This window comes from Parasteatoda tepidariorum, chromosome 5 (assembly GCF_043381705.1).
Source record: "Parasteatoda tepidariorum isolate YZ-2023 chromosome 5, CAS_Ptep_4.0, whole genome shotgun sequence".
Taxonomy (NCBI): Eukaryota; Metazoa; Arthropoda; class Arachnida; order Araneae; family Theridiidae; genus Parasteatoda; species Parasteatoda tepidariorum.
Window position 1 is genome coordinate 29,550,229 of NC_092208.1, and position 144,179 is coordinate 29,694,407.

Consider the following 144,179-nt stretch of genomic DNA (forward strand, 5'->3'; position numbering starts at 1 on the left):
AGCAAAAAATTTAAGGTTTAGGTCGAAAACCATGGCATTAAAGCAAAATATAGCCCTATCAATGCAGTATAAAACTTACTAACTTACCATTTACATTAGTTGATCTATAAAGTAGATGTTTCACATAAAATATAAAAAAAAGAGTTTAAGTTAATTAATTTAAACGATTTAATATAGTTTGTATAGTAAAGCACTTTTTTTTGAAAAAAAGAAAGCAGTAATTGTAATTTGAAAATTAATATTATTTATTAAAATTTGTTTTTTTTTTTTAATTATTTAATAACTTCCGCTTTAGTAACTAATTCTGCAATATTTTTTTTAAGAAATAATCTTTGTCTTAACTAGTAAAGTTAAGACATGTCCTGGAAATATCTATTTTTTTTTTATTTGCTTATTTATTTGATGTTGTATATTGAGCTTCAGCTTTAGTAACTTATTCTGCAATATTTCTTTTTAAAGAATAATTGTTGTCTTAACTAGTAAAGTTAAAACATGTCCTGGAAATATCCGCATTTTTTTTATTTGCTTATTTATTTGATGTTGTATGTTGAACATCAGCTTTAGTAACTTATTCCGCAATATATTCTTTTTAAAAATAATCTTTGTCTTAACTAGTAAAGTTGAAACATGTCCTGGAAATATCTACATTTTTTTTATTTATTTGATGTTGTATGTTGAGCTCAATGGAGCGATAGAAGCTTAACTAGTCGGCATGGAGTTTGAGAAATTGAAACCCATCCTTATTTATACCTAAATAGGAGTCAAGATACAGCCGGATTTCAACCGGAAAAGTCAAAGCGAAACCTAGAATTATCTTTATCATTTTTCTGTTGAATGTAGAGAGTACTAAAATTTTAAATTACAATTGATACATGTATTCAGTTCATGTTAAAAAAATGAAAAAAAGTCAAATCAATTTGTCTTGCAGGAATTATGGCGTAAGTTTACTAATGTTGACTCTATGTAAAATTTTAAAAAAATATAGACAATGGAGAAAAAAAAATTAGAGAAACTGGTTAACTCTGCGGATATTGTTTGAATTGAGAAAATCGATCGTAAATCGTAAACTAATCATGTGTCCCAAACAGGGCAATTGATTTCAGAACGCTTTTAATAAATCACTTTTGTAACATTTGAACTGCACCAGAACGTTTCGAAAATTTCGATTCGTCTATTTTTATAACATAACAAACATAGAACATAACAAATCCCATTTTTCTGCATATGTTTTGCTAATGAAAGGTTTTGAAAATTAGCATTGCAAAAATATTTCAAATTCATGTTCAAAGAAGTTGAACATAAACATATTCATTCCCTTTTATCCATTATATATCTTAAATAAATGCCATAGTATCAATTGAATGATCTGCAATCAATGATTCCCTTGAAGCCTAAAGATACAACCCTGAAAATGCCAATGTTTACACAATGGAACACTTGGTTGTAAACTAACATTTGGACTATAAAATTTTAAAATAAAATTTTGATTTGATCGACGCCTAACAGAGGATTATATTATTTAAAAAAATAGATTTTTGGAAAATTATATTACTACTAGGATAAAAATTTACCAATTTTAAATGTCTAAAAATTTAAAATAAAGAAAATGGAAACGGAACCAAACTAAACGTAAAGTAATATTTAATAGTGTAAATTTTAAATTTAAGAAAAATAATATTATTCAGACTTTAATTGCTCGCTAAATTTGAACTCATTGTTCATGTTTCCTTTTTCTGTCATGTTACCTATCATGTAAATGGTTTATGAAACATGTTATTCTGATACTGTATAAGAAATTTTAGATTACGAAAATAAATGAAAAGCATTAGCGTGTGTAACTGTTAACGATTTACTTACTTTTTTTAAAATTTAAAATAAAGGATACGTTATAAAATAAACGATTACGTCTTGTTTGCAGTTATACATGTTTCCAAATATATTAACTTGTAGTAAATGCACTTTTAAGTAAATAAATTATTTTTACGTTGGACAAATTTTAAATTAAGAAATAATTTGGAATTACAAAATAAAATAAAAAATAGTAGTTGGTAGATTGTTATTGATTTATTTGTTATTGATTTATTTACATTTAATTGATTTTCATTAATTTAAACACTTTTCCTTTTTTTCTAATGCGTACTGTAAAATAAACTGTAAATCGCATTTAAATTTACTCATGATACTTTCCGAAACAATTACTTAAAGTAACTAAATTTATGAAAAAAAAATATTATTCCGATTTTTTGAAGCAAATTTCAAAAAACTAAAAGGAAAAATAATAAAATATCACGCAACTTGTCACATAATGTTCCTTTCTTTTAATAGACTGATTTAAGGTTTGTTCGAAGTAAATTTAGAAAGATAGAAAAAAAAATCCAATATCAATTTAATGGTCGAATAACTTTTGTTTCAAAAAGAATGTAACAGATGGCAGCAGTAAAAACTTCATATTAAAAACTCGTATATATTCCTTTTTACTGTGCTGGGAAAATATGGGCCTTTGATGAGGAAAAGTTGAGGAGAAAATCGTGTTTTCATTCCTCTGTTCAAATGGAAAGTTTCGTTTCTTTTCATCAATCGAGATACGGATAGCGATTTGATAGAGACTAAAAAAAGTTTTTTTCGGACCATTTGATTCAAAGGAATTTAATTCTTTCTTTGCTTTTATTCCTTGGCTTTTTTTTCACGAAAAAATGCTTTTTTTATTCATCGTTTGAAAATGTTTTATTTACGGTGAATTCTTTAAATATTTATTATTTAAATTGTTCCATCATAAAACTGTTTTCTTTGAGTCATTCTTCTTGACTAAATTGTTTTTCACGATAATCGACAACGGAAAAAAGAGAATTTTATAAACGGAAAACATAAAAAATATTAAAATTATGAAGTGTATCAAAAGAAATGTAGCGTTTTTCTGAGTTTAAATGACAAAGTTGTAATTTAATTTCATTCATCATTACATATATGTGTTAAACTTTTTCCAATCAGGGGAAATAGTTTTTTTTCTCTTAACTAATTGGAACGAATCATACACAAGGCTATTGAGGTAACGTAAACTGTGATGCTAAATGTTTTAAAATTTTTGTAAAAATACAGAGTTAATTCTACTGATTTTGTAATTGCTGGTTTTAAAAATAGAGATTACATAAAGCTAAAAGCAATGATATTATTGTTTTAAGTATTAGAAGAGATTTAAAAATGAATCACAAAAGTTAACTTACATAGTAAGAAAAGTTATATTGGGAAACGAATTTTTTGTTGCATTTATACAAATACTTGATCTTGTCTAATTCAGGTGTGGGGATTTCAAATCTAAAATTTGTTTTACTCTGAAGGTGACAGCCTTTTTTTAAATGACTTTTTTAGTTACTTTAGAACAAATTCATTTTTCAAAAAACGTCATTTTTTATTACAAAAAAAGTCATTTTAAAACATTTTTGCTCAAGTTTATAAAGGTTAAATATAACAAGGGTCACATAAATGTTGCACAAACTTCTAAGTGAATTAAGGCATATCATCTGGTTTAATATTGTGAGTATATCAGGTTTAAAGTCATCGTACGTGGTAAAGGGTGCTTCCCTATTATAATCTGTTCAAAAGCACACGAAGAAGTCGTTTATTAAAAGGAAGTGTCTATTACTGCGTATACCACCATTTCGAGGGATGGGTTCCTATGCTATTTTATTCCTGATGATGCGCCCTAACTGTTCTAGAAGTCTTTCGCAAAATTTACTGATACCATGAAAGTATATATAACAATTTTAAAATTAAACATTTCACAAAAAATTCACTAAAAATGAAATTTAAAAAATTTTGTTGCTTTGCGAGAGAAACCAGTTGCAGATAGGAAATCAGCTGTATCAAAAATACGTTCAAAAAATCACATGCAACAGGAAAAAAAGTGTTTCCCGGTGTTATTATAATTAAAAATAAATAAATAATATTTCAAAAATTTATTTAGAACTATGATAGTATCAGTTACTGCTATTTACTGTTCTGAACTATACATATACGTTTCTCATTCACTCTTTTATCATTCATTTACCTTTAACGCTAAATTATACGTTAATATTAAAAATGTACATAAATATTTGTTTCAAACCAAAATGGTATATGTTTAAGTAAAAATAAGAGTAAATATTAGCACCAACCAATGGAGAAATTCTGCTCTCAGTGTACATAGTTGACATCCGTATTGACAAGTAGTATCTGGTTAGTGCTAAGTATTTTCTTTTCTTTTTAATTTCATTGTATCTGAGAAATGTTTCCCTTAATTTGATTGGAAATGAAAATCTAATAGTCCTTATTTTTGAAAATAGAATAAGGTAGATGATTCCATTCTCCAAACGATAAAGTCCCTTGTCTTTAACCCCTTCCTTCTCGCTCCCGTGAAAATAACGGGGTTGAGGCTTCGCCCTGTATTTCTCGTTCCCATGATATTGACGGGCTGGAGTGTTCAGTAGTAACGCGCCAATGAGAATAAGACTAATTAATTTCTTTTGCCCGGAAAACATTTTATTTCTCATTTTACACACCAGATGGCAGTACCAGGATATTTTTAAGGTAATTGTAAATAGCTAGTTTATTTTAAACTAGTTGCCAGCACTAATCAAATACGTAATATAAATACAAAAGCCGAAAAAATTGGCACTTTTATGACAATTTCCTTGAAAATTAACCGATCATTAAGGGGTTAAGAAAAAATAATATTTTTAGGCCTATGAAAGCAAATAAAGTTTATGCCTGTGGTACTTTTCATCAGTATTAGCATTGTAATTTGAACCGATCCAAATTATGTGCAATGAGGGCCTAAGAACGTCTATTATTTCCTTAAGAAGTTGCTGAATACAATATGTAAAAATTACTATGTTCATGCACTAAAAAATGAAAGTACGGTTTTAACTACCGAAATATGGTACTGGAAACTGGAAATATTTTTTACCTTAGTAGGATCCTGAATTTTTTACATTGTAAAAGACTAGCTCTCAAAAAAAAAATTTGACTGTTATAAAAGGTGTAATATTTAGTGGTCTAAGAGAGCAATATGATAGTCGAAGTTATCGAATCATTCAATTTCTTTCTATTCATATTCATTCATTCAATTTTCAGCAATAACTAATTTTTAGTAAGAAGAATTAGATGATGCTGGTGATGATGAAATTCGACAAAATATGCATCCAAACCTATTAAAGAAAAGAGGAAGAATGCTTGGATACATATGTGATTTATATATTGATTGAAGTTCATTTCATATTATTAATCGTTTTTATTTCATGATCATGTGCCGCCATTTGCATATTTGAATAATACATTTTATTTTTATTTAACGAAAACAAATATTTTTTAATCATCACTTTTAAAAGTAATTATTAATTTTACGCATGCAAATTTATGTTTTCTACCCTCACAACAAATAAGATCTACTTGTATACTAAGTATACTTATTGTATACTTATATACTACTTGTATATAAGATCTACTAAGTATACATCTGACAGAAAGAAAAAAAAACTTATTTTTCCAAACATAAAAACTTTCCAATGGTCGTTGCTACTAAGAAGGGGGGATATATTTTCTAATTAGAGAATCTTATTTATTACTTAATTAAAAATATTCAAAGGTTAACATTTTTAATCTAATTATTCGCATTATATACAATTTTTAAAATATATGAATATCAAAATTAATCAAATATATATCGTATACAGTGTAATATCAATAGAAAATAGTTGAAGAGACGAACTACTTTTTAACTAGCTAATAAATTCATTTTATTAAAAATTGAGAATAATATAAAACTAAAACACAACAAAAGCTATGAATGTTATAGTTAAAAAAAACTTATTTAATTTTTTTTTTTACTTTTGCTGCAATTCTGATTCATTAAAAGACCGCAGGAAAATAACGGTTTTTGTCCATAAAAGTCAATTTTGGTAGTGGTAACAAAGGTTTTTCTACAGTTCGGGTCGTTTTCACTGAGTAATGACTCTCGGAGAGAGGCAATTTTTCATGCTATTCATCTTTCAAAATTTAGCAATCCTCAAAATGCAACATATTGGAATCCAATCACTATTTTTGTATAAAAAGGGACATAAACCATTCTTCCAAGTTGGACTTCATCCGTCTGAAATATATTATTTTCATTACAAAACTAGTTGAATTCACGAATTTTAAAAAATCAGGAGTATAATTGAATAGTTGAAGTACAATCAGGAGTTTCTTTCATATATTTCATATAGATTTATTTTAAATTCTCTTTATCAAAAGAAAATCATAATTGGATCACTTTGACTTAAATGATATACTCATATTAGAATGTCAATAAAATGTCCGTATTTTAACCAATTTGTTAACCAATTGGTGTTATCTTTTGGTCAATACTTCAATTGGCATGCCATTTCTAAAGTAATATATTTTGTTAACATTTTTTTTTCGATAACATTGACAGTTACTAATAATAGTTGCGACACAGAGACCTTCATTAACCGTCAAACGCAAAACTGATGCTCAATTAAGGTATCCATCATAATTAATTTTGTTATTGACATTTTTAGGCACGAGATTTATTCATTAAATATATTTATTGGAATCTGGTGAAAAGATTAGTTAAAGACATTAAAAGCTTTAGATTTCATCAAATAGAATCATTTACTTATATTTATAATGATCCCAGAAAATGAATTATGAATTAATTACAAAGTAATAAATTTGGTAATGCATTTTATTCTATAAATGATAATAATTTGTCCAAAAAAATCAAGGTTTGAAAGTATTCACGTCAGTTCTTCGGGAATTTATGAAAGTTGATTTGGAATTAATAGAAAGAGGAGAATTCCAAAGTGGTATTTATTTATATACTTATTTATTATTTATTTAACTATTTATTATTTTACATTTTATGCATAAAGCATTTAAATTTGAATAAAGTTATTTCTATGATTTTTCAAACACAATTTTTCGAGATTTTTTTCTATGTATACTCTAGCTGAGATTAAATACTTCAAAGATAAATATACAACGTGTTATATTTTCATTTTTAACATATAACGCAAAATGCAGAATGCAACATAAATCATAAATATGTAGAAAACAGCATAATAACATGATATAAAATTAACGTTTTAACTACTAATGTAGTTTTAAAATAAATTACAAACCTAAGTGAATTGTTTTGAACAAAACTGTTTTTAAAAAATATACAAATTTATTATCATAAAACTATTAATTTATTACCATCAAATATATATTTATTATCATTATTAGTAGAGAATATATTCGTCATCAATTTTTATATATTTAAAAATATCTTTTAGTATATTGGTATATTGTCAAGTAGATTGAATCCAATGCAACTCAGAAAGTTAAAAAGATTTATTAGGAATCTTCAAGCGTACAGGGAGTACCAGCCTTTCGACTTGAAACTGATCTCTTATTTAGCTAAATGACGGAACAGAAAATGAAGAATTAGAACATTCTAGAAACTTCTAGAAGATACAGAAATAATAAATAAAAGTTTATATCCCATTTACATTTTCGGCAAGCTTTGAGGATCGAACTCGGTATCTCTTTCTCGCCAGGGAAATGAGTTTAACCATTCGGTTTCCCAGACGCACGTCAATGTACGTATATGAATGTTAAATATTTAGGTTTCATTCCTTCAAGAAGTACAAAGGGGAAAATGGTTTATGTCAATGAAAACTGATTATGAGAAACATAAATTTCAAGTTGTGAAAATTTTCAGGAGCAAGCATATGATTGAAAACGCAAATATAAAAATATATGACTGTCACAAACATTTATTTACGCCACCTTAAAAACAAAATTTAAAATTTTTAATGCCGATAAAATATAAAATTTTGACATAGGGTCAGGACCATTTTTTCTTCAAAATTTCAATCCAATCAATACTTTCTGACTAGTCTTCCAAACGTGTCCTTCATTCGTCTACGCTTGGGGTGGAGTCGTTTTTCTCCAACACGGCTCATCTTCACTGCGCAATTACTCGCCGGAAAAAATTATTTTCCATATTACTGATTTAAGAAAACGTATTAATCCTTAACGTGTACAAGATGGCGATCCAATCATCAACAGGAATTCCTCGACCACATTACTATCCTTCTCTGGCCTGCTCAATCCCTAGATCTGTCACCGAACGAGCATATCTGTAACAACTTGGAACCGCAAGTCAAACAGAATCCGAGTTCAGTTGATTTAGTCGACTGTTACAGCAACTGTGGAACGAGATGCTGTAGCACAGCATAAGGGACTTTCTGTTTCACATCCTGCATTCGCGCTGAAGCGGTCCAAGAAGATACTGAAACCTCCATTCATTTGGGTTTTTTCCTGTAATAAATGAACATTTTGCTTTAATGTTTTAATAACTTACTTACGTTAATTTTTTATAACGTTCTTACGTTCATAAAATTTCGTTTCATTCTGACAACTCTTTCCAAGTGTGCTAGTTTTCATGACATTGAGTGCATTTTATAATCGAAACATTGTACGAGTATACTGATCTGATATTCACATACAAAAATTAATTTTTGCAAGTATTTCTGATAAGAAAACCTAAGTTAGATGGCTTCGTTAGAACAATTTAAAAGCTTTATAATTATTTAATAACTTTCCAATAATTATTTAATAGCAGTTTAATAATTTTGAATTAAGTGTTTTTTAGCTCATTCATTTTTGTTTTAGACATAACATTAACGATTGAGTTTTTAAAATGGTTATTAATAATAAAACCTATTTTTGTACTTATTTTATATTAATTGTCTTATCCACTATTCGGAAATATAAGCACTATTTGTACGAAAAAGAATCCCATTAAAAACCCTTAAAAACAATTTTTTCTTTATGTTTTTGTAGTTTTATAGTATGTTTTTATGGATAGTAGCATGCATATAGTTTTTTTTCTTCTGAGACACGATTCACACAAGTTTGTCTACCCCTGCTTCAAATCATTCATTTGAAACATTTTTTTAACCGTAAACATTTTTTTTAATGATATTTAATCTACATTACAAAACTTGTCAATCAGTTATAATATGCATTAAAGCTACATATTATTATGCTTCATTTTAAATACCTACCGGCAGATACTGCGATTTAATGGCATATGTGACGCGTATCATATTTAACGGTAATTCAAAACGTTACTCTTTCTGAGATATGGTGCGGGCAGTTGCCTATGGTAAACACCCGCATTTATTTTGATTGGCGTGTTTTACCACAAGGTTATTTAAGAAACTTACTACCATTTTTCTTTTGATAATGAAGACAAAGAACTCTACAAAATGAATTTATATTTATTCCCATTTAAAAAGAGTGTTTTTTTGTTTTGACTTGTTTTAGCTTGAATACAGACCAGCATCCTATCTAGTAATCATTGGTAACCCCAGTAATCATTTAACAAACACTGTGATTATAACTGGCAAATAGTTTACTTGTCTATCTGATTATTACCATATATTTCTAAAAAAGATGATTCACTTATCTAATTGTAAAGTAACGGCAACATTGCTCATGACAAAACTGTTATTCTTTCACAAAAAAAAGAAAAATGTATAAAATTAAAATTTTGAGTATACGTGACTCAAAAATATTAAGAGGAATCAAAAAAAAAATATTGTTAAATTTTTAGAAAAATTAAACTCCGAACTGTAATACTTTTAGTTGCATATTGCAAATTTAAAAATCGGTTTAAAATGTTATTTTATTTTAATGTGTTTTCCTGTAAACTGATTGAACAGCATTTATTGAAGTGTTTCGCATCCAACGCAATTATAGTAGAATTTTCTTGTGTGCTTTTTTGCCCTTTCATTAAACATATATTTAGTAATACTATCTGATAAGGTGAAAATTTAGCAGTTTTTTCATCTCTGTTTTTCTTCCCCCAACCACACTATAATTATCTTAAATTTGATAACTGTTCTTCCTAAATAAGTTGAAATTTAACGTAATTTCTTTTCTTTCAAATTTCATAGCACCCAATTATTACAAAATTATTTTAAAGACGATAAGATTACTACCACGAAAAAATTTAACGTAGTTTTTTTTTCTTGTACACAGTTATTATACAACTGTCTCAAAAAATTACAATAGTTTTTCCGAAATGCATGAAAATTTGGTAAAGTTTTTTTTCTCATTTTCTTGCACCTAATTTAAGAGTAGCGCAACAATTTTGTAGCAGTAATAAACTTATTTCCATAGTATCTAAAATAAAAAGGCACATTTTTGGTGCAGTTTTAATAAACACAAAATCTCCTCATAAAATATCTCGAACCTGCACAAATCACCATAATACTAGTACAGCATATTACCAAACATAATTAAGCGCTATTGGCGTCAATATTTGTAGAGCAGTTTTTTCGGAGGAGATTCTCTTAAATAAAATAGTACCATTTATCCTTCAATTTGCCTCTATCTGCTTCAATCCCGATATATATTTTCACTTTGAATTGAATGAGACCAGTTTCAAGATAGTTGGAAAATCGTTATAAAAGAGCTTATAATGAAAGTTATAAGGGTTTTATATACATGTAGCTTACTTTTTCTTCAATTATCGCCAAAAATATTTGAGCATCAATGCCATTTAAAATGGTATGAATTTTTAACTTGTCTTGTAAACGAATTAGTGCTATTACTCTATTAATTTGTCTTTTATTACTATAGTTTTTTTTCATACTAATTAGAACCTAATATAAAAACTGATTAAGGATCACTGGTGATTTTTTATGTTCTATTAAACGAATTAGTGCAATTTTTCAATTAATTTGTATTGCTTTTTTTAACTATAACTTATTCTTTAATTCATTTAATGATTATTAACAAAATTACTAAGCATCATTAAAAGCAAAAATGGCTTGGCGATATTTTACTTTTCTCTTAAATGAATTATTATTATTTCTCTATTAATTTCGCCCTATAGCAAAAAGCTTTTTTTTAACTTCAAGTGCTTCTTGTTACCAAATTAAAAAAACATTATCTGTTTCAATAATTATATGACGATTTTTACGGCTCTTTTAAATGAATTAGTACTATTTCGCCATTAATTTTGCCTTTCAGAGCATATTTTTCGTTTAAATTACTGTTAATTTTAAATTATTTGATTATATTAAAACACGATTTAAATGCATTTCTATAAACAAAATTAACACACGGATACTAATATGGAAACGTAGTTTGCCTATACTACCACGTTCATGTTTTTCATTGAGTTTATCTGACATAGTGAATGAAAAATAATTAAATGTCGAAGAACATGCACTAAACTCTTGTGACCCAAATTCTAACGAACAGCACTGATGCCAACTTAAAACAAAACAGAATCGCATGCTATTTCGCTTTTATCAATGGTGATTTCTAAGCCAATATATAGATTTCGTCTTTCCAAACATCTCTACTAAATAATCGCATTGAAATTTTTGAACTATTTTTAGGATGAGGGTCTAAAATAACCCATTTCCCTTACAGTTCAAATTTCAAGAAACTACTGTATAAATAGTTCTGGAGTTAAATCACACACGCGCGCAGACAAACTCCTAATTTTATAATTAAAGATAAAATGTGTGATTTTTGAAAGGCACCTACAAAGACACTTATAACTTTATTACTATTAATCCGCTCGACTCTATTTTTATACTTTAAAGATTAAATAAATTAAGTCTTTAAAATTAAAAAAAAATTAATTAAAAATGTAATCGTGAATTGTACTTCACATGTTTACATAGGCTCTAGACAGCAAAGTAAGAAGCGTAATATGTCATGCCAAAAATAATACTTTTTTTTCTTAAAAAATCATGCAACTTTTAAACTGTCATTCGATTCAACGCACAAAAGAAAATTGGAAACAATGTTTCACTCAATTGGAAACAATGTTTCACTTGTTCAAATAGAAATATCAGATGCGAAAACAGGAACAAGCGCAAATTTATACTTTTTGCATAAAAACCTCCTTTCAACTTCCAAACCATTCGTTTGATCGTCTTGGAATCGGTCTCATTCAATTCCCGGTGAAAAATTCGTTGGAAACAATGCTTCACTTTCCTGTGAGGACAAAAGTCTATTCTCCCCTCAAATCACCCCCATTTTCCTCAAAAAAAGGGGGAAGCGTACAGATGAGAGCAAGGAATCTTTTAGATGTTATTTATAATAACACAACAAAGCTTATCTAAACACAACAAAGTTCTTGTCAAAAGAAATATCGTAGGTATTCATTTTTTTGAAGAAACCCCATTTTATTTTCTATAATAGCTGGACTATTATATTTACTTTTAGAATAAAGCTTTTAAGTCAGTTTTAACAAATCTAGAAAATTTAGTTGTCATCAAACAACTCTATTTGTTATATTAATTCTCTTAAAAATAGCTTTTGGTGTTATTAATATTTTCTCCGATTTTTATCAACTTTCATATCTATCTATATTATATAAAACGGTAATACGTACGTATGTATGTATCAATAAAACCGATGATATTTCTTTTCTCGCGCTGGCAACAGTTTTCATTTTTAATTGATTGGATTCGGCGCGCAAGAGCACGTAGTGAGCAGCAACCAGATAACAATAACCAGAGTGAGCATTATCAGGTTGTTCAATTCAGATTCATGCACTAAAAACAAGACAATATTTAATTTAAACTCAATTAGGAATTAATTAATTAATTGAAGTGAGAATGCTTTAAAAGGCCGCTGTTGAATTGATATTTTTCTACTGGGAGCTACCTATACGTCTAAAAAACGTTTAAGTGTTTGTATTGAATGCATTGAATTTTTTTTATATTTCGCGTTTATTTACGCATTGAATTTTCACGCTTTAAAATGCAGAATATTAGTGAAGCAATATTTGATAATTTATTTTGCTAATATGTTTCTTATTTAGCTAATGTTTTGATTTTTTCACCATGTACAATCTAAATAGCTAATATACTTTTTTAAAAGCCAATAAGAACATTGGTAGAATTCTTCTACATAAGTACAATACTGTGTCTTTGATGATAAAATACTATGTCTTTGATGATAATATATTATGTCTTTGTGCTATAACATTGTGGTCATTGGCGAGCGAGCGCAGCCAGTCATGGTTCACGGCGTGAACCACATAGGATTGTGTAGCAATTCTCGGGGGTTGGCGAGCGTTAGCGAGCAGGGGGCGGAGCCTCCTAGTAATTTAAGAATTTTCAGTAAAAAAAAAATTAAAACTGTCTGTTATGAACGTGACACAACAAAAGCTACGCCTATAATATGCAGTTTTTAATTTTTAAAACAATTTACATTTCTAAAAATCAGCACAAATTGGCGTAAGTGCTAATAACATCAACGATTATTTAAAAGAAATCAGTCAACTAACTTGATTATTTTAAACTGATTTATTTGCTTTTAATCTCAATATTTCATAATATTCTATAATAATCTCAATGCTCTATAATTGCTCAATGAAAAAAAATGAATGATTCAAAATACTATCCCAACAAAATTTCGAACTAAATATGTGAAACCATCGCTGTTATTATATAATAAAACATTTTGTTACTTACATTCAAATATTTTTTTTTTTTTTGAGTTTGATATTGCAATCTTTTTGTCGTCATGGAAAAAAAAATATCACTTAGTTTACGCAATACATACAACAGTGCCAATACGTCAATATGGCTAACATTTCGTGCGAGTAAGCTATGGCGTCACAGTTTCTAATAATTACCCGTTTCCTCTTTAGGAGACACCGCTTGCATCATCACATCAATAATAAAAAAAATAAGTAAAATAAAGGTCAATAAAAATCCATGGAGACACTATGTTTTCTATACCCTGAAGGAAGGTTATAAAAAACCGCTATAACATCCAAGGGAATAATTAAAGAAACAAAAGCTTTCTTGTGATTTATCCATCAGATTCCATTAGGCCACCATCTGCCTTGGGTACAAGCCGGCAATTAGAAGTCAAGTTATAGTACCTAAGGTAAACATTAAATTCGGTGCCATACTTCGAGCATCATGCATAAATACATGATTAAAGGCATATTGAGTATGGATTACGATTTACCGAATGCATATGTATGGGGAGTGGATGTGTATGTTCGAAGAATGGGAGGACACTGTCGGCAATTTCTTTTTTGATCAAGATGGCAATAAGGTCTTGTCTTGCAAGTCTGTGGTGAGGCTATAAGGAAGGTGACAAGCCCTCGTTGTGCTTTTTTTATTATTATTATTCTTGACTTTGTCCTGCCAAAGTGGGGTGTGGTGGTATTACCGAACTGCGATGAGGCTTTTAGAAATGTTGATTTGGGACTTTATGACCGTTGGCTCATACTGTTGTTTTTCATTTTGCTGTTGCGACATATTGACCTTGAATGAATGTTTGTGAATCAATTCTTAAGTTTTGTTGACGGGAGTAATAGTTATGGGACGATCAGAGAGCTAAGTTCTAGATCGCATTCATTCTGGAGTATGACGTAGTTTTGATAATTATTGTGAATATCAGATGCCCGCACGCATAAATCAAGGTCTTTACTTGAATACGGTAGAAGGTGAATGTGATGAGGATTGATTGAGAAGTAAAGAATCATCTGCTCGCTAAATATATACTTGGATTTATTTATAAATGTATAAACATAAAAAAAACAGATAACTCATGTCATGTTTTGGTCAAATTTATTGATTAGATGAGAAATTTCGAGATTTTCTCTCACAAAATAACATTTTGATTTAAACTTATAATTAAGTATTACGAAATGTAGTGAAAGAGAAAATTGTTTTCATAACCGCATGTTTTAATAGAAAACAAAGAGATTCATAATAAAAAAAAGTAACTCATAGTAAAAAAAAAGGATTTTATAAAATATAAACTATACTTCAATTTTTAAAATGATCACTTGTCAAATTATTAATTTTACATATTTCGTTAAGTTTATGAAATTTCAAGTTATTTATAGTAAGTTATTTCAGTAAATAAGTTATTGAAGTGATTCAAGCTATTGATAAGTAAAGACTGAAAGTAAATATTGATGTTGTATTAATAAAGAATTTCTAATTTTTATTTTCTATATCGGTAAGTATAAATTAAACCTATAGTGTTTTTAACAGGAATCACGAAACGTTGTATAATCAAAGAATGTCTTAGCCTCAATACAATTTATGCTAATAAGCTTAAATGAATGATAATAAATAAACGGTTTATAACCATAGCTATATGTTTTAATATTTCTTCTCTAACTAGTTTTCGGCTATTATATCAATGAACATTTTTTAAATTGTTAAAGATAAACAAATTTTGCTTTAATCTTTAAAAAAAACATCATTAGTTTTTAGTATTTAAACACATCTATGTTGAACTCTGCATGAAAAATTTACTGAATAACTTTTAGTTACGTAAAAATAGATTATGGAAAAATATATTATTTTCCACAATTCATTTTTTTCTTAAGTCTATTTTTTCTTATATTTTTACTGGCTTTCAAATTCAAAATTTGGCAAAATTAATTCTAATGTTTAAAATTATCTTAGCATGAAACCTTCGATTTTATTGTTCAAATTCTAAAATACGTTTCAAAACACTTGAAAATAAATTATAAGCATATAAAATTAATAATATTTCCCCAACCTCAATGGTATAAATTGAAAATGAAATTAGCTAACTAGGTACCTAAAATAATTGCATTCATTGAATTAAATTTTAATTTAAATATATGTCTGAGCTATCTTTTTAAGATTTATTTATTGTTGACAGAAGCAAAAAAATCAAGGTTATAAAATTCATTATTTAAATTTTATAAAAAAAAACTTGCTAGAAAACCGCTGTTTCATGAACCAGTTTTCCTTTTCATTAACGATCTTATAATTCTAACAACTAGATATCTCTTTGATAATAAGATAATAAGGAAATATATAGTTTCGTTCTGATACACTGATAGAAATCTCTCAGAAAAAATGGTAAAATAACAATTTATTTCATTGTTATTTCACCGTATTCAAGCAAACAGTCAAATAACCATAAATAAGACCGTATTCAAACTGTTAACTGTGAGATAAAAAGGTAACTAACTGCTTTCATCTAATATGGTTAAACAATAATAGAGTCACCTAATAACTAAACCTACCTAATAAAGTCACTTAGTTACACGCAGATGGGTACACATTATAGCTATAACTGTAAGAACTGATCTGCTAATACCATAACCGAAAGAACGGGGTTTGAGTCCCAACGTTGACCCTGCAATATTTCTTCCATTCCCTTTCATGCACATGAGAAGTTTCCAGTGTCTTGCCCTCCCCAATTTGTGATCTTGGTCGGCTCAAATACGATACTCTCATTCACGCATAACTGACAGCACCAGAAAGCTGCTAAACTATCTCCAATGTTCAGTTAACTCTCTTTTTAATGGTTTTAAAACCATGCTGGTTGTAAATGGTAAAAAAAACCGTTACAGTTTTGCATTCATAATTTTATATTCGTAGTAGTTGTAAATGGTTTAAAAATCGTAAAAGTAAAAATGTTCTGTTAAAGGACAGATTGCTGCCAGTTATTTTGCTATAATTTTAGAGTTAAATTCTGGCAGTGCATGCCAGATAATAATAACATTTAATCAGTGTAATATCTTTCAAGTACTGCTTTCAAGAAAAGGATGTTGTCCGAAAACTTTATCCAAAATTTATCTTGTTCTTTATGATCTTATCTAATACATTGTGCCATAGTAGTTCAGTGGTCAGAGCAACGGATTTCAGTCCGTAAGGACTGAATTTCTATCCTTGAAGCCCTTAAAGCTCACCAAGCAAGTGCAATATATGTGCTCATAAAATCTGTGGAATCAAAGCTCCTGTGGTTGCTCAGCAGTACCATGAGTACAGGGTCTGGCGAAAATTTCCTTCCCCTTCTCATCTACTTCTAAATTGTATAAGTGGCCTCAGGGATGAGTAGAGCTGCCATCGATCTAAAGGATTTTGACTTTTTCCATTGCGGTATATTCTCTGGTCAAACAAAAGGCACTCATTCCTTACCTTAGGCGAGATTGGCTGGTCCAAGTGTCATTAGAAATAACAACTTCTACTTCAAATTTACGAGATTTCAGGGTTTAAGAAACGTGTACTCTCCTTATAGATAAGTCTCTCATCACTGGTAAAAAACTAGATTTACGAAAAAAGTGAAGTAAAACATAAAACATTATTAAAAAATCTATGCATAAAACGGAGGCAGAAGACAAATCATGGTTTAGATTTCCGGATAGTTGTTCATTTTATTCTTCAACTTTCCCCAAGCGGATTTTTTTTTCCTTATTGTATTCCTCGTGTAACTCAAAATATGAGCTGCTCTTTTTAAAAGATCTTCTTCAAAACTTAGTCTGCACCGATATTTTAAGTCAAGTTTAAACTGATTTTTGAAACACATTTCATTTTAAGCATTAAGAAGAAAAACTGCTTATAGTTTAAACGAAAGATTTTGAATTATTTTTAATATTTGAGTCTGTGTAATTTTCAAATTCTCTCAGCAGATAAATTTAAGAAAAAAATATAAGCCAACAGAGTCCTTTTTAATAACCTATGGCGTGTTGAACTTCATACGCTAATCTTCCTCAGAAGATAATGTCCTTCATCGATTTCAATCTAAACGTGCTTGTGTTTCTGCTTTAGGCAACGGAAGTTGCCAGGTTTGCAAAGCTTCTCTTTTCATTATTTTTGCCTAATCCAAACATGCAACCTTTCTTTACTCGTTGAAAAAGATCCATTCTTGATTTCACATTCGCCACCTCATGATCGAGTATTTCAGAACATCTGCCGGCATTATAAAAGAACCATTACTTATATTTTAAACCTCCCTGTCCACAATTTTATTTCTTTTAGTCTTTACATTGTGCAGGAATATGTTCTAAAGATATGCTTTTATAGCCCCGCTTGTTATTTTCATGGCAAAAGTCGATCCAATTATCCATAAAACAATGAGAGTCTATTTTTTAGAATATCAATGGAGTATTTAGTTCCCCCAGAGCCGTAAATATTGGATTAGATCATCAAATGCGGGATCCGGTATTAACTGACTGGCCTTGAAATTACTGCATGCAATTATTATTTTTTTTTTATGTTGATGAAAGGATTAAGAGTTTTGCTGCATTTATTTGTACCTTGCTTATAGTTTTATAAAGTATTTAGTAAAATAATTAAACAATTGCGTAGTAAAAACTAGCATATAAATTTTATTAGAAATGTTATGATCTATTTATGACCAATCAAACAAGCAATTATTAGGTACTGATAGATTATTAAAATACAATTAAGATCACTGTCTATAAATAGTTGCGAATAAAAAACTTAAATTAAAATGAAGAAAATAATTTCAAAAGTTTCAAAAAGAAATAACATCAATGCAATATATTTGGTAAAAAGTTCAGAATTATGGAATATCATTGTAGTATAGTTTTGCTCTGCGTCATCCTAAAAGTAAAATAAAGAAATAAATAAAATGTATACAAGTTTTTTTAATTTTCTGTTTTTTTTTACATATTTATATGCTGAACAAGGAATTCCGTCTTGAGCTAAAAAATGATTTAGTCTGAAACTTGACAATTTTAGAATAATAACTGAAAGAGACATTTTAAACATCATATATTTTATGAAAGATTTTATTTCTTTGTTGTCAATTAATTTTGAGGGCGATGGTTTAATTCCCTTAGGTTAGTCAATATTAGATAAGATAAAATTATCAAATGCCATCCCCCGTACAATTGTCTGTTTTTGAAACTACTGCGTTTCTTGACAAACAAGTGTTGTAGTAATCACTTTTAAGGATAAGTCACAATATGTAATAGAATTGTTATTATAACAAGTTTGTTGCCTTAAGAAAATGTTTATATTCAATGATAATTAAAATGTCTGAGTACCGCAGTGGACAGATCGTTAAGATGCCGTTCCCAGCAGATCACCGAAGTCAAGAATCACTGACTGCGGTCAATGTGCAGGTGGGTGACCACTTGGATTTGTCTGCGTAGAGACCGATGGTGTGCTGTTAAACTGTTCTACCGTTAAACTATTCCTCGTTAAACTGTTCTACCGTAAAGTGCTCGACTTCAAGTGCAGATCGCCGGGCTACCAAAGAGGGGGTGCCATCCGTTCTGCAGAGGATCAAAATTGTGATGGCGTCTCTTCGGATCATCCTCAGGGACGTTTCCCAGACCGTTGCCAATAGCCCATTCCCATTATATAGCTCTATTGCGATGTAAATGGACTACAACAAAAACAATAAAATGTCTTAAAGATAAAAAAAAACACTTATTTGCATTTTTATTTTTATTTTGAAGTGAAAAGACGAAGTTTCCATTAAATTAAATTAAATTATCAAATGCAAACTCAGGTTGAAACTTTCTGCATGTGAAATTACCGCTTTTCTTTACAAGCAAATGACGTAGAAATCTGTTCTAACGACAAATGACAATAGATGATTGAATTGTCCTTATACAAGTCTATTTCTATAAAAAAATCTTAAATTTAAAGATAAAATAACAATTAAAATATCTAAAAATGAAACAGTTGCACCCTTTCCCTTTATTTTGAGTGAATTGCATGATAGGCTCTTTCGCCAACGGATAAGATAAAGGCTTCTTCTATGCTTAAAATGATTAGCCAACAGTATGAGAGGCAGAAATTCTTTATCCTTAAGTTCTGGCTTAAATACATGGCTTTAATTTTGAGTATTGGGCAACTAATAAGAGTTTTTTAGCAAGATATTTTGGAACTAAGCAAAGATAGCTTTTTCCAATTCTTTCGCGTTTCCTTACATTTGTAAAAAGTATTTTCCTTTATTAAGGATGCCTCTTTGAATGTATCATCATATAAGCATCTTATATTCATTATTATATAAACAACGTTGGTTTATAAAATCCATATTTTTTCTATTATATACTTTTGGAAATATAATTCGAATTAAGTTTTTAAATACTTTTTAACTGCTAGAGCTTTCCATTTTATTTCCATTGTACTGTGTTCACCTCTATGCATTAGACGCAACAAGCATTAAAACTCTAACTACATAGTAGCAATAATTTGCTAAATCGAAGCAAATTTTAGTAAAAAGTAAGAAAGATATGAAATGAAGTGACCCATCGTATAGCAGCTTAACATGACGTACCCAGTTTTTTACATCAATGGTAACACTGATTGTTTTCTGTTTTTTTTTCCAATAGGTTACTTGAATTACAGACCAATTTTCAAGCAACCTATGTAAGTAACATCTCACAGTATCTTTAACCGGCTTAAATAACCTATGTTCCAAGTACCTTATGTGCGGCGACTGCGTACTCTTTTCATTAGTACACTGTCAACAAGAGTAGCATGGTAGAGATGTGGTTTAAAAAAAGGTAATTTCTATTAATATGTGCAACAGAATTCCGAAAAACATAATTTTTTCTGCGAAGAGGAACTAATTTTAAGCACTGGCAGCCCACACATGAATGCTTTCAAACATAAAATATGCAAGGAGGAAGTAAAATGATATAATGCTCGTTTTCCCGTTTCTGTATTAATGTCTGAAATAAATAGAAATGTCTTTCATTTTAATGAAAATGTCGCATAATATTGATAACTAAAACAAAAGAAAAACGTATTTCCCACAGAACAAATTTGTAGCAATAGTAACAAAAATAAAAAAAGGATAAGGGCTCTAAACTTACATATATGCTGCACATATTTTATAGAATATTCTTAATATTTATCTATTTATAGTAATTGAAACAAGTAATCATAAGGAATTAATAGATAATAGGAATAAAATTAAATTTATTATTTAATTAAACTCATACACATAAGAATATCTTTTACTATTATTTTTGAAAATTTTAAACTATTGAACATATTTAAATGCGTTTAAAGCAGAATCATATATAATTTAACAAGTAAAAATATATTTATTAACCTTTAAATTTTAACAGAAAATAACTTCAACACATAATTCCATTTCAATATTTAATAATGATATTTTGTTTTTATGTAGTTTAAGGTAGAATAAGTGTTATGTCTCAAATTTGAAGATGATTTTTGGAAACATGGTAGTTTTAAAATCATCGAAATATAAACTACTAGCCATTAAAACTGCTACACCAGGAAAGTTATACGGAACTTTTGGTAAAATTGCATGACATTTATTTGTAGACATATTGCATGTAGATGTTTGAAGGATATGCAAACGAATTTATTTTCTGCACGTTCATGCAAAGCAGGTGGTGATCAGAATAAAAACTGAGATTTGTAGAAATTTCATCATACTCAATTTAAATTTGAACGCTATTTTTCATTAAAAAAAGCTGCTGTAATGCCTCGTGATAGGAAGAGAATGGCCTTCAAGAATATGTCTGATATTTTCTGAGGATAGATTATAGCTTAGTGGGCGTGCACCTTATAGTACCTCAATATAACTGCTCAAGTCGATCGAGATCCCTTAACTGCCCTTAATGCCTCCAAAACATTGAATCTAAGAGTTCAAAAAGGACATATGGAACATCGTTTTAGATTTCATCGGTTACCCACTACCAACAGACAAGAATCAAACCTCTTATGCACATTGCCACAGGAGGTCACATATCGAACCATGAGTCGAGATATTGAGTCGTTTGCAAGAAAACATGTTTCTTTCCGAACAATTCTATGCCATTTGCAGCAATATGGACAACCAATGAAGCAATGACATCCTTTACACGTGACTCCACGTCACAGATATTAGTGCACTTTCAATGGTGTGGTTAACGAATAAACTGCACACACAACTGGCGGTAAATCATCTTTGCACATGAATACCGATTTTATATACAATATCATGTGGGCTACAAATGTGCTTGTGAGATATAGTAAAAAAAGTTCGTAATTAGCGTGAATTCGACATTATTGTACAGACACATCAGCTGCAATGATGGTGAATTGATAAATCGACCACCTCTTATTTCCATTCCTGGCACTTTGCAAACAAACCGTTACATTTTAAGCGTATTAAGGTCATTGCTCAGCCCTTTCTTCAACCCCCCCCCCTCTCTCTCTATTTTTTAGCAGGGAAATCCAGGACTGCATATTGAATGTATTTGTATCGTTTTGAAGAAATCTAACTCCAATTTTCGCCACCAGGAGGGGCTGTAGAGGTTTTCCTTGCGTAATTAACAACAATTTTACTAAATATAGACCCTACTTTTATGACTGCAGCTATTTGCCCTTCAGAAACTGTTGGAGTGACAATGAACTTTAATGACCACAGTGTATTTGTTTAACAAATTTTCTTATACAACTCCATTATACAACTTTTTTTAAAGCCTTTGAAAAGTACAGTAATATGATTCTTTCGTGTTAAATTTGTTACTTAAGATTGAAACCACTGTTTGTAAAGGTATATCATTCTACAAAATAATTTGAATTTCAAAAATAACTAACGTCAAGGTGTTAAATGTTTAATCAATACATATTTCTTCTATTTAAAGCTGAATAGCCTTAAGAAATCATGTTTTTGTTTATGCCTTATGTCGATAAATTGAAACTATGCGAAACAAAAGTTCTTATCAAAATAGGCAAAAAAAAAAGCATTACAATTTACAACATATTATCCCTTTTTATAACTTAAAATTTATAACATATAATTTATAACATATATATGCATAGTTGTTTACTGTTTAGGTTGAATATGATTAAACATTATTCCCAGACTTTTCTAGCAGTGTTTAAATTATGTTTACAATTTAGTATGAATCTCATTAATATAGATATGCGTAGAATTTTCTATGTTTAAATCGACGAGGAATGCTGAATATGCTACTATCATTTGGTCAATAATCCTCAATAGAGAAGACCTTCAAGTTAATCCTTATCTAAAGGACTTTTAAAGGAATAACTGCTTACCTCTAAGGACCGATATAATCATTTCCTTAATCACACATCTTTAAATCTCTTTAAATTCTCCATCCAGCTGAGTTCTAAATGTCACAAAGAAGATTTAAAATAAACTAGAAATTACCAGCACATTAAAGTGTGCAATATTACGAAAATAATTTCAAAAAATATTCAGACCAATGTTATGCTTGGGTGGTTATTTTGATTGTATATTTGTTAAATGCTTTTTTTTTAAAAAAAAGTTCATAAATAGGTGGAAATATATATTTATTCCCAAGGATAAATATTTTTGATAGCTTCATTTTATTCTCATTATAAAATACATAAAAAAGATCAGAGTATATGACGTAAAATGCATAAATTATCCACAAATGAGGACTATTTTTAATATTATAAATCATTAACAATATACAATAAATGATCACTGTTATAATATAATAACAAATGCATTTTACTACTAATAACATCAATGGGTAAGCAACTAATAATGGGTAGGTATTTTGATTGTATATTTGATAAATGTTTTTTTTCTTTTGAAAGAGTTCATAAATGGGTGAAAAAATATTTTTATTCTCATGAATATAAAATGTGGATAAGTTTCATTTTATTTTCATTATAAACTATATAAAATTTCAAATAGTCAGTTCAAAATTTTGGCTATCTCAAAAGCTCAAAGTATACGACAAAAATGCGTAAATTATCTAAATTTATGACTAATTTTAATATTATACATCATGAACAATATACAATAAATAATCTTTGCTATAATATATTAACCAAAATATTTTACTTCTAATTACATAGTAACCAATAATAATTAATTTCTTATAATAAAATTAACAAATTAATAATTACTAATAGAATGAAAATAATAAAAACTGTATTAAAAATAGTAAATTTTTGCTTTGCATTTCAGCAAATGAAATCTTCCGATGGAAGAAACTTTTGCAGACAATCTTAGCCTGCAACAGGCAGTGGAGCTACAGACAAAGAAGAACACCGTCCTAGTGCTAAAAAAAGATGCTTTTAAATTATTCTTGAAATAATAAATTGAAAATAATAATTGAAAATAATTATTTAAAAAGTAATTGATATTAATTATAACAAGCATTTTATATGAGGGAGTTTTTTTTTCCCTTGAAAAAAATAAATTTATTACATTTTTCGTTGTGCTGTGTTATATGAAAAGCATTAAAAAAATTTAAAATCTTCGAACTATTAATTTTATTTTACTTTGAGAATTGATTTTTTAATTTTTGATTTCGAGTTGAAAAATGTTTGCTTTAAAATATTTAAAATTACTTAAAATAAAATGATTAGTATATAAATTTGATTTAATGATTTAATATTGGATTTTAAAAGAACGAGAATTCAAATAGTGTATTTCCATATATTATTTAATATATATATATATATTTAAATTATTGTTGTATTATTTTATGTATATATTATATTAAAAAAATATTATGCAGTAAAAACAGAGAAAACATATAAAATAATATATGTAAAATATGCATAATGCGATCTTTATGTAATTAAAACAATATAAACAGTTTTTGAAATTTCTATATTGTTTTAAAGTTTGGAAAAGATTATGAAATATAATCATAAAGAAATAAAGCGTGCAAATTATTCTTTTCCCTAAAAGTTAAATGCAGGAGACAAAATGGTACAAAGTCATGAGCAGAACTGTAAAACGATCAGAAGAGCTGTTTTTCTCTTGCTCGAATTTCATTTCTAAATATTAAAAACTTTATGTATTTTTTTTTATCAATTTTTATATCATATTATTGGTTATTAATATATTCTATATGTTAAAATATATTATTAGTAGATTATAATATTTTGTATTATTGATTAAGTATATTTATAACTCGCCTTTGTGCCTCTATAACTCCATTTTGAGAAAATTAATCCAATTCATAAAACTATTTAAATGGTCATACTGACCTTTACACTGACTAAAACTGACCTTTTAAAAACTACTTATGATATCACTTTGAAATTTTTTGGATATTTGAGATTATATCAGTTGTATAATGTTTTAGCGTTAACAGAAATACTTTTTAGAGTTATGAAAACTTTTTGCTCAAAAATGATGAAACTTTTTAAAAAAAGTAAAAGTTCTCAGATCATAAAATTTAAAAAAAAACTTCTGCTAAAGTTATGTATTAACAGTTATCAGAGTGTAAATATGTATAGGTAAATATTTTGTGGAAAAAAAAACCGAAGCAATTATCTTGTTTTGATGCTGAGAAAAGGTAAATTGAAAAAAGGTCAGTTTTACCATTATTGGTATATGCCCTACCAAAAAAAAAAAAATTTAAAAAAAACAGTCTACAATTTTTTTTAATGGTCTGTTCCTACTTTATTATTAGAATAATAATAAAAAATTTATAATAATAATAAAAATAATAAATAATTATAAAAAATTAAAAAATCGTTCCGGACCCTCTTAATTTAATGAAATAATGGGTGAAAATATTTTATAAATGGGGATTGATTGAATGATTAATTTATTACCTATAGTAATTATTTAATTTGTTACTAACTATACTACTAGTAACTAACTAAGTAACTAACTATACTTATAATTACTACTAGTAATTATTTAATTTATTACCTATAAATTCATCAATTAAATATAGTATAACTTTGTTTTTATTTTTATTTAAAAAAAAATTTGAACTCAATATTCCGCATCCTCAGTTACTTTTCGTCTCACAATCGTTCAGATCAAATCTTTTCACTCAGCGGTCAGAGGTACGAACAGATGAAACAAAATATAAATTAAATAACCGCACGGAAAAAATAAGGGAAAAAAATGAAAATAAAAATAATAAATAAATAAATGACCGGCTACTGAGCAATCGATATGGGATAGACAAAGACAGACCAACGAGATCCACCCGTCCCGCCTCTTCGGTCAACTTCGCTTGATGTGCAGCGCCTCCTGGTGGACAGGAAAATGCCGGCACCTGTTGAGCAAGGTGTTGCTGAACGATAGACATAGAGTTTGAGAACAAGAAGGGAGGGGTGGAGGTAACTAAAAAAATAATAAATAAAAAATAGAATGAAGAGAAACAGTTTGGGATGTGCCCCTGAGAGTACTTCTCCTAGTCTTCAGATAGAACTTTAATGAAGGATTGAAGAACACGTGTTTTGTTCTTCTCTTGGTCGGTCTTATGTAACTAAATCGAATTTATCGAACACTATATGGTAATTTGATTTAATAAGTGTCGAATATTAAATAGTTATTAACTAATATATTATAAATATAATAAATCATTTATATTCCAGAAATATTTTTTGGAATAAAGTCAATTCCATTTGTGAATAGTTTTTGACTGTGGATTATTATTATCGTTTTACCATGAAATAATTTTTTTTATAACAGACACATATTTTTATAATACTGGGAACTGTAATAAGACATTATTTTTTCATATAAATAATCATTGATGATGTGATTTTTGAATGGACTTACTTCAATATGGTGCCTTATTAATCTCTATCAGTATATTTTCCATCAAAATGATATTTTTCTGAGGACTTCCATATACAATTAGTAAACTTATGTTTGGGAAGAAAAAACTCTTTTGAATAGAATCTAGTCTTACAATTGGTGACTAAGTCAAGGAAATAAAGGAGATAATCATGGAAACATGTGTTTTGATACCAACAGAACTGTCTCTGGTGCTAACTACTTCACCATCATCCAAAAAATCATATACTGGAGCATCTGTTTGGAGCAATCAGCGCATCCCAAGAGGCTCAAGATTTCTTCCTTTCCAGGGTACAGTTAGACTTGACAAGCTAGACATCTATTCAAACCTCGAAGATAATGACGTAAGTAATATTTATGCTTTTAATATCTTTAAAAATGGTGGGATTTTTTTTTTACATTATGTTTGTGTTTAATGCATCAGAATTTGTTTTTATTTTCGAAGTTTAATAAAAGCCTATTTAAATTGAATTTAAATATTATTTATGAAATAAAATTTTTTTAAATATATTTTAGGGTTTTGAAAAAAATTCATGCCATTTAAATTAATATTATTATGTCGTTGTAATTTACTTTGCGAAATTTCATTTTCACTACTGAAGCCATGAAACTGTTCGATTCATTAAATATATTACTTTTGAAAATTTACTTAAAATTATTGCAACCTGCGCAGAGGAATAGTGAGGGTATTTTAAAGAGATTTTTCCAGGGATTCTTTTTTATTTGAATGATTCCTTTTATTTAAATATTGTCGTGAATTTGCCAACTGAAATAGAGATATTGTCGCGAATTTTCAAACTGAGATGTTTGTTTTCAAACAAAAGTATTAATATAAGTTCCATATAATGGGAAAAAGTATCATTTATTAGATATATGAATTTTCCTTTTTGAATATTGTTTATTCAGAATAATACGATATTCTTTAATATGTGAAAATGAATGTTTTGGCATGCAAATAAACTATTTCAAAATAGTTCAAAGCAATTTACCGATTGTGATAAAAAAATAAAAATAACTTAAATAGAATTATGAAGAAAAAAAAAGAAAATTATAGTTGAGCTATTTCAAAGAAATCATTAAAAAAGAATAAATTGCTGTATTCCTGTTACTGCTGATAGACATAATTTTATTATTTGAGTATAAACTGACTCAAAAATTATTTGCATTTTTCTCTTTCAAACAAATTATAAAAGTAACTTATCCAATGATTTATAAGACAATAGTAAATTTAAAATTATGTCAGATTTCCTTATAATTCGCATCATTTTAAGTTTAAAAACTTATTTAATGATATAAAAGAAAATAAAAATATTGCTATTATTTATCTAAAAAAATTGTCGGTGAGTTTTGTTCATTTTGTTCAAAAAAATTTCTTTTCTTTAAATATTTTTCTTCAATCATTTTATTATACCACAAACTTTTAAACACAAAACTTTCGCCGGTTATTTTACGAAGAGTATTACAATATTTACAGACAAATCAAAAACTGTTTCACAAGTACGAAACTTTTAAGCACCCGATATAAGAAACACAATTAATCTATGAAAGTGTAATTTATAGGGAAATTATTAAGAAAAAATAATTGACTTTGCTTATTCTATCCTAATACTTTAATAAACTTTAATTGCTCACTACAAATCAATAAAACACTACAAATTTTTAAAAAAAACATAAAATTAAATAGAGTATAATTTTTATAGCAAAGAAAATGTTAATAGAATTTTCTTTCCATAAATGCGTATTTCGTACAAGATAAGTACAAACCTTATTTCATTGTTTCTAGAAATTTCTTCAAAAAATAATAATATAATTTTAACAATAAAAAAAGAATTTCAGCATGCCTTTCTATGCAGCTGATAATCTTTTATGAATAAAGTATGATACCATCATAGTACTTTTATTTATTTCCAAATGAAAACTATCTTAATTAATTTTAGTACTGTAAATTACAATGATATATAAGTATTCGAAGTATTAGTAGAGTATTTATGATATATAAATAGTGTAAAATGATAGTAAATAACAGTTATTAAAAAATTAATGTTAAATATAATTGGATAATATATTATAAATAATTATCTTTTTTAACGTCACGATAATCTTAGTTAAAAGTTTGTTCTTAAAATTTATCTTAAATAGCATATTTTTTATGAAGTACAACGATAGAGCAGAGATTATCAGTGTCAAAAGAGCTGTTGAATACGATAATATTGTGTACATTTTCGATGACTATAGAATAGTAAATACTACAGAGATCTATAAAGAAGAAATACGATTTTTCCCAATCATTATAGCAACAGTTATGGAATACAATGATTTCAAGAAAACTTTTAATAATGATATTATCGTATGCATGCTAGTTTTACTGAAAGTATTTTTCAATTATAACTAACTGTGTTACACAATATATAGACAATATACATATCATTACACAATATATAGGCAATATAGAATTTTAAGAAAATGCAAAAATATGACAGTATATAATAAAATATCAATATTTTACTACGCATCACCATTTTAAAATTATTAAATTGCATAACACTAGTTACAAGAATAATTAAAAACCCTGAGTTATTTTCTCTTCCTAAATTTTACTGCGTAGGTAATAAAAGACAAATTATTCAATAATAATAATGTATTCATGTGTCAACTAATTACTATTCTGTTTACTCAAGTCTTTTTGCTCATAATAAACAACGTTTTGATAGAATAAACGGATATCAAGCAGTTTTTCAAGCCCACTATCAGATAAGTTTATTATTATCAAGTGAAAATTTAAAAATTTTTATAGAAACAACTAACGCCACGCCTAAAATATTCCATGCTCGTGCCAGGAATAAAACCATAACGTTTAATCAGGAGAACCATTTCAATATTTCACAATTTATATTGACAGATTATATTATTTTGCTTCATTTTGACCTTACCTTTACAAGTGAAAACTATCTAACTTTTACCTATAACAAGATCATTTCACATTAAACTAGTTATAACTAGAACTCTTATTTAATTATCTAGCCTTGACAGTGCAGAATGGTATAAATAAAAACAATCAAAATCAGTATCTATGTTGATAACGCCTATTTATTAAAACAAACACTAGCTCTATTTGCCTAAAGTTATATAATCGTTTAATAGTTAAATAGATGTTGAGCCTGTGCTGATAGTTTTGTCATTATTTGAAGTGAATACATTTTTGTAATAAATAATTAATTTAAATGAAGAACTTGGAGTTTATTGATTGAGGATGTTAACGCTTTTGAAGAGTTTAAATTGTAAGAATTCAACTCAAAGAAAATATTTAAATTTATGTTTTTTTTTTTTCATTTACTGACGTTTTATTAGTCATTCTGGTGCGAAATATATAGCCGAACGGAATTACATTGTCGCAAGCAGATACTTGTGAAACCTGAACCAAATGATCGACAAAGATAACTAGAAATAAAAAATAAAATAACAGCAATAGATTTTGCTGATCTTGACCTAAAAGGCAACGTTGAATTTAATTTTAATAACAGAACTAAGCGTTAAATTTGTAATCTTGTTAATAACTGAAGCTGCTTAGAGTCGAAAAACAAATTTCAAATATGAAGCATTTAATTTTTCAATGTATTTTTACTAACTGTTAAGACATTCATGACTGTACTCCAGCTTTTTAAAGATTTATTTAAAATGAAATCTCTTGCATTTTCTAATTAGACTATAATTATGAATTTGTAATTAGCATCAGCTATATAAAATTATTTGCTTTTTTCTAATATGTAAGATATAATTCATGGTTTTATATCCAGGCATCAGCTTCCTAATCACACTAGTATTTAGTGTGATTAGGAAGTGCACAAACTAATATAATAACTAGTTCATATCAGACTAGTGATATATTTATATAAAACTAGTGTCGCGTTATTGAAGTTAGTTAATAAAATTAAAAATATTTAATAAAATTGTTATTTCAAAATGTTAAAAAAGTTACGAAAGTGTATTTCTATTTTCTTAAAAGTATGAAAAAATTATCTTTTTAATTTTCCGCAACTTTCGTTTACATTGTACTTCAATATTGCGAAGAACACTATTTAACGCAAACAATTTTATGAATATTTGTGGCAATCTCCTAATTTCTGTATATAAACTTTGGTCTTCAGAGTTGATGTTAGAATCTAACCTTGTTTTGATCTTAACAAGTTTTAGAAGCAGGCACCTTTTAAACTAGCATTTTAAACTCAGTACGTAGTTTGCGCAAAATTTGAAAAATACTTTTAATATAATTTTGTTAGAAAATATGGGTGCTGATTTTTATTTTGCGTATTAAGTAATAACAAATACCCTCATTTCTGCATTTCTTTTAAACAGAATGACTTTTTTTAAAAAAAAAAATATTAATTGGCTTTGTGTTTTAAGCTAAGATGCCACATTGGTTAAGGCTCCTAGTTGTCATTGTGTTAGATGACAGCTTAGTGCCTTAACCAACATGCCAACGCAGTTACAGCACTGTCTTAACAGTAGGCTTCAGATCGATGTATACCAGCTTATCTGGGGAATTAGGTTGGCTGGTGCGCAATGCTTATAATATTTCACTATCATGTCATTTATTTTAAATTAAGGAGTCTTAACCTCCAAATTTGCCTTTTTCTCATCTAGCGTACATTAAATATAGTTTGCAATTTTCTAATATTGCCCTCATTTAATATAATTTGCAGTTTTTAATATAGCGTAAATTTAATATAATTTGCATTTTTCTAATTTAGAGTACATTTAATATAGTTTTCATTTTTTAATTTTGGAAGATTTAATATTGTTTGCATTTTTCTAATCAGTCGTTCTTTTCAAATAGTTTTCATTTTTTAATCCAGCGTATATTTCGTATGGTTCGCATTTTTCTAATATAGCGTACATTTGCTATATAGTTTGCATTTTACTAATGCAGCTTACATTTAATATAGTTTACAGTGATTTTAGTAAAGTTTCCATCATAAAGGCTGATACATAGGTTCTGTTAGTTTTTCTTTACATGCAAATTTAATAATTGAAAGGCTCACTTTAACAAACTGCTTTATCCAAAATAAAAGCAGACTTATAGTTTCATTTTTTTTCCTTGTCATTCTTCCAAAACAAGTTTTCAACATTTTTGCGCTTTTCCAAATATATTATTACCATATACATAAAAATGTCATTTGATAACAAAATTTTTTAAGAAATTATTTAAACTATTATTCCTTTTGATGTTGCCGAGCTATAAAAATGAAATATTTTAAAATTCTTTTGAATTCCGAAAGGAAGAGTGACACGACCCCCTCAGATTTTTAACCCAGGTGGTCGTGATCTATGGTAAAAAAAAAAGTGAATTATGGATTTTTCTCCATTATTGATAATCTAAAGATGATATTCGTCATGCAAAGTCGGCATGGTGTCTCGCGTGAGCGCAATATATTTAAAAGGATGAAGTCTCAGACTTAAAATCTTGAAGAAAATATTCGAACATATTTTTCTTCTTTAAAATGTAATTTTGTTCTTTTTTTTAAATATTGCTAGACTTTTTCATTCTTGAGTCAAAACGAATAGTACATACACACAGAAATAAAATTCTGGTGAAATTACAATTCTGTATGGTAATGATATCTCTAATAAATAAAAATAGTAAAAAATAAATAAAAAATTAAAAAAAACATAATTTTGGTTAATAAAACCAGAATATATGGTGTTTAAACCATTTAATTGGTATATTTTCCGTTGCTGTGCTAAAGTTTTACCGGAAATTTTAGCTATCAAAATTTTATTTCTCATTCCAATTACAATTACACAAATTCAGTAAAAAATACCAAACTGACAACTATATTTAACGAAAAATTGGTTTTCGTGCCATGCTCTAAGGTATGGTGGTAAAACTACCAGAATTTAACACATTTACACACATCAGATTTTACCACTCATTAAAAAACCATATTTTATTGCTAATTTTATCAAACTCATTACCAAAGTGCCTCGGTAAAGTATACCGATTTTTTGACGTTCCCATAGAACCAGAAATACGGTAAATTTTACCTTATTCTAATAGTTTTGACTATATTTTTCCTCTCAGCATCAAAAGTACAGCATCAAAATATGTGCTATATTAATTATGCGCTACATTAAATAAAGAAACTTTATGCATAAAACAATATTTTATGCTTAAATAACTAATAATACTATTATATCATAAAGAGTTTAAAAACATTCGAACACTTTCTTACCTTTTATAATCTAACACTTCAATCTAAATCAAGCTTCAATCTAAAGTCATGAAGTACTTGCACTGTGCGCATTCTGTACTCAAAACAATTTTATTCAATTTTGTCACTTTTAGAGATAAACATAATTTAAATAATCAGTTTATAAATAATAGTATTTTTATTAATCTTGAAAAGAGGGATTATATTAGAAAAATATCCCTCGTAGTATTTAAAAAAAATCTAAGTACTAGGTGAAATAAAACGTTTCGAAATATAACATGAAAGTAAAAAGTATAAAGTAAGAATGAAAGATAATTTTTGAATTTTGTGTGATGTTGTTTCACGTTATTTTATAGAATCTATTTCTTTAGTTGATTTAAACTGAAATTCAAGAAAAGCAATATTTCTCAGTTTTACACCGAGCCAGAAACAATTGACTTATTACATTTCAACAAAGTTCCAATGCGTATATAGTTTTGAAAATTTTAAAAAAAAAGTACTAATAAAAGAAATTTCACCACTAATGCTTAGCTGTGCATTATTTCCTTCGATTTATGAATCCAAACTGAAAAATGCATGAATATATCTACATACATAAAATTCCTTCTCTTATAAAACAAGATAAAGCTGTTTTCTGTTTATTAAGTCTGAAATAAAATTGATACAGTTTGCACAAACAAAAAACTTTACATCACTTTATAAAAGCTAGAAATTAAATACTGACGCAAATTTTTCTTAAAAGTTTTCCTTAATTGTGGTTCTTGAACAAAGTAATCGTAATAACTATGCTATTATGACAGACAGAAAATAAGTAAATATATATTTTAAATACATTAAACAATCTACTTAGCTATCGTTTACACCTTTAATGATGACAATATTGTATAAAATCATAATTAAAGCTAATATTTGTCAATAATTAATACTATTTATTTGCTGATAAAATGTAATTAATGTGTTTAAACGGCTTTCTGTTTTACTGCTTAACCTTATTCCACATGAAAGTGGTTTGCCTTTCTGAGTCTGCTAGCTTTAGTGACGCCGACGAAGAATAACTGATAACTTAATAAGTGATAAAAAGGGAAAATATTATGTTTTTTATCTTTTTTTTCTGAAATATTTATTTTCTTTTCGAACACAAACTAATTAATCGTCTTTATTTTATTACAGAATGGAAGGGGTGGTATATATAAATAAAAATTAATAACAAAATACATTTTGGTTTCTAAATTTTGCCTTAAACATTTATATCACGTTCATTATCATCGTTAACATTATTCCACAGTTAGAAATTTCACAGTAAAAATATTAGGGGGACTGGAAAGTAATGTCGTTTCGGTGCAGTCTATATTTGTTATCAAGATTTTATTTTTAATCAACAAAGCATTCAACCTAGTTAGCAAAAGCCTTTCAATGCCAGATCGAAAATCAATCAAAATAGATCGAAAAAAATAAATTGTCATTTAAGACTAACGAATATTTATTGCACCGAAACGACATTACTTTTCGGTCCACTTAATAGTTAAATACCGATTTATTTAATTGTTATCTTTAAATATTAAACCAAAAGAGTCAATTTAACATAAGAAAGATGATGTTTAAACTGTTAAGTGTGGAAAAAAATTTGGATTGTTTTCTTACCTTATATGGATTAATAACCAGAATTCTATTCACGCCAACTAATAAAGCTATTTTCTTCCATGCGTTTGGGTACATACTGTCGCATAGAAGGTATTTGGTCCATCTCATAATCGATTGTACAGGGGTTCAAATCCCAGTGTGGATACATCAATATTTCTTCTATTCCATCAATACATAAAGAGTTTCCAGTAACGATTGGTGACCCTAGACTATTAGAATATGAAATTATTATTTACGCATAAATGCACAGCACACACAGAGCTCTAAAATCCATTTAAGTGTTATTTTTACGGTTTAGAAACTATGCCAGGTACAAAATGATTACAAAACTGTATAGTTTTGTATTCACGGTCTTATGACCTCACCATTTCTAAACGATTTCAAAACCATAAATTTAATTAAAGTTCCTAATCATGAAATTTTTGGCAAATCGGATGAGCGTATTGCTGCTGGTTACGTTACCGTAATTTCAGAAAGAAAATAATGACAGTGTGTTATTCCTTAACTTTTATTTGCTTTCCTATTAGAATTTTACTAAAAATATTATGATTCAATAGTAAGGGATTAAATTAAATATTAAAATATAATGCATTGAGATCGTTCCTAGTAATAATAACTTAAAATAAAACGGATACAAAAAAGGAGAGAATGACTCTTATTGAATATCACATTGATAGCGCAGGTCTTATTGCTTAGTTGAAATAACAAATAGTGCCCCGTTTCAAAAGTTTCATTTCAGAGAGAATTATTGCATACATATATTTTTGAGTTGTGGGAATACGTTTAGTTAGCTAAAAAGATTACTAGCATTTTATTTATCTTTATTAAAATTGAAAGTATTTTTTCCACCTTCATTATTGAATCTTCAGTTTAAATATAAATATTTTGGAATTAACCATTTGTTTTTTCAAATATTTGACACAATAAAAATAGCCTTAAACTAAGAATTTACAGCGGAATTAAACGAACTGTAAAGCAATCGTCTATATGTTAATTTAATCTGCAAAACTTTCAGGATGTTTTTTATACAATTATATTCTTACTTATAATTTATCAATCAACCTTATTATTAATTATTTGTAAAAAGAAGACTGATTAAGAGAACTATTACTTCTTTTTTATTTATTCTCTAAATTTTTATTTTTTTTTAGAAAAAGATTTTTTTAATAATAAAAGTTTCATTTTAAAAATATATACTAATTGAATATCTTTAATTATTCAATTATATCTAAAACGCATATGAAATAATTCGGATTAATTCAGATTAATTACTTGCTAAAATAAAAATATATTTTTAATAATCTATTATTTTTAAATTTAAATACCACTATCAATATTTTTTATCTTACTCATAAATAATGTGGTTTAACATTACAAAAAGGAGTGATTTATGACATCCTTTTATATTAGATGATAAGTTATACATTACCGTTGCATTTTAAAAGAGACAAAATTCAGGTCAATTCCACATTAAAATAAAATCATTATTCTAATAACTTTATTTTCAAAGATTAATTGAAATTGTATTGAATTAATTCGAGATAAAATTATTAATTAATTTATAATTGCAACGTTGATTTCATGAGTAATTACTTTAAGTACCAACATCAAATAAAAACACGCGTTGAAGTACCACTATAATGCCCTTCTTAATACTTAAACATTCAATAAACAAATATGTGGATAAATAAGTTTTGTAGGGAGCATTACCTGCGCTGAATTACAAATAAAATTTATTGCTAATAAATAACAATTATAATGGGTGTGACAAGTTTTCTATCAACGCAAGCATCACAACCCCATACTATATAACAACTTTTTAAAAACTTGCTAAATACCGTACTGACCTACCTCATGCCTTACGTTAGAATGGCTCCAGCTATTGTTATAACAAAGGACCTCATTTATCACGTCTATATTTTGAAGGTTATTAATTGGTTGTAAATATACACCTGGTATTTTAATCAAAATTAGGTATTATATTAAAAAACGTGCCTGTTATTGTTTTAGGCGTGTGATTTTGCTGATAAAATAGGCAAAATCATTGATGTGATTAAACAAAAATTAATAAAAAGTACATCAGGTAAGAATTTTGCAGAAAAGCAACCTTCGGTTTACAATGCAAGGTTTTTTATTTTAAATTAATCGATACATTGAACTTTAAGTAATTAATTTAGCTTTATAAATTCAATTATGATACACGTGTCAAAACTTCTTGTGATTGAAATAAAAAGCGAAGAGTATAAATATTCCAAATCAATAGATAATGAATTTAGAATCATATTTCTGAATTGTATTTATTGTGTAATTAAATTTTCTGACAAGATGAAGCATGTACAAATTCTCACCATGATGATAATAATATCTCTTTTAACTTATCTTAAATCATTAAATTAATTAATAAAATTAAACTATCTATCATAAAAAAATCTATAATTAATTTAACTGTAACAACATATATTTTATAAAAATTTATATAATGTATTTTGTAGCATTTGTGATATTAATTATTTAAAAAAAGTTTTGTGTATAATTTCAATTTCTCTACAGATGGTGAACTTTTTTACTTCTCTTCCTAAAGACAAAATGGTTTAGAAAAGCACCAAAAAAATTTAGATAAAATATACAGTGATATTAATAATTACAGAGATACGAGAATTCAATTGTATTTTTAACAAGTGTAAATACGTTTTTTGGTTTTTTTTAGAAGCAATTCGAAGAGGCATCAGTAAAACGTTTAGAACGGCAGTTTCACGTATCTGATTCATATATTTTTTACTTCATAGAATTGTTGTGAGAAATCAAGTCTCTTTATTATTTCCTACAGGAAAGAAAAAAGAATTTAAATTTTTTATACTTTATGAGCATAAAAAACATAATTCTGGGTAAGATAACCGATATATACGGTATTTAATTCCTTCATTAGGCAATTTTTCCGTTCATATCTTAACGATTTACCGAAGTTCTGGATATTAAAAATATAAATCTTATTACCAAACATTTAGTACAAAAATATAAAACTGAAAAATAAGTTTAATCGCATAAATAACCATTCTTTAAGAAATTTCTTGAAGCATTTAATTTACGCACTAATTTAAATTCACCAAATTTCATCACATATTATAAAACCATATGTTACTGTTAATTTTACCAAAATCATTACCGCAGCACTTTGGAAAAAAATTACCCTCCTTTTTTTTGTCGCCCGTGAGTCAGAAATACTGCAAATGTTACCATATTTTGGTTGTTTTTTACCATACTTTTTTTTCTCAGCGTAATTAGACAAATTATGAAAAACAAATTTATATAACTACCTTCTTGAGGGTAAAACAAAGCAGAAATTTGACGATAACTTCAGAAAGACATTTTTACTCTCAGAAATAAAGGTTAGCGATTGAACCAAATACCTTAATATTATAAAATATGTTTTCATGCAATTTTTTGCAAATTTAAAAACACGTTAAATTAAACTGTATTCCCGTTTGCGATAAACTAAAACATTATGAAAACAAGTTTAAGATGGATAAATTCGCACCATAATATGTTTCACTTTGACGTCATATTATGGCTGTAGCAAATTTAAATACTGTTTAAGTTCAACACGCACCTAAAATTCTAACAACGCACTTAGGGGCAACTGGGATCATGAATTGTACAGATTAGATAAGATTTAAAGCAATTTATACCAAAGCGCTTATTTTAAAATTGATCAGAGAATCTGCTTTTATAACTTTCTGTACTGTTAATATTTAATTCTTTGGTATTCGAAAAACGAAATATAAATAGAACAGAAACAAAGGAAATCGAAAGCTTACTTTTTGATTTTGAGAATTCATGCCTCTTTTCACAAAGATTTAGTTTCTAGAACGAAAATATAATTATATTGGCTGAATGTTCACAATTAGAATTCACGATTACCATTAAAAACAGGAAGCCAAGAAATAAATAGAAAAACATTTTCCTATGATTTATGAAAAGCAAAGTATTAGTACTGAAATAAATATGCAATACTCAAATATGCTTCTTTGTTATTAACTAATTTTATTCAACCAAGATATTATTACTTCATTTTATTATTAGTTTTGCATTATTTTATTATTATTTTAACTCACTGAAAGTTCAAAATTAGAAGAACGCACTATAAATATTTCCCTTTATTATTAGATTTGCATTATTTTATTATTATTTTAGTTCACTGCATCATCAAAATTAGAACAATAGTGTTTAAGACAAAACACGAAACAGATATCTTGCAGTTCATATAAGGCAAACTGTTAGTACTAAATTAAATATATAGGACTTAAATATGCTTGAGTTATTTTTATCTAATTTATACTACCAATATATTAAATATTTTATCCTATTAGTTTTCTATTATTTTTATTATTAGCTTAATTCACTGAAAGTTCAAAATTAGAAGAGCAAACCATTATCATTTGTGCCAAAGACAAAGCTGGAAAAAAATTATTTATGGCTTATAAAAGGCAAACTGTTAAAACTAAATTATGCATATAAGACTTAAATATGCTTCTGTGTTATCCTTATCTAATTTATATAACTAAGATATTAATATTTCATCCTATTATTGGTTTTACAAAACACCATCTGAATATATATCGTTATAAAGTCACGAAAAAACCATCTGCCACAAGTTGTTGAGCTCTATTTCACTAACCTTATGAACTCTAAAATACTTTAAAAGATCAGAAAATCCCAATTCATAACTCCAACCTGTAAATCTGAGAAATCATGTTCTTTAGAACAAAAGAAATCCAATTCTTACATCTGTCGCTAAATTATGAATTCTATTCACAATATAGTAAGCGTGTTACAGTGCCTGAAGGTTCACATAGATTCTGTCTACTTCATGTTCTGGATTCTGAAGCAGGTGTTGTATTATCTTTAGTTCCTACATCATAAAATATCAGAGGGGATTAAGGGACCTTCATACCTAAAGCATCACCTGTAGCAATCAGTTTTTTTTTTCACTGAAACCAAAAGCTGAATTTGATAACGTATTGTAAGACTGGATTAAAAAATTGCATTTTTATTTTTAAAACAAAAGCAATATGATTTTCGGAAAAACACGTATATTTTAGCACTATATAAATAAAATTTAAGAAAAAAGATACTTTTTATAATTAATTGATAATATAGACAGATGAATAATATTATATTTAGTTCATATATCATTAAATATCAGAGAGAATTAAGGGACCATCATACTTAAATTATCACCCATAGAAATTAGTTCTTTTCCACAAAAGCCGAATTCAATTTTATATGGTGAAAGTGGTTTTATAAAATTGAATTAAGATTTTGAAGTATAAACCAGTGATTAAGATGATAATTAATTTAATTCAATTTAATTAATTTTAGTACTATATAATTGCTATTGTGAAACTATTCTTTTAAATATTTTACGAATCTAAACGTACAACTAATTTGAGTAAAATATTTCATATATATCTATTTATATTTAAGAAGCAAAACTCAAGTTGAAAAAATAAAGAAAACTCATTGTTAATTTCTTGACCCGATTCTTCTGCGTATGATTAAGGTGACTGAATGGTAAAGAATAATTAATTTTAATTAATAGCTGCGTAGTTGATTTTTTTAAATATATTTTTACTTGTAATTTTAAAAAAGTCCTCAATGAATAATGAGCAAATTCACCTAAACTGATCGTTGGTTTACTATGTCCAAATTATTTGGATCAGCTAATAATTAAATTATTCAGAAAGAAAAGTTAGTAATGCAAAAACGATTACTATACATTTAAAACTGATACCTATTTTCTTATTGTTGTTGACATTTGATGTTATAAACGTTTTAAAAATACCACATGCATTTTTGTTTGAATTTGTAGCTATTGATGAAAATTAATCAGTTTTTCTTACCTAAGTTTAAAAAATAATTTTTATTTTCAGAACTGACAAATTCATATTTATTTAAACCAAATTTTACATCTTTATTGTGCATAAATAGCAAAAGTTCTTGTCAAAAATTTATCGTGATGGTACAGTTAAACTCGTTTATGTCTAGATACAAAAAAAAAAATCATGCATATGTGAATACACCTATGTGAAAGAGTGGTAGTACTTGCTTGTTTTTACCAAGTATATATTTCTTTCTGTTAGCTACCATTTTATCATTAAAAAATACTTTGCACTGATTTTAGATCCAAATGTATATATTTATAACATTCATATAATACTATCGAAATAGTGAGAAAAAAAGTATGATAGAAACTTCTATAATATGGTAAAATTTACAGTGTTTCTGACTCTATGGGAGAGACAAAAAATTCTGCAATCTTTACCGAAGTGCTTTGGTGATTTTTTTCCTTAATTAACAATAAAATATGGTTTTACAATTTGTAATAAATTTTGCTAAATATGGTAAAATTTGTTAAATTTATCATGTTAACTTAAAACATTATCATGTTAACATAAAAGTCATTTATTCGGTTAAATTCTTTATCAGTTTTGTAACTACTAAATTTGTGATAATAAGAGCTGTATTTTTGAAAACTTGAATTCCCAGTAAAACGTCGCCATATGAACGGAGAAACTACCAAATGTATGGTTTAAATACCGTGTATTTTGATTTATTAACGTAAATTATCTACCCATTTTTTTTTACCAAAAGTACAGCATGCTAATTTTTCCAGCATTTATTTTCTCTGTGCAGAACTACAATTAAATTTTGTTTCTGTGAAATTAATCCAAACAAGAAAACACTTGCGCTGTTTTTTTTTATTATTAAAAAAGAACAATTCTTTTAAAAGGACACTATCACAAATGGACAAATTTCTCTTTTTCTCTGCTCCCATTAATCAAATGACGCAATTTTACTACTATAATAATTTGAAATGAATTTATTCCTTCTGAATCCTATCCAGAATCTTCCATTCTTACAAATCTAAAATCAACAGACTTATCACGTCCTACAATGCAACTTTTAATGAATAGCCATTAAATCTAGCAATATCCTTTCACTTGAAACTTTACTTTTCGATCTGCATTGAATCGCTTGAGTTCACTCTTTAGGAGAGGGGGGAGGGCTTTCACTTCCGAAAGCAGTAACTTCCAGACCATTACTTAATTATTCCCAATCTCAATTCACGCTCTCATTGTATCACTTTGAATGAAATGGATGCACGTGCACCACCGCATCCACAGGGGTGAATTGCTCGCAATCATTGCCATCTATAGCATGTAATGGCCAAAGTAATGAAACCATTTAAGGATCACAAAAGAATGGTTAACAAAGGAATGCAACGCTCTGCCAACTATGAAATGGGAGGTGTTTTGTCCGCAAACCAACCATGTCCGCAACAATGGTCTGGAGCCACCTTCAAGACACGCGACCGGCTAAAGCCAAGTTGACCGATCGGACAACCTAGAACTCATTGGCTTAAGTAGCCGTGACAATCGTTTGATCTTGAAAACTGTTTGATCTGATATCTTTGACAAAAAGAGAAAAAAAACTTGTTTTAAGATGCGGTGAGATTCTTAAAATAAGTCTTACATCGCATCGGTATAATCTTAAGTTTATTTCAAACGGAAATGTCACTTATATTTGCTGATAAAATATTTATTACCTTCTGTAATAATCTAAGTTAAAAAATACATGAGCATTAAACAGAAACATGCATCAGAACAGCTGTAATTTTATTTTTGAAGTTCAGAAGTAAACGCCTGTTACAATAAAGTGCAACAAGAAATAAATTTGCTCTAACAAAAATAATTTGAAAGATAATCGCTATATTGTTATGAAATCCATCACATACATAATTAAATATGAAATCTCTTTACAATTATGCATATTAAAGTACTAAAAATAGTATTTAAAGTTACAAAAATATTAGCAATTGGAAAAACAAATGCAATATTAAAGTTCTAAGCAGAATATAGCTAAATTTGTAATTACCAAAGCAATTTCAGACGAAATTTTAATACTACTAAAGTTGTATCGCGAATATTGAAACACTAACAAATTCCTGATCAAATTACGGTATAAATTACCGGCACTTTGGGTGCCTTATGTAAAACCCATTTTTACCGTATAATACTATACAGTAGTTTTTAGAATAATATTTATTTAATTGGAGTGACTCAGTAATTTTAAGATAATTATTACTGTATAAAGTATAATACATGAAATTTTTTGTTCTGTAGCACGTTCCTTTAAAAATGGATTGTACGATAAACAGTACTGTTACTCTTAACCGTAATTTGATCCGGAATTTTTTACAATGAAGTTACGAAAATAAAATGTTAATTTGATTGGAAACTGAGAGATTACTTAAGTTCTGTAGAGAATATTTCTAGTTCCAATGACAAAAATGATCTGAAAGACAAATTTGATATTCCAAATGTCAAATTGAGGACATGAAATATTATAATAGTAAGAACAATTTGAAAGGAATTTAAAATATCAAAGTTGTATAGAGAAATTTGTTGATGTATGTAATATAAATTATTTTGGTGTCTGCCTTATGTGCTTGTAGAGTCTGTTGCCTTAATGAATTTTGACCATTAAAATGATTTCAAACAGCAAATCGAGAGAAAAAATCAATTTGCATATAATGAAATAACAATTTGAAAGACAATCGCTATATTAAAGTTATGTAACGAACCCTTGTAGGTAAAATAACGAAAAGAATTTACATTACTCTTACAATTCACATAGTCTTTCTATCGTATTCCTTATGTGACCGTAGCTGATGCTACTTCAACAAATTTCGATCATTAAAATAATTCCAAACAGCAAATAAAAAAATAAAAGCAAATAAAAAATAAAAAACAATTTACATATTATAAAATAACAATTTATTTTAAAGATAATCACTAAATGTAATTACGTGAAAGTAATTTAACAAGGTAACTCAACTGTGAAACACATGATCTACCCTTTCAACTAAATACACAAATTAACCGTTATATGGAATGCATTCTAACGGTATTCCAAATCCTTCATGAGAAAAACGGAAAATGTTGAAGACGTGTTGTGACATGAATCACCTTCGCATAGCTTTACGCATGGTTGCACCGTGTGAATCAAGCATCTTGTAAAAATATTGCATAATCAAGCGTGCATTTACATGGGAGAGTTATTTTAACCATAAAAACAAACTCCATTAACCGTTAGCTTGATTTGAACAGATTGTAATATTTTTTCCTTTTGTTTGACTCAAGCTAATTATCGATTAATAACGTGTCAAGTTTGTCGCAAACCGTTACAACCGTCTTTAATATTCGTTAGATTCCAAGGATGAGTATTATAAAATGATTATACATATTCCAAAACTGGTGATAAAAAATTTGTTTAGAGTCTATAAGAATATAATGCATAGTATATAAAATATATCTCATGCGAATAAAGTGCTTGACTAACTTGACGCAGTTTAGAAGTCTTTTTTTTTTTCTACTTTTTGATGCTCTGTGAATGTTTTCGGTTCTTGTACCGTACTTTTACTTTAATGGCTTATCTAGTAGAAAAACAAACATCATAATTATGCTAATAAAGCTAAAATATAGGATACTTAAACCATTCATTGGTTTTAAACATTCATTTAAACCAGCAACGGTTGTTCACTTAAACAAATACTGTTATTTTAAAATCATATTTCGTATCATCCAACCATCTAGTATAAAGGCAAAACTGAGAAGTAAATTTAATTAAATTAATAGTTTTTATACTATGCTCTGAAATATCAGGATAAAATTACGGAATTTTATCAAATTTATTACCAAACAGCATAGTAATGAAAACATATTTTATTGTCATTTTAGCAAAAGTCATTACCAAAGCATTTCGGTAAAAATTACAGTACTTTTGGGTGTTTCAATAGTGTCCAAAACAAAGTAAAATTTACCATATTCTGGTAGTTTTGACCTTACGTTTTTCCTCGATGTTACATTTTAAAGAATGCTTCAGTGTCTAGACTCCATTTTCAATATTATTTTCGAGCAATTTGCAGACTTTTCAAAATTTATAACAATTATTTCTGCTGTAATATGAAAGTTAGTCATGATTTGGGCAGTTAAAATAAATTTTAAGTTTCGATAGTAAATAAGTTTTACCGTATACATTTTTTTCATTTTTCGAACATGACAAGATTCAATAACCGATTCTTAATTTAATGATATTTAAATACCTGTCAGAACTTTAGTGATGCTATTTTGTTCTCATTTTGTTAATCTTCTCCAAAGTAATTAAAATTCTTTGTTAACCAAATATTTAAAAGGTTTTTTTTATTTATTTTCCTTTATTTCCCTTTATCTTCCTTTTCTTTTCTCAATTTCTATGATATGCTATCTTAATTCTGACTATAAATGAGCTACTTTTAAATAAATAAGTAGCATCATTGCTCATTATGGCAACAAAAATACAACTTTCGTTTTGTAAAAGAAATAAAAGCTTGGATTTTGTTATTACACACATCCCTTCATATATATTGTGTAGCGTAGTCTCGCCAGTTAGACCTCCACTTATTCTAAAAGGTAAAGTGATATTTTAACCGTGCCAGAAAAATAAACTAGTGCGAATGGAACCAAGATACTGACAAAGCAAATAAATTTGTGTCACTTAGATCTCCCTGCAAGAAATGCTGCTTATTTATTGATAAAAAAATTAGGTACTGCTTTCTATAAGTGTACATTAATAAAAGAAAGTAAGAAGTACTGCTATATATTGCAATAGTGCATGTGAGTTTTAAGATAAAATATTTTAATGCATATTTGAAAAAAAATCTTTCTTAAATGTTTACATTAAAATTAATTTCAAACTCTACTTTACAATATACTACTTAAAATTTTATTTCGATCGTATTTTTTAAAGAAAACAGTTTTAAAAATGATGTAACATCCATAATATCTAAACTTCGATTATCCGAAGTGGGTCCTGATTTACTCGGATAATCAAGTTTTTAGTTTAATTGAAAAGAAGTCCTTCAGAGTAGAATTCTGTATGACATCATCTGTTAACATAAAAACTGTTAATATAATAAGAAAAATAAAAATTAATTTTAATCAAACATTTGAACATGAAGGGTACGGAAATGCACTTTATTTTATGGTTGGCTGCCCTTTAAGAATAACATCGATTAATATTTCTTTTAATAATAGATTTTAATATACGCTTGTGCTCTGAGGGCTCTCGGTTAAAATTATCTAATTTTCCAAATATGTTCTACGGTTGAACAATTATGGAAGAAAATTTTAAAGCAAAACAATTCCTTCATAAAGAATAGAAGAAAACGTCACATTATCAACCGATAAGATCACATCTTAACAAATGTGACCTCGACCTATAACGGACCAAAAATTTCTCTTCCTAAGTCTCAGAGAGACATACCTTTCCGCCAGGTACCTTCAAACTAATTAAACTCACCCAAAATATGTCGAAGAATCTGTAAGAAGAGAGATAAGATTCTCGAATAAATAGTTCCAACACGAAAGCGACAACTCAACTCCACTCAGCACGTAATTGACGTCACGGAAAGCCGAGTAAAATGGCGATACAAAGATACAAAATCCTAATGCGATAATAGTTGTCGGACTCATCTTCAAGTCTGGTCAAAGACTGGAGTTACGGAAAAGGGTATTTTATTATTTTTAATGTTTGTGCAACGATGCGGTGAATAGAGGAAGAAAAGAATAAATAGTCGAACAAGAGAGGGGGTTCTAAAAAGGAAGTGGGGGTTGAGGCGTATATTGTCGTGTGCGTGTCGAACGTTCAATCTGTCATTGGGATTCTTCTCACTTTGGATATTATGGAATAATTTTTCCTCTTCTTTCTCATAAAATCCTTGCGGCTATGACTTTGACTGTTGTATTTATTAGGGAGTGGGTTTATAATGACCGGAATAGATGACTTATCCATTTCCCAGATCTTTATTTTTTTACAATATACATATTGCAAGCAAACTAACGAAAGAAGGACATTATATATATATATATATAATAAATACAAGAAAACACGAAGAAAGTTACGAAAAACAATAAGTTTCATTTATTGCGCTGCTGCAAGTAAACAGAACTCATTAGATAAGTTCAAAATGCAGAATAAAACAAAGAAAAATTATAGACATGTGAGAAGAAGAAAAAAAAGGGGGGGGGGAAATAATAAGTAAAAAAATAACAAACAACAGTTTAAAAAGAAAAAAAAAGGACGAAATTTTATTTAAAAAACCGGAAAAAAACCGGGAAAAAAAAGATATAATCTTTTCATCAGCCCACACGATTGTATCCGCAATCTTTCTGCGAAAACATTTTTAAATCATTCTTGCAAAATTCCCGTCCATGTAAGTTGATCTGATTTCGTTACTCGCTTTATAGTCCATTTTTATACAGTTTTTTCTTTTTCTTTTATTTTATTTTATTTTCTGTTTTTACGTGTTATTTTTACTTTTTGTGTTCTATTTTATTTGTTGTAATTTTCATAAAAAAAATTTTCGAGTGCTCCTCACACTTATGTATTAATATATTTTGCTTTGGCTTTATTGATACAATATCAGTAAGCACTCTGTTTCGCAGATATAATCGTGTGGGCTGATAAAAAAGATTATATCTTTTTTTCCCCCGGTTTTTTAAATAAAATTTCATCCTTTTTTTTTTTAAACTGTTGTTTGCTATTTTTTTACTTATTATCCCCCCCCCCTTTTTTTCATATGTCTATAATTTTTCTTTGTTTTATTCTTCATTTTGNATAGAATTTGGAATAAATATTTTCGGGTATTTTATGCAATAAATGCACATTATTATAATATAATAAAACTTTGATAATTTGTGGACTTTTCAGTTATTTATTTGAGAGGTTATAAATCTAAATATTATAAATAAAACTGTTTTTTGTTTCGTTTTAACGTTTTTCTAATAATGTTAACCATATTATTTGGAGTTAGACTAAAAAATACATTTGAAAAACAAAGGCTGAGCTTCAAAATCTTGCGTAAAAGAAAATTTAGGGATTTTAATTTCTGAAACGGATTTTGAAAGTTATGGTAATTATAATATTGTATTATGATATCTTATTTTCAAAATCAATCTCTCATTATAGCAACATTTTTATTGGTGTTGAATTCTATGGCAGCTTTAACTTCATATTGTTCTCTTTAAAAAAAATTGCATTGCTTTATAAAAACGAATAAAATGGCTATAACAAGGAAAAGCATTTTATAAAAAGATTAAATTTTGCACACACTATTATTTAATTTAGTTTAATCTAAATTTTTAATAATTATTATTAATCTAATCTAAATTATTAATTAAAATATAATTATTCTAAATTATTATTAATTTAACCTAAATTGTTATTTAAATTTAATCTAATTTAATTTAATCTAAATTTCTTGACATTTAAAATCTCCTGCGTGCATCGTAACTTTCAAATAATTAACTTAATGCTAATCAAATCAAAAAATATTTCTTTTTCTTTACTTCAATAAATTTCTTTAAGTTCGTAGCAAATTGTTCATTAAAATTAAGTTAACCGTGTTAAACCGTGAAATTCCCAAGTGAATATTCATAAAATATTTTTACATAAATTAATAAAAAATAACGAATGATCTAAACATTTCTAGAAGCGTAGAAACATGTTCAAAAATAAAAATTAATAACATATTTTTTTAAAAAAAGTTAAAATGATATTTATATAAAAGAAAATTAAAACCAATTTTCAACAACGCTGTAAGCAACTTAAATCCTGAACATAATATCTCCCTGGTGAACCGTAACTTCTAAGTAATTACTTTATCGCTAAACAGCACCGAAAAAACTAAAAAAAAACTAATCCACTTTTTCCCTTTCTTCATTAAACTTCTTCAGGTTCATTATCCAACATTGTTGCGACATTCAAGAAAGATAAACTCTACTGATATATAACCCCTTTCCATCATCTGTCTTGGTGACCATACACGCGACGGTCAGCAGCGTGGAACCATTTTTCCGGTTCAGATGACGCAATGGATCCCCCAGAGTCAACTTCTCCTAAAACCTTTATCTTTGCCACCTCACTAAAGCAAAGATAAGAATCGCGTTACTTAAATGAACGAACACTAAACAAAAGGTTGGTAATGACTAGCATTAAAAATGGTCATTTTCATTCTTTTCGTTTGTTCAGTTTTTTTTTTTACCTGAAATTGAGGATGAGCTTGTTTCCTTTGTCAAAATCCTGAGGAAGTTGTTCCGTTAAGAAAACGCGTTTCCTTTTATTCGGTTGAGAGGGTTTACGATATTTGTACAATTTTTCCATACCAGTGATTTTGTTATCGGCAGACGATCTAAAGCATATGTATTTATGAAACTTAGTTGAAGAATTTGTCGTTTGCATCTTGAATGGCTCAAATTGAAATGACAAAGGCAATTATTGTCAAATCAGAAAAGGAGAGATGGAAATGAATGTTGATGTGTCCATTAAAGTGAAAATTAATCTTTTAACCCTGAAGATTGAGGTGAATTGTTCTTAAATGTGAGTTTTATTTATAAAAATTATAGTTTTAATTTAAGAGCTAGGATTATTTTGAAAATACTTAAATCATTTTTTTTCAATGGTTGCTTGAAAAATATCACCCATTTCTTATTCTCTTATCTCTTATTATCTCTTATCATCTGAGGTTAATTGTTCTTAATGGTAGACGTTAACCATTATGTCTTGTTGCACAAAATGAGAACCCAAGCTTACTTTGTGGCTATGTAGATTAAAAATTTATTTTTATCTAAGTTATGAAGCTCTAGATAATACCGAAGATTTTGGCAATATTACTTTAATTTACGTAGCTTTGTCTTTTGAAATTAACCTAAAATCTAATAGAACTTACGAATTAGGTTTATTCACGTTGCACTTAATTCAAAAAGTAATGTAACATATCAATTGGGCATAATTACACTGTTCTATAAGTTTGAATCTAACTCTAAAAGCAATTGAACGTATGAATTAGATTTATTTACGTTGCTCTGAAATTTTGAATTCTAAATAGCAATAGAACAATTTTCAACAATAGAATTTATGACGTTATTCACGTTATTTATATTTTAAGTCGAATTCAAAATGCAATAAAATTTATAAATTAGAAATTGGATCTCAAAAAACAAATCTTATAACATTAACGAGTCAAATTCAAATCCAATTTTAGTAGTTAATTTTGTTTTCGGTTTCTATGTAACTACAAGATAGATACATATTGATGATGAATCATCCGGCATTCCACTGTTTTTTGGAGAAATCTGAGAGCGAAATGACGATATCGATAATGATTATTTCAATTATTGGTTCAATTCACTGATTAAAAATCTGAAAAAATAAATAAAGTGACTTAAATAAAATAAATTAAAAGACCAAGGATGATTTATTACAATAATACCAAATACCATCAGCAGTACAAAAAGGAGTTTATCTCTGATTCTGTTTACTGATTTGCACAGCAATTATTATGCTGTTTTCCTGTTACTGAAAACAATGTAGAGATTATTTCCTCACATCGAAATAGTACGTCATTCTAATCGCAAAAACAATTAAATTACACTTCAAAAAATATCTTATTATTCCCATGGGTAAGATTATTCAAAAACTCGAAAACTCTTGTTAAAAAACTAAGTGAAAAGTATTTATCCTGGTTTAAAACTCAAATTTGTGATACAAATTCACTATTCTCTCATATTAAGTTGCAAAATGTAAGGCAAGATCAATATAAATAATGAAACTTTTAATTGGAGACTGGAAGTTTAAAACTCAATAAACCAATGTAATTAATACTTTTATTTCATACATTGTTTAAAATTTTGCTTTAAATTACATATTATTTTTTTTCTCCTTACAAAACCTTTGAAGGTATCAGGTGATAGAACTAAAGCAATCTTAACAATATCATTGCCTCGAGCTTTTGTTTAAAACTAACTTTGTTAAAAGCAATTTAGTTCCTCAAATTCAAACGGTTCGTGCCTCGAGATAACAGCCGTTACCAGTTTCAAAACTTACGGAAAGCACAAATTGTGATTCTTAGTAAGCCGAAAAATCAAGTTCTTAAAAAAAGTCTCACGTTGACGCTGGAAAAAAAAATGAGGAAATAAATAAATACGAGAAAAGAGGGTGAAGGCTGATAAAATGTAAGAGACGGGAAAAGTTAGATTCGGCCATTGTCTAGGTCGTGCAGTCGTAAAACTCAGTAGGAAATAGCGCGGGTCGTACCCAAATACCTCTATTAGTTACGTCGCTTTCACTTGAAGAATAAAAACAATGCTTTCAATAGATTATGAAGCAATAAAAGCCTATAAGCAGTGTTAAGAACTGTTAACAACCACAAAAATATTCGCTTTTTTAAAAAAAGTCTTTTGATTTGAAAATATTTCAATTAAAGTTTGGCAGAAAAAATCCATTCTTTTCTTATAAGTTTTAATTTTCTATTCTAAGAAAAATTGAATAATGTGCAGCAATAGTATTAAAAAAAATTCAATGCGAGATTTAAAACAGCTTAAATTCAGCGTTTTTTCTCCCCATTTAAGTATTGCATTTATTGTCATTCTGGCAAATATTGGAGCAAATATTAGCAAACTTTTTGACGTTTTTCTCACCTTATTTTGACAGTGATTGGCAGTTAGAGTTGGTAACGCCTTTTAATTTGACATAGTTTTCTAATTATTTGATCCAACTTGCTACATTTGCTTAATTGTTTTTAATAATTTCAATTTTGCGCGTAATAGAGGCTCATTTAAAAGAAAAAATTCAGATTATACTTAATTTTTTTAATAAACAATATTAACATTTCACATTTTAAAGCACACTTAATTTTATAATTTTTAATCAGCTATTAATAAATAAATTTCTACTTAACTATTTGATTCAATAAAAAAATCTCGCCCGTTGAAAGGAATTCATAATTTTTTAACCGTCACTTTATGTAATGTTTCATAAACTAATACAAATTTTGACACAGTTAGAACTTAAATGTTTCAACATTTTAACAATCCTAGATAAGTATTCTCTCTAATGAATTGATGACACGCTAATATTTTTATTCTATAGCATTTGAAACAATCTAGAGCTTTTCTGAAATATTCAAAAGAGTGAATGTGATCAGAAAACTATTTCTTAAAAATACATAATCTTAAAGTAAAAGCGTTTGTGTAAAATTTTAACTTGCATTAAAAATAATGCAATTTCGTTTTGGCGTTCTTTTAAGTCAAGCAAGTGTATTTTTTTTTCGACGTTCTAAGTTGACATATCACTATGCCAACTTAATTTAAGTTGAAATATATAATTGGAGTATATAGTTGTTCCCAAACATCATATTAGAGCATTATTTATCGCATCATCAGTTTGATTTAAGAACTATTTCAACTTTTTATAAAATTCATTCATGTTGTAGAAATATGTAATTTTTTATCTATTAATATATTTACTAATTCTATTTGCCCATGTAAAATAGAACCTCACACATTTGTATTTCTTTTACAGGTTCGATACAGGTTTGGTTGCTACGATGAAGTACAAAAACTGGACTGCCGCAGAGTCCGGCATTGCAATTGGATTCGCTTCTTGCGTTGTTCACAAACTCTTAGCAATGACGTAAATCTTATAGGAACACTGGTAAAAGGTGAACCAGTATTTGAAACTGTAAGAACTGTACCGTCAAATACCGAGCTTATTGTGTACCTGGAGAGTGGCAGTGAAACAGACGATTCCTTACGATCTCAAATGTCTCTTATGGCTTGTCGCACTCTTACAGCTGCACATTACAGACACGCAATGGGTCTCATTCTTGAAGGTAAGTTGGTATAGTGAAAATTATTCTCTAATATTCAAGTACTTTTTATACTTAAAACTATTCTCCTTTTATTCTCGGTAAAGCATGCTCATGTACACTCATGTTTTGTTTATTTATACCGGATACGGCTATTAACGTCCAGGACTGATTTATTAACACTTGAAAATAAACAGGTGAATAATATACACATTACATTTGCTCCAAAGTAACCTCAACCTCACTTCTGTACTCAGCTGTAAGTTTCAGAAACAATTTTTGAAGCCCACTTACATGTTCTTCATCTCTGGCGTCAAAACTTCATTAAAATCTTCGGCGTACTTGAATTCCATTAAATTTTTTATACTACTGCAGAATAGTCGGTTTGGGGATTTAGCCTTTGCCTGCAACAATGGGTTTAGACGTGGTTCAACCGTTCTAACTGCTGTATATCAGATATCAGGGATTTTTTTTGTGTGTGTGTCTGGGTGGTTTGGAATGCAATCTAGTATAATGTTCCTAGTTTCAGAACTGGAGAAGACAACGCAAAGTTGGGTGGTTTCGATGCGTGGTGAGGAGATCGGGTGTTTATTACCGCCATCTGCCCTCCAATCTGAATTGTAGAAGCGCAGTGTACGCTTATGCTAATATTGTCGTTGGATTATCATGAAGGATAAATCCCTGCTCATTGCCTATAGCTGATTCCATTAATGTAGCTTTACTGAGAAGATTACAAAGAAAGCAATCACAGTTTTTCTTTCTTTCTTTGAACTTAAATCGACAATTCTTCTCTCTATTCGTTCGGTTGTTTTCTTTCTTACTATGAACTCACAGCAATAGCGCTTGAAAACATATTCCGTTTTACAATAGGTTCTAATTACAGTTACCTATTTTTTTTATAATTTCATATCAGTGGCAATTAACTTCAACTGAAAGGAAGATTTCCTTCAGGCCATCAAATTTAGAATCATTTAGGCATCAATTTAAGCTTAATTATCCTTACACCTCGATTCAATTTTATAAGCCATCAATTAAAGTTTTATTTACATAACCATAAATCGGAATGCAACAAGCAAAAAGGATACTCATAATCCATACAGACATCTCCAGGAAGTTCGACACCATTCTCTAACCATAGAACTATCTTCAAACTGGATCGAGTTCTGAAAAAAATGGCATAGTGGCGGTTACGGTACGCTGACGCCTTCAGTGGCAGACGTCAAAAATATCATTTAAAAGAGTTCCACAAATTGATGGGGATAAACTTGACGTGTCTCAATTTTCACATCAAGGGTCTAGGAAGCCTGTTATCGTTCTCTATGATTATTTCTTGGATGCTCTAGTTGGTGAATTGAAGTCTCCTTTTGAACGGAATGTTACACCCGTTTTGGAATACGGCAAAATTGTTTTTTCATTTTTTTATTTTGCCTTTTAATGAAGGATAGAAAAAGTAAAAAAAAGAGAAAAGAGAAGATTCTTGGTAATTCATTCAATACCTTCAGGTCGATCAACTGTTCGGGCCCACCTAACCCTGCGGGAAAGAAACCTTCAAATATGTTTTTTTTCCATATATATCCAACATCATATGTTTCTAAAATAAACAGTTTAGATTTACGAAGTGTGGCCTTCTTTTTCGAAAGGTTACTGATCGCCATGGATGAATTTGGCTTCCGAGGCAAACGTTTAAAATTTGTATGATGCTACTATACTAAAAAAAGTATAGTTGCTATTTTTCAATTCTATGCATTTTAAGTACATTTTGCTTATTACATTTACAGTGCATTTTAACTATTCATGTATTAAGTTCTAATAACGATCAGACTATTCTTTCCTAAAATTGTATTGTATTAATCGTTATATTCTGCGTTATTCCTAAATCTTTATCTACAGGGCAGAAAATGATATGCTCACCACCGCGCAATAACAGATTCTCTCCATAGCGTCCCTTCCCATATTCCACTTAAAGACAAATTTTTTTTGTTTAATTCTGATGTTTTGGGTTTGTTTCGCCAGAATGTTTTAAATTAGATTAGATGCTTTTACAGATATTCACTTTATGATGTCCTCAAATTATGAATCGAACTTTGCGATTCGCGATTGTAGTTCGTGAATATCATTAGTGTTGAAACGGTATCCAACTAGGTTTAATGTTAACTCGATATCCAAACTGTGCTTAGTGGTTTTCATGATTTACAAATCACAACTTCTATTCATTCAATTTTAAAATACAGCATTGCAATGTATTGTGACGTAGTCTATGAATCACGTGTCATAATCCTTCAAATCATAAATCTTTATTCATATTGTGATGAATTGCAAAATATATACCGAGCTTTGATATTACTGCATTACGATTTGAGCATCATATTTTGCGATTAGTGATATTCCAGTGAATTACAATTTGGAATTGCACTAGGATTCGCATTCGCGTTTGTTAAACGTTACTTTTCAAGATTTTTATTACTAAGATTCTTGCTCACAACAACGCTCAAAATGCAAAACACGCCTTTTTTTTCTTCTTTTTATTATTCTTTTTCTCACATCGCCATTTGTATTGCGTATGCTCATGAGTGCGAAACTTATTGATATCATTAAAATTTCACAAATGAACTTCAAATTCCGCAGTTATCTACAAAACATTTTTTTTTCGATTGCTAATGCCCGCTTTAGAACACTGCCAATTATTCTTTGAATAATAGTACGTGTAAAATTTAAGTACATCTTTAGATGTTGCAATTCAGCAACTCAGAATTATCAGCAGAAAAAAAAATACATCTTTATTCAATATTTTAATGCAGAACATATTTGTTAAGGATTCATCTAATTATCTGTTGACCAGCATGGGTTCTAAACGTCCTTAAGTGACGTTGAAGTCAGCACATCAAATTGCAGTAAATATTGTTCAATCATAAGTCTATATAGTAAAATAATCATGAGACAGATGCTTCAAAAAAAAATTTTCTCCTCTATTAGTACTGCATTTATTTATTTTTTTTTTTAACATTTCATTCATAAAAAGAGCTATGCGCAATACAGTTTTATTTCAGAAATTGAATGAGAATCGAGTGATTCTTCAACAAAGAATTGACCTCATGAGTACAATTTTTATTAAAAAAAACCGTTTGATAATTACATCAGCGTAAGCATTCAGAAATTTGCTGTCAAGAGGAATGCTCAACTGTCAATCGATAGTGAAAAGCAATCTTTAGTCTGGAGAAAGTCTGAAGACTAATTACGAAATCAGGGAGCAATAGAACATTTATTGGGAGAATTCTTTATGCTTTTATGAAGAATTTTCTTTTTTTTCCCTAATGTTTGAATAACTGAATACTATGTATGGCATTTAATAAAAAAAAACTCATTTGATTGGGAAAATCTTTATGCATTTTGGTTTTGGAGAACCATTTTTACATATGGGCGGTTTTGGCAACTATGGATCTTCTCCCTTTTGGTAGCAAAAAATAAACAACTCTTATCCTTATGCAAAATAATAGCAACTCCCACTATTTATTTATTTTTTAATTTTGAATTTTACTGTAGCAATATACATGGTGAAGATAAAGTTTTCCTTCTTTATTTTTTGATCTTGATGTTTGAATCGCTGAATACTATGAATAACTGAATACTTTGAATAACCGCATACTATATATGACATTCAATAAAAGCAACTCGATTGATTGTAAAATCTTCGTGCATTTTTTGGGAGCCATTCAAATTATTACGCATGCATGTTTTTGACAATTAAGGATCTCCTTCCCTGCTGGGTAACAGAAATAAGCAACTCTTATCCTTACATAAAAATGTAGCAATGCCAACCAGCCTTTTGCTTTCACTTTCAATTTTACTGTAGTAATCTAATTTAGTGATTAAATTACGATGAAAGATGTAACTTTTAAAAAACTTATGTTTTTATTTGTTTCATAAAATTTTGATTCGAATGCTCTACAGGAATCTTTCGTATATCCCTTCAGTAGTTATAACTCATTAAAGATTTCCTTTTTTCAATTTTCTAATTCTCGAATATTTACTTCAATTTTTGGCTTATACTTTTTCCCTATTTTCCAACTTTTTTGGCAATTAAATAAAAGGAAAATAAAAGATCTCAGTCTCATACGTAAGCACTGCTGACACCCTTCCACCCTTTTTGTTAGTCTAAGTAAGCAAATTCCAAAGTCTTTTTCTCCCTTTAGCATCTGCGTAATTTTGAATGACTGTCCAGAAATCAGCTTTGCGTTAGTTCATATTAAACAGTTGTACTTTTATCCAAGGCTTGAGAAAAGTTTCAAATTAAATTGAAATCGAGATCCCGAATGTGTGCAAAAGAAGTACCTTATTTCGCTTAAAAAAAGCGTTGTTCTGATTTCAATTTATTTATTTTTTTAGTTTATAATAATTTATTAACCACATAAGAAAAGTTCTGTTCTGAAAAAAAAATAGTTAGAAAAACTTTATGCGTTGCAAGCTAGAATAAGAAATGAGGTAGTGATTTCGGTTTTTCCTTTTGTTACTTCTTTATTTATTAAATATTTTTTTTGGTTAGACATTTTAAATAATTAGCTATGCAAAAATCTGAAAAGTTTATTAAAACATAAAAAACACGCTTTTTGTCTCAGAATCCTGAACATAAATCCAATCAGAATTCGTATAAGAATCCTGATCAGAATCCCAACCGAATTCATTTCAGAATCTTCTAAGAATCAAATGAATTGTTAGCCTGCATTGGCTACTTAATTATTATATTCGAACTTCGAATAAAATTTTTAACCTAAGTATTATTCGTATACCCTTATTGAAAAAACCCTTATTAACCCGTATAGAAAGTATGACATATTATTCGCCATTTAAAGTCAAATTCAAATTGTTTTAGAATGTTTTGAACATTATCTATTTAAATGTGAGATTTCTGAAAAAAAAATAGGCAATTTACACTTCCAAAAACTATTAAATTTAAACTTATATGAGATGTAAATTTTTTTTGGTAAAGAAAAACAATTCAAATGTTTTTTACGCATGCCAATATTTTAAATTATATTTTTATTCAAATTAAATCAAATTACTTTTAAAATGACCAATTCAAAGAATTTATGAATTTGAGTTCATTAAAAAAAAATTAATACGAGGCTATTTCATGCTCTTTTCCCTTACGAAACACATGAAAGTATAAATATATTTGTCAAAAAAATACTTTATAAATATGCATCTACGTATGTCTGAAATATCTAAGTGCTTAATGTGAGCACATAATAATTTTGTTCATATTCATAAAATAAGAAAGTAAAGATAAAATTTCCAGTTTTCTCTTCAATGTTGAATCAACCTATCTAATAAAAAAAAAGCAGACTGCTTTCATTTTAACTAAATAAATAATAGTTGAGGAAACAACCGAAATTGATGTAAATTATTATAGAACCACCGTCATGCTCCATTTTACCTTATTCGAAAAAGTTTATCGATCCTCATAGACAAGAGTACAAAAGTGAATATTTTACAAGCAGATATTAGACAACTAATAATTACAAACTTGATTTACCTCCTACGCATTTTTTACAATAGATCTACTATTCAGTGTCTTATAAAATATTTTATCACTAATTGTTATATTGTATGTGACATGATGCCGCGCAAATATTTAGCAAAAACCTATGACCTGCATCGCCTAACATTTGGGTGCGAGCTCTTCATTCAAATAAGGCTAATTAGTGAGTACACAGTAGAGATAATATGAGCTATTCAGGTGAAATGATTTAATCTTTTGTCTTTAAGTAGAAAAAATAGTCATATTTTCTTTTTCGGAATCACTAAGAAATATTTCGTTTCTAATGAAATGAAAGAGAGTACATAAATATAAGTACACCCTTAAGAATGGTAATTAAGAAGGATTTGGAGTAAGCTGTCAAATGTTTTGACCTTAAATGTTGCAGACAGGTCTAGACGTAGTTTTATACAACAGTTAAATGTTTTTCATTTATTTTATTTCTTTTAAATATAGTTTTCACAAAGAAAAAAAATCGAAATATGTAATATTTGGAACTCTTAAATTATTTCGTCTCAAATAGTTTCAAATTATTTCTGAATGAAATGTTTTGAGTCAAAAATAAAAGTTGCATACAATTCTAGATGGATTTACATACGGTAATTAAGATTTTTCAAATCGAGAACTTTTAAGAAAAGAGGTTTAAAGTTCTTCATGTTTGGTACTTTTAATTTATGCTGTCACAAATAATTACAATTTATTACTAAGTTAAATGTTAAGAGTAAAAAAAAAATGAAAGGATGTTAAAGATAAATGACTTTTTAAACAATGCTGCAGAATATTCTATTTTTTACTTACTTGCATGTTCCTTTATTTTATAAAGTTATGAAAATTGATGTTATAATCCTATATAAGTACTGGGAATTCCACATTGCCATAATTAGTGGGAAAGATCTTGCAAAGAAGATTTTTGTACAAAACCCTACACTAGTTTAAAAGAGTAAATGATAAAAAAATAATAGTTCTATTCCGCTGAATCAAATTTTGGAGTGAAAGAAGTAAACAGCTGGTAAATAAGTAGATATTATTGTAGGAGACAAATGTGATAATGCGACAATATGTATGACAATACCTTGTACTGTAGGAGTCTTTAACAGTAGGCCTTGTCTCACTCTGAGCTGTCAGATCAAATAAGAAAATGATTTTCTTAAGAGCCTCAAAATACAATTCATCTATATCCTAAATATTTTGAAAGAAAAGCTGTTATCCACCGAATTCAGTAGAACCTCAATTATTTGTTATCCGATTCTGACACCCTTTCTACGGTATATGGTGACGGCTTCTGGTTCATTGATCACGATGCTTACTTTCTATATATTGTGAATATTAATCACATGACGCGATTTGTAAATCGGGAGAACACAAATCGCGGTGAACGAATTGTGGAGCATTAGTATCATGATAGTATTGTGTGGAAGAACAACCATTTATTTTCACAATTCCCATAATTTAATGCAATGTTTGTAAACTTGATCAACGATGGTTCAGGATATAGACCGTTTGCCTTCCAATTAAGTGTGGTGTTCAAATCTCAGTGATGGCTGGTCGATACGAATCGGCATTCGGCTTGCACCGACCACAGTGATGACTTGAAATATCCTCAGTGGTAAATGGATCATGGGTTAGAGTCCCTTTGCCGTCAGACTAACCGTTGAGGTTCTTCAGGTCTCCCTCTCCATGTAACGCAAATGCGGGTTAGTTCCATCAATAAGTTCTCCACGAAGGCAAATTTCTCCCAATACTTGATCCAGGAGTTCCCTTGTCTTCTGGATTGGGTTCAAAATTACAAGGCTACGGAGTTGAATATTAGTAATCGGCTGTTCAACGACGGTTATAAAATAATATGATTGTAAACTTAAAAGAGGTAAGTAATGAAATAGTTTAATTATCTAACGGTTTTTACTTTCCTACATACCACTGGTAAAATTGGAAACAGATAATTGATATTCTAAGTTGTAATGCATGATGTTTTTCAGTTGTTGACGATATTTTCTTTCTCATAAACATGCCAAAAGTATTATTGCAAAAAGTGTAGAACTTACGCAAGTGCTTTCCATTTCATAAAACATTAATTGTACTGGATTGAACCAGCTAGTAAGATCGTTACATCTGAAGATAAATTTACATGCGTAGAGACAAATACGAAATGTTATGTTTATGTCATAGACTAATTAAATAATCCTGCTCTTTGCAAATATCTGTCTTTAGTTTGCTATACGCAGAGCAAATCGAAAAAAAATCTCCGGAAGAACAGAAAGATCTTATGCTTGTTGTAATAGATTCATATGCATTTAGATTAAGTGAAAAATATTTCATTCAATATTAATTAATCCTAACTTATTCCAAGCAATTTAAAATGTCTCTAAGTAGCTTATAATACAAAACCTTATTAAAAGGTTTGTTATAAATCCTAAGAAAATTCAGTTTCATTGAAAAATTATCTGCATATTTTTTTAATTAGCCCAGAAACATAGACTAGGCCAATTGATTGCTGAAAAACTAACAGATTGGAGGTTACTGAAGACTTCCAATTTGCCTGGTGCATTACAAATTGCCAACAATGTTTACAGAAAGCGAAATTTTTCAATATCGTTTAATGAGTTGAACGGAATGAAATGAAAGTCGAACTGAAAACTGAAACGGATTTAGTAAGCATTTAAAGGAACTCAGCCGTTTTTCAATTTATTTTCATAATGAGATTTTTGTTTGGCCCAAAGAAAAATGTTGTCATTCTGCTTGCCACTGTTGCTTGCGCTATTAAAAAAAACTTTCAAGCATATTTGATGAATATGTAATAATATATTTCCAACACTGAAGTTTGGAAACGAAGTCATCAATTCAGAAGCACACTGTTTAATAATTTCCCATTCTCCTGTAAAATTTAAAATGTAGGATAATGAAAGTGTCATGAACAACCATCCTTCAATTAGTCTTATATGTCTTAATACCACCTGTCACCTTGTAAAAATCATCATCCATCATCATCGACCTTTCTGAAGTGTCATCTTTTATTCCCTGTCAAGATATACGTCTTATTCTCAGAATCCAAGATGCTGAAATGCAACCCAATTCCAAGAAGGTCTCTCTTTTGAATATTAAAACTCGGCCCATTATTACCATTTGAATAAAGATGAATTATCAAAAGAAAAATTACCAGTCTTAAAAGCAACTTGATGCCAAATGAGAGCTAATTCGGTAGTATTTTGGAAGCGAGCCCAACACCCACAGTCGGGCAAAGCGGCTTGCAAAATAACTAGAGGCTTCTAATTGCGATGGATTTGCATAAATGAATGCTTAATTAGGCGAGGGAGGGTAGTCGGAACATTACTGTACTAACTGCTTAGGTTATTCTATTAAACAGCCTGTTGAGAACAAGTAGCAGATGTATTTTGTCAGCTTATTGCTCGCTAGATGCATTTTAATCAATGAAAATATGCTTAACTTTTCATTAAAATGCGTTTTAAGTGCTTCCTGGAGAACTTTTGGTTTAATTGCTTTATTTAAATTACTTTACTAATGTTGAATGCGCAAAGAATATAGGATTGCGCATTTTAAGTTTCGCGTAATCTTCCAGTTATAAGAAAATTTAGTTTAATTATACTTCGAGAACTCGTTGTTTAGACAAGCAAAATTTCATTTTGTTTCTTTCATCTGATTTTTTTTTAATTATTTATTTAGATTAATCAAGTTTTTGAAAGCTTTTATATGTGTTAAAAGGTTTTTCTTCTTGTTTATGTTCGATAAATATTTTTACTATTATAATATTTGAAATATAAAATTCAAATGAATAATTAATAACCTTAGGGTATTATTTAAAATATAAATTATTATAAATTAGGAAGAAAAAAAAATTTGAAAAATTAAAGACTTTAATTGTTGCTGTATATGATATTAAATTTTTGTCGAATAAAATGAAAGGTATGTAAATAACACTGTTTCTTTTTAATTATTTGAGGTGATGCATATCAAATCCATACCAAATCTCTTAAATACCAGAACGGTTCCTTTATTTATTCATATTTGTTCAAAGAAATTGTTCCGTACGTTTTTATCAGTGTTCTTAAATTTGTTCTGATCCCATCTCCAACGTTCTAACCTTAATTTCTTAAGCCCCAAAAGCTCATTTATAATATTTGTGACGTTTTTTTAAACAGTTTAAGGATTATCTCAAAATTCAGTTGAGCTAGCTTTACACTGCTTCATACAAACTAACTCGTTTCTATATCACTGTTATTTAAAACAAATATTTAACTTTGTAATTTAATTATAAATTGTTATTTTACTTTTATACTACTATTTACAATTTTAAATAATTAATTTTAAAAGAAATTATATTTTTAAAAAATTTTTATTCATTATTTTTTTATAAATTTTTCAAGTTACATCTTATAAATTTTTTTTAAAAGGAAACTTCTGATACTTAATTCTGATACTTAATCAATGAAAATTAGATATTTTTTTAAATTCCTTAAAATAATGTCATTTTTGTTTATGAATTTATTTTTTTGTTCTAATAAGTTGTTGGAACTGCTGAACAAATATCTACATTCGACAAATGTTTTACATTCTAAGATACCTGAATAAAAATAACATCAGTGTTTCGTTATTGATGCCTAAAGAAAAACAAAAATATGAACATAGTTCACTGTCCTATGCCATTTTAAAAAAGAAATTGTACATTATAATACTGAAATTCCTTCCATCTAAATTGTTTTAAGCATTTCAAGAAAAATTATCCATTACTATTGAACGCATATTGAGTATTAACAATTTAACTCTTTGACGATCAAATAAAATATGACATGCCATTTTTTGTCTCATGACAACATCGAATTCTCAATACTCTCGAATTAGCGACTTATATTTAATGCAAATGCCATAAAATAGTCATATCTTTTTAATTAATGTTTAAATCTGAATTAAAACGGGCCCTGGGCATTTTTAATTTACCAAAATTACTCAGTGCGGTTAAACAAGGCTTTCTCCATGACCAATAATGATTTATATTTCAAAGGACTCTACGGAAATACTTATGACTGCTCTGTTTCAATTTAAGAACACTCCATACCATGGCGAAAATTCCTTCATTTACATTAGTAATTTAAAATTTTAGCTATAGAAAACACATAGACGGGCTAAACAAACACTAAAATTTGAAATATCATTTGTTATTATTTTCTTTTTTTAAAAGTTTGAAATTGCAAATAAAGTATGTCAGAATTAAACCTCTTCATAACAGGTAATTATGTCATAACTTGATTACAATCTGACAAATAAAAAAAATAATATCTGAAACATCATTTAATTCTTGGTAAAACAGAACTCATTTTATCTCTAGTTTAAATTTAATGTTACGAATGGAGCTAAAAGAGAATCTACCGTAAATGGTATCTCTTCCCTTGGTATGATGCTCCCTTATTAATTAATTAAAACGCGTTTTGTATAGTAGCTTTTGACTCAGTGACCTTTCACAATAATAAGACTCTTGAAAAATGCTTCTGCAAACAATAATATACAATGGTACAATTTGGATGAATCATGATTCCAAAATGGTGCGTTTTTTAATTTCTCTTCTTTTGTTTTGCAATCGATAAACTTTAGCACAGTTTATAATCAATCAAAGGTCCATCTCTTCCGCTTCAAGATATTTCACCTCTAAGGCATTGATTCGACAGCTCCTCATTAATAAATGACAGGCCATTGAGACAAAATATTGTAGTGTCTCCAACAGGTAATGGAGATATGTTTTTGCTTTTCCAAATCCGAACCCTCCCCGAAGTAAAGAACGAATAAAAAAAACAAGGTCGTTTGGTTCTTCTTTTACAAAAGATCGTCATTGATGTGTGCCGCGGGTGATGTTCATTTATGCAAATTATTGATTTCAAACATAGAAGAGCGGGAGACTTTGGCGACAACATTCACATATGAAACCTGTCATTGTGAACTGGCGAAAAATATATGACCATATTTTCTGTCTTTTTTTCTTCGTGACAAATTATTTATTGCTTTTTCTTACGAAAGAGGTTGATAAAAGTTGTTAAAAATAAGGAAGGCATGTTTGAAGAAAGGTATACATAAGTCAAAATAACTGATAGCAATCTTTATTTAATAAACACTTTTACGTCCTGTTTATGTACTATTAATATACTTTATCCGATAGTTATGAGATGTTAATTATAAATATAATGAGAGAAATACATAAATCATATCATCTAATTGTGTTTATAAATAATATTTTTGCGTCTTACTATTAAAGAACAATGTCTGGTAATTTTTGACATTCTTTGATAAATATCAACATTTATACACACTATTAGAGATTTAAGATTGCTGGAGCATAATATGGTGCCAATTTGATGGAACTTTAATGTAATGCTAATTTGAATTGCATTACCGTAATTCTTTAAATTAGCTTCATGATTGCTTAGTTTGAGTGATGGTTCAGTTTATCACTTCATTAAAGTTGTAGCAGAAATATGAGCACCTGGTGCCAATATTATGCCAATATATATGCTGATTCCATCTTTCAGAAAATGCATAAAAATTTTAGTTACTTGCTGTAAAATATTACTAAATACCATCATTTCTACACAAGCAAATGTTAATATTTATTGGAAATTTTATATAAAAAACATTCATATGCGCTAAAACTCAAATGCAACTTTATTTTTCTTTTATGTAGGAAAATATCGAAATTCACCATGATCAACATTGAAAAAAAAAAAACATTTGTATGATGCTATGACTGAAATTCCTATGGCCCTATATTTCCCCTCGATATTATTTCTCCTTTGCACTGGAGAAGGTCGACATTCACCATCGTCGATGTTAAAAAAAATATTTTTATATCATTAAGACTAATAAAAAAAGGGCTAATATTAACTTGTTTAATGTTTGGCCAGAAATAAAAGGTACATGATGAAGGAAATACTCAGTATTCCAATTTAAACTTACTTCGCAAATTTTGAACTAAACAAATGAGGGATAATTTTATTTTAAAATATGTCATTTAATGTATTTAAAAAAAAACTTATCTTCAATATAGATAACTTCATTTAATTGTTTTCATACAGTAAAAATATTTTTAATATATATTTTTTTTTAAATTCTATCGTTCTAAGCTTATCATAGCTCCCACTACAAACATCTGGAAATTAATTTGAGGTTATTCTATTTCAGACACACCATTAGATTTGTCGCGTTCTCTGTTATTAAATTTAAAAAAAATTAACTTATCTTCAATATAGATAATTTCATTTAATTGTTTTCATACAGTAAAAATGTTTTTTTTTTATTTTTTTTTTAAATTCTATCGTTCTAAGCTTATCATAGCTCCCACTACAAACATCTAGAAATTAATTTGAGGTTATTCTATTTCAGACACACCATTAGATTTGTCGCGTTCTCTGTTATTAATTTTAAAAAAATTTACTTATCTTCAATATAGATAATTTCCTTTAATTGTTTTCATACAGTAAAAATGTTTTTTCATATTTTTTTTTTTCAAATTCTATCGTTCTAAGCTTATCATAGCTCCCACTACAAACATCTAGAAATTAATTTGAGGTTATTCGATTTCAGACACACCATTAGATTTGTCGCGTTCTCTGTTATCGTCTCGAGTACCAGTGATGACCCTTGATGTCCCTCAACCAACGAGGACATTAATGACACCTCCCTCCGAACCAGAAGAAAGGAGATCCGTATCAAGTGATGGTTTATCACCCAGTGACGAAGTAAGGATATTTTGAATATGACATATGTGTAGTTTTCAGCGTCAGTTCTGATAATTGTAAATTATTTGATTTTGCTTTTACATCAACTGTTAAAAAATTCAGCATACACCATTTCTTTGTTATTTATTTATTTAATTAATTTTTTTATTATGCATAAACCTACTTGAAACCTGAAAAATCATTGTTCGTCTAATAGAACGTGTCACTTCACAAAGAATTAGAAAAGTACACAAGATGTAGTTCACGAAAAAAAAATACTGGTAAAATTACCATACTGTGTGGTAATCACATTCCTTCTTTAAAAAAAAAAAATCTGATTAAAAAAAACAAAATATAAGATATTTAAACCATTCATATTGGAATTTTTCCGTTCACATGACTTTCTGAAAATTCTGGTTTTCAAAATTATAGTTGTTATTACCCAGCATCTAGAAAAAAAAAATACAAAACTGAAAAGTAATTTCGACCGAATAAATCGTTTCTATTTCATGCAAGCATCATGATCAAATTACCAAAGTTTACCACATTTGCCTAACATTAGCTCATAATAAAAAAAAACATATTTTTTTTGTTAATATTTACTTAAATCATTACCGAAGCACTTTCATGAAAATTATTGAGCTTTTTGCTGTTCCCCTAGAGCTGTAGGTAAATTTAATCATATTCTGGTAGTTTTGATCACATTTCCTTATCTCAGTGCAGTTTTAATACTTTGTTGCATAAGTTAATGAAATGTTTCATTCTGCATAAGCAGGAAGGAATTTATGATTTCTCCGAAAGCATGAAAATATGAAAATTGTTCGACATTTATTTGTTAAGAGGAATGCTTACTACAAGCTGTTTACAAATATTTGTAATCAAACTTGCACCGAAAAGAGAAGTAATGAACAAAATATTGCAGTAAAATATGAATTTTCTTTCAAAAATGATTTCCGTACAGGATGAATTCCGTACAGGGCTGAATTCTGTAGCATTGTAAATGCTTGATATATTACACGCCATTATTATTTAATACATTTTTGCACGTTAGATTTTTTATAGATGATAATATAGCCATATATAGTTTATCATTTAGTATATGGTACATATACTAAAGATTCACAATAAAGTTTAAAACAAATTTATAATAGTGTATTAACGAGAAATAATTAAGGTCTTGCAAATAAAATAAAAAAGCTAAAGAAATGCAATTTGAACAAAAATATTGAAGAAAACAAAAAGTCAAAAAACACAATACAGAAAATAAAAATCTAAAGAAAAAAAAAAACGTCCATTACGTTTTGAATAATTATTTGATGTGTGATAAAATATTATTAATGTCATTCTGTTGTTTCCAATAAACTTTTTTTTAATTTATTTCCTAGTCTTTGAATAGTGAAATAAGGCCAACAATAGTAAAGAAAGGAAGAGAAAGAACATTACTGCCATGTGAAGTTTGCGGGAAAGCCTTTGATCGACCATCCCTTCTTAGGAGACATATGAGAACGCACACCGGTAATTCTTTTTCCTCTCTTTTCTAAGACTATTTTTAAACCTCAAGAAAATTCTTTGTGTATAGTTTTCTTTTTTAAAACCGAATTCCAATAAACGTAAATGGATTTTTTTTTGTTAAAGCTGGCCTTTTAAAAATGACTAAACTGCAAAAGTTTAAACTCAGATCTAATTTGGCTTTGAGCTTTCAGTCTATTGTTATATTTCAATCAGGATTTTTTTCTTTTTTTAAATGTAGAAAGACATTTTTCGTGCTTAATAAAAGAGTTGTTAATATTTCAGTTCAAATTATTATTAGACTTAAAGATTGTGTTTTAGAAGCAAAAAGTGACTTTTCATCGATACTTAATCCTAGATTTTTCTTTTTTAAATTTATTTACACACAATGAAAAGTGAAAATGACAAAATCTAATTGTAAGTATCTTTTATATTAAGTTAAAATTCTAGAAAATAAATGCAAAGTAAAATATCCTTTATAAGGCGAACTAGATCTTTCTAATTTTTTTTTTTTTTTTTTTTTTNTTTTTTTTTTTTTTTTTTTTTTTTTTTTTTTTTTTTTTTTTTTTTTGTTAATGCTTCTGGCACGCAGCAGATCCAAAAATGTTCATGAATCTTGAAATTTGTGTATTTTTAAGACTCATTTGAACTCTGTTCCACTAAATTTTTTAACGCCTCCCAGGCGGTGTGGTAGATAGAGCCTCCGCCTACCATACTTTGGACCATGGTGTTATTCTCAGAGCTATAGGCCGGAAGTTTAATCAGAGTGTACTTTCTTTATGTTCGAAAGTTACTTTTATGTAATGTCCCAGGGAGATTCAAAGACGGTATAATGTCCACGCGCAGTTAGGTAGTTACGGAGCTTACCATAGGCTAATTATTTGCTCTATCTATCTGCTTTTAAATTCAAATTTATAATAGTAAACTGAGAGCATGAGCTAGTATAGTCTCTAGATCATCATATCATCATTAAGGACCGATTTCCAACTGTTACCAACATAGTGCAATGCAACATAGTGCAATGCAACAAATGCAGTTTTTAAATTTTATATTTACATTTCGTTTCTTATTATTTTTAGGTGAAAAACCTCACGTATGTGATGTGTGTGGTAAAGGTTTCAGTACTTCTAGTTCACTTAATACACACAGAAGAATTCATTCCGGTGAAAAACCTCATCAATGCCATGTCTGTGGAAAACGGTTTACAGCAAGTTCTAACCTGTATTACCATAGAATGACACATAGTAAAGTAAGTACCATATGCATTAATAAAAAATCTATTTTCAATTTTTTTAAAAAAAGGAATTTAATCTTTTTTTATATGAAAAACCGAAACCTTCATTATTTACTTGAACTTTCAACGGGAGTTCAAATAATTGTAAACTGTAAAAAATTTCGAATCAAATTGCAGTATAAATTACCGATACTTTGGATGTATCATCCGTAAAATTTATTTTGCCTTAAAATCGTTTTATACCGTAAAATATTGTACGTAATTTTTACAGCAATATTTATTTAAATGGAGTGATGCATTGGTTTTATGGTAACTATTACTGTAAAAATTACAGTGTGTTAGATGTTTTGTTTTTGTTGAAATTTATTATTATTATTATTTTTTAAATATCCACTTTTTTTCATGGTAAAAGTACCTGCTCCCGGAGTGCTGATAAATTTTACCGTCATTTGATCCGGAATTTTTTATTGGTAGCCTTGTAAAATGGTTAGTTTAAAATTGAAAAAAAATATTGATGCTAATTTTAATGAAAGTCTCGCAAAATCGTATATTTGCTTACAAAAGTATGGGAGCATCTGAACTTACATAATCTGAATTGTATTATGTGAAATATAAAACTAATGATAGTAAATACAAAACAGTTATATCAAATTACTTAATATTATATTCATTAATTATTATTATTCTTTTTTTTTTACAAAAAATTTATTCTTTCTTTAAATATACACTTAAAAGCATTAGTTTTTAATAGTGCCATAGTTCTAGATTAAGTTTATCTTTTGAGTCAAAAGTTTTTAGCCTATTTTTTTTTTAAATATCCACACAATAATTTTAAAATTTACTTCTAAAGAAATAACGCAAAATAATTCACATGAAGTTCTCACTGTTAATATTAAGTTAATTGCGAATCCCTAAATCTTAGAAAGTACAAGTTCAGAACATCAAAAATATACAACGGCAATTAAATGGTTGCTCAATATCATGTTTACTTGAAAAAATGTTAATTAAATTACTGGATTAAAAATAAGCAATGATACTAATCTCAACTCTGATCAAAATAAATACCGATTTCCACAACAAATTATCTGTAACGATACGGAAATAATTAAAAAGAAATATAGCAATTAAGTTCTTACAAGCTTACCACTGTCACATAGGGCATGGCATTATTTAGGTGAACCAAATGAGATAAATTACCTTTGAATTTGATAACTTAATAAACGTTCCGCTATTTTTAAATAAAACTGGTTTTTGAAAGTCAATTTTACCATATTTAAGAAGAAAATAGCGCAGTTTGAGCTATTTTAACACAGAAAATAAAAATAAAAAAAATACAAAGGTTCCACCCAATAACCTCTGGTAGTAATAAACAAGCTGATAAGTGAACTATTGATAAATGTGAGCTTACTAACCCTTTATCAGTTAGCCCGAGGTTAGACAATGACCCAAACAGTTTAGAAGATTTTATTCTAATCAATTTTATCGTTTTACATTAGATAAAACGCCATAAGTCACTTGCGTTACTTGTTTAGACATTGACAGATCAAATGTGATTATGCACACTTTGAAATAATGCATTTATAATTGAAGCCTAAAATGATGTGCAATGCATATCAAATATTCCATTACTTCTTTGCAAATTTTGTAGGGTTTATTTCTTTGCGAAACTTACGACTAAAGTTGGTTTTGTTTGAGGTTTTATATGTCTTATATGAATTTTCAGTCTTGAACGATACGTTGTTTCTTTGAACAAAAATAAGCTATTATTAAATAAATCTTTATTTTTAGTCTCTCTCGGCAACTAATGTTTTTTTAAGTTTATCTCACCTTTATCTTCCATATTTCTTCAGCAACTTAACTTTTTATATTTCAAATCACTTTTTTTTCTTCTCCTTAACGTTTGGCATGTCTTGAAAATGAGTGCCTATTTTTGAGCGCTGGAAACATGTCAACTGTTGCTTCCAATCTGTATATTTCCGTAGCATATGAAATTTCATTACCTGATTCTGATAAGACAAAAAAAAAAAGATCAAACAGTACAAAAAATTAAACATTTTGCTATCAAAGATATCACATTAGGGTCAAATAAAGTTTACATCTTTTTATCATACTGGTTGGAATACATTTTAAAGGGATATAATATGTAGAATATCGCTGAAAAAATGATAAATATTAAACATTTTTTTATTTAATACTTAATTCCAAATAATTGTAAATTTCAACCTTAGATAGAAAACATATGCATCGAATATATTATTCACGATTGGAACTATATCACTTTTTAAAAATGATATTTTATGTAAACTAATCTAAATTTAAGTTTAAAAAAAAACTGCAAACACCGCAACATACAGAAAAAAATATGAGATTTTCCACAAAAACGTATTCTCTCAATCCCTTGTACTTAAACAGGAAACTTTAACGTTATAGAATTAAATCAATTCTTTCAAAAAATCTAGGAAACTGATCTATATTTTACAGACAAATGATATAAACTATTTGAATCTCTAAGGTATATTTATTACCATCCAGATGTCTTATAACTAAAAATATAAGCCTTAATATATAACCTTAAATATCCTTAAATATAAGCATTATTTAAGGACCCTGATTTTCAAATTTCGTAGGATGAAAATAAAGCTATTTCAAATAATGAAAGAAAATTTAAACTTAATGATTGACTAACGAATAAAAATAAAAGTAAGAATAAATATTCAAAGAAAACTCATTTCAATTAAAAGCCGCGACCAACTGATAATATAATTTTTTTTTTAAATAGTTCCACAAAATTTGCACAAAATATTTAAAATATTATTTCTAATTTTTATGAATTGAGTTTCCGGTCGTTAAGTGACATTTTTTCCTAACCTAACATAAGAGAATAAACTCTAGCGATGACAACAGAATACATCACTTTAATAGTTCAATCCATACATTTCTTCTTTTTATTGCCTAAGTATGCTTTGGAATATAAAAGAGGAGAATTCATTGTGTCAACGCAATTGAAATATTTATAGGTACAGCGTTTTTGATCATTTAATGTTCAACATAACTTATTTACTGAAATAAAATCATTTGACCACACAGAAGCAAAAAGTGTGTATTCGGAATAATATTTGCTGACAAATGCGTCCTCTACAATTCAATGACGAAATGAACACGCGTAATTTATAAGTCCATGAATACAAAGTATGTGTTGTTAAACTTAGGTCTAAATTTTTTTTTCTCTGTCATTAATCAATAAGTTTATTTTGAGCCAGGAGATTTCTTACACTGTAAAAAACTTCAGATTAAATTAAGGTATTAAGTGGTACCTCATCCATAAAACTCACTTTACTGTAAAACCCGTTTTTACCATAAAATATTATACCGTATTTTTTACAGTAGCATTTATTTAATTAGAGTATTTCAGTGATTTTTACGGTAACTGTTATTGTAAAAATTGCTTTACATCAGATTTTTTAAACATGTCATTCCCGTAAAAATAAATTTTACGGTAAATAGTACCGACAACCTGAATGCCGCTACTTTTTACAGTAATTTGATCCTAGATTTTTTGCAGCGTTCTTAGTATTAATTATTTATGTAATTCATATAAAATCTTTCATAATATGTTTTCGGAAAAAAAATCTGCATTCATGCAAAACTGCATTTTTCCGTACATTAAACAAAACAAAATGAAGCATTTGAAATACAAATTTCTAAAAAAACATTTATAAACATAATCTAATAATATTATGAGAATATTTAAAAATTGAAGTACATTTTTTATTTTGAAAACATTTAAAATCTAAATCTACATGAAATTGAGATTTATTTTAGACTTTTTTCGAATCGCTCCTATCTATTAGAAAAGTTGACAAGTTTTCTGCATTAGAGTGATGTTAGAAAAGTTTATTATCTAAAACTAACGCCAATGAACTTTGGAAATTTTTAAAAAGCTGAGAATCTAAGATAAGTAAATATTTGCTTTGACCCCAAGTTGTCTGAAAACGGATTCTAGAAAAGTTGTCTAACAATGTATATTTAATATATTCCGCCATTAATTTCCGTAAACTTTCTATCTATTTTAATCTGTATGCTTTCGAATGATCTTGGAACGAATATTAAATTATTTATACTATATGCGATTCCCACGCAAATATGTATCGTAATTATCGAAAAAAGAAAGCAAGCATCATTAACGAAAAATCATTAATCAAAATTATGCTGTTTTCTTTAACTTAAAGGGAAAAAATAATAAATAACCGAATTATTACTGTTTTAATGTAATATGAACGCAGTTATTCTGTATCATATTTTAGAAAAACCAGTAATTGCTTCATTTTTTGTATATTTAATTTAAAGTATCATTAACTTACATAATGTTCACAGCATACATCAGTAACATAAGGTTTACAGCATACATCAGTAAAAACAGCCTTGATATTTAATCAGTTTTCTACCTTCTTTTTAATAAGATATTACAACTAATAGAATAGATTTTTATCTGATTTTTCTTACAATTTTATTTTCAAATAAATAAAAGAAAGCATGGTAACAAGTTTTTTAAGCCTGTTAACAAGTTTTTAAGCCTGTTAAAGTCACACTATGCATTGATAACTAAGCTAAAATTCTGATTATAGTTCATATCAAAGTAGTTTCTTCAAAGTTCATTCTGAGGTGTCTGCATCGTTTGCAGATACCATTAAATATCGAAAGAAAGAAGATTTTTCTTTCACCGTCTCTGGTTTAGTTTTTCTTACGATAAATCTCACCTATCGCGCAAAAATGAGTTAAATGTTGCAACCTCAAGTTGCGATCTGTACCCTGTGACCCTTCCATGACCTCATTAAGCTGCAATTAGTACCTGATTTCAATAACTTCTGCTCCTCTTTTCCTTTTTTTTCCTACTCGCAACCACCTCCTATTTCCGGCATTTAATGATTTAAGACTTGCAACCACGGCAAACTTCTGAAGAAAAGGGTTTGGTAGCTTTTAAATTTGTTTTTGATGCAACTGAGCTTTGTGCTACCAAATTATCTTCGCTCATTTGCATAGCCCTTGGAACGTTGACTCAAAAACCCATTTACATCACATATAATTCATTTGTATTTAAAAATATTAATTGCATTTAATGCAAGAAATGTCTGAAGCATAGTTCATTTTAAATATGAAGCATATTTTTTTACTTAGTAGAAAGTAATTACGTATTTCTTCTTCAGCTCGTTTACTTCAAATATTTACCTTTTTTCCCCTTTGAATAAGCTTTAGTTTGAATAATATTTCAAATCGACATTGTTTTATTTAAAACAAAAAAAAACGCTTGTGATTGGTTGTTTGACTAAATCGAAGTATTAAATAAATATTATTTGCAAATTAAATTATCATTTTTTAATTTGAATCATTATTTTCAAATATGAATAGTATTTAAAACCACAAATGTATGAAACAGTTTATTTTAAGTATGAAGTATAGTTTATTTTAGATATGACGCATATTTTTTTACTTAGTAGAAAGTAATTACGTATTTCTTCCTCAGCTCGTTTACTTCAGGTATTTAACTTTTTTTCCCTTCGAAAAAGCTTTAGATTTGAAGAATGTTTCAATTCGATATTGTTTTATTTAAAACAAAAAAAAAGTATGTGATTACTTATTTGACTAAATTGAAATATGAAATAAACACTATTTGCAAATTAAATTATCATTTTTTAACTTGAATCATTCTTTGTAAATATGAATAGTATTTAAAGCAACAAATGCATGAAACATAGTTTATTTTAAATACACTTGATAGAAAGTAATTATGCATTTCTTCATCAGTCAATGGCATCAGTCAATTATGCATTTCTTCATCAGTCAAAGCTTTAGTTGGAAGAATATTTCAGATTGATATTGTTTCACTCAAAAACAATAAAAAAAGTGTATGATTATTTATTAGACTAAATCGAAATATTAATTAAAGATTTCAAAGTTAAATCATTCGATTTCAGAGCAACATTTAGAGATAATGCTTTAACAATAATTAAATACCTTGCTATAAATAATATCTGTAAATAAGTAAACCAGGAACTATAAAATCTCATTGAAGGCTATCAGATTGACTAGCAATTAAAATGTTCTATTGCTATATAAACTTTTTTTATATTATATAAACTTAATGAATGAAACAATCATAATTTTGAAATTTTAAAATTACCAAAATTTAACTGATGCAACTTTTTCGTTATTTAACTAGAAAGTGGCAAAGTATTCTCGAAACTCGTAAATCAAAATTTATTTTAAAAAGCATTTAGCAAAACAAGAAAGCTAATCTATAAACTTACATACTCTACAGAATGGCCAGAAATATCATGCCCTTGTAACTAAATTAAAAATCGTTAATATTAAAGTATAAACCATGAACGAGAAATGTCTTGCACTACATGCAAGAATACTTCATTAATTCTTAACTGAAAATTTATTCAAGAATTTTGGTCTTATTCACAAGCTTTAATAATTCTGAACATTGCTTTTACTTTTTTTGAAGTATAAACTCAAAAGATGTGCGCTTTGATAGCGTGTAAAGTCTCCATGTTCTGAAATCTTTGCAATTAGGACAACGAGTCACGTAACATATCACTGTATGGGCCCCAATAGTCTTCTTAATGGCACACAAGTTACGCAAACATTTCCGGCTGAAGACATGTTTCGATTCTAAACTGGTGACTGAAACTTCCATTTTCATTCATCCTTCCGCCGGAAATAGGAAATTTAAATAAGTCAGCATGGATTCATATAAGTTTGATTAAAAAATAAAAAATTCAACATCCTAAAATTTTCCTAAAATCTATTATTTTCCAGTTTACAGCACCTAATAACGCATTAAAAAATAAAATTTGGCCAACACATGACTCTGAAGAGAAACAATTTAAAATATGTGAAGTATTTTTAAGAAAAGCATTTAATTTTTTTAAAAATAGTACTCATTTTTAAGAACTATTCATTTGTTTTTGACTCAGTTTAGTATTGTCTCTCTATGAGGAAAAATTGCACTAGCCCAAATTCGATTCACGTCCTCAACATTCGAATTTTTTTTTTCAGATCCCATATTATGTTTTCATATATAATGTTCTTAGTGGTAGACAAAGCATTAGTTTGGAATAAGTTTTATTTACAATTTGCACATCATATTTGGTTGCACCTTATTTTTGCCCACTGTTCTTTATTATCTATATTTTTAGCAAGAATAAGTCTTAGGAATTCCAACTTTCCTTTGTCCCTAATGTTCATGATGGATCAAAGGGTATACCCTTAAAATATCCTAAGGCTACGGTTAAAATATCGCAAACGATTTTGGATTAAAGCAAACTATTTCAGATTCAAATAGACGATCGATTTTTCTTCGATAACAAATGTTAGTTTTTAGATCAATTTTATAAATTCAGTCTATGAGAAAGAAACTCATTTGCTTCTTTATCCAATACTATGTTTATTGCTCTACATGGTACACATGTCATGGAATCCCTAATCAAAATCTTTAACTTCCAAGCAGTATCAAAGGCTATAAGCCCCAGCCAAAACCACAAAATAGATCTCGAGACTTTACAGTATTTTTTTCTTCTCTTAAGACTTTATAGAAACTTCTCTATACCAAACTCTACCTTATTCCCCTTCAGAAAGTAGTTTTTCTTCATTCGTTTTACAAAAGTAATGCATTTAGTTTTGTTATTTTTATAAAATAAAATTAAGGAAGGCTACAGAGGTACTTACTTTAAATAATCAACCTCATATTTCCTAGACCATCCAAGTTGCGTTATTTAAAATTTTAATCAACCGAAAGTATCAATTTTACATTAATTCGAAAACAAAAGTTAAAAACTTCAAACATAAAGAAAACGGGGTTGAAATTCTTAATTAAGCCACAGAGTTTATGAGGAATGTGAGCTTATCCAACCTGATGCTCAACTCCTCGAGCATGGTAACACATCCAGCTCATCAAAACGTAGTGGGAAATAAATCATTAATTGTTAAACGGATCCTTCAGGCTATTTACTCAAATTATGAATTCATGCATGTTCATGATTTAAACTTTACGACCACAGGAACTTAATCCACCGTCTACTGGTAATAAAACATCAATTTTATAGTACATCAAAAATCATTTATACTCAAAGTCTAGGAAACTTATTAACTACTACATTAAACGGTACCCTCATCATTGAGAAAACAACTCCCAGGAGAAGGGCCATATCGTTTTCTATTTAATCACATTGTAATTCCTGCAGCAGAGGCCCGCACCAATTTGCTTGAATAAAGGTAGGGCCGTTTCAGAAGTGCTGACGTTCTTAAAATACAACCGATCCCTTTTACCATAATGCGCGGGTGCGTAGCAAATAAATTACAGCCAAAACCAACATTAAAGTCGTTTCCGACGATGGGTAGTGTTGAAGTAAAGCGCCGTTCGTAAAAGAAGGCGTGTTTATGTTTCTTTTCTCATATGCAAACAGTTTTGCTTGTAGGGCTATTAAGAATGGAGCGGATAATTTGAAAAACTGTTAGGCACGATGAGGTAATATTCATTTAAATGGTTAAACTTATGGTAAAAACTGAAATGCTTTTCGGAGCTATAAAAAGTTTTAGGGTCTACAGAAAAAGTTAGTGTGCACTTAGAAAAAAAATGAAATAGTTAAAATGAAAAAAAAAATACATGATTAATTATTTAAAACAAGGCTCATGAGAAAAATAAATTAGTCACTTTCTGTTAAAATATTATTCCTGCATGATGTTTAATAGAAAAGGAAATATTTCGATTGCTGTTTTAAATGCCGAAAATTTAAATATCGTAGAATAATTTACAATACAATTTTTATCTAATAATTTTGAAATATTTTTTATATGATTTTTAATAGATAATTAAATTTAATCTTGTTTAATAATGTAATAGATCAATTGTTCAAATAGATGTTTATATTTAATAAATATTTGATTTTAATAGATTTTAAAAATTTTATTTTATTTGCTAAATTTTTTACGCATTTGGAAACTTTGAAAAATTAAAATTGCTTATTTAAGTAACATAAGGCAATTAAAATTATAAAAAGTCAATTAGTTCATTTGACAAAATCAATAGAGAATCATTATCAGTTATCAGTTTTTTGTCTGACTCAATTATTTGATAAATGACATTTACTAAATTTAAATAATATACTTCGTTTAAAGCTAATTTCATTAACTTAAGCATTGCTATAGATAAGTAAAACTAAGGAAAAGTTTAACCATATCATATGTTTTAATTATGATTCGTCAAATGAAACCAAAAAAAAAAGCTAAAACTTTATGAAAATAAATATTTTATAAGCATTACGTTTTTGAAAGAGGTAAATTGTCTTCTAGCTCTCAATTTTAAAACGTACCAAAACACGGTCTCAATTACCGCTATTGTAATCAATTGTAAATTATATTAAACTGGAAAGCAATTTCTAGCATAAAATATGAAGGCAGAATTTTCCAGTATTTAAACACTGAAAAACAGCAGGAAAAAGTATAAACTACCATTTGAAAGAAAAAAACAATAGCATACAGCTTTGTAAAATAAATCAAGAATGAGAAATTGATGCAGTTATACAATAATGTACAACTTCCGGTTACAATACACTTCTGTAAAAACACTTAACTACCTTCAATGTATGGCATGCAAAACAATGAAATCAAGGACAGCTAAAAGAAAACAGGATAATAAAAAAAACAAATAACATAGGATAACATAAAATATAACTACTGTCTTCATAATAAGCATCAAGATAAGGTCTGCAGCTTGAAAAAAGGAGGGGTCGTGTATATTGAGCAACCTGGACCATCTGCCTTTGGACCAATTTACCGATTGTTAAGTCGGCCAAAACTGGAATCGATTGAAAGTTCCAAATGACCAATTGCAGCGGTGGCAGGTGAATATGTCCACAGAACTACCGGTATTGAGGGATACCCAGCTTCATCAGATCGTCCCTCAGTTATACGTGGTACGTATTTACACGCACCTTTACCTGTATGAGAAGAAAAGTGGTAGTTAAAAGTTGGGAACGTATACTGTAATTTCCGCTTCGGTAAAAAAAGAGATTTCAGCTGCTTTCTTGCCTCAGTCTTCGATTCGCCTGAGGCTTCTTTGGAGATATTGCAGGTGGTTTAATAGAAATAATATTACTAGAAAGCATGGTAAACCGTTGAAAGTCTGAAACCAACGCAAATCTGGAAGCCACGTGTATTGTAATGAATAAAAAAGTTTAACGACCCATACGTTGTCTTCTGTAGCTTCAGTCATATTTTATGCAGCATCACCTGCCGCGAAAATTTCAATAAAGTTGCTTAATTAAGGATGAAGTCTAAAAGCAATATTCTTTTATGTTTTAAAACGACGGAGAAAATAGCAATCCGTGAGCCGTAGGTTATTCGATGCCGTATTATTGAACATCATTCATGTATTTTATAAAAAAAAAATTCTTTTATTAGTTTGTGTACACAGCATTTTTAAACTTTTTTCTTATTTTATTTTTGCACTACTTTTACTTTACTCTATTTACTGGATAATCTCTTAAAATTATTTTTTCGAAACGTAAAACAAATTTCAAGAAATTAAGTTTAGTTTATGGAAAATAGATTTCACTGAATAATAATTTGGTAACTTAAAATAGGTATTGGTGTTATTTAAATAAATGTCATAAGGCTATTTTAGTAACAAAAAAGTTATTAATTAGTGACTTTTTTTAATAAAAAAAAGTTGTTTTTTAGGTTAAAAATTTACATTTGAGAGTACAGTTTCTTTTTCCAACAAGCATTTCTGTTTTTTTTTTTATTTGAGAAAAAAAAACAATTCGAGTTTTTTTAAAAAAACGCGTATTCGCACTGATCACAGTGCTGACATAAAAAATATCCATAGGGCCAGATAGACCATGAGTAAGAATCCCCTTATCCTCGGGCTAACTCTGTTAGGTTTGGTGGTGTTCCTCTCCATGTAACGCAAATGCGAGTTAGTTCCGCTAAAAAGTCCTTTACGAGGGCTAGATTGTTCCAATACTTGCTCCAGGAGTTCTCTTGTCTTCTGTGTTTAGTTTAAAACGACAAGGCTATGGAGTAGAACATTGTTTGTTGCGAATTTCAAAATGGGTCGGTGTTCAACGCCAGTATTAAAATACTCTAATATTTAAAGTGGAAACAACATTTTATTTCTGTTTGCATACTACAATTACTAACATTGAATTCAGTTTTCCCGTTAAAATAAAAGTTTAATTTCACTTTATGTAATTATCATCGTTAATTATTATCATCATCTCTCATTATGTGAATTTTTTACACAATTAGCCATAAAAAAATTAATTCCAGATTTATTTATTTTTTTCATAGAAAACATTAATGCTAAATATTTTTTTTTGTTTTTATACTTTATCATTGTTTTCTAGAAATCTAAATACTGACGTTTCTTATACTTTAACAGTATGAAACAAAAAGCTTTAACAGTATAAGAAAAACCGCAAAATAAACCACCAAAAGCTTAGAAAAACATTCCAAGTTCTAAACTGTTTTATTTAATCCTAAAGTAATATTTTCACTTCGATATCATATCAGTATACCTGATGAAGTATCAGCATAACGCCCTCAAGCAGCTGACACCTGATCTTTCAGGTAACAGCTCTTGACCTTACAGATTTTTTCAGAGTTGCTAATGCGACGTACTGCGAGAGTAAAATATCATGCCTACTGATTTATGCTGTTTTTTGATTATCGAAATATTATTGCTTGCGTGGTTTGCTGCCGTGGAATTTGTCATTTTTTCTTTACTTTGTCATAAAACAATACATAACAGTAGCGGGTGGTTTTGGGAGGTGAACTGTATAGATCTCGGATCGGGTGTTGTTCTTAAATAATCATAATGTTTTGTTTTAGATTTGTTGATGCAGGTGTGCGTTTTAGATGATTTAACTTGAAAATAAAATTACGGTGTGATGAATGCTATGGAAATAGTTATTAAGAAATTGCGCCATTTCAAGGAGAAAAAAGTTCTAGTGAAATTACCATTCTGTATGGTAATGACATTTCCGGAAAAAAAATTAACTTTGATTAATGAAACTAAAATATACGATATTTTAAATTTTCATGCGGTAATTTTTCCGGTCATATAGTTAAGGTTTACCAGATATTCTGGATTTCAGAATTGCAATTCTTATTACCACACATTTAGTATAAAAGTGTAAAACTGAGAAGTACATTTTAGTTAAAGCAGGTGTGTGTCATAGATAATTTAACTTGACAAAAAAAATTATAGTGCGATTAATGATGTGGTAAAGAAAATTGTGTTCTTTTACGGAGAAAAAGTTTTAGTAAAATTACAGTACTGTATGGCATTGACATTTCTGAAGTAAAAAGAAAGAAAACAAATAATAGTTAAAATATAAGATAATAAAAGATAGTTAAACAGTTCATTTGGAAATTTTTCCGCTTCCTATAGTAATGGTTTACTGGAAATTCTGGTGCGAAAAATGTAAAATTCTGAGAAAAGAGAAAACATTTCTGGTAAAATTACAGTACAGTTTGGATATGAGATTTCTGAAGAAAAAAAAACCATAACTCTGGTTAGTAAAATCAAAATATGTGGTAATTAAACCATTCATTTTGTAATTATTCGGTTCATGTGATAACAGTTTAACGGAAATAATGGTTTTCAAAATTATTATCCTTATTACCACGCAGTTAGTAAAAATTCAAAACTGCGAAGTAAATTTAGTCGAATAAATAGTTTTCATGCCATGTTTTAAGGTATCATGATAAAATTACCAAATTTTACCAAATCTAACAAATTTTTCTCAGATAAACCATTTTTTATTGTTAATTAACCAAAATCATTAGAAAAGCGCTTCAGTAAAAAAATTTTGAAACGCGAGTTTTTTGGTGATTTCATAGCTTCATAGAAATACTGTAAATTTTAAATTTTAGCATATTCTTGTAGTTTTTATCATATTTTTTTCTCAATTATAAAGTATAGTCAAAGAAAATGTAATATTTTTAACATTAATCTAAATATTATTATTGTTCGTAATGCGGAAGCTTAAAAATATTTTTATTTTGTTTAATTGAATGATTTCGTTATAATTTTTTTTATTATCTAAAAATAGTTTTAAGCAAATAAGCTAGATTGATATAATTTGCAAAACGGTTAACGAGTAACTTCGTTTATTATATTAATTGGATACATCGCAATTTTTAAACATGCGTGAACATATCTTGATGTCATAACCATAAATTAAACTTATAAATTTATTTTGAAAAATAAAATTAATTAAATATTTCCTTGAAGTTCCTTTAACTCATGCTATGGTAAAAAATTTATAAAATTTATTTTTCTCCATATTTTATTTTCTATCTCCAGCAAATCTCCAACTTTTGTCAAAAATAATATTTAATATCCGTATGTAGGAAAAAAAATTAGCAACTTTATTTATAAAATGTGAATTATTAACTAGTATTACATTTTGTGAAATCACTACAATTTAATTACAGTATATTCCAAGTAAAGACTAAAACGAATATAAAACAAAATATCGATTTTTCGCCAATAATCAATAGTTCATACATAATTCAAAATGAAAAAGAAAATACTTAAGACATAGCCTTTCGTTACAAAAAAATTAAGGAATTCGTGGTTTTTATACAGAAATATACAATTAATCTTTTAATTGCCACTCAAAATTTGTTAAGTTTTTGACAATTATATGTTATGACACAATAAATTCCATTCCAATTCATTTCTTTTTTCATGAAATACGTTTTTTTTTCTTTTTACAAATATATGTGCAAATTCATGTCTGAAATTTTAATAAAAAATAAGTTATTTACTTTTGAGGCACAGGATAAGAATATTATAATTTAAATTTAAAATGTAGCCGTCAAAAAGAGTTATTAATACAAAAGAAGTACGTGAAGAAAAGTTCCGAGCAAAAAAAGAATATGTGAAAAATTTTACATGTTATTAGATCTGATATGCCAGTGACCTTAAGATAAATGTTTATTGGTGATAAATCAAATAAAAACTGCTTTTTCAAAGAAAAAATTTTTCTACTTCCGCATTTTGATTTCATTTAACATCTTTCAACTTCTGATCGGAACAAAAATATCGTCATGTTTTCAGTCTAATTACAGTACTCGAATTCACTGACAACAACCATTCAAAATTATTACCCCACGATAACACTTGCTTTGAGACCACTAAAAATTACACAAAACCATTCAAAAAGATAAACAAATTCCATCGTGCCGGTAATTCAGTAGCTCTTTTTTTCCGATTTCACATGCAGATATCTGTACTTTGATATCACGACTTGCAGATTTCAGCTCCAGTTCAAAAACTAATGTCATCAGAGGACTCAGATTAATCAAAAGTTATGTTTGCGTCATGGATTCTTTTAGATCCGAAGAAGTTGTAATAATAATTAGCTTGTCAAAGTCTACAAAGTAGCTCTTCACGTTTCCCAGGGTACAGGTCTCCAACTACCGACGTGATCTACCCTCTAAAAAAACGTGTGTTATAGATATCTCTTATATTTAATGACTGCGACTACCCTTTATTGCAGTGGAGGAAACACAGGTGCAATATCACGATGTTTCTTAAGGCTAAGGCATTCCGCCGCCTGGATTGCTCATTAATTTCAGCTCCCTGCCATACTGCTCCTTGAAATATCTTTAATGAGATATAGGAGGCTGGAGAAATATCTTCTGGAAGGTACTTGGCGAAGATTTCGTGAGGATTGGGTTCCTCCCTTTTCATTTTTTTTTAATCTTCCTGATTTACTAACGAACCTTTCAATTTTTCAGGCGATATTGATGGTTTTGTTTTTATATCTTCACTTGTTATTGAAATTGAACAGATTAATCTTAGATCTTGAGTCCAAAAATACAAAGATATTTTATTGAAAATTGTTTATGTAAATGATTAGTGTTATTTTGGTGGTTTGAAATTATATTAATTGTGAGATCATCCAGGGGAAAATAAAGGATGTGTTTTTGTCTTGAATGAAATTAAAATAATGTGTAAAGATAAAAAACAATGAAGAATGAATAGATGGATAGTTTCAAGAAGACTAAAGAGAAGATAGTTTTAATACAATAATGATGCAGAATTAACATTATAAAACAGAAAGGATCGTGTTTCCTAAATTAATAAGGAATCCATCAATATTTTTAGTTATATTGATGGTTGTGTTTATATATCTTCACTTGTTATTGAAATTGAACAGATTAATCGCAGATCTTGAGTCCGAAAATACAAATATATTTTATTGAAAATTGTTTATGTAAATGATCAGTGTTATTTTGGTGGTTTGAAATTATATTAATTGTGAGATCATTCAAGGGAAAATAAGGGATATGTTTTTGTCTTGAATGAAATGCGATAGATTAGTGATTAGTAAATGCGATAGATTAGTGATTTGAAATTATATTAATTGGGAGATCATTCAGGAAAAAGGTTATGTTTTAGTCTTGAATAAAAGTAAAACAATGTGTAAAGAGCACAAATAATGAAGCATGAATAAATGGATAATTTCAAGAAGATTAAAGAGAAGATAGTTTTAATACAATAATGAAGCAGAATTGCCTTTACAAAACCGAAAGGATCGTGTTTCTGAAATTACTAAGGAATCCATCAATATTTTTCGTTATATTGATGGTTGTGTTTTTATATCTTCACTTGTTATTGAAATGGAACAGATTAATCTTAGATCTTGAGTCTAAAATGCGAAGTTTTTTTTATTGAAAATTGTTTATGCAAATGCGATAGATTCAGTGTTTTGAAATTATATTAATTGGGAGATCATTCAGGAAAAAGGTTATGTTTTTGTCTTGAATAAAAATAGAACAATGTGAAAAGAGCATAAGCAATAAAACATGAATAGAAGGATTGCTTCAAAAAGACTAAAGAGAATATAGATTTGGTAAAAAAATGAAGTAGATTTGTTATTATAAAACTGAAAAAATCGTGTTTCCTGACTTACTGAGAAAAATACTCAATATTGCACTAAGTTCAAACGATATTGATGGTTATTTTTCATAGATATCTTCATTTGTTATTGAAATTGAACTGATTAATCTTAGATCTTGAGAGCTAAAATAAAAAGATATTTTATTGAAAATTATTTACATAAATGCGATGGATTAATGTTGTTTCGGTGGTTTGGAATTATATTAATTTTGAAATAATTCAAAGGAAAACATTTTTGTTAAATTAATAAAATTCACACACCAAGGATAGAGAATGAATTATGAAACATAAATAGATGGATCATTTCAAGAAGACTTAAGAGAAGATAGTTCTGATACTATAATGAAGCAGGGTTGTATTATAAAACCGCAGGGATCGTCCATCTGATTATGTGACATTATCTGTGTTATTTTCATGAAGTTTTACTTTGTTTTTACGTAACAAAAAGATAATATTTATCTATTAAAATATTCTTGTTAAAAAAATTTTTTTTTAATATAAAAATACATTATTTGTTGTCATTCTAATTAATACGATTCATTACTGTATCCTAAAAGAACTACGGATCAAACTACTATAAAAAGTATTGGCACTCAGGGGGCTGGTAATTTTCACCGTAAAATCCATTTCTACCGGAACATGTTACGGAGCATAATATCTGATATACCGTAATTTTTGCAGCGAAAATTGCCATAAAATCACCGAATCACTCGAATTAAACCATTAGAATCAATCTAATCTAACCATTAATCTACTCAAATTTAATCTAATCATTAATCTTTATTAATCTATTCTGACCAATAAAATTACCATAAAGTCATGTATTAAAAAAATGTCCCTGAATTTATTTTGCAATGATTTGGGAATTATAATAAAGCATGTGCTATATTGAAACCTTGCCCTGAACTCAAATGTTTTCTTTAAAATAGTAAAATGCGGGTAACGGCCAAGTCCCAAACAGGTTTCAAAAACGAATTAACTCCGAGCATGCATTATTAACTATAACTGGGATTTTTTGTAAATAAGTTACAATGTTATGAGTGATTAGTTAATAGCCCTCACCACAAACTATTATGTATAATTTTTCATGAATTATTCATAAATTAGTAAGACAACATTCATTTCCTTAGAATAGTTACGAACTTCGAAGTTAATTAGTAAAAAACCACGAGCATTTATTTTTATTATGAAATTACTGTTTTTTCATTAGAGATTATTAAAGGTAAGTTAATAATATTAACCGCTTTTCTGTTATGCATATTTTTTCAATTAGGAATGGATAGATAGGACTATATTTTTTTCGGGTTTGTGATCATGTAGAAAATGGCTCAACTGATATGATCTTTTATGAGTTTTAATTGACCACTCCTTTCTAATTTAGCGTTTCTTAAGAATTAATTAAAATTAGAGTAGGTTTATTTATGTAACATTTTGAGAAATCCAGTAATTAATAAAAATTGTTTTAAAATATTATCGATGGAAAGAAACAGGAATAGTTGTATCATATACTTTCACTTTGCTAGTTTCAGCAAAATATAATTCAATATCAAAGATACTTTTTTTTTGAAAAAGTTAGAAGAAATTTGATGTCATTGTACTTCAGTAATTTAATTTTGGTTAATTTAATTTTGGATATTGGTGCTGCCATGACATTTACATGGACTAAAAATTGTGTCAGATGCATCTGCATCTAATTTAAATAAATTAAATGTGTTTTAGATTATTTTAACCCGCTGTGCATTCATTCATCACGACCTCCCAACCCCTAAGCAAATTATAATTTATATGATAAAACTGATCCACATCAAAACGAAAGTGTCCTTATTTCAAGCGCCATACAACATTCAAAACACGCAGACAATTTATTTTAAAGTTGCTGAATAGCGGTTTAACTATACCAGAAACTCCCTTTCATAAAAATAAAAATAAAACAGAAATGTATTTAGTACAACGTTCTAAACAAAATACCATCATTTAGCAAATCTTAATAATCTAAAAAAGAAACTGAAGAAAGCGGCATAAAAAAAATTTAAAAAATTATCTGGGTGTGTGGAACCGTCAAGCCTCGTTGGAACATTACCGAAGTCGGCGAGGATCTTTGCAGAAGACAGGGCAATGTTTAAGGAAGAAAGATCCTCGTAATCCAAATATGAGCGTATTACTGCCTCTTAATTTGAGGTGTGGTGCTTATAAAATAGAACTACCAAGCACGTGATATTTTTGTACAATAACTGTGAAAGATTTTTGCCCAGAGGTATTGGGTGCGGAGGTAACGCGTCTTCACCATCATCTCCAGACGCTTTATGGTAAAAAGTGCGCTTTGTTTCATCCAGATCTAGATAACAATGAATTAACTGTTACGTTCGGTAATTGGATATGCGGTGTTTCACCCACATTGCACCTTTCTAACTATGAGAAATTTAATGTTGCTGTTCTTCTGAAAGGTAATTGAAGTTATAGTTTTATGAGTAACCAACATGAAAAGACTTTCTTGGAATTAATTAGAGCGTTATTTTATAAGAAAGGGGAAATTCAATTAAAAAGACATATTAGGTTGAGTCTATAGGTTGAGTTCCTGTTAGGTTTACAGTGGTGTATATATCTAGGTTGGTGCAAATATCTATTAGGTTACCAAACTATATATTAGGCAGTCTTAAAATTTTATCTTGATGAGTTAGGATGGATTTCAGAAAAGTAGAAACTTTTTTTTTAATGCTTGAGGCAATAATAGAGAGAAAAACAACTACAAATGCAGATGCAAACGGTTTTGATATGATCATCAATATCAAATACTGAAACTGATTCCTCAACATTATCAACAGCAATAAACATATTTATTATGTTTAAATGCGTTTTGTTTAAATTATGACTTTTGTCTGGCATTGATATGGCTATCCCGGCCTTTTCCTTGTCTCTTGGATGGTTCAATATTGTAAAACTATTTAGTTAAAAATTAATAGTTGTAAACTCAGAATTGAGTCGGCTATTTAACGCCTTTTATAAAATAAAATAAAAAATGATCATATCATATTTTGCTGTTATAAACCTTTATATTAGAAACACTAACCAATTTAAAATCCATTAAATAAATTCTTTCAAACTGTTTGAAGGCATTCATGGGAACTAATCACTTATTATCATATTACGTATTGTTAATCAATTCATTACTGAAATATTTTCGCAAATATAATTCATCATTTGCTTATCTTTTTTTTAAATAATCTAAAGTTATGACTTTTAGCAATTAGCCTCTTAAGACGCTTTTTTTTTAAAACACAAAAAAATAGCGTTTTCTTCTTTTTTTAAAGCAAATTTACAAATATTATGTTTTACAAGTAACGGATAAATTATAATGTCTGTATTAATGAATGATACTTTTATTTATCCATTTTCTTTTTCTCTTTTAGGAAAAACCTCATAAATGCAACTTGTGTTCGAAGTCATTTCCTACTCCAGGAGATTTAAAAAGCCACATGTATGTCCACAATGGTTCTTGGCCTTACAAATGCCACATTTGCAATAGAGGATTCAGTAAACAGACTAATTTAAGAAATCATCTCTTTCTGCATACAGGTAAGAACAATAACACATCTTGCAATAACAATCATTTTATGGTTTCTGGCCGCACAAATATCATAACAACAATAGAGAACTCAGCAAAAAAATAAATTTTTAAAAAAAATAAAAGAATAATATATAAATAAATAAAATTAAAATAAACATAGATGTTAGAAGTAGAAATAGTATCTTTTTACAAGCAAGAAATAACAATAGCATCTCGTCGAGTAACAATCTGAGCTTAGCTTGATTTGTCTATAGTTCGTGGTTGAGTAACTGACTGCCATATTTTCATTAGAGAAATCAACCAGCTAACTGATTTACTCTTATCTCTTAATCTAATCTAATAATCTCTTCCTGCGTTCAGTTCCTAAAAAAAGAAAAATTTCTAATAACAATCGCCACATATTCGAAGTATGTGCATCTTAGTTTTTGGTTTCGTAAATCTTACGCTCTGTAAAAAATTCCGGATCAAAGTACTTAATCCGTATCATCCGTAAAAAACATTTTTACCATATGATCTTACAACGCACTTTTTACCCTAATTTGATCTGTACAATTTTTTGAAGTGTACTATTTTTTACAGTGTACTCAGTACATCCCATTGTAATTCAAAATAAAAGTTAAAAGAATGGTATAACTTTATAAACTATGTATTTCTGTTTCTACATAAATATCAAAGCTAATTTTCAAGAACAAATTGCTTGAAATATACATGAAGTAGGAAAAAAATAAAACCCAGTATTAAAAAAAATCTCTAATATTAGCGATAATTTTTATTAATCAATAAATTAATTTGAAATCTTAATAACTGAGTAATACAATCTCATAAAAACATTCGATAATCAGATCTGTTCAGTGATAATACACGAAGAGGAACAACCTCCACGAACTCGTCACGCATGAGATTCGAAATAACGACGTTGTGCACATGGTAGTTGACAAATTTTTTGATGAGTAACTTCTATTCTTAAAAAGATATAGAGAAAAAAAAAACGCGAAACACTTATATTATTTCTTTTATAAGGAAATAAACCGCAAAGCAGATGGTGTCCTCTTCTATTTTAACCTAGATCAAGTGAGCGAATGAAAGATGAACAATTATTTCCATGCTTTTATCTAAAAATTGATGGCAACAGAGATTTCCAGAAATATGAGAGAATGAATGACAGACTACGAAGATTGCTTTTTTTTCTTCATACAATTAAAGGGGACGTACACCCTTGAAAGTTCCGGATAGGATTACGGCAAAAAAGTACCGTACTCTGATTGCAGCATCCGTAAAATCCATTTTCGGTAAAATCTATTTTTGCCATAAAATTTTACACCGTAATTTTTACAATAGAATTTATTTAATTACAGCGAGTTAGTGATTTACAGAAAATATTACTGGAAAATTTACGGTATATCATACATTTTGTTCCGTAAAGTACATGCACTCAAATTGCCTGAACTTTTCAAGGCAATTTTATCCGGATTTTCTTATAATGTAGTAAAAAGCGTTAGATCATTTTGTAAAATAATCATCGTTACATTTTTTATTTGCTTTATTTTTATTGTGTAAATACTAAATAGTGAATACCAAATATTAAAAATAATACTGAGTTTTAATTTAATATTCTACTATATAAAAACAACACTTTGAACATAGTTGAGTAAGAAACTCTTAAAATTTAACATCATTTGGTAATTTGGAAAAAGAAATTATATTAATACTATTTAATAATACTATTTATTTATTAATAATATTAATAGTATTTATTATGATTTATTAATTTATAAATAGTTTTATAGGTAAATAGTTATAAAACTTGCTTAAATAGTTTAAAATAACAAAAATAAAATTTAGTTACGTTAATTTCAAAATGATTACGTTGTTTGTTGTTTTAATTTAAAAAAAATTGTTATTTTAATTTTAAAAAAGTTAAAGTTAAGAAAAGCGAATCTATAAAAAATGTCTTAAAATCAACATTAAAAGGAAACAATATGGTGTCATAAAAATATAATTTCACCTTAGTTATAGTTCAATAAACAACTACATTCATATTTATTTTTCCTCTCATTATTTATAATGTATTTATTAACTCACTATTCATAGTTAATTTATAAACTAATTATTCATAGTTTCAAAACAAAATGTTTTTTAACATTCAAATTAGCAATTTTCTCATATACTAGTTGCAGTAATTCACCAATATATTTTACCATTTTTACCTATATTTTTCAAAATATGGAAACGACCCCCTTGTTTCGTAGAATTATGCCCTTTTTCATGGCGTAATGCACCTTCATTCAACAGGTGTCAGTTAATAGTTGTAGGCGGATTGCGTTGACCATATGTTTTGATGGGGAACGCGGAACAAGTTTAGAGTGCGCCACCCCCTCTTAAAAGCAGACATTTCCGCGGGCTAAAAAATTAATTCCGAATCTTAGGGACGGGCTCTTCCCGTTTGTCCAGGGGATGGTCAACGATGTAATTAGATCCGAGCTGGTCCCGTCTTCACACATGGGATAATGCTATTTTTTACGGGTGCGGAAAAGGCCTCGGGGACATTTAATATAAAGTTTTTTCTTTGTTATTTTTTCTTTCAAATTGTTATTTATATTTTCTTATACGGAAGAAGTTCGAGGTTATAGTTTATTACATTTTGGATTAATGCGTTTTAATAGGTAACACTTCATTAAAATTAATAAGCTGTGACGTATGAAAAACAATTTCAATGTAAATCATAGCTTTAATCATATTTCTATTACTTGGGAAAGTATCACATATAATGATGCTAATAAGCTTTTTCAATTTAATAGTATTTGCTTCTAGTACAATATAGTGATATTTCACTCTCCCAACAAAATATGAATGTTTAAATAAAATGTATCATTCTGAAATGTTATAAACTGAATAATTTGTTTTAGATAATTATTTACACTTCGTCAATTTAATAGTATTTGCTTCTAGTACAATATAGTGATATTTCACTCTCCCAACAAAATATGAATGTTTAAATAAAATTTATCATTCTGAAATGTCATAAACTGAATAATTTGTTTTAGATAATTATTTACACTTCAAAAATAATTGAAATTTTAACAATATCAGCATTTTAAACCGTAAACCCGTAAAAAAATTTTTGATACGTTCATAAGGTTTGGAGGAGTCGCAATGACTCTAAGGTGGGAAGGATTGGGGTTCGATCCCCAATGGAGACTTGAAGCTTCAGGTGGAAGGATACCAGCTTGCCTGAAAAGTGAAGACGGTCGGTGCACAATGTTGACTATATTAGAACGATAATGCGGTTGGTCACGAAATCGCGAAGCCTTAAACTTCATTAACCCCTTGTTCTACGATAGACTGTTCTGGGAATACTTCAGTTCATTTTATAAGCTTTTGAACTGAGTCGTTTAAACGGTGACATAAATCCTAGTATAATTTCAGACAAAAGGATTTAAAATCCGAAATTTTTGGTTTTAGAATTCGAGCTTTCTCAAACTAAAAATAATCATAAAAATAGTTAAATATTTGTAAAGAATTATATGGAAATAAATGAGCGATACACTTAATAAAAAATAACTGTGAAAGAATTTATCGTAAAAACTATATTTTTCTCCATAAGAAGTTTTTTTTTAGCATTATCTAAGGGGAGATACTGTGTTTTTCTACTTTCATGTCTGAATAATTATATTGTAAACTAATAATAAACAACATTTAAACTGTTTCAATTTGAATTTTTACTTCATTAGTCCCTTTTGAAAACCTCTCTGCTGACAATTATTACTGCTACAAGACATATTACTATAGAATAACTACTTTTTACTCGCGTTTAAACCTAGTTGTAATCGATCAAGCGAACTCATCATGAATTACAAATGAGATGTCAATCGTTAGCTTTAACCACACCTTCCATAAACAAAAAACAAAATCTTGTTAAAGTGTACTTTGTATGCAAAACTAAGTCTGGTATTATTCAAATCGAAACTGGAAAGAACGATATTTTAACTTTTAACACTTTTTGATTTTTTCTTGGCCTATTTCTTTCAACATTTTTTTAAATTTTTTTTGACACTCGCCTTGATGAATGTCTATGATTAAAAATTAATCATCTCTTGGTGCCGAATTTTTTTAAGCACAAATAATAGAATATATTTGCATTTTTGTTTGCAGTGAACTGCTTTTTTCACAAAGTTGCATACCGCAACAGTTCCAGTGAACTAATACTAATAAGATTTAAGTTGTTCATATTTGTTTTTTACTTCAGTTTGAATGATAGTGAAAGGCTATTTTTTATTTAATAAGGCCAAGGCCTTGCGTGCCTTAAAAAAAGGTTTTAATTTTTCAAATTAGACACGCAACATTAGTATCAAATTAATGAAACAATTTTAAAACATCGATTTCCTTCGACACGTGTTTTAATTAATACTTTTTTTTGTTCTTTTATTTACAAGTATTGTTGAACTCCAGTTTTTGCTTTAGAACGTAGTTATGATAATTGTTTCAAATAGTTTAAAAAAATTTGATATTATATGAAAGATCTCATATTCATTTAAGCAAAAAATGCCATGATTTTATTTTATGGATAAATTGAATTTCTGTAGTCATAAGTATAACATGAAAAGCTTCTGAAACGCTCCAAAATCGCGTCATAGTTTTGTTTTTGACAAAGCGTTGCAGCACGATGCAAAAAATTCCGAATTAAATTGCAGGTAAAAAGTTCCGACACTTTGGGTACATATCCGACACATTTAGTAAACAAATACAAAATTGAAACTTAAATCTAACCGAATAAAGGACTTTTATGTCATGCTTTAAGGTATCATAACAAAATTACTAAATTTTACCACATCTGCCGGACTTTATCATATTATAAGATTATAAATTGCTAATTTAAAAAAAAAAACAATTGTAAAAATAACCGAGATTTTTTGTGCGTCCATAGAGCCAGAAAAACAGTAAATTTTACCATATTCTGATAGTTTTTACCATACTTTTTTCTCAGTGTATTAAACTTGTTGCAAATATCCTCCAGACTGAATGGAATATTTTTGTACTTTACATAATCACTTGAAAGGAATTAATTGAGTAATCAATGTTTATAAACTTCTAACAGATTCATTTTAGCATTTCCCCAATCTAACATTACACTTAAAAATAAAATTCTGCAAGTTTTCATAATCCCAAATATTCCATTCATGATTAAACCCGTGGATAATAACAATGAGTTTAACAGTTCGTAACATTTGACATATCCTCAGAAAGTTCATAAAAAATATATTTTAAATGTCAATCGAAATTTCTACCAAGTCAAGTCCCTTTTTTCTTGAATTTTCTTTTTAATTGTATTTAAAACATGACATAATAATTCAAGAGATAAGTGTATCGTATCTTGGATAGGATCGAGTTCGTTAACTCTAGCGATTTTATTTAACTCATCCATTTCTAATATTGTTACATAGTGACTCAGAATTGTACCATATAAAAGGTCATGGTTCATGTCAGTGTGACCTCCATATAACGGATGGGCCTCACCGGTACGGCCCAAAATGCGGGGGCAACCCTCGCCTTACGCCCTGGCTGCATTCTTCAGGGCGGAGGGGGTATTCCCTTGCTGCTATGGGAGCATTTTTGGGCGGTTTGGAAAACCGCCCTCAGTTTGTTAGGTAATGCAACTCTGTTTGCCTTGTTGTCTTTTTTTGTCATTTTGGTGTCTAGCACCTGCGAACCTCGATTTTCACTGCAACTGTCGCGATACCTCCCTGATGACGTCACAGGTATACCCACCTATTGTGTCTCTAGAATTTGCTTAATTGACGCGATCAGCACAGATTGCCAAAAGGTTGTTGTGTTTTAATTATCACGTGACAGGGTAGTTCTTACCCTAACTCATTAATCAACACCGATATATTAATGAATTCTTAATGATAATGAGTTTAGAGTGAGTGGTAACAAAGGCGTGAAGTTCCGAAATTCTACAAGGCTAATGCATCTTTGTTTAACCTTAATATTTTCTTAAAGATCAATATTTACTACATTTTCTAATCAAATGCGGTAATCGCTGTTTAAATAAATAAATTATACAAAATTTTATATTATTTGAAACAAAATTATAGGGTAAGAATAAAAATGATTAAGTTATTAAACTTTCCCTAAATGTTTCAGTTCGTAAACTTCAGAAAACTTGCAGCATAGTTATATTTATTACAGATACGTTTTCAAAATTAAAAGAAAAAAGTCTTTAAACCATTTGGCATAGTATCACAACTACCAAGTAAATTGCCTCACAGGTAATAAGAAAATATTATGTTAAGCAAATCGATTTATGTATGCGGTGTCGGATTCCCCATTAGGCCAGACTAGGCCATGGCCTGGGGCCCCCAATGATTAGGGGCCCCCTTAAAATGGATTTTTAGGAGAAAAAAATTTAAAAAATTACGAAAAACAATGATTTAAAAAAAAAATTTAAATATATATGTTATGATTATAAAATGTCATGATTATTTTTTAGTTCTAATTTAACAAAATAAAGTAAAATTTAAATTATTATTATTTATTTTTATTTTAAGTATGCTTTCTTAAATGAAACGATACATAAATACTTTTATATTTGAATGAATAAAAAATATACGAGAAAAATTTTTTTATCTAAGGGCCCCAAAAATTTGAATGGTCTAGGGCCCCGTGTACGCTTAATCCGGCACTGTATGTATGGCAAAATCTTAAAATCAAATTTTTTTTTAAAAAATAATAATTAGTTTAATCGTTGTTTTATATTTAATTAAACCCAGAAAAACTAATCATATCTTTGTAACTAATGCTACGTAATTAAATTTTAACTTGTCAAAAAATTTACTATTTTTGAAAATCTATACAACATATTGACTTATATTTGCTCATATTTTTTTATTAGGACTAAAAATATCTGATTTATTGTGTACATAGTTTGATTACGTGATAACATAAAAATTTATACGCATATCTACAAAATAAATATCAAAACAGCACAATGTATTAACACATTTGTATGGAAAAAGCTGTTTCTTGCAATTAAAATAAAACTTTTTATTTATTTATTTTAACTTTTTCACTGCTTACGAAAATATAAAGGGTTGTCAGTTTTATCACACAAACTTATTTAACATTGCGTATTCAACATGAGCAAAATTTATAAATATCTCTAAAAAAATTTATGTTTCTTTTTCTAAAGTCTAAAATTTAACTCTTACAAAGAATAGAAAGTAACTACCCGAAGTATCATTGATAATTTTAATTAACAAAAAAAAAAACAAAAAAAAACACTTGTTATGTGTCAGAAATTTTAGGTTCCAATTTAACGCTTTATCTTAACTAAAATAAATATTGAAATAAAAGCAAATAATATAAAAACTAATCTATGGAAACACTGGGATAAATCTTATATATATAGTTACATAGGTCCGTGAGGACTCAGGCGATAGAGCGTTCAACGTAAAATCAGGTGAACCGGGTTCGATCAGTAATGGCTCATAGATACGAATTCCGCATCCGGCTTGCACCGACCAAAGTACTGACGTAAAGTCCTCAGTAGTAGACCGATCAGGCTAACCGTGGGAGGTTTTCGAGGTTTCCCTTTCCTTGTAACGCAAATGCGGGTTAGTTCCATCAAAAAGATCACCCCGAAAGTAAAATTCTCCCAATAATGATCCAGAAGTCCCCTTGTCTTCTGGATTAGGTACAAAATTACTAGGCAGTGTAGTTAAACATTAGTAGTCGTAAACCCAAAAAATGAGTCTGCTGTTCAACGACGGTTATAAAGTAAAATATAATTACATCATCAAAATTTTTTTAGTCTAACTATAGTCAAAGTCAGGGTATTTTTAAAAGTACCTATTGAAACATCTAGCTATCCACAGAAAGCGATTAAGGGGTGTCAGTGGGGCATATACCAATAATGCTTGAACTGACCTTTTTCGATGTACCCTTTTCTCAGCGTCTAAGCAATATATCCCTTCAGTTTTTTTTTTTTTTTTGCACAGAATATTTACCTATATATGTTTACACTGTGACAACTGTTAATACATGTATGTGGTAGATTTTTCTTAAAAAATATATAAACTGTGAACTTTTAATTTTTTTTTCAAAAAGTTTAAGCATTATAAAAAAAATCTTTTACTCAAAAAAAATTCTTATTAATGCTAAAACATTATTTTCAGCTCATTACTGACATAATCTCAAATATCCCAAAAAATTTCAAAACAATATCATGAGTAGTTTCAATGAAAAAACAAATCGAAAAAGGTCAGTTTTAGCATTATTGATATATGTCCTCCCCTTACATTATTATTATCTCCTTATTATTATTGATATATGCGACTCCCCCTAATTTTGCTAAAGATTACAATAGTATAAATGATTCCAATAAAGAAAAACATTACAAATTACAAAACATTAAAACATTACAAATTCTGAAATTTAACCCTTTTTAGGTGAAAGTTGGGATTATTTTACCATATAAATACTTATTTCATTCCTAAGTGTCACGATTTGCTCCACTCATCATTAAGTTTGCCAAGGCTAGCATTCAAATGAATTTGAAAATCAAATGAGCCGTAAATTCTTGAAATGTTTTGAAACACTTTGTTTTTTTTCTTCTTCCTTCTACGACATATATTTCTCATCTATCACAGTAGTGTTTAGGCATAACACCCTTTTATGGGTGTCATATTTTTTGTGAATGAAAGTGCTGCATAATAGAGTGGGTGGAATATCCTCTAGTATTTCAAGGTGATAATGTTTTTTTTTAGTTTAAATGATGGCACACGATGAGACAGTAAAAACAATGTGGTTTTGTACAATTAGGTTCACTAGTGGATGACGAAAGCTTCATATGCATGCATTAATTTTTTAAAAAATGTTTTAGCTACTATTGTTAATATATTATAATACTAATGTTGTGGCAGTTTTTAAATGAAAATGATGATTTTTATGATAATTAGTTTGTGCTACAAAGAAATACATTGCAACTTGAAAGACATAATGAAAATAACTTTTTTTTTTAATTATTTACTTTAATAACACAAGTCTTAAGTTAATCATAAAATAATATCTGGAAATATAAAATCAGTAATTATGAAATCTTAAACCAATCATTATTCAGAAATTATTCATACAGAATATTCATATTCATATTTATAGAATTATTCATATTCCTTCATATTATTCATTCAGAAATCATAATATAGAAATCATAATCTTCAGGAACCTTAAAGTTTTAAATCCTCAGTCATATCCTCTCACGCATAAAAAAAATAGAATTAAATCACCAAGTATATCCTCTGGCATTAAATAATTAGTATAAAATCCTTAGGTAAATCCTCAAATATCAAACAATTAAAAACTAGCGGATTGTGACATATTGAGCTACCTAATCTGTTGGGATAATTATTCCAGCCATACGTACTAATAAAATAAATCATCGGGTCAAATATTCATAAAATTAGAAATTATCATGCTCTAGAATCATTGCTATAATGAAAAATAGATTATGTAAGCGTTAGATTTGATTATCATCGTTAGATTTGGCTATGATTACTACTTTTAAACTGTGTTCTTCAAATATTTCCCTTGTGAAATAATTTCTTTTCTTAAACTTTTTATTTGTTATCTAAATTCCCCTCCATAATTTGAAGAAATAATAAATTCTTTTTCAAATTTTAACCGAAAAAATAAAGAAAAAAAATTCATCAAATCAATGCTAAAACATTATTTTCTGAATCAATTTTTTAAATCTCTTTTTCATAATTAAATTAGTACCAATTTCTTGTGTTGTTTCTTTTAGAGTACTCAATGATAAATTTATACTGGAGGTAAGCAAATTCCACGGAATCGTAATCTTTCAGAAAATATTAATTCATCAGACAGATTTGTTTCAAAAATATTAATAAGTTTAGATTCTTTCATTACGTAGAAATGCATAGTATTTGGTTTTTCTTATCTTTCACAGTTAAACTCGCTACATCACAACTTTCATCTTGAAAAGAATCTAAGTCTAGGTTTGATATATTATGAAGAATGTTACAAAATTTTCGAGAAATCTTATCTTCTATGGTATATTATTACAGTTCCTTTCTCCTTAATTTTAAAAGCACGAAAAGTCCCTATAAAAATAAACTTTGTAGGACGGAAAAATAAAAAAAATATCACATATTCCCATTACAAAAGATTGCACAATGGTCAAATTTCCCACAAACATACCTCACGAATCTGAAAATAACACCCCTAATACCAACTTCACGACTCATAAGTAACATCAGTAAAGCACCTACGCACTAAAAACACGACCCCAAAAAAAGAAATAAAAAATATCAGAAGCCCCTCTTCAAAAGGGGGTTCTCGATTGATTCTGACTAGATAAGTACATAAGAACAGCTTTGCTAAGTGTGGGGTGCTACGATGTACTATTTAGGGGTTGCTTCTGTACCTGGTTGCTGTGAAAACGATAATAAAAAAATTCCGAGACTCATACAGTTCCCAGCACGAAGCTTCGTGTGTAATGAGAATGTAGTAGCTTTAGTAGATGATGAGGGGATGATCTTGGACGGGAAACTACCCGTGCACTGCGTGATTCGTGATTTATCATACTAGTTCGTGACAGACTATGCCGCTCCCGGTTGATTAAGAACAAGCTACCGCCTTCTTTAATGAAGCTTACCCCCAACAGAGGTTCTTTGGGTTTATTTTTATTTATTTTTTTCTTACCTTTCCTCCAAAGTGAGTTTTGATTTTTCGACTTCTGGTTATTTAACTTTACTCAGGTTTGTTTTCATGTAAATTTTCTCTTGGGGAAGGGAAAAAGAAATTAGGACCACTGCAAGAGGATTAACTCGCTAGTGATGTATTGCATTGAGTGAACTCATTTAATCCTAGAGTTCGTTTTAAGAAGTAGAGACATTTGTTATGTTTACTGTGTGATTTGTTAGGCTTTTAGTTCGATTGAGGTCAATTTTTTTGCTTTTTTTCTTCGTATTTGGGTGTTATTTTTCTACTTCTTTTTGCGGATGTTTTGTCTCCCTGAAGTAATTAATTTGTGGTAACGTTGTTTTCCAATTCGAGATTTCACCTGAAAAAGAAAAACAAAAAAATATAAATCTTGCTATTACTTTATTTTGTTACTTATGTTTTTACAGAAATGCACATACAGAGATATAAAAAACATTTTAAGTTACACTGAGAAAGAAGAGTATGGCCAAAACTATTAAAATATGATAGAGTTTACTGTGTTTCTAGTTCTATCGCAACACAAAAAAAAAATCAGTAATTCTTATAGAAGCACTTTGGTAATAATTTTGGTAAAATTAACAATAAAATTATGATCACCAAATTGATGTTAATAAGGGTTACAAGGGGTATTTAAAAAAAAAAATTAACCGTTGAAATAGCCTTAATAGTTAAATGGTCGACTTTTTTACAGTAGAACATAGCAGGTAAATATATAGCAGAAATGGTTCGAATTTAATTTCCTATGTTTTCAAAATACTATAACAATTTCTGAAATTCTGAACTGAAAATCTGTTAATATATTAAAGGCAGGTCTTACATTGCATAAAAAATGTGTCGTAATTAGCCTATTATCAGCCTTTCATCCCTTTAGTGGGTCGATAAATGAGTACCAAGCATGCTCGCACGCACCCTCCCAGCACCCCAGAGCTCCTGCACCCCAAAGCCCAAGGTCAAGAAAACTGAGATGGGCACAGTAGGCCTTGGCCCTCTATGGGCTGTCGTGCCTCTGCGTTTAGTTTAATTAGCCTATTGAAGTAAAGAAGCATCGAGGAGTTTTCAACAAACAAATAGCCTTATTTAAATGTATATAATACCCTAATTTGTTAAAGGATAATTCAGATAAGATTAATATGTTAAGTATCGATGTGTCATTTCGTATTTTGAACGATTCTTTTTTTCTTCAACAACACAAATACGAAAGATTTGTACTGTAATAAATAAATGGTTAATTTGTTAGTTTTGATACTTCCAACATGAATTTTGAAAATTATTCATGTACGAAATGTATAAGTTTCCAATTGAAAAATTTTTGGCCTGTTGTTTCTCTGAAACTTGCCTTAATAATAAAAGAACAAAAATATTATATTTTTTTATTAAAAATAATTATTCCGTATTAACCATTTAGCGGAAATGGGACTGTCGGTATCCTTTTAATATATTTTCTCTGACACTCTAATTACAAACAAAAATGCATTTTGGTATTTTTTAATTATGTAAAAAAACAGTCTTACAGTTACTTAAAAAAATCTGTAAGACTGTCGGAATGATATTTATACTAAAACATAAAATAAAATAAAAAATATTTTGAAAACATTTTTTTTTCATTCATATTTAAAACTTTGCAAATAAATAATTTTGTAAATAAAAGAAATTTTAATGATGAATCACTGTTTCTTTTAGATCTAAATAACAGAATATAAATGCAAATTTTAAAAAAAATTATTATTTGAAAGTGAGCCGTGTTTGAGAGATGTCACTTTTAATACAGAAATTGATCACGCTGTATTTGATGACCAAAAATTATTGATAAGTTAAATATAATATTTTTTTTTCGATTTTGAAAGAAAAAAGTATGAAAAATATGTTTCCTGAAAATTTTGCGTCAAAGGGTAAATAATAAACATTTTGAAAGATTGTTTTTATAAAAGATTTGAGAAATGACTTTTTATGAAAAATGGTATCTCTAAATGAAGATTTTTTTCAAAATGTTTAAGTCTTAGAGTATTTTTTTACTCAGCTAAACACATTAAGAGTGTAAAAGGAATTTAAAACATGAAATAAGCTTTATTTTATTTTGAAAAATCAAACTAGGAGCGTTAAACTTCAATGGCAGATCTTGAATGAAAGGAAGCCATTAAATACAGAATCACTATAAAATCTGCAGCGGAAAAAGTAGTGAGATTCCTTGAATAATTTTTTCAGCGTTCATTCATAGAATCGCAGCTTCCCGTAGCTTTCAGAATTAATTAAACTGGTTCCTCTACTAATACTTTAAACCCAAGTCAAATATTTGTTTTCTTCTAAAATTGTCTTCTTGCAAAATGTTATTTTTTAAACAGTTTTGTTATGTCATTATGTATTAATTTTGCTCTACATAATAAAGCACAGTAAATTAAAAACAAAATCTTTCAAACCATATTGATTATTAAAACAACTATAAATATTTTACAACAAATTTCTTTTTTTTTTAAATTTAAATCATTATTATTATTAAAATTTAACAACAATGAATTTAAAATATGCCTACTAAATGAAAGATGTTTTTTCTCCTGTCATAACTATATATATGTATATNTTTACTTATACGGGTAAGAACAATTTTCTCAAAATTTACCCTAAATTACTTTTTAAAAATTTTAAATTTTAACTGTCAAATGTAAAATACGTTTTAAATTTTTTCTTTCTAATATTGAAGAGAAATTAGTCATTTATTTTCCCAACTCACTTTGACACCTGCCCTATATACTTTCCAAAATAAAGTATTTCAGCAAAATATACACTAATGCAAAGGAAAAGAAAATGTTTCTGGGGAATATGAAAAATGTTTCCTTTTTCAAAAATAAATCCATTTTCTTACGAAACGTGCTTTTTATCTTGTTTCGAAATCATAAAACATATTGACAGTCTTCTTCAGTCTTCAACCAAGATTTCTTTGAATCCATTTCGAAGGAAAAAAAAATTTCTAGCGCCATAACTCAAAACACCAGACATACATTTAATAGTACTTACAAGCCGGCATGCGACTTGTAGCCATGTCAGAACACACATGATCTAAGAATGTTTTTCAATACCAATCCAAAGATGTATGCGTCGGTGCGTCAAACGTGATATACCCCTCTATAGACGATATCACGCAAGTCAAGAGCAAATCCAACCTAATACTCCGCAAAAGCGTATTTCCTTCTTTTGTGATCGAAGCTTTCTGTTCGTTATAACACATTCCACAGCAACGAACACAAAAGCAAACAGTGATGAAGTGCGCATTTTGTTGAGTTGGTGCGTCGTCTTTTTTTTTCCACCTCACCCCAGAAGAATTCTTTAAAAGGATTTGTACAAAATGGTATGTTGATGATTATAGATAGTACTTTTTTATGCGGTTTTGTTGTCTGCGTCCCCCAATGTTTTATGGCGATTGAGATACATATGATAGACCCAGAGGTTAGTGGCGTAAAAATTGGATTTTTTCCCCCCTCTTGCACTGTATAGTGACCTTTCAAAGCAGCCTGCATTGTTAACTGGTTGTTAAAATCAGAATTCTTGTGATTATATCTTGTTTTCTTGCTAAAGTCCTATAAAAGGTTCGGAGAGAAAATTCTTTATGTTTGGAGAAAAAAATTTCAAGCGTTCGCGCTTTTTATTTTCATTGTTTTGATAAAAGTTACTTAGGATTGATTAATTAACTCAGTAGCAAAGCTGTTGTATTTTGCTATTTAATAAATGAACTTTAAAAATGGCACCCCTCTTCTATGACTTGTTATCAAGTCTTTTGGAGGACTCTAATTTTTACACTAGCACTGTATCCATAGACACAACAACAGCAACAATTTAAAAATGTGATATTTAAAAATTATTACAATCTCATCAGTAGTAAATATCACGAAATTTGAACATGTAAATATAAAATTAAGCAATACATACTTACATTTGATTAATTGAGTGTTGTAAAATATTTAATATGATTACAAATGCTTTTATGCACATCTGAGTCTTTAAATTTATTTAAATTGATTGGTATCTTAAATTATTGATTGGCTTCCCAAATAGTTATATTTCGCTTATAAGGATAAAATAATTTTGCAATTAAGAAATATTATTTAAATCATTATATTTAATGTTTGTTTTCAAAAAAATTGAACCCATTAAAAAAATGAATATTATGAACCTAAATGACAAACGTATGCATTTAAAATAGACTAATTATCAAATTATTTATGCATTTCTTTAAAGTAAATTATTCGTAAATAATGCAGATAATTAAAAAAAAATTAGCAATTTCAGACATAAATATTTATTTATTAACTTTTGTTAAAATCAAGCCGATTCGTTAATAAATCATTTTACAGTTTATTTTAAATCAAAGGGATAAGTATCCTTCAAATAAATTGCTATAGGCATTATGAAATTAAATAACTTTAGTATTCTTTCCAAACCTACATTTTTCCTTTCTAAACTTAAAATATTTTAGTACTTTTTAAGAAAAACTAAAATAAATGTATTAGTTTAAACTTTCCGAACTGTTGTTAAAAAATAAAATTCATTATGAATTATAACAATGTTTGTTGCAAAGTTATAGGCGGAAAATATTGATTTTCATAGTGAGATGGATTTTTTCTTGAAGTTATGTTAACGATACGATATATTTCAAGCTTCTGTTAACCTCAGGAAGTTAAGTACTTTTAAAGGTGATAAATATGGCTGATATCGAAGCAACATTGGCTACTTTAGGTTTATAATCTGATGATGTATGGAGCTGTCAGACTTGTCGGAAAATAGATACATTTATTTAACCTTCAAAATGTGACTGATAAGGCAGAAATATGTGAAGAAAATATTTTGGTCTTGTTGTATAATAAACACATGTATTTTCAAGAGTAACTTTCTTGTTATGGGAGAAAATAAATGAGCTATAAATTTGATTAATTTTCATCACTTAAAATTATTTGAGAAACGAGATTGACATTTTTTTTCTCTACTATTTAATGCAACTGTTTCGGGCAAAACATTTCAATACTTGTTTTTATATGTACAAGGTAATTCTTTCATGACCTCAATAATTTTTATAATTTTAAAATAAAAAGAGCTTTACTATCAGGTTTTTTGCTGTAACATCAACTTTCAGCTTAGATACTGCAACCTGCCAAATAAACTACTGCAGTGAAATTTTTTTGAAAATTTTTGAATTGAAGGAATGAAAATTTTTTAGTTGCAATTAGATCCAATTTTCAAAAATAAAAAATTTAAAAAAAAACGTTTATAAATATGTTTATTAACTCTTAGTTGCTTGGCTCAATTATAAAAAAAATTGAAATCTCAGCATTTTCCCTAGAAAAAGCGTTTTTACGCTGCCTTATTTACCCCAGAAACAGAACATAATACTTACATTAAAACTTCTTTACATACATCTTATTCACGATTGTTAATTGTTAAAGATCGGAATAAATGCATTTATCTAGAAAATTCAAGATTATTTACTTTGTTTTATTTTTACAGCATGAATAATAACTCTAACTTATCCTGATGAGAAAAAAAATAATAGTTACTTTAATTATTATTATGTTTAGTTCATATATTTATGCATAAAGATAGAAATCTAAAGCTTGGAAAATGTTTCATTTGCAATAATTCTTGAGATTGACCACATACTTGCTCTGATATGATAATGAACTTTAATTTATACTACTGGAAATTTTTCATTCCATATTATTTATACGTAATGACAGACCCATAAATCTACAATTATAGACTAACTTATCAAGTTTGGAACAATAATGTATTATCTGTATTAGTTTTTATGGCTGTTTACATTCTTATCCTGATAAACTATAAAACCATGTGTTTGGCGAAGCATGTCCTTTTTGGACCTAGTTTTAATAAACCATACTTTCAATTCTATTCAATAATGAATGAACTAAACCGTTTTTTTTATATTATAATAAGAAGTGAAAAAATAACTTTATTTTAAGAGGGTTTTTTTACTTAGAGTAATAGGAATAAAGTTTTTTTTATATACATATCTTTATAATTAAAAACTTTATTTTTGTTGCTTACAAATATCGATCATATCGATTTATTATTTTAATAGATTAACCACGGTCAGTCTATTAAACTAACTATAAACTAATCTTTATCACTCTAGAATAATTTTCTAAATTATTTTAACTGATGTCAGTGACTGATTAGTCTGCTACTGATTAGTACTTTCTCTTATAAGAAAAAAAGTCTTATCTAGGTTACACGCCACGCTATATTCATCTCTTATTGTATATTTAATCATGATAGAAATATTAAATATATCATGACGCTACCAAAAAGAAAGATTAATTTATGATAGTACTAATTAAGTACTGATCCTGATGAGGTAACGAAGTTTTCATTTTCACTACTTGTTATATTTAATCCACATTACTTATTGGCAACGTTAGAAAGAGTAACCAAGTTAACAATTATGTACAAAAAAAAGTTTGAAAATACTTATTCTTATGACTTATATGCGTCGTTTAATAATGAAAGAAATACAAACGAATTTTTCTCGCTTAGGAAAAAATATAAAGCACAAGAAAACAAGAGAGTCACGGTGTGCTATGTTTTCGAACCTCGAGGGTACATTTGGCATTGCTTTGAAAAACATTGAAAGTCTTCTTCCTTGTCGAAGATGTTACGAAATTGGGGCGTGGTACCATATTTTACTTGTCACAGCAAAGGATTATTTTTATTTTTTATTATTTTAAACTGAAAGGCGTGAAAGATTTTGATTGTGTTATCGAAATATCAGCTCTTTGTTAAGGTCTTATCACTGCGTACTCTGGTAAAACAAGTAAAAAGATTAACTTGGTCACAAAGTCAACCTACTTGGCTTCTTATATGACATATTATTCGGTTTAAACAATAAATCCGAGGAAAGAAAATATTTATCAGAGACGTTAATCACAATAAATATTTTTAAGTTTTATTTTTTACTGATCTAGAATCTGTCTCAATTTTGCCGTAAGGTTTTACAGAAGCTTTTCAAATCAAATAAAAACTAGAGCAAAAATTTAGTCTTTTGTAAAAGTGTATTTGACCCTTATATTCTTAAAATTTTCCCAAACAATGTATCCTCGTTGTAAAAGATATATATATATATATATATATAACATGTAATAACATAATATATAAGGATATATATATAAAGATACTTAAAGGAAATATATAACATTCCAATCTTGAATTAAAAGCGTAAATAACTGGAATGATGTTAGGATAATATTATAAAATAATTTAAAGTCTATAGCTTACTTTTGATGTAAATTTCGAAAACATATATTTAACGTATTGTAAGGCTTTATCTGATTCATGAAAATATAAGTTTAGTTTTATATTTATTCATATTGATGAAAGGTTACTTTTTTAATCCATTGGGCTTCATTTTGACTCAAAAAAATCATACCATACGCAATAGTAAGATGTATTTTATAAATAATGCATTCTTTACTTTATTTTTCTTTGTCAAAAACAGCCAATATAGACTACTTCAATTCAATATTCATGAAGTTATTATTGAAAAATTACTTTTATTCACTTCGATATTAAATGCTAATTGTAAAAAAAAAATCAAAATATATAATTCACCACGTTGTTAAAAAGACAAAATTTTAGCGCTAAGTTTTAATCACTATGAATGATAATAAGTTTGAGCACTATGTAAAATACACAGTGTGTTGAATGAATAATTTGCCAAATACACATGGTGCTAAGCTAAGTGAATCATATGTAAAATACATATGGTGTGAGCTGAAACATTTGTAAAATACACATGGTGTTAATTGAAACATTTCTAAAAGCACATGGTGTTAAGTAAATTATTTGGGCAAGTTATCAGGAATATAAATTTAACTAGCCCGAATCATCTGCAGGAGAAGGTGATTCAATTTAATTTGAATAGCCTTGGGTTCATGTTTTTTTAAAAAAACTTTTAAAGGAAATGTCTACCATTATAAGAAGTAATCATTTTGAAAGGGGATATTTTTGATGAAAGAAATAATTAATATATAACTCTGCTGAATATGGTAAATTGTGTTACAAAATAGGTTTTTACACTAGAATAAAATATAATATTTATGAGGGGTTTAATGACTGTGTAACATAAAATTTTGAAATCTTTGAGTGGTACTGTAAGGATTATAATTCGCCTAACACAGTTAATAGATATATCAAAATTATGTTATACACATGGGATACTTCGTACTTTGTTTCACTCAATCAAACTGATTCGTTAAAATCTAGTTTCGAAAAACATTTTAAATAAGTAATAAACTAAACTACAATAATGAAGAGATAGTTATAAGTTAATAGAGAATATATTTCATGTATAACTAAATATGTGAAAATCATTACTTTCCTGAAAATTCTTTTGTCTAACATTTGTTTTTAAAATGCAGCTTTAGTAGTTTGAAAAGAGGTATGATTCTAGCAAATTTCTAAGAATACGTTTGAAGCCATTGGGGCGATGTGAATCGTTTGTGTAATTTTCTTACAATGAATAACATGAATTATATATTAATAACCTATGTATTATTTAATATAAACCAATATATTACAAAACATAAATTATATTTTAAAGAAATTGTTTGCTGAAACGTTGCATTGAATGTTATATAAGTAATTTTTATTTTTAGGTGATAAACCACATTCCTGCAAGCACTGTCATAAGCGGTTTGCGTTGGCTTGCAATTTAAGAGCACATTTAAAAACGCATGAAGGTAAGAACCAATTCATTTCAATTGTAAACATTTGTTTGCAAATTATGATTGTAATTTAACTTTTCTCACTTTTTAAATTTAATCTATTAAGAAAATGTCATCTTTGAAGTCTGAATATCACTCTTGTTTCACTAAAAAAGTAAAGTTTCAAGTTAAAAAAAAAATAGTACTTGCTTCTGAAATCAGTTTAAAGATACATAAAACCCCAAAACTAATCTAAATCTTTTCAAGGAACATTTTACGAGACCAAAACCTAAATTATTATTCTGAAAGAATGTTTATAACACCGGGATATTTGCTTAACTCTAACCTTCATAGCATTCATAAAATTAAAACTATTTCTTTCCAAATAGGAAATTGATTTGCTCCTCATAAATATCTTCAATTAATTTTGAAGCAAAGAATGTGTGAAAAGCTTTCGGCCTTAGAACAAAACCTGATTGTCTTAACCTGATAAAGAACGTTCACACATAGTATCGAGGCATATTAATAATTCATCAGGATTGTGAATTTAAGACCATTGCGTCAACAAAAAAATACAATTACAATCATTCAATGAATGATGAGTCTACAGTAAAAGTTTAAAGGGCGTATCTCTATCAAAAAAAGTTACTTATGAAATTCGAATTGAATAAATGAAATAAATTGTGAGCCCTGTAGGGCTTGACAGAAGTTCGATTGGTAGTTCCATCAAGAAGTGGATTTATTCCATTGCCTTTGGATAGGAAATGGAAGTGCATTGAAATTCAAGTTCGTCACCATATTAATCCTATTGAATTGATTAAAAATGAAAATCAATTCTCATACATCAATTCCTCTTTATAAGCATCCTTACTTTGTTGTTTTCATTTTTTTCAATTTTATACGACAGGTACGTTTAATCCATATCATGGCAAAAGAATCAATTAGAATTATTAAGATTTTTTATCATTATTTTTTTACGGCTTCTTTTACATTAACATTTCACTTGGCAAATTGGCAACAAGTCATCGATGTGATATAATTAGATGCTGGATTTGAGGAGTGGCTCGTATCAGCAGTGGTCAGCTGCTTCATATTATTGTTTTATTTGTACCAGCTATCATATTAATTTATGAGTACACTTCAAAACTTGAGAACTATTTAATTCAGTAGCTCAAGCATCATCAATAAGAATAATTTAATTTTCTAAGACTAGAATAACTATTATATGTAGAAGGCGTCTATTTAGTATGAATTGAATTAATTATACATAAGAATAAAATTATTCTAATATTGCCTATTAAACGCAATTGGTTGTAACTTTTCGTGTTTCGTTAGATGTATAGATATAAGCCGATTTTTTCTTCACTTTTGCAAAAAGGTTTTAGCGAAAAGTTGTTAAATCTTTTATTTTGCTAACTAATTTGATGTTGATTGACTGTTTAATAATTAATTGATTCAACTTTAGTTGCAAATAAAAACATGCAATAAAAATTATTAACTTCATTTTACTGAAATTTAAGTAATTCCAGTTCTTGTATTAATTTCTAATTTTATGTTCCATTATTAAGAATTCATTTTATTAAAAAAAATAGGCAATAAAATATATCAATTGGTAATCAAAAATATGCACAGCTTGTTTAGCAAGAAATATAAATTTATAATTCTTATTTACATGTTAGAATGTGAGAAAATGTTTTCATTTTATAGAGATTAAAAATAAAAATTTTATATGCTTGTGTTAGTTTACATCATTTTTTTTTCTTTTTTTTTCATTGGAGAAAAAAATATCAAAAAATATGATAATAACAAAACAAAAAAAAAAACCAGAATGACCTATTCAATTTCGAGTCATTAAAAATGTGTATCTTTTTCTTAAAAAAAAATAATAATTTTCGCTTAGCTGTAATTAACATGCGCAAAAGCGAAGGAAACAATTAAAACTTATCTGAAAATTCGAAATAAAAAAAGTAGTCCTTGACTAATGAGTATCGCTTCAAAAATGTACAAATTGAAAGTAAAAGTCGACATGTTTCGAGCACTCAAAAACGGGAACCCATTTTCCAAACTTGACCGACGTGAATCTGAAGATACAAAAGTAATTTGAACTATGAAACGTAAAGTTTCCAGTGAAAAACGGAAAAATATAAAAATGTTTTTATGTAACCGTAAGTGATATCTTAAAGCATTTTAAGATCATCTATTTAATCATCTTATATAGTTGACAAATAGGTATCTATTTTTTGTTATTTTGCTGATAAATTGCCTCAAAAACAACATAGTTTTATATTTCAAAAAATTTGAAATAAAGTTTATAATAGTTTTAAGAAACCCAAAAAAATTCTTCATGCATAAAGATTCCACCAAGACTAAACATCCTACCATTGGCCTTTTTAAATTGCAGTTCTTTAAAACTTCTCAAAAGATAGTTTTTCGTTTTTCTTATTATTATTTCTAAGAATATTACGTCAAAGCTGGCGAACTTCACCTTGATTTTGCCGCCATTGAAACGCCAACGTCCATTCAAATGTCAAAATAAGATGATCAAACTGCAAATTAAATAATAATCGCCAGTTAAGCAAGAACTTTAGCAGTCCTTAATATGAATTAACTAGTTTCTTTGGCGATGAAGCATAACAAACATCCACTAATGAGTTTTTCCTTACTCTTTGAAGAGAACTAACAGTACCAGCTGTTGGCAGATACCTCTATTACTTGTTACATGCGATGGGAAGAAAAAATCCATATAACACCTCGACCTTTTACCTGTTATTTACATAATAACCGGTTTTTTGTGTTTTTATTTTAACTTGAACCCCCGAGTCGGGAGCTATAATAGGATGTTTAACTTTTGCTATTTACTGCTTTTAAAAGTAGTTTTTTTTCCCTCTTTTACTTTCAACTCATTTTTTTTTCATTTTCATCTCTTTTTTTTTTTTTCGTTTTCATCCATGCGTAGAAGCTAAGAATCTTTTAAAGACTGTTTTTAAAAGTGCCTTTTAGCGAGTCTTCTTAGTAATTATGTCCCTTTAAACACTGGTTGTTGTTTTTTTTTAAGAGATTTATATTTAGTTTACTAGGGTCATGTTAATATAAATTAATTATTAACACAGGTAAAGTACAAAAGATGTAAACATGTTTTAGAATTGTATTTGAAAGTGCATTTCAAAATTTTCTCTCTATAAATTTTAGAGAAACGACGTTTTAAGAGTGATAAAATGATAAATATCTGGTATTAACTAATTCCATTCTAAAATTAAATTTTGATTTGTTGTTGTTTGTTTGGATATTTTTGGCAACGCTGTAAGGTTTCGTGAAATGTAATTACATTAACACTCAACTGGGATTGTCAATAATCAATTTTAAAATAACAATACGTTTACGGAAAGTCTTAAATTCTGGAAATTACAATCTTAATGTCATTGATATTTAAATTTTTATGCTTTTAAAATAAAAATTACATTTTACTAACATTAATAAAATATTAGCATGTGCATTTATTATTATTTTTTATTTTATTCGTTCTCATCCTTCCGTGGAAGATAAGAATCTTTTAAATACTGTTTTTAAGAGTGCAGTTTTAGCAAGTTTTCTCAATAATTATGTCTCTTTAAGCACTAGTTGCTGCGTTACATTTTGCTTACTAGGGTCATGTCATTATCAATAATTAAATCTCGAATTACTGACACATGTGAAGTACAAAAATTGTAACCATAAGGGAGAAAAATATTTGCTCTCATTAAATTTCAAAGAAGCAGCTTTTTTTTTTAAAAAAAAATGATAAGCAATAAATATCTTGTATTAACTTAGAAATAATTTGATTTTAAAAATAAATTAGTGTCTTTCTTTAATATAAATGAAAGTTTCATTTTTTTCTTATTTAAGTAAAAAATAAATGTTTAATGAACATGGATAATTTTTGGCAACGCTTTACTGTTTCTTAAAATTATAATTGCACTAACATTTAACTCATATTTTCAAGAATTAATCTTAAAAAAAAGTAGTAGGTTTACGAAAAATTTTAAGCTAGTATCATTGTTATATAAATTTTCAAACTTTTAAAATAAAAATTACATTTTACTAGCATGAATATTAACTAAGCATGTACATTTTTAATCACTTTCAAATTTCTCATACACTGAAAAAAACTTCTATTAAATAAATATTTTTATCCAACAAAAATTTTTTTAAAATATCTAATACATCAATTTGTTAGCTAGCTATATTAAATTTTTTAGCTAATAGCTATTCTTGATTCATTTATTCTTTCATTTCATTTATTCATTCATTCCATTCAGTCATTTCATTTATTTCATTAATTTATATTCATCCATTTATTCATTTACTATTCTTCTTTATTCTACTCATATTTTAAAATAACTCTAATTCTCACATCCTTCACATCAATTATTTCAGCTAATTCTCGCATCAATTATTTCAGCAATGGTTTTTTGCAACTAATTAAAGAAAAAAAAGTTAATAGATTCTTCTAAACTTGACTTGCATTTAAAACTTAATTTTTAAAGAAGAAAACAAAAGTTAATAAAAGCCATTTTGCAAAAAGATTTTAACGAGTATGCATTTTTAACACTTTACATGAAAACAACGAATTAGTGACATTTAAAAAAAATTTAAATAAAACAAAACGTTTTGTTTTTCTGTATTATTGACGTATTTACGACTGAGAATTCACAAAATCTAATTTACTACACTTTCAATGATCTTTAATGTCACTTTTTAAAGTAATCAGTACAAAAACTACTCCTTATCTTTTCCTCTTCAATATTCAAGAATCTTGATTTAGACATCTCCATTAAAAATATATTAATATGTCAGAACCATATTAAATAGTAAATTATGGACTGCAAAGTAAGATATAATACTGCAAATCTTAAACATTGACCCACTTTTAGTTCTAATACATGACCATCAGAACGTTCTAATTTTTTTCCTTGCTTCTTCTTCCATTTCTGTAAAAGGTCCAGCCCATTAATTTTTTCAATTTTTTTTTTATTCATTTTTTAAAAGCGTTAAAGATTCCATACACGTCTATCATTGATATGTTCGTTTGATAGGACGTAGAAAAAGCAAATCGGATGATGTGAAGAAATATTTTATCGATTTGAAATCGCAAGGAAATAATTAGAGATAATTGCAGATCTCAACGCAGTTTCTAAGGTAATTCAGTAAGAAATCTTCCATGGGATTTTTGTTTTGCGAAATCAAGCATGCGTTGAGTCGAAATAATGAAAATGCGCATGTGCATTATATTGATTTCGATCACTATAATACCAATTAATGAAAAAAGTTCTCATATGAATAAAACATAAAGCAATTTTTAAAAGTCAGCTGTTTTGACCTCTGTGAATATGCAACCTTGATTCAGATCCTTCGCAAAAACAATTTGATTCTAATTATTTTCATAACGCCAACTACTTTATTGTATATTACATTTTGCACGGTAAATACAGTGGATTAAAAATTATGAAAAATATTGTATTCATAATCAATGCTCAGAAATAGTATTTTAATCTGAAAATAAAACTTTCAATTTGGTCTGCTATAACAGAGATTCAGATTTCACTATTTGTAAAAAAAATCTTAATTATAAATATTCAGAAAGAGTAATCAATTCTTATAACACCGATTACATTTTTGTTCTGTTAATATAAATACTATACTATAAAATACATTATATTTTACAAATATTTATAATTATTGTAACAATGAAAATAAAAATTTGTTCTGTAGTAGAAGAAATTTAGATTTATTATATGCAAAAATATTATATTTATAATAAATATCCAGAAATAGTAATTTATTCGAATAATACAACTTAAAATTTGCTCAATTAATGAAGAGATTGGCATAAAAATATTTTATTAATAGATTATTTTAGAAAAAAAATATTATGCTTATAATAAATATTTAGAAATAGTAATTTGTTCCACAAACTTAATGTGCAATTTTCATTTTAATACAGAGATTCAGATTTTATTGTATAAAAAAATATTATATTTATACTATTTATTCGGAAATAGCAATATATTCTAAAAACGCAACATAGAATATGCTGTGTCAATAGAGAGATAGAGGTTTATTCTAGAAAAGCGTTTGACTTTACTATTTTCTTTATTTTATCTTATTCTATTTTTTGATAAATAAGATTTCTTATGCTTATATACAATTAAAATCTGGCGCAGGAAAAAAGGTAACCAATTTGGAAATAGATAGTAACTAATTTCGGTCGTTAATGAATCCATTGGACTAGGGTTACTAAAATGTACTCCATCCCCTTATTTTCTGCTTGAACTTTTATTTTTACTAAAGTAGTCAAATTTTAAGAATTTTTGGGGAAAATTCATATTAAAATTTAATTTTGATCAGAACAAAATTTACTTTTAAATTTATTTTATAAAATTTAAAACTCCTTGAAGAGATTTTTTCCAGTATTTTCTTTCCCCAAATTTCACTTTTTCAAAAATTTCAAATTGCATTTTTCCCATATTTTGTAATAAAAATAAAAAAAAATCGATGAAAAATAATAGGATTTTATTATCTTACGTAACCACTGCTTATTCTCTATCTTTCCTTTTCGTCAACGAAAATATGTATATCACAAACCCCTTCCCCTATAGGTGCTCACGCATTATTTATACGGCCCCTTTTCGTTAAAATTAACGAAACGAGATTCAGCTACCCAAGTGAAAAATTCGTAACTTTCCTATCTATGATTAACGCAAGAGAAACCGTGGAAAAAAACATAAATGTATGGTTTATTTGTGCTTTATCACATTGCTAAATTTTGAACATGAGCTGGTTTGGAAATTCGAGCTGGTTATGAAATTAAACGTTTAATTCGCAAAAAAAAATTTAAAATAATAGCCCCATACATATATTTTTTTTAAAAATTAGTATTCCAACCTATTTTTTTCTGATCTATGAAAGAAAAATTGCATCTAATCAATCAATCGGCATTCTTTTACATCGATTTCAGGCTCAGTAACAGCAATGAAAAGACTATGAAGGCATTTTTTATTTTCTCAATTAATATTCTTGACGCATTTTTTTTCTCGTTTAAGAAAGGCGTGTACTGTGACGAGTCAATGTCATATCATCAAATAAACATCTTGTAGGCGCTCCTTTAACATGTAACATGATAAAAATCGAACAAAAAAACGGAACATCTCACAGGCTGGCACAGATAGGGCCATAACCAACCTTGATCTATATTTTGTAGAACCCTTGTACGATTTTTTCCTCATTTTTTAAACAAGGTAGGACCGAAATGTTTTACATTATTTTTTTATTCAAATGTAGCTATTATTTTTCACCAGTGATGGATTGTTATATTTTGCGGTGAGATTTTTTTGCATAAGTGCTAAAACTGAATTTTGAAAAGCTTTTCACTCACATAGATTCAATCTCCATTAAAATTGATACGAGTTTAAAGATAATAAAGATAATTTGAATCAACTTTTATAATTAATACATTGATTTTTATTTAGTCATTTCATAATTTAATTTAGTTCTTTTTATCTTCTTTTTTTTCTTAAAAGTCAAAAAAGCGCAGTAAATCACCATTTACTATTGATATATATGGTGCCCAATTAATTTTGATAGTATTTTCCAACTGAATAAAAAAAAAACTAGCTAAATTTAAGCATAAATGGTACCAATTTATTTCGTCCTGGAGAAGCTAAAAAATCACCAATGATATTGTTGACACCAATGATGTATTACGGTAATCGAAGTTAATTTAATTCTTTTAAAAATACTTATAAATATAATTAGTAGATTTGGTACATATTAAAATTGAACCAATAATGTGTAGTTTTAATAGAGATACTGTAGAAGTGGTTTTTTTCGGGCATTCGAAAGGGATAAATACCCGAAAAAAATTGCTTGATCGAGGTAAATTTTGGCAATTATGAATTGACTTCAAACAACATAATGCAAAATATTATTAAATGGAGTTAACCATTATTTTGTATGGATTGAACAATTGCAAACGCGTTTAGCTTAATCTAATAACGCAAAGCCACTGGCAAGCAGAAAAATTTATAACAGATAAATAAAAAATGTGAAACTAGTATTGTTTTAATTACTGTGATGGTACATGCCTGTCAGTTTTGAGTATGAGTCCGTAGTATAGTTCAGTTATGATTTATTGATTACTTACGTCTTTTTTTTTTCATCCCGTACAGAATACGGGTATTTAGTTTGATCTATATAATACTTAGTTTAATTATCTACATGAAATTTGTGTAACATGTTTTTTATAATTTCCTTTTTTTTTTCATTAGGTGAACAACAAGAAAAATGCACACAATGTGGCAAAGGTTTTCCATCCGCTGCTAAAAAATTGACTCACGGATATTGCCAACCATGCTACCAAAATAGCAACGGGATAGCATTAACAAAGAAATTCGAAAGCCCTACCAGGGAAGATGATAGAGACTCAACCAGGTCACCAACTGCAGAATCTCCAACAGAAACTGTGAGTTCCATCAAACGGGAGAGATCACCAGATTTAGCTACCACTTCACCCACACCTCCGCCGCCAATGCTACTTGGCATGCTAGATGAAGTCATGCTAAGATATCGCGAAGCTGGTGGTATGATACCACCGTCATTATCAGCTCTTCGGTTTTTGGAAGGGCTACCGGTGATTTCTCAAAGAAACTGAACCAAAGTATCAGGGGGAAAATTATAAAAATTGTGATTACGATGTTTTTTTATGGACTAGTGTCTTGTATGGACTGTAAAACTCAAGCACATATCTACAGCGCACTTATTTTGATGTACACTTGTACTCTTAGAACTCACTTTTTTTTGACTGGAGGGGTGTAGTAAATATTAGATGATTGTTTTATGAAATGTGTAAATACTAGTTTTTATTTTATGTTAGTCTTTGCTTAAAGACAACGTAAAAAAATCATTATCATTCCATTTTTAATTATGTTGTTTCCTAGTATGTAATTTTTGAAGATGGGCGAAAATCAAATTTCAATGTAATATTTATTTCACTATAAATTTTATTACGTTCTTTTTAGCCTATTTTATGTGAAAAGTACATAGTTCTCTCTGGAAAAATTGCAGGCGAAATCAATTATTTTTTTTAAAACGAATATTAATAAAGTATCAAAATGGTAATCTGAATAAAGTAAGATCAATTTAAAATAAAGCCTTGTTATGATCTTATTAATTTAAATATTTTCATGGGATTAAATTAACTGCATTTTTCATTATTTCTCATAGATCTTAAAGGTAAAATAGAATGAAAATTTTAAACTTAACTAGGGATATCAAACTTCCACTGGAAATTAAAATGAAAATTTAATTAAACATTGCTATAATAAATCATACTAAAATAACAGCAATTATATCAAATCAAAATGAAGAGATTAAGCAAAAATTTTATATCAGAATAGAAAAATATTCAAAATAGCTGTAACAGTCACTGTAAAAATTATACACTCTTAACCTTTTTGTATATAGATATATTTTTGTTAGGAAATATTTTTACAGGTTATTCAAACTTAACCAGTGAAATTATGATATTAAACCAATTATCATATCAGAACGAAAATCAAATTTCGATCAAAATGTTAAATCAAACAAAGAGATTAAATCAAAATAATGAAATTATGTCATACAATTCAAATGCGTCTTTCTTGTTAAAGTAATATATTGTTAATCTCTTGATAATTGTTAAAATGATATTTTATTATCGGATTTGTGGACGTATTTTCACTGGATATATTGTTAAACATGTTTGGCCCTTATAGAGAAAATGAAAAGATTATTCATCTTCACATCAGTATATTTGTTAAAAATTCAATTAATTGTTTTGAAAATACATAATTGTTAAACAAATTCTAGTGCTAAATATCATTTTTGGAATATTTTTATGACATTTGCTAAAGACAAATATGTTCTTTACAAAATGTGCCTTTTCTTTTTGTACGTAAAAAGAAAAAAAATATTTTGTACGATCTCTTTACTTCATTTGTACAAAGAAAACTGTGCCATCTATTTTTATACAACTTTTACACTTTGCGAATGCGTGTTTTACTTAATGTAAATCTCTGTGAGCAGTTTGGTCATTTTTGTGGAATCAAAACATTGAGCAAACTTTCTTCCGTCCATTGAGCAACAAAAATCAAAATGTAAATCATTCATTTAAAAATTTATGATGCAAATTTATTGCATTTGTTAAATATTTCATTATTTGTTTGTAATTATGTTTGAGAAATGATTTTGAATTGTATAATTTGGTTTACTGTTTTATATGGTGATGTTGAATTTGGTGTTTGTTAAAGAAAAATCAAAATTTCATCTGTTAAATGTAAAATATTTTCTTGGTATATTCTTCACAACAGTAATATATCATTTGTGTCTAGTCAGTGCCACATTTTTAAAACTGTATTACTTATTTTTGCTGTTTTTAGTATCCAAAAATTAAAATAAAGATGCTATTTTATCTAATTATAGATTTATTACTTTACTGTTGTAGTTTATTTGCTATATAATTAATTTTTCCTTCAAGATGAAAACTCAGCTGAGACAGACTTCATTATTTTGACCCAAATACCGAAAAATCAATCCTATCACACAACGAAAATTAATCATGTCACAAAATTCCCTGTCGGAAGGAATCGGGGTTCAGTCCTCGATTCTGCTAAGACCCACTGAATATATGCTCGTGAAATCTGTGGAATTGAAGTTTTGTTGTCGGTTACTGAGGAATGCCATGGTAACAGGTATCAGGAGAAAATTTCTCTCCCCGTATGATCCATGTCTAAATTAAAACATGAATTCAGGAATTGACAAATGAGCGGTTCCCTGACATTTTGGTTCAAGACGTACTTTTACACTTGCGTTGTTCTCTTGTTAAATAGAGGGCGTGACTTAATTCGCAAAACGTCCAATGGTTGCTGAGCTTGGATTGTCCAAGAGTCACTAGAAACAACAACAACAACAAAATTTCCTAAAATAAGTACCACAGTCAATCATGGCCTTGAACTTTTCAAATAATTGTATCAAAATCTCATGTGCCCAAAATTTCAAAAAATCAATAATATCTTAAAATTTTAAAAATATGTACCAAAATCAAACTTGTTTGAAATACTAATCATCTTGTAAATAGCAGAATCAATCATTTTCCCAAATCCTTAAAATAAGTACCGAAATCGAGTATGCGGTTAATTTACATTTAAATTAAATTTTTATTACACTATTTAATAAAGTTTTCTAAGTAATTACTGAATTTCCAAACTTGTTTGTTCAGCATATTATGGTGCACATTTAAACAAGATTTTTTTCTAATGTTAAATTCGAATTAATTGTATTCTGGAACAGTACAGAATATTAATATTTAATTTATTTCTTTTAAATTGATTTAATAATCTCTCAAACAAAACTTCCTTGGTGGGTGAGATAAAAAAAAATTATCTAATACGAAACGAAAAATGATTGGGGAATCTGTTGTTAATCAGAAAAAATCTACATCAATTTTCACATTTGACTATCTACAAGCACACACTGTAAAAAATTACGGTAAAAAGAGCAGCATCCGTAACATCACTTTTACAGTAAAATTCATTTTGCTATAAAATCCATTTTACCGTAACTTTATTGTGACATTTTATACCGTTATTTTTACAGTAATATTTATTTAATTACAGTGATTTTACAGAAAACATAATGCAAAAATTACGGTATATCAGAGTTTTTTGTAAAATGGATTTTTCGGTAAAATATTAGTGTAATTTATTCCTTAATCTTCATACAGTGTAGTGACAACAACAGATGGAAATTCAATTACGAGCTATTTAATTATGCTTACAGCCCACTTATACTTTAAGTTTGAGATGAGTTAAGACACCTACTTAATATTAATATGTTCTGATACATATAAACATGTAATTTTAACAGACCTTGGCAATCTTTAATTAATTGTCTTCTGCTCTGATTGACTATCTTCTGACATAGCTATATTTGGAACCAAACAGATAAATACGCCTTTGGCTGGTGGAAATATAACAAAATAACAAATCATCTACAATCGTTTAACTTGGTTGAAGAGTCGCAGGTATATCCGTTAAATGTAATTGGAAAATTGAAAGAAATGGTAAATTGGAAAGTTGAAAGAAAGAAACGCTAAAAGCCCAAATTGAGGAAAATATTTTTTTCAATACTGCTATTTTCATATTAAAAATTTGAAAACCCAATTATTAAATTACGGCAACTATTGTTCAATTTCATATCCTTGTAAGTCTGAAACCAATCTAGAAGACAAGGGAACTCATGGATCAAATATTGGGAGAAATCTGTCTTCGTGGAGGACTTTTTGATAGAACTAACCTGAATTTGTGTTACATGGAGATGAAAACCTTCCACGGTTAGCCTGACGGCAAAGAGATTGTAACACATGATCCCTCAATCACAGAGGATATCATCAGCACTATGTTCCGTGCGAGCCTAGAACGGAATTCGTATTAACCAGCCGTCACTGGAATTTGAACCCGAGTTTCCTCATTGGGAGGCAAGCGCTCTATCCTCTGAGCCACCACGACTCCAAATCATCAGCATTCTTGGATTTGATGTTTTATACAGATTGCGATGTACACGAAATAATGGTTCTAGAACATGTTTACTATACTAGCTTTCTAGAGGCAGCTATTGCTTACTTCCATAAATCTGCAAAGTTTCATTCAATGAAACAGCCTCTTAGTGTATGTAAAAGAAATATTGAGAATTAATTCTGACTATATAAAAACTTACAGATATAGATTTCAATTAAGTAACTCTGTGCTTTTAATTGAATTTTGACTAACTATTTTGACGAAATTTATTAAAACATCTGATTCTTGTAAGAGACGAAAAAAAAGTAAAATAAATATGAGTAATCAGTTTTTTGTTCCATCTATTTTTCATTTAATATGAAATCTTCTCTGTCGGTTTAATCAAGTCAATTCTGTTGTAAACTTCTTCAGTTTTCATTTAATAAATTTTAAACAATTAGAGAGGATTTTACGTGGTTTAAAAAATGGCGAAAATGCAAAATTTTTATTTACCAAGTCAAAAAAGTATATAATTTTCGCATATTTGGAATGATTTATACGTATAAATAATCAACATGATTAGCAAGTAACGCTTGAGGCACTTTTACGGTCTGAAAAAAAATAATCGTAGTTGAAACCATATTAAGTTTTCTTTTTACGGGAAGTTATCATAAACACAAACAATTACGTAGGTGGCCATACAGAATGCATGTAATCAATTTCCTGATAAATAACTAAGAAACCAATTCTCTCCATTTCCTACTTTTATTTACCGATTTCTATCGGAACTGGTTCATCATTTCAACTATTCATTTACGAACCCAATCTTAACTAACGACTGACTTTTCTTTATGCAAATGAGAAATTCAAACTTGAATGAGGAGATGTTATCGATTTTTTTTCCGTGGCATCTCCATAAAAAACGACGAAACAAAATATTTCGACCTTACACTTCTTTATGCATCTATTCCAAGGTTCCATACAGAAATGACCACTCCCAAATTGAATTTCGAAGACAACTACATCAGAAATAGCTTCAAGTGTGCTATCAAGGCCGGAAGACCTGTTTACATGTGTGTCCAGTTGGGAACAAGGCCAAAAAAAATATTTCCTTATTATATCTCATAGATTCAATCGATCGATAGCAACATATACTACACCAATAAGGTGTGACCAATGGTATCATAACGGTTGAGGAATCAAATATCATTTCTCGAACGGATAATCATCAAAACTACTTCTCTTTAACGCATCATAACCTCGATCACGAAATAAATCCTGTTCTATCGTTAATTATTTTCTGGTACTTTTGGAAATTACTGCTTTTTCATCACGCAATCTCACTGAAATATGCAGTAATGATAATGTAGCTCAATAATAATAACATAAAAAAGAAAATATTTTATTGAGAATTTTTATTTCCTTGCAATATATAATTTGATCTATTGTAGGTCTCCTCTTTTCTGATTTCATAAACGGTTTGATGGTTTTAACAGATTTCTAAGTTCTCATTAGTATAATTCTTTGATTTCTTCTGAGCTTATCAAAGTAGTTGCAATGATTTCAAACCAACGTTTGCTAAATTCAAATTGGCGTGATGAATTTTAGCTGATGTAATGAAAACTATTTATCTTCAAAGCTTTCCAATCTAGATCACGAGATAAATCAGTCTCAATCTATAAATATATTCTAGGTTTTAAAAAAAAAACTACTTCTTTCCAATAAATCAGTAATAAAGATCAAAAATTTTATAAAAATTTAATCTTATTGGCTAATTTCTTTTCTTTATTCCCAAACAAATATTGCTTTATTACATGGTAGTATTTATCTGAGCTCTTAATTTGTTATCAGTTTTCGTTAATCAAGTAATTTTACCTGAAATCAGAGTTTAATGTAATTTTCTTAAATTATTGTTGTTTGACTTATTTCCACAATTCATGCAGTAGTCTTCCTTAATATAGTAATTATTAAATAATTTTGAACGACATTGAATTTCCATTAACCTAAAATACAACGCTGTAGATGTGACGAAAAATGACTGATATGTAAATTTTGATTATGCGCAGCCCTTTTCTTATTATTGCACCAGTTCTGTTTTCATGTTTGTGCAAGTCAGTTTTTATCTTATTTTGAAACTAATACACCTATAACTTATTTGTGCCACCAAACAGAGAAAATCACAACTCAGACAAGCTTGGAAAGACAGCGCATTATTTAATATAATTTATGAAAAAAAAAATGGGTGCATAATTTTTGAAATGTATACCCTCATTAGACATACTCTAATGTATTTATTATCTTTAGTCCACTCAATCAATATGCTGGATTAGGCTTTGCCTACCATGGTTTGGATCGAGGTTTGATTCCCCGTGGTAAAGGCTTGTTGTCTAATTGGAATGTACTTTTTTCGATCATTTCGAATAATTTTGAATCTACTCTAATGTAATATCTCCGGTGGTTTCATAGTAAGGAATGTCCCCGCATGGTTGTTTGATTGGGAAGCGTGAAGAAGAAACTGGATACTGCCACCATCTGTCTATAGCTCTTCAGTGCATACATGCGCCAGTCTTTAAGCATAAGATCCTGGCCTTCATATCCTGGCTAGTGTCTTCGTTTGTAATTAAAGATTAATTCTGGAATGCCACCAATAGTCTATTAGCTTAACTCTTGTGCACAGATAGCAGCCAAATCAAACAAAACATTATACTTATTTGCTTGTTTAACTGACTGCAGTAAAAGTGGGGTCCTCATAAAGTTTGAAATTTGAGTTGTCTATTATCTATAACATTCGGTTTCTTTCCAGGGAGTCATGGCACTAAAAACTCCACATCCACAAGCTTTAGAACAACAGTAAGATGATGGCTATGTAGTCAGCATTGTGCACAGATTACCGTTACTTCTCAGACGAACTAGTTCTCATTACTTTCAACCTGCGAGGACTGTAAGCCGTCTCCTGGAGTAGAATTCAGTTCTCATAATGAGTGCAGTACCTTAACCATTGTGCAATCACTGCCTCAAGTACTAGTTCCCAGAGAAACTAGTACCCATAACTTTGAAGCTTTGTGGACTGCAAACCGTCTCCTGGAGTAAAATTTAGTTCTCATATTGATTTCAGTACCTTAACCATAGTGCTATCACGGCTTCAATCACCCGTTATTTTTTTCTTATTTTAAAACAGAAAGGAATCAAGTTTAAATTTGAAATACGCATGAATAAACGTTATTTGTTTTTGTTTAGAATGCATAATTCTTAACTCTCTGCAGTGATGTGGTTTTCAACGCTAACCACAAAGTAAACAAAATAATGGAAATATTCATTTTAATAAATTGTTCTATTGGATACAAACTAAAATAATTCTGATCATTCTGGTGTTTAATTATTAAATAAATTACATACATACATATTCCTTTTCGCTCCGAACTGGAGCATAGGGCTTCTATGGAGCTTTCAATCTCACTCTATTTGTGGTCAGATATTTTGCCTCTCTCCATGCCTTTCGTATTGTTTTCAGTCAGCTTACAATCCTTCTCCAAGTATTTTGAGATCTCCCGCTTTTTCTATTGTACTGTGGGATCAAATCAAGAATTTGCTTTCTTCATATTTTTCAGGTTTTACGTATAACATGATCAGTTTATTTCCCTTCAATTTTTTTAATATTTCTAGATCAATTGGTTTCTGTTTTGCTTTTCTAAGGATGTCTGTATTACAAATTTTATAGAACCACATGACACTCAAGTTTTTCCTAACCACTTAACGATCAATTTTCAAGAAAACGGTCATAAAAGTGTCTATTTTGCCAAATACGCGTATTTGATTAGTGATAGTATCTAGTTTAGAATAAACTAACTATTTACAATTACCTTAAAAATATCCTGGTACTGCTATATGGTCCGTAAAATGAGAAATAAAATGTCTTCCGGGCAAAAAAAATTAATTAGTTTTATTCTTATTGGCGCATTACTACTGAACACTCCAGCCTGTCAATATCACGGGAGTGAGAAATGCCGAGCGTAAACTCACCCCGTCATTTTCACGGGAGCAAGAAGGAAGGGGTTAAACAGTTGTTAATAAATACTTCGAAATTTTTCACGTTATGTATAAGGATAGATTTAACATTAGTATTAAAAAACCAAATTTTTGTTGAATTTGCTGCGTTTTTATTCTTCCTGAAATTATTAAATAAATTCGTGTCTCTTAGAATTAAAGCTATTAAATTGATAAAAATGTGATGCGATTAAAAGTATAATTTAGAAGAACTTTCAATACTTAGAGAGAAAGTATGATTATCAAAAATTATATATCGCTCAAAATATAATGGTTTCCATTAGTTTATATGAAGTATTTTCTTAATAACTGTATGGTTTCCAAAAATGTTCGTTTCTTTTCTTCGAAGTATTGTGCATTAACGCTATGGGAAACAAGCCACTTTTTTATTACTGAGCAAATATAATGCGGAGCAGAAAAATTCAATATATCTGCAGCTGGTCTTTTTTCGATACATTTCAACTGCCGTAACTTTAGCTTACTTTTCAAAACAAAGTTTCACTAAATTATGGAGTTTTTAAGCTGAGATATTAAAAGAAATTTGCATTCAATTACCCGAATTTTCTGATCTGTTTGAAGTCGCATTTGATTTGCTAGACGCATCTGTTTGAAAGAAGTAATATATGTCCTTTAAGAGAAAAAATAAACCACACACTGTTTTCCGGTGAATGCACTAAGCACTTAAAAAGAGAAAAATAGTTCATTTTGGTCATAAAAAGCTGATATCTAGCTGAACTTTAAAATTATTATTACAAACTCAGAAACCGAGGGCTTAAATGCAAATCTTTGTATATTTCTTAAATTTTGATATCTGATTGTAGAAAATAATTACTCCCTGTTTGAAACTGGATAAAGAAGACGATTTCAGTAGAAGAATAGTATTTGCTCATCAATAATGTATTTTGCATATTTTTTTCGAATTTCTCTAAAGTTTTACACTTTTGAGAATTCTTTCCTTGGATAGAATGTGTTGTTTTTTGCTAAAAATAGCGATAAGAATATTTTCAAACTCTTATGTCAGATAAATATTTTTTGCCATTGATATTATGCCATGGATATAATTTTGCCATGGCACGAATTTTTAAAAGTCTGAATTTTCAATGTCTGGTGTATATTGCTAATTTTTTCAATATCCAAAGTTTTTAACGTCTTTTAAATGATAAATAATGAAAAAATATGCGTTTTTTTATTTACCACTCACAAATGCTTTCCTTTAATAATGATCTGATAACAGCTTTTCATGCCAGCTATGTATTGGTTACATACTTTTGTTTTTCCCGAGAAACATGATTTTTGGAATGAACTTTTGCAATCTTATAAAATAATAAGCTTCCTCTAAAGATCGTATTTTTATTATGCATTATAACTTAATGAAAATTTTGAAACGCTCATTCTAAGCTCACACGTTTCAAATAATCTCATTAGCGATATTATTCCTCTAATACAGTTTTAATTCTACTTCACATGTTCCCTTCGAGATGTTGATAGATCGTTTGTGGCGAACACATATCATCTTCCAAAGACTTGACACTAGAAGGTCGTTATCTTGATGACGAATAGTTATTTCAATATCATCGTACAAATGCAGAACAAGATTTAAATCTGAAGACTATCGGGACCAATTCAAAAAACTAAAATTTCCGTCATGTTCTCCAAACCGATTCTTGCAATACCAGCTGTATGGAAAAACACATGGAAGAACATTATTGAAGTTAACTCTCGTCATTGGAGCTTTATGAGGCATCAGTTTTCTAAGATAAATTTGATAAACATTGATGTTTAAGTGTAATAGCTTGTTCATATTACACAAGAGATCTTAGAGCATGCTAGTACTGCAGTAGTTCACTAGTGGAAAGCTCGTGAAACTATAGCTCATTTGTATAAAAGTGCTTAGTGGTCTTATTTAAGTGGCCAATTAGTTCATGTATGTTGTACTTACATCTAAATAGTACAAGAAACGATTTTTTATAGTGTGATCTCTATTTCGAAGAATAATGATAAATACTTTCAAACAATTAGACTAGATGTAAATATAATCTTTTATTTCAAATCCAAACCTACTTCCTATTATTTTCACGTGAGACTTATTAATAAAGTAACGAAAAATTTAGTACATAAATTTGTTTTCATTGAAAATTTCTAAATTTAATTAACAGGATTTTCACATCCACAATTTTTTGTATTCTAAAATCATTGGACAAAGATGACCTCTTAAGTTGTTTGGCGCAAAACAAAACGAATAATAACTAGCTTATTTTACCACATAGATTATATCGAGATTTATCCTTCGTATTCAAAAGCAAAAGAAAGTAAAAGCCTTTATTAATTTAATGTTAAAAGCAATAACAACAAAGAAAATTTGCTAACAAGTGAATTAAATAGGATTTTAAACTTTTATCTTAAATTAAAATCTAGTCTTCATCCCTAACATTTGCATGTGATACCAACTGGTAAAATATTGAGGTTTTAATTTATAAAAAAAGCGTTATCATTAAGAATTCTGAAAAGGTTAGTTTAACGGGATAATAATAGCCATAAATCCTAATAAACTTTTGCAATCTTACATCACTGAGCAATGACGAGCTCTTAAGCTGTCTGGCTTCAAACAAAACAAACCATGAAGGAACTTCCATGCTTCCATATTGACCATATCGTGACTTATCACTCCTAATGTAAGAGTGGAGGAAAGTGAATATCTTTATTAGCTCAGTGTTTCAAAAATTCTCCAAACAGTAGGTTCAACATTTTCACGATCATTTGTCACGATAAAACCATGACCTCAATCATTCGAGTGATGAAAAGGATGACTTTGGCTACTATTTCCAGGAGAGAACGGTATCACTTAACCCCTACGTTCTTGAACTTCGCCAAGAATTCCCTACGAAGCCGTTACGCAGTAATTTTTCCATGTTTTTTGATGATTATCACGAATTGCTAAAAGAAACACGAATTTGTTTAGTTTAGATTTAGAATTTATTAAATTTTATTGCTTGGTTTTGTTCAGCTTTTTTAATTATGAATTTGCATTTTAATAGTTAAGGGTCAGCGGGAGTCTTCTTTAAGCTTTATGCAATAAATTTGCCAAATTAAAGTTACAGAGCAGAAACGAATTAACTATACTTATAATGAAATAAAGAATTCTGTTATGCATGTGGTTTTTTGTGGATTGACATTAACAAAAAATAAGATGGTAGCTATCTATGTGAAATTTTGCACTTAAAAAACTGATTTTAGATTTAATTCAGGTTTTTTACAACATTTTTTCTACATTTTGCAAATATAAATAAGGTTATATTTAAAACCATTGTTCGAATTTAACTGCTAACATACGTGGGCTTGTATTTCTAATACAGAGAACGGCTTATAAACTTTCATCAAGCTGTAGGGCAGAAAATATAAATTAGAGAAAATCAACAAGAAACAAAAATAAATCCAGATTTATGATGTGTTTCGAACCATTAAAATTTTCTCAACCTTTAAACTTTTTTTGAGGAAAAAAACTTCCCGACCGTGCTGGCCCAGAATGTTTTTTATTTTAATTGTTTGAAAATCATAATACCATTACAGTGATATGCCTATATTACAGTCAAAAATAATCGAAATAGTGAATCCGATAGTTCAATGTACGTACTCAATAATTTTTTTCTCTGGTCTTTCAACTCTGCTTAAGAAAACTTTAGCATATTAATAACAATGAATGAGGATGAATGCCTAATGAAAATATTTAAGTTTACGCGAAAAGGGTCAGTTGTAATTCAAATAAAGCCATCATTGAAAATGCTTGGTTTTTTACATAAATACAACGCTTACGGTCGAGTTAACAAAGACAAAAATCTAGATACTGATAAAAATGTTAATAAAACAAACTTTTATGAAGGAAGAGTTGTAGCAAGTTCGTAAATATCTTGCAGATTGCTACAGAAATGAAATTTATTATTATAATCGGAACCCAAACTGAAATTGAACTATAAATAAGTGGAAACTTGTTCCTCTGAAACAACAAAAGAAATTGCTTATGCATAAAATTGTTTTTGACAACAATGTCTTACTAGATAGTGGGCAAAAGAGATGCTCTTATTAACCAATTAACACTTACCAGTAGCAAACCGGTATAAGCACGATGTTGAGCTAATAACAGCTTATTAAATCTATGAACAAGAATCATGATGTATTCTATTTAAGACAAAATAAATGCTGTTAAGAAGCACTTTTAAAAAACAATGAATGAAGACAGATGAATATCAGTTACTAAGATCAAGTCATGAAAACAATGGTTAGAGAAAGTAGCATGATAATCAAAGGTTTTTCAGTGGTTATAAATCAATATTTCGTTCAAGACTTGGTGTTAAAATGTGTATTTAGCACCACGATTTCCTTCTTAATGCTTCACGACGCGTGTTTTTTATCCCTACCTTTTAATAGATATGTGTTAAAGTGTACCTGACAATTACACACGAACCACAACTACTTTAGGCACCAACAATGAGATAATGAATGGTTGTTAGAGATTTAGAAAGATTGGTGTTTTTTTACAATCAACAGCTGACTATGAGTTTGATGTAATTAATAATATAAAGTCACCGAAAACCACGATATATCGGCAATTTTTTTAAATCAACAGTTGACTTAGGTTTGATGTAATTAATAATATCAATTCACTGAATATATAAACCACCATATAAATTTATTCTGAGTAGTTAAAGGTATCAAAGAATCGTCCTAATTTTGGTTGATGATTATAGTCATTGCATTTTGTACAGTAAGTCTATGTTTCTATGCACGCGATTTTTAGAACTTACAAAATGAAATAATTCACCCGAGTCCTGTAAATAACAAGTGAAAGGTGCTCCCTGCATGCCGCCCTTAAGTTATATTTTTTTCTGTCTATAACGGAGAGCTTTATTTTTTTAAATAAAGATTATGATAAACTTCTTTTCGATAAAGATCACGAAGAGGAGATTTTAACAATAAAGGTTAAATAATTACTTAAACATTAAAATATGTCAAATCGTTTAAAATTAGATTGCGCATTGATTTGTAAAAGGTTCAATTAGATATTAATGAGCTAAATAATTAAATATTGGTTACGCTGGTTTATTTATAGAAAATATGAAGATACCCACAATATTAATTAAGATTTTTACAGTGCAAGAAGCCCGGTTGACTAATAGCACATTGCACTTCCATACCACATGTCCTGGGTTCCATCCCCAGACTAGGCAAAGTTGACTCAGCCTTTCATCTCTTCAGTGAGTCGATGAAATGAGTACCAAGCATGTTTGGTGACTAAACATTGAGGGTTCCACGTTTGACTTACTACTCAACCGCAACGTTTACTTTTACACCCCAATACCGAATGTCAAAATAACTGCAACAGGCACAGAAGGCCTTGGCCCTCTATGGGCTGTCGTATCATTGAGTTTAAGTTTTCAAAGTTTATTCAAAAAAATTCTTTAAGAACGCAATACGAATACAAGAATAAAAGGCAACTATTCCCAACCTAGTATCAGTTGTCTTACTACTTTTGAAACTTTCCCTGTTTTCCAAAAGTAAATTTGTACAAAAATATTTGTCAATTCACAATACTAATTCTGTGCATGTAAATGAAACTTTAATGCAAGTGGATGAATGTGCGTTTACATGAAAAAAGTTAAAGCTAAGAAGGAAATATTTTGCGATGACTAGCTCTGGTTTACCATAATTGTAATAATAAAGGAAAAATTACGAAGTTCATAATAAAGATTAGAAGAAAGGTGACATTTGTAATAACTAAGCTTTCTTCCTTTTTCAGATCATTAGATTAACTTTGTATCTGCATCGTTTTTCTCCTCCATTTACAACAAAAATACCATAACTTCCCTTGTTTTAATTTTAAAAAAATCAGACATGTAAATTAAATTTATCTTCTTCAAGGATCCTATTAGTACTTTTAAGGAACTTAAATGTAATTATCGAGACATTAACTGGATAATTTTCTATGCAACCTTGGATACATAGGGTGAACCAGACTCGCTGTCAAATTTAGATTAAAAAGAAATGAGATATATCGTCTATTAAGTAGGTTACAGAGTACCGCACATTGTTGGAACCTTAGAAATATATTAGACTGTTAACAACAAAATTCTTCCCATCGCTGTCACAATAGCTCATCTTAGTGCTCTGGAATCTTTTATGGTTTAACGACATCAGTTCTTAGTACCCCATACTCCTTGGAAATGCATCATGCACTGATTTGTTTCTCTTAATCTCCTTCCAAACCATAGTTTTTCGTGTTTTGTATTTTTCCTCTATTTTAATGTACTTTTTGGTAGCAATCCTGCATTGTTTTTTTTTTCTTTTTCTTCTTCGTTTGTTTCTTCCGTTTTTTTACCCATCATATAAGTCTTGAAAATGGACGAATGTTTTTGAATGCTCGAAGCAGGCTGACGCTTTTAGTCCTAGTAATTTTTAAAGCTAATTAAGTTTTCCATTAAGATAATTTTTCTCTTACATTTTCCCGCATGTGCTTCTCACTTTTATTTTTTTTAACCCTCCTCTAAAGAAAATAATAAAAAATACGAAACCGAAACAATTTTAATTTGTATTAGTTTTTCTAAATTGAAAGGCAGAGAGAGGATTAAATTCTTTATCAAAACGACAAAGTAGCTTAGTTAGAAGTTTTCGAAGATGTCCATACATAGAAACACATAATTTTTATTTATTTATTTATTTTTACCATTTGAAAAAGAATTAATTATATGTTTTGACCCAACAAAAAAAGCTCAAAATCTTTAGGAATTTTATATAATAAAACACCTAATTACTTTTATAAAATCCACCTTGTATAACGTTTCGTACAAATTATTTAATACAAAGCCGAACACATTCAATTAAAAGTTTTTTTAAAATTAAATTGAAACAATTTCTCATTTTGAGTTGTGCTTCTGAAAGTACCAATTTCTCTTACTTCACCCATTATGGTCATGGATACCACACTGAAGGCATTTTCCAATTATGAAAATTGTTTTGTTCCTTTTTTTCCCACAGTATCCCCACCCTTTTCTTTTACCAACAAAGACCTTCACGAGAACGTTTAAAGTGTTTAAAATAACCTTTCACCGTGGATTAAGTAGTCACTGTTACCCTACAGTTATTGAAGTTGGAAGTAAAAGTAGGACAAACCTTAAGCGATTATTATACAGAAAGCGTGAAGTTTAAATGCATGGGATTCCATTTACATGTTAACAAAATTGTTTTTAAACACTTTAATGTAGTTCTAATTGTATATCTGTTAAATGGTTTTTCTTTATCTTGTATCATTTTGTAACTATCAGGGTTTATCTCGATTTTGGGGGCTGCGTACAAATTGGCAGCAAATCTTGATCAAATGTTTCTTTTACGAAACATTTGATCATGATTAGGATATGTTTTTCCTCATCATTACGACTATAACTGTTTATCTCGTGAAGGTAAAAAATAATTGATACGTTTTGTAATATTTTAAAATTTTTAACGGATTGTGTATTATACCTTTCTTTGAGTAAAATTCCGAATTATGTTGTAAACTAAAGCGTATCATCAGTAAATTTTAAAATTTTAAAAATATATATAATTAGAATATTTAGGATATTAATGTTGTATCATTTAGTTTACTATCAGGATTTATCTCGATTTTGGGGGCTGCATACAAATTGGGAAATCTTAACGCAAAAAAACAATAATAATAATAATAATTTGATCATAATTACGATATGTTTTTTCTCATCATTACAACTATAACTGATTATTTTTTTAAGTTAAAAGATAATCGATACGTTTCGCAATATTTTAAATTTTTAAAGGATTGCGTATTATACATATCTTCGAATAAAATTGCGAATTACGTTTTAAATTAAAGCATATATATCACCTTAGTGAATTTTAAAATTTTATTAATATGTATTATTTATATATAACTTAGAGCATTTGGGATATTGATGTTGTATCATTTAGCAACTTGCAGAGCCTATCTCGATGATTTTGGAGGTTGCATACAAATTGACAGCAAGCATAGAACAAAGAAAATGAGATCATAATTACGCTTTTTTTTTAAAAGTCTCTTATCGTTATAACTATAATAGAATAATTTTTAAAGTTTAAAAATCAATACATTTTAAAATATTTTAATGAATTATGTATTATATCTTTATGCGATTCAAATTCTGAATTATGTTCTAAATTAAAGCTTATCTCACAGTTTGAAAATTTAAAAATTCTAAAAATATATAATTTAGAGTATTTAGGATATTGATATTATCAAGTATGCTTTCATGTATAGACTATTTTCTTTTAAACAGCGTCCATCCCTCATCAATTTCTTCTTTACTCATAAAATGACTTTTAAAATCACTCAGAAATTGTTCTTAAATTTACGTCAGATTAATAAATTGCTCATAAACTTATGTCTGACTTCAGTGCTATGCATGAAAAACGAACATTTCTACAATTTTAACTAAAAAAACCTATGGATCGACTTATGAGACTTATTATTCTTTGCTATGAGTTGATTGAACTATTAAGTAAAATTTTCCTGACTGATTCAAAGCTGTCCAAATCATGGTTCAACTCACCACTTATCGATATTCAGTAGAAACTTATTTTATTCGAGAAACCTTGGTGGTATGATACATGGCAAACCATGGTTTTCCATTTTTTAAATGAGGAGAACTCCATTCTTCTATGCAAAGCAAAAAGATGGCGGAGGGCTGAATTCTTGAGCAAAAAAACATTCTCAGCTGAATCTCTTTAAGGGTTTAATAAATAAATTCTTTGAACTAATCAAAGAAATAAAATTAATTAACATGATAAATATTAATCGAGGAAAGGAATTCTAATAAAATTACCCTTTTTTATTGTAATGGCATTTCAAGTAAAAAAAATAATTCTGGTCATTCAAATACTACATGTATGGTATTTTAACCATTCATATGTAATTTTAACCATTCATTCATATAATTTTTCTTTTCATACGATAATGATTTACCAAAAATTCAGGCTTTCAAAATTGTACTTCTTATTACAGCACATTTAGAAAAAAATGAAAGACTGAAAAGTAAATTTTATTGTACAAATGGTTTTTGTGCCATTCTTTAAGGTATTTTGATAAACATTTCAAATTTTACCACGTTTAGCATCTTCTTTTACATACCATAAAATCGTATTTTATTGTTAATTTTACCAAAATCATTACCAAAGCGTTTCAGTATAAATTACTCATCTTTTTGGTTTTCCCATAGAGCCAGAAACGCGGTAAACGTTACCATATTTTGGTAATTTTGAATATATCTTTTTCACCCTGTCCTCTATATTAAAAAAAAGACGGGATACTTAAGATTAAATTAAATTTAGTTTCATTTAATTATTTAAGTGCTTAAATTGTCCAGAAATTAATAATTTATTACATATATATATTAACAGACTGTTCAGGAAAATTGTTAAAACAATTTATAAGATTATTTAGTTATAGGTTGATCTGATCATGGCTTTCAAGAATTTAATACTATAAAGTCAATACTAATTTTAAAAAAAATAATGCAAAGTATTGCAGTAGGGGGCATATATCTACAAAATATTATAAGGACAATCCTTTGAAAGTCAGTGAATAATATTTTAGAATCTCATTCCATTTATAAAGAATTGAAGTTATTTCCAATCTACGTTAAGTTTTAAGACACAAGAGCGTCATTAGAATGTTAAAATGCCTTCAAATATTTAGCAGGCACAATCTCGTCTAGCAGAATTCTGATCATATATTCATGATCTAATATCCTGAAAAGGTTTAAGCAAAACATTTGGCCAGCCTTAAGCCAACAAATCATAACCCCAGCAGACCAAAATAATTCCAATCAGGCCATTTAATATTGAATTGCATAGAGTTACTAATAAACTTTAATCTAAAATCTTGCCTTAATGTAAGTAAAAACCTTAACCAGGTCAATTTGTATACGGATGAACAAATATCCACTTATTGATTCCTGTATTTTGCAATAAATGTTTTTTTATGACCGAAATCTTCGTGTAAATGAATAAAGGAAATAGTTTATTTTCATAAGTTTATTTATTGATGCGTTTTACTTTTTCTTAAGTCTTTAAAAAAATAGCCTCTCGCTTATTTAATTATTTTCCCAAAATTTGAATNTCAAAATATTTTAAAGAATTATGTATTATATCTTTATACGATTTAAATTCTGAATTATGTTATAAATTAAAGCTTATCTCATAGCTAAAAAATTTAAAAATTCTAAAAATATATAATTTAGAGTATTTAGGATATTTGATATTATCAAGTATACTTTCATGTATAGACTATTTTCCTTTAAACAACGTTCATCCCTCCTCCATTTCTTTGTTACTGATTAAATGACTCATAAAATGACTCTTAAAATGACACATAAATTGTTCTTAAATTTGCGTCAGAATAATAAATTGCAAATAAACTTATGTCCGACTTCAGCGCTATGCGTGAAAAACGAACATTTCTGCAATTTTAACTAAAAAAAACTATGAATCGACTTATGAGACTTATTATTCTTTCTATAAGTAATATCCAAAGTTTGAAAGTTATGAGTAGATTGAACTATTAAGTAAAATTTTCCTGACTGATTCAAAGCTGTTCAAATCATGGTTCAACTCACCGCTTATCGATATTCAGTAGAAACTTATTTTCTTCGATTAAACATTGGTGGTTTGATGCATAGCAAACCATGGTTTTCCATTTTTTAAATGACGAGAACTCCATTCTTCTATGCAGAGCAAAAAGATGGCTGGGGGCTAAATTCTTGAGCAAAAAAAAATTCTCAGTTGAATCTCTCTAAGGGTTTAATAAAGAAATTCTCTGAACTAATTATGGAAATAAAATTAAATAACATGATAAATATTAATTGAAGAAAGGAATTCTAATAAAATTACCCTTCTTTGATTGTAATGACATTTCAAGTAAAAAAAATAATTCTGGCAATTAAAATGCAATATGTATGGTATTTTAACCATGCATATGTAATTTTAACCATTCGTTCATATAATTTTCCCGTTCATACGATGATAATTTTCCAAAAGTTCTGGCTTTCAAAATTACAGTTCTTATCACCACACATTTAGTAAAAAAATAAAAAAATGAAAAGTAAATTTTATCGTACAAATGGTTTTTGTGCCATGATCTAAGGTATTTTGATAAACATTTCAAATTTAACCACTTTTAGCATCTTCTGTTACATACCATAAAACCGTATTTTCTTGTTAATTTTACCAAATCAGTACCAAAGCGATTCAGTATAAATTACCCATCCTTTTGGTTTTCCCATAAAGCCAGAAACGCGGTAAATGTTACCATATTTTGGTAATTTTGATAATATTTTCTTCACCCTGTCCTCTATTTTTTTCACCCTGTCCTAAAACGGGTTACTTAAGATTGAATTACATTTAGTTTCATTTAATTATTTAAGAGTTTAAATTGTCCAGAAATTAATAATTTATTACGTATATATATTTGCAGACTGTTCAGGAAAATTGTTTTATCAATTTATAAGATTATTTAGTTATAGATTGATCGGATCATGGCTTTCAAGAACTTAATACTTTAAAGTCAAAACTAATTTAATATAATTAATTCGAAATAAAAAATAAATAAAAAATTTTATTGAATTAATATACAATAATTATCGTTAGTAATATAAATATTATTATTATCGTAATTTTAAAAATACTTATCCATAGAATACGTCTCCTGAAATGAGTAAAGGGTATGCGAAAATGTCGGAAATTGAATAACATGTAGGGTAGGGTGGCCTAAAGCGGGTAGGTTAACAATAAACTTTTAAAAGTTGTAGTTTTTGGGCTTTTATCGCAGCGTTTTTGATTTTATTTCTTAAGAGAGGTCTTGAACTTCAAAATAAAAAATGATTATTGCTTTATTTTAAATTTTATGATTATTTATTATCAAAAATAAAAAAACTCTGAAAAAACTCGCTTTGCCCTACAAGGGGCCTAAAGCGGGTAAGCCGTTCGGGCAAAGCGGGTAAGCACCATAGATTTTACAAATACATGAGCATATTAATTTTCTTAAACAATAATAATGAGACCTTATTCACACGTATAATAAACGTTAAAAATAACATTTAAATAACAACTTTAGACTTATTTTATCAGTCTCAAATTATGATTTGTTATTCTTGATATAGTTCGCGAAAATATTCTTTTACAATTTTTTCTTTGAAGCTCTTTGTTTTTTAGTTTCACCTGGTTTACTTGTCGAAGGAAGATTTTTAAACAGCAGCATTAACAAACAGAAATTTACTAACAGAACATTAACAAACAGAAATTTTAAACAGAAATTAACAGCAGCATTGTTACTAAGACGTTTCTTCTTTTCTTCCTTTTATATTTGCATATTTTCAAATGGTGAACTTGTTAAAACTTCATTTTTTTAGTCTTACGTTTACGACTAGTTTTGTTTGGAGTAGGTTTTGGAAGCGGTCTAATATCCAAAGGCTTCACATGAGGTGTCAATGGCTCTTCTACTGGTTGAAATGAATTGTCACTAGTTGCCGTAAAACATGAAGGATCATCTTCAACAGCTGAATCATACGAAGTTTCTCCATTTGTGAGTCGTAGCGAAATCCTTGAAGCTTGAGAGTAATTGTGATCCACGTTTTCAAATACAGATGTAGAAGTAGAGCAATCAGAATTATTAGAAAGACACAAAGAATTAGAAAGACGTATCTACCCGTTTTGCCCTACCCGCTTTGCCCAAAAGCATATTTTTTGCTAAAAATTTATAACCTTAAATAAAATAAAAAAATTAAAAAAATTGAACATCGTAGTTTATAGTTAAATAGTGTTAGAATAATATAATAATATTGACAATAGAAAAAATAAGCCGGCTTTCGACTAGCCACAAATTACATACCTTGAGATTTTTTAATACACTTGTTAATTTTTTTATTTTGTGCTTAGTTACGCCATGTCGCTTTACTTCTGCTCCGCTGGGACTGATTGAAACTCGTGAGTATTCCGGTAATCACGGTATACTTAGATATCGGGGCTTGCGCGCCATGGGGCGGGATACAAATGCTTAACCGCTTTAAGCGTCCTACCCGCTTTAGGCTACCCTCCCCTAAACAAGTTTAGCAATACATGTATGCAAGTTTACCAATACATATGTGTAAGTGCATGGTTTCTCAGTAAAAAAAATATGATGTTTTTAATCACAGATTTTTGAACAGAGAAGGATATATTAAAAAAAATAAAGCAGAGTATTGCATACATTTACAAAATATTATACGGACAATCCTTTAAAAGTCAGTGAATAATATTTTAGAATCTCATTCTATTTATAAAGAATTAAAGATATTTCCAATCTACGTTAAGTTTTAAGATACAAGAGCGTCATTATAACGTTAAAATTCCGTCAAATATTTAGCAGGCAGAATCTCGTCTAGCAGAATTCTGATCATCTATTCATGATCTAATATCCTGAAAAGGTTTAAGCAAAACATTTGGCATGCCTTAAGCCAACAAATCATAACCCCAGCAGACCAAAATAATTCCAATCAGGCCATTTAATATTGAATTGCATAGAGTTGCTAATAAATTTTAATCTAAAATCTTGGCTTAATGTAAGTAAAAACATAAACCAGGTCAATTTGTAAACGTACGAACAAATATCCACTTATTGATTCCAACTTGCAATTCCTACATTTTGCGATAAATGTTTTTTTATGACCGAAATCTTCGTGTAAATGAATAAAGGAAATAGTTTATTTTCATAAGTTTATTTATTGTTGCGTTTTACTTTTTCTTAAGTCCTTAAAAAAATAGCCTCTCGCTTATTTAATTATTTTCCCAAAATTTGAATAAAATTTATATCTTTTGTATTTAAATTCTCTACTTTTGCTACAATATAATAGCGATCAATCTTTTGAAACGTCTTACTCCTAATGCAATAAGCATCAACTGAAAATGAAAGTCAATTCTCAAGGTCTTTTCAAAGGTCATTTTAGAATTGTTTTGCATTGTGTTTAATCACGGCCTCGATCAGTGTTTTCTGTTTCAAGCTAACAATAGAAAAAGAAATCGTTTAAGAGCTTAAACATTGGAATTTGTTAGGGAATAATGTAAATCAACTTAGTAAATAATAACTTACTTAAATTGTTGTTGTTTTTTTCATTCAATATGATGAGGCTTATGGAAACTGTTTTTATTTTTCTTAACATAATTAGGCTCGATTTTCGAACGCTCTGCCTTGATTAAATGGAGTTTTGTTTATCAGATATAAAATAACCGGTTTTTTAAAAGCTAAAAGAAAGTAATCATTAATTGGGAAAGGTTGAAAATAAAAATTGAAAAACGAAATGTATTGCAAAATAGTGAGTTACAAAATTAATATTTAACAGTTCAGTTTAAAATAATTTATATTAGTTGCAAATCATAATAGTTATAAATATGTATTTTTTAATTAATTGTTTTTTAATTTTTTGTCAAAATGATAATAGTACAATAGTAGTTATTTTTACTATTAACTAATTTAAAAAAATTACGTAATATCTTTTAAAACTAAAGAAGAACTAATAGCTTAATATCGAAACTAATAATAATTGTTTGTTCAATGCAAGTATTTTCATAAATTGCATAAACAAATATATTATTTATTCAATGCTTTTAATGGTTCATAATCTACATATGCTTGTTTTAATGTTCAAATTACGTATTATCAATTACGTAACTACAATGTTTGATACGTAATTTCAATTTAAAGTTAGGTCATGAATTATATGAACTAATAATAATAATTTTTTAAACTGCATATTATTATTGAATAACTGTTAACTGGGGTTAATTAAACTGAAATACTTCTTGTTCATACGAATTTCGTCATTTCACGAAAAATATTACTGAAAAAAATAAAGAAAGAAATTCGTAAAAAATATATTTCAAAAATCTTGTATATAAAATATTATTAATATATAGAATCGCTTAATAGTTTACACCGCAATGGGACATGATATGCTTAATATATGTTTAATGATGGTATATGTTTTAATAAATTATATGTGATAAAGATAATGACAGATAATAAATATAATGGCATGATATGTTTAAATAATATGTAAGCAAACTTTGTGAAAAAGATATATTTTAATTTTAAAGAAAACCTAGCAACACTTATTATACTGTTAATGTAAATATATTTTTTTGTTATTTGATTTCATACACAAATAAATTTTTTTAGTTTCTTGCAAACAATTCTGCATAATATAACTCATTTGACATAATATTGATGAATCTTTATAAGGGATTTGATCAAAACTTGTAACTTCCAAAAATGTTTATCTCCAAAACCAAAGTAAAATCAGCAAATTTTTTATCATGTTCACAACTTTCAAGTTTTCTGGACTATAAAATTTAGCTTCATATGCAAAGACACTGGGGGTATCTTTTAAATTAAAGCTTTGTGCAGACGCGCATTAATATGGAAACGCATATAATAAAACATATTACTTATCGTGGTATTTTCGAAGAATAGATAAAAATTATACAGATAATATACTTCTTGTGATTAAGAACACTATCAGTGAGAGTTTAATGTACGCACGCCTCAACACAGAATTACGTTACATTCATTGCATCATAAAATATGCTGTTTTCTGTGGTAATATGCAATAAGAGTTAAAATAATAAAATGCATAAATAAAGCTATTAGTGTAGAACCATGAATGAAGAAAGCAATAAATTGTCGATTATAAAAACTATTAACAATTAACAGATTATTACATGAAATTCTTTTATTATAGTTTGCTGAGCATCCATTATTCTAATCTACCAATTATTAGCATTTTTATTTGATAAATAAAGTTATTAGTGATTTATAAAACCATTAATGATTGAGAAAGCTATAAATCATCGATTATCAGGACTATTAAAAAAATAACAGATTATTACATGAAAGTCTTTTCTCATAGTTTGTTGAGTATTCGTTAGTTTTAATCCAACAATTATTAACATTTTCGATTTGATAACGAAGGTTATTAGTGATTTACTAAACCATTAATGATTGAGAAAGCTGTAAATTATCGATTATCGAAACTATTAATAATTAACGGATAATTACATGCAAATATTTTCTCATAGTTTGTTGAGCATCCGTTAATTCTAATCCACCAATTATTAGCATTTATGATTTGATAAAACTGTTAGTGATTTACAAAACCAAATAATGATTGAGAAAGCAATAAATTTTCGATTATCAATACTATTAACGAACAACAGATTATCAAATGAAAATCATTTCATATAGTATGTGGAGCATCTGTTAATTCTAATAAGCCAATTATTAGCATATTCGATTTAATAAAAAAATTTGTTAGTGATTAACAAAACCATTAATAATTTAAAACCTTATAAATTATAGATTATCGAAAAAACTATTAACAATTCGCGGATTATTACATAAAAAACATTTCCTATAGTTTAGTAATCATCCATTAATTCAAATCCACCATTTATTAGTATTTTTGATTTGATAAATGAAGCTATTAGTGTTTAACAAAACCATGATTGATTGAAAAAGCTATAAATTATCGTTTATCAAAACTATTAATGATTAACAGATCATTAAATGAAAACTTTTCTTATAGTTTGTTAAACATTTGGTAATTCTAATATGCCAATTATTAGCATTTTTATTTGTCTATTTATTCAAAAATGCAGATTAATCGTGACCTTAATTTTTAGGTCAGTTCGTTTAAGGATGATCTCAAAACCTTTTACTTTAAAAAAATGGAGTGTAGTTAATATGAAATGAATGCATCTTTAAGCAACTCCTACAGGCATACTGAAGTGTCAAATCTTATTTAAATCACTGGATTCTCGTTAAAGAATTCAGTAACAAGAAATGCATTTAGAATATGTTGTTTGAATCAGATTATCTTTAAATTAATGAATAGCGCAAAAAGTATGAACAGTTCCATTTATTATTTGTACTGTGACATTAAAAGAAGAATACCTGATAAGATAAGTGCAAGAGCGTTTCATTCATAAACGACATTTTCCGAGATTTAAAGAAAGAGAAAAAAATTGAATGAAAGCAATGAAGTAGATATTCATTCACCATTTAATTCAACATGCATTCATACTACTCAAAATGTCACTTGTTTTTATTATTTTCTTTATAATATTTAATGGAGAATTTTTTTTCCTTGGTGGTAGCAACTTGATGATATCCACAGTCTTTTTTTAGAAATGCTTCTGAAATTGTATTTTACGCAGAAATGAATTATATATTTTATATAAATTTGATGGAAGCCAATAAGATTTGGATTATAATTTTTGCAAATTTCTAGTAGATTCTTTTTCATCATTGGTTATACATTGTATATGAAAAGGTAGTTCGTTCAAATCAAACTTAAAATGCAAGTATTCTGCCCATCGCTGGTGCAATAACGTCCAAAGTTATAATAAAAGATGAATGGAGTATACCACAGACTGCGTTTAAGTAATTATAATGTTCACGTGAGAGCATGTGAAGTGAATGTAAGGCCATACAAAGAATAATGTATTCAAAACAGAGAATGTAATAATGTTTTTAGCAACAGAAGCTGATCGTACCATTCCTTTCGTTTGGCAAAATTTTCAGATGTCATTAGTCTCTTAGATTACCTCAAATAATCTCATCAAAATCATATAATGGATTCATTTGAAATCATGCTGTCTGCTTGTCCAGTGATACTGTGGATCCATTGTTGATATTCAGGACATGAAATAAAGTTAATAATTTGATAACTTTTGACCTAATAATTGCATTTTTACGCACTAAGACTAAATCATAACATTTCAAAGACTAGACCTAATATGCCAATTAATTAGTTACAACAATATTTTACGATACAAAATCATACACAATAACGATTATTCTCTGGATAAAAATTCCATTTTTTCGACGGAATATGGTTCCAATATTTTAGGTTGCTAAGTGTTTGACAGTCTAATCCTTTAATATAAATTTCTTTTCCTCCATATTTCACTAACTATTCCAGGCTTTTAAGCAAATTGGAATTTTTTCCCCTTATTACATAGATTAAATTAGTGCATAAATTACCTTACAATTCAATTTTTTTCCCAAACTAATCAAAAAGAAAAATAAGAAAAAATACAAATACGAACAATATTTTGCAAGAAATCTTTAAATAAGCAAGTTTTGTAATTGGGTGAAAAATGTTATTGACTCACTTCATTAGTTTTGGCAGTATGTAAAAATATGCTAAACATTAAGGAATCCAAACTTTCTTCAGATCTTTTGCTTAAACTATCAGGGCCATAATTTCCAGATTTTTTCTATACTCATTATATTGAACAGCGATGGCTCAGGTAAAAGTGCTGTCACCTCCCAATGTCCCAATGCTCAAAGTTCGAATCGCAGCAGTAACTAGTTGATACGAACGCTGCTCCCGGCTCTCAACGACCGCAGTGCTGACGTAAAATATCGTTAGTGGTAGACCGATGATGCGTTAGAATCATATTGTGGCAGGGATTTCGTAGTTTACCTTTACATGTAACAATATACACAATTCAATTATGTCAAGAACAAGTCGGTGGTAATATTTCGGGAAATTTAAGGTTAGTCACGTAAAACATTGGCATTTGAGTTCTAATGCACCATTAGATCAAAATCATTCGTAATCAATCTTGATCATTCACTCAGAAAATATTGAAATTTCGTTTATTTTTTTTTTAATTTTATTGATCATTTTTTTTGCACACCTCGAGCAGTTTACGAAAAATTTCACCACATGTGTTCATTTGAATTATACAGTGTTTGACTTAAACAGCCAACTTTCAGCTAGGAATGCCATCATTGCGTTCATCTTTACCAACTATATAATAGTATTGCGCGTTTTTTAATGCACTTAAGCATCCATCTTAGGGCCGTGTGGAGACACAGGGAATAGAGACGTCGGTTCACAATGAGGTGAACCAGATTCAAATCCCAGCGATGGCTGCTTGATTTGATTTCCGCACATGGCTCGCACCTTCCTCTGTGCTGATGTAAAATATCCTCAGTTGTAGACGAATCATAGGTTAGAGTATCCTTGCCATCAGGTTAACCATGGGAGGTTGTCGTGGTTTTCCACTTGATGTAACTCAAATGTAGGTTAGTTCCATCAAAAAAGTCCTCCACGAATTCGAATTTCTCCTAATACTAGATCCTGGAGTTCCTTGTCTTCTGGATTGTGTTTAAAATTACAAAGTCTAAGTAATTTAACATTGGTAGTCGTAAACTCAAAATTGGGTTGAATGTTAAACAACGGTTTTTTTAAAAAAATCCTCCACTTTAGCAATACACTACATTCACTTTGAATGCACTCATGTGAACTGATTAATCAATCTGCAGTTCACTCTCCTTACTACAATGTGCAATCTGCAGTTCACTCTCTTTACTCGAATTTTTAACCCTGAGAATTGACGTTGCTATCCCCAATGTATTTCAGGAGCTATCACGCATGTCCACTTTCCAGACCTTATTTATAAGTTACAACAGAGAGTGTTTTCAATTATAGAATAATTGAAAAAATTTATTTTTCTCCAATTTAACTCCCATTAGAATATTGATATTGTATCACGTCGGAACAAATCTGAACGGAATAAAGTATTCTGGAAAAATTACAGTGCGATATTTCGAGTAAATAAAAACAACCTTAATGCTGGTTAATAAAACCAAAATATACGGTATTTATACCGTTCTTTTGGTAATTTTTTCCTGTCATTTACCGGATTATATCTTTTACCGGAACCTCTGATTTTAAAAGTTATAGTTCTTATCACCACAGATTTAGCAAGAATAACAAAACTGAAAAGTAAAAATGGCCGAATAAACAGTTTTTATGATTTTATGCCATGTTTTGTGGTGTCATGATAAAGTTACCGAATTGTCCGACAATTACTAAATTTTATGACAGATTATGACACTACTGAAAAGTAAAAATCGAGAATAACAAAACTGAAAAGTAAAAATGGCCGAATAAACAGTTTTTATGATTTTATGCCATGTTTTGTGGTGTCCTGATAAAATTACCGAATTGTCCGACAATTACTAAATTTTATGACAGATTATGACACCATATTTTGAAGTCAATTTCACCAAAATCATTACTAAAGCACTCCGATATAAATAACCGAGCATTCAGGTGTCTCCTTAGAGCCGGTGAATTTTACTAGATTCTGGTTCATAATTCCATACTTTTTTTTCACAAAGCACAGTTAGATTTAATAAACAATTGTTAATACAATTAAAAGAATCTAATCCGTTAGCAAATATATTTTACACCATAAAATAAAATCTATTATAATGCAGTGATTATACATAGATGTTCTTAATTCATATAATTCCATATTATAATACAGTTTATGTTTCACTATAAGACCAGCGTTTTTTTATATCAATTAGAAATAAATATTCGAAATATAAGATTTACATATTTGTTTATTCTAGATCGTCAACCTTTCCTAAGGTATAATAATGAAACAGCGCGTTACCTGGTTTCTTTGCGTTTTGTTTCTTACAATCAAACTATTTGCTCAACGTTCCAATCAGCGATGCCATCAGGGATACCTGTTGTTAGGTGATATCCGTAAC

The 144,179-nt window shown here is 28.3% G+C and overlaps 1 protein-coding gene and 2 long non-coding RNA genes across 3 annotated transcripts; 1 reads left to right on the top strand and 2 right to left on the bottom strand.

Annotated features, from left to right (window-relative positions):
• Positions 1-7,353: 7,353 nt before the first annotated feature.
• LOC139425690 (uncharacterized) lies at positions 7,354-34,403 on the bottom strand. Its single transcript, XR_011636839.1, has 2 exons — positions 34,200-34,403; positions 7,354-8,343 (listed from the first exon to the last, which is right to left on the bottom strand). It is a non-coding gene; the product is annotated as an uncharacterized lncRNA (long non-coding RNA).
• Positions 25,796-117,413, top strand: LOC107443645 (zinc finger protein 672). Its single transcript, XM_021146422.3, has 8 exons — positions 25,796-26,693; positions 51,660-51,969; positions 65,060-65,214; positions 66,579-66,708; positions 67,782-67,951; positions 87,326-87,491; positions 106,878-106,961; positions 115,229-117,413. The coding sequence occupies exons 1-8, from the start codon at positions 26,502-26,504 to the stop codon at positions 115,609-115,611; spliced, it is 1,590 nt and encodes a 529-aa protein (XP_021002081.1). The 5' UTR covers positions 25,796-26,501; the 3' UTR covers positions 115,612-117,413.
• Positions 65,326-70,059, bottom strand: LOC139425689 (uncharacterized). Its single transcript, XR_011636838.1, has 2 exons — positions 69,764-70,059; positions 65,326-65,642 (listed from the first exon to the last, which is right to left on the bottom strand). It is a non-coding gene; the product is annotated as an uncharacterized lncRNA (long non-coding RNA).
• Positions 117,414-144,179: the final 26,766 nt, after the last annotated feature.

Excerpts from the sequence above, each read along its gene's own strand:
- LOC107443645 (XM_021146422.3), top strand. The coding sequence starts at position 26,502 with ATGGAAACATGTGTTTTGATACCAACAGAACTGTCTCTGGTGCTAACT. Across the intron at positions 65,215-66,578 it reads GTTTATCACCCAGTGACGAA|TCTTTGAATAGTGAAATAAG; the intron begins GTAAGGATATTT and ends TTTATTTCCTAG. Across the intron at positions 106,962-115,228 it reads ACATTTAAAAACGCATGAAG|GTGAACAACAAGAAAAATGC; the intron begins GTAAGAACCAAT and ends TTTTTTCATTAG.